Genomic DNA, 133,703 nt, shown 5'->3' on the forward strand with positions numbered 1-133,703 from the left:
CACGTACGAATCCATCGGACTTTGGTGTGATCGCGTGTAAGCAAGTCCGTTCGTTTGAAAGTCTGTCGAAAGTCCGTCAAAAGTCCGTCGGAAAGACTGTTGGACCTTTGTTGCCAAAAAGTCCACCCGTGTGTACAGGGCATTACAGTCATTTTACAGGCATTTTTCAGGTGTATTAGAACATGTTCCCAACTAGTGCAGTGACTGGTGTTTTCCATGCTAGGGCACATAGAAAACAGTCTATGGGATCAAAAACACCTAAATACGCTAAAAAATAAAAGCACGTGTACTTTTTTGATCATAGGACATAGGGTGTACAAATGTGAAAAGGCATAATTGGAAAGAATGGGATCCTGCATAGTCAGGCATATGGAAACGCGTGAATAGAGGGGGAAGGTTACAGAGGGTACATGATAGCTTTTCAGGGATGGTTAGAGGAAGGTGACTGCTTCACTTTAAAAAATGACGTCAATCAAGGTTGTCATTACAATAAAAAATAATAAATAACATTTCAAAAACCGCTTTTTTACAAAAATTAAAAAAGGTGTTTATCCATGGGGCAAGGAGTGTAAACCAGGCGTACGAGTATCTTGCTATTAGGGTTTTGACATTTAACAAGTTTAGGCCTGGCAAAACCAACCTAAAACCCACTGATTAGTCATTTTTAAGAAAGGCAACATATTACTTTTTATTGTACTTTGGGCAGACTAATAAACCATTTTTTATATTTCTTCAGTGAAATTTGAACAAAGTATAAGTCAAATGAGGTATGTTCTAAAAGGTGTCAAAGAACTATCAATAAAACAAGGCCATAAATAATTCAGCACACTAAAATGAATGTCAGATGACTATATTGTAGTATACAGATAGCAACAATGTAATACATGCAAATATATATATACCGGTATATATACGTTATATTTGGATGTGCTCTGAAATTAACCTAGCTATACTTTGCTTATAGCTATAAGTAGAACTTTTTGTAAACGATAGTCATATACAGTACAAGGTAATGGGAAAAGATTCAATACAAAAAAAAAAGACAACATCATGAAATAAAGGACTAACTATAGATAAAGAGCAGACAAATGGTACTGGTAGAGGTGAAAAAGACAATCCTCTTTCTCAAGTCCCACCCCCTGGTCAGTCCAACACCTTAAGAAACCTTTTTTGACAATAGAAATCACTTTTAGAAAAACTAAGAATTTATTAATATTGCTAAGTTACTGTTACTTGTAATAATTAGGAAAAAATCTGAAAGAAAGCTGATTCATGCCTTAAAATATGTAGGTGACAGGTGCTCTTTATTAATGGATTGATCAAGCTTTAACTACATTGACTGTATATGGCGGTGGCTGCAGTGGTGGTTGAGCATAAGTGTTGGTTACGTGAATGGCACCAGGATTCCTGCCAAGGACAACATCATTCTGTATCACGAACACCTTTGGAAGAGAAAAGAACATTAAAATAAAGGATATTATTTTTGAGAAGGAAGTCAAATATTATAACCAAGGTTTAAGGCTAGAGGGTATGAAGACAAATTTCTGAGAAATGTGAATCATAGAAGGAAAGCTCCTAGACATGAACATAATCCACAATAAAGAATTACAAACAAAATGAACCCTCTCTCTATTCATTGTACTGTATTACTAGGTTTTTAGAACAATCCTCTAAGGTAAAAAAAAAATCTCTGGCATTGGTTACAGGAAGATCTAGATACATCTAAACTTGTCTGTGGTAGTGCATTTTTGGTGCTAGTACCTTAGGTGGCAGAAGCGGCTCTCTAATTAGGCAAATAAGGCGGTCGCCTAAGGCCTCGCACTCACAGGGGCCTTGCGACCGCTTAATTGAAGAGCCGCCTCTGCTGACAACAATGCCGCTGTGGTGTTCAGCTCCGGCCAGCAGCGGGTTAACATTGCCTCTGAGCTCCACCACGGGCAGGCAGGGGAGAGAGGGGACGGAGCATGGCTGTGTCATGCGGAGGAGGCAGGGCCAGAGCTGTGTTGTCCGGGGGAGGAGAAGTGGAGGAGATTCCAGCAGCTGGAGCACAATTCCCGCTGCTCCGGAGACACAGATTGCCCCCCCAGCTGTCACCCCCCACCACTGGAGTGCTCAGCGGAGCGGTCCCCGCACACCCAGAGGAGGCATCTGGCATGCAGTGGTGCGGAGGGGAAGGGGAAGAGGAAGGTACCGCAGAGTAGGCTTCATGAGCGCTGTATGTAGCCGATGGAAGGGAAGGTAGGAGAGAAGAGGTGTCTGGGTTACCCCTCACTGGGGCTTGCAATCAGTGCGAGGGGGGGGGAACTGGGGCTCCAGCTGCAGGGAGAGGCACAGCTACCATGCCACAACCCCCTTCTGCAGCCAGTGACCACAAACATGCGAGAGAGCCAGCCCCCCAATCCATGTTCCTGCAGCATCCCTCAGCCACAGCCAGAGACTGGTCTTTCTATACACTCCCTGTTCCATCCCCTCCACTCCCTTCCTCCTGATCATGTGTCACTAACAGTAAGGACAACTCAGTCCTGTGCCAGTGTCCCAGTGTGCCCACCTGTGATTGGCAGCCCCTGACCCCTCCCTCCACCCTGCCCATACCCCGCCTATGCAGGGCTCCACTGTGGGGGGGGTTGGGAGGTCCCAGTCCAGGGCTGATCCTCAGCCATGGTGGGCCGGGTCCTCCTCATCCTGCGCTGGCACTGCCTGCTGATTGGCTTCTCTGCTGCTATCTCCTTCACTGACACCGAGCTAGAGAGCGCTGACACCAGCACCGATATGGAGCTCGCTGGCACCAGCACCGATCTAGAGAGCGCTGACACCAGCACCGAGCTAGAGAGAGCTGACACCAGCACCGAGCTAGAGAGAGCTGACACCAGCACTGAGCTAGAGAGAGCTGACACCAGCACCGATCTAGAGAGCGCTGACACCAGCACCGAGCAAGAGAGCGCTGACACCAGCACTGATCTAGAGAGCGCTGACACCAGCACCGAATTAGAGAGCGCTGACGCCAGCCCTGATCTAGAGAGTGCTGACACCAGTACCGAGCTAGAGAGCGCTGACGCCAGCACCGATCTAGAGAGCGCTGACACCAGTACCGAGCTAGAGAGCGCTGACACCAGCACCGAGCTAGAGAGTGCTGACACCAGTACCGAGCTAGAGAGCGCTGACGCCAGCACCGATCTAGAGAGCGCTGACACCAGTACCGAGCTAGAGAGCGCTGACACCAGCACCGAGCTAGAGAGTGCTGACACCAGCACTGAATTAGAGAGCGCTGGCGCCAGCACCGATCTAGAGAGCGCTGACACCAGTATCGAGCTAGAGAGCGCTGACACCAGTACCGAATTAGAGAGCACTGACACCAGCACCGAATTAGAGAGCACTCAGGCCCGGATTTACTCCCTTTGCCGCCCCGAGGCCGGGCCCTTCAATGCCGCCCCCCCCCACACACACCACCAGAGAGAGCCCCCAGACATAATACGGTCAAAGACTGCAGACATGATACAAGAGATGGTCAGAGACTGCAATCATAGTACAGGAGATGGTCAATGACTGCAGACATGATACAGGAGACGGTCAGAGACTGCAGACATGATACAGGAGACGGTCAGAGACTGCAGTTCCTATGGACATTAGTAGATAATGGCCGATCGGCCCTCTCACCTGACCCAGCGATACAGCAATGGTTCCTCTGATCAGGAGTTTGCTCACTCTGAATTGCCCGTGGCGACTCCGCTGGGTAGCACCCAGATCTGTATTCCTGCAATGACTCCATTCCTTTCTCCGCCAGGGATGGCACCAGGCTGTATGGCTTTCCCTCTGGTGGCACAGGGCAGCGGGGTTCTCTCTCTAATGGTTTTCCCTCAGCAGTGTCCTCTCCCTCTGGAGTCCTGGGTGTACTTTCCTGGGTGTAGACCCCCCCAGGACAAACCACCCCCCTCCATTAGTACAGACCCCCCCAGGACAAACCCCCATCCATTAGTACAGACCCCCACCAGGACAAACCCCCCTCCCTTCATTAGTACAGATCCCCCCAGGACAAACCCCCCTCCCTTCATTAGTACAGATCCCCCCAGGACAAACCCCCCTCCCTTCATTAGTACAGACCCCCCCAGAACAAACCCCCCTCCATTAGTACGGACCCCCCAGGACAAACGCCCCTCTATTAGTACAAACCCCCCCCGGACAACTCCCCCTCCATTAGTACAACCCCCTCTCCATTAGTACAAACCCCCCCCAGGTCAACCCCCTCCATTAGCACAGACCCCCCCAGGACAAACCACCCCTCCCTTTATTAGTACAGACCCCCCCCAGGACAAACCCCCCTCCATTAGTACAGACCCCCAGGACAACACCCCCCCCTTCATTAGTACAAACCCCCCGGACAACCCCCCACATTCATTAGTACAGACATCCCACGACAAACCCCCCCTTCACTAGTACAGACCCCCAGGACAACCCCCCCTCCATTAGTGCAGACATCCCAGGACAAACCCCCCCTTCACTAGTACAGACCCCCAGGACAACCCCCCCTCCATTAGTGCAGACATCCCAGGACAAACCCCCCCTTCACTAGTACAGACCCCAGGACAACCCCCCCTCCATAAGTGCAGACATCCCAGGACAAACCCCCCCTTCACTAGTACAGACCCCAGGACAACCCCCCCCCCATAAGTGCAGACATCCCAGGACAAACCCCCCCTTCACTAGTACAGACCCCCAGGACAACCCCCCCTCCATTAGTGCAGACATCCCAGGACAAACCCCCCCTTCACTAGTACAGACCCCCAGGACAACCCCCCCTCCATTAGTGCAGACATCCCAGGACAAACCCCCCCTTCACTAGTACAGATCCCCAGGACAACCCCCCCTCCATTAGTGCAGACATCCCAGGACAAACCCCCCCTTCACTAGTACAGATCCCCAGGACAACCCCCCCCCTCCCAGGACAACCTCCCCTCCATTAGTGCAGACATCCCAGGACAAACCCCCCCTTCACTAGTACAGACCCCCAGGACAACCCCCCCTCCATTAGTGCAGACATCCCAGGACAAACCCCCCCCTTCACTAGTACAGACCCCCCAGGACAACCCCCCCTCCATAAGTGTACAGATGGAGACAGGCTTGGGCGGGAGTGACAGACACAGGAGGACACAGGAGAACACGCGCCCCCCCTCCCCCGCACAGAGACCAGCCGCTCCGATCTCCTTCGGCTGCTCTCCTTCTCTGACAGGAGGAGCGAGGGGGGACAGGCTCGAGCATCGAAAAACTAGCAGCGGCGGTGACCTGCGGAGGACGCCGCCTCAGTCTGGACACACACAGAGAGGAGGAGGAGGAGGGAGAGGAGCACTCTAGTGTTTCAGCGCCCCCACCTCTCTGGCGCCCGGGTGCGCTGCATCACATGCTGCTATGTTAGTGTGGGGGGCGGCCGAGAATTCGTTGCAGGAGCGGCGCCGCCCCTGTACCACTGCCGCCCCGAGGCCTGGCCTCGGTGGCCTTGTGGGAAATCCGGCCCTGAGAGCACTGACACCAGCACCGAGCTAGAGAGCGCTGACACCAGTACTGATCTAGAGAGCGCTGACGCCAGCACCGATCTAGAGAGCACTGACACCAGCACTTTAAAGCTCTTAATATATGTAATTTATACAGTTAATTTTTTTTATCGCTTGAATATTTTTCCCATTATGGTCATGAGTGGGACCTCATGTCTAGGTTTTGCCTAAGGCCTCACAAAGCCTAGAGCCGCCTCTGTTAGGTGGACTTTACTTGATACATGGGATTGGTTTTATCAAAACTTTAGTGATACTGTCCTTATGTGCCATCTGGGAGATATAGTTATGTGGGCTGCTTTTGTACACTGAAGACCTTCCATTTTGGGATATAAATGTAATAGTGGGATGATGGGCTACAACACATACCAGCTGCTGAAGAGCACTGCTATGCTATGCAATTTTCCAGATTTTATCTACCGCCATTCTTTTAAGCCCTGATGAAGGGCACAAAATCTGTTGACCAAATGTGTTAGATATTAAGGTTAACTACAGACTTGGAATAAAACCTCCTATTTCATTATTTTGTTGTGGTGCTCCAAACTTCCGGTCCATTTATTACATATCTAAACTTGTAACACCTTTCCCTTACCATCTATTACATACAGTATCTCACAAAAGTGAGTACACCCCTCACATTTTTGTAAATATTTTATTATATCTTTTCATGAGACAACACTGAAGAAATTACACTTTGCTACAATGTAAAGTAGTGAGTGTACAGCTTGTATAACAGTGTAAATTTGCTGTCCCCTCAAAATTACTCAACACACAGCCATTAATATCTAAACCGCTGGCAACAAAAGTGAAAATGTCCAAATTGGGCCCAATTAGCCTTTTTCCCTCCCCGGTATCATGTGACTCGTTAGTGTTACAAGGTCTCAGGTGTGAATGAGGAGCAAGTGTGTTAAATTTGGTGTTATCGCTCTCACTCTCTCATACTGGTCACTGGAAGTTCAACATGGCACCTCATGGCAAAGAACTCTCTGAGGATCTGAAAAAAGGCTATAAGAAGATTGCCAAGACACTGAAACTGAGCTGCAGCACAATGGCCAAGACCATACAACGGTTTAACAGGACAGGTGCATGTGCTCATCTTCATATTTAGAGGTTGTCTTTGGGAAATAGATGTATGAGTGCTGCCAGCATTGCTGCAGAGGTTGAAGGAGGGGGGGGTCAGCCTGTCAGTGCTCAGACCATATGTATCAAATTAGTCTGCATGGCTGTCATCCCAGAAGGAAGCCTCTTCTAAAGATGATGCACAAGAAAGCCTGCAAACAGTTTGCTGAAGACAAGCAGACTAAGAACGTGGATTACTGGAACCATGTCCTGTAGTCTGATGAGACCAAGATAAAAATATTTGGTTCAGATGGTGTCAAGCGTGTGTAGCGGCAACCAGGTGAGGAGTACAAAGACGAGTGTTTCTTGCCTACAGTCAAACATGGTGGTGGGAGTGTCATGGTATGGGGCTGCATGAGTCCTGCTGCCACTGGGAAGCTACAGTTCATTGAGGGAACCATGAATGCCAACATGTACTGTGAAATACTAAAGCAGAGCATGATCCTCTCCCTTCGAAGACTGGGCCGCATGGCAGTATTCCAACATGATAATGACCCCAAACACACCTCCAAGATGACCACTGCCTTGTTAAAGAAGCTGAGGGTAAAGGTGATGGACTGGCCAAGCATGTCTCCAGACCTAAACCCTATTGAGCATCTGTGGGGCATCCTCAAAATGGAAGGTGGAAGAGCGCAAGGTCTCTAACATCCATCAGCTCCATGATGTTGTCATGGAGGAGTGGAAGAGGACTCCAGGGGCAACCTGTGAAGCTCTGGTGAACTCCATGCCCAAGAGGGTTAAGGCAGTGCTGGAAAATAATGGTGGCCACACAAAATATTGACAACTTGGGCCCAATTTGGACATTTTCACTTAGGGGTGTACTCACTTTTGTTGCCAGTGGTTTAGACATTAATGGCTGTGTGTTGAGTTATTTTGAGAGGGCAGCAAATAAACACTGTTATGCAAGCTGTACGCTCACTACTTTATATTGTAGCAAAGTGTCATTTCTTCAGTGTTGTCACAGGAAAAGATATAATAAAATATTTACAAAAATGTGAGGGGTGTACTCACTTTTGTGAGATACTGTATACCCACGCTTAAGCCCCTGTTCACACCTATGCAAATTAGACGCGGCTTACACCACATCCAATTCGCAGGACATCTTAAAATACATTCATATGAATGCATCTGGTTCACATATGTGTGTTGCATTCACACTGCGCATTGCACAAAAAACGCGTGCGTTTTTCTGGGCATTGCGGTGCAAATTACAAGCCCATTATCCTCTATGGGAACGCATCTGATTCGCAGATGCATTGCGTTCTGAACATGGATTTTCTCCTTTTCCTCACTATACCTCCCCCTCTCCCTGTTCCCTGCTCACTGATCCACAGGTAAAACACAGAGGAACCTCTGAACAACTGATTTTTATCTTCCCAATGAAACCTGAGCTTCAATTCGCACCACACATATGTGAACCCAGGCTAATAGGGGATCAATTAGTCCAGAGTCACTTTTTTAAAATCACCAATTATGCTGCTGGACTAAGGGTACTTATAAGTGTAGGGCCTATTCAACTTGAAAATATGTATACACTGACAAATGGATCGGTTTATCAAATGGAATAACTTTGTTGCAGTTAGCAAAATGTCTAGCAGTCAAAGAGGGAGTTATTTATCTCCTCCATTATCTCCTCCATTATCTCCTCCATCGCTTTATGGCGAAAAAGGCAAAATGACCATTCAAAGTGAGAATTTCAGACCATATGTTAGACTTCTCCTAATACTCTGACTTCTGCGCTACTATGAATTGTTTAACAAGTGTGTATGTGTGTACAATAAAATTGTAAACTCTTGTACCAAACTACCTCTTTCAAATTAGAAATAACATATATGGAAATCCTGCAATAGTGATAATAGTGCCATCCAGCGGCGAGTGTGAATAATGTGGTAGAAAAACGCAGTTAACAACAGTAATGGTGAGAACCTTCTGCAAATCAATTAATATAGTGCAATGGTATAGATACCTAGTAATGATATGAAACAAACATTCAACAGTAAACGAGGCCACCTTGTGGCAATAGTAAATATTAATACTAATATAACCAGTCCATTTAAAAGGTGAATATGCCAAAAGAAAACACTATGTGGCAATGACTGAATTCCCACCCTTTCATGGGTAAGTGTTCTTCACAAAAATTACCAAGTGCCCTCCACCGGTTAAAGTATGCGCTCACCTCCCCAGAAGACCCCGCATAGGGTTTAATCGCGCCCTCCCCTCGGGGGTATAAATTCTTAGGTTGGCAGCTCCTCTGGTATTCCTGGGACTCTCATACAGTAGGTCAGTGTAGGGTTCAGATAGGTCAGTATAGGGGTCAGGGTAGCACAGTGTAGTGGTTAGGTAGGTCAAAGTAGGTAGGTCAGTGTATGTGTCAAGTAGATAGCTCAGTGTAGTGGTCAGGTAGGTCAATGTAATGGTCAAGTAGGTCAGTGTAATAGTCAGGTAGGTCATTGTAGGGGGCAGGTAGGTCACATGTTTTACATGGGCAGGGCAAAGGGGGTGCAGTCAGGGGTGGAGTCAAGGGGGTGGCTAGTGCTGGAAAATAGTGGTGGTCACACAAAATATTGACACTTTGGGCCCAATTTGGACATTTTCACTTAGGGGTGTACTCACTTTTGTTGCCAGCGGTTTAGACATTAATGGCTGTGTGTTGAGTTATTTTGTAATAATATTATGTAAATACATCAAATTTACACTGTTATACAAGCTGTACACTCACTACTTTACATTGTAGCAAAGTGTAATTTCTTATATATATATATATATATATATATATATATATATATATATATATATATATATATATGTGTGTGTGTGTGTGTGTGTGTGTGTGTGTGTCACCTATGCAATGTTCAATTTATCCAATACAATATCACTTATTACATGTGCATAAATTCATTTAAAAAATGCATAATTCTACAATAAAGTGTGAGTGTATGAAAAGTGTCCAGTTTCAGAGTCCATATATATCAAACCAAAATAATGAACAAGTCCCACAAGCCACTAATAGATGTGCTCTTCAACAGTGATTATGTTTCCTATTCCAATTCAGTGGAGTGTTGCAAAAACACTATGTGCTCCGCCACCAGTCTCACTAAATGAACTCGCCAGACCAAGTTGCTGGCCAAATTATAAATGAGCGGAAAGACTCTTTAAGGATGTCGAATGAAACGCGTAGGGTGGGGCCAGGATGCTTATCACCACGCACTGTGAAGATCGGACTTGGGGCTTGAATCACGACCAAAGCCGATCAGACTTAGAGATTAAGGTGTCAGTTTATAAAACTGTCATCAGCGGTGATCCTAAGTATCACCGCTGATCACAGTCCATCAACGGTTTATGAAACAGAGATGATCATGTTCTCTGCCGATGATCCTCACACACAGAGAAGCTGTCATTGACTGACACAGAAATGGCCAGTTTATGAAGCTGCAATCTCAGCACTTCACTGGCGATCTGTGTCAGAATTCACCCTCCCCGATTCACCAGCTCAGACGTGGAGAATCGGGGAGTGAAGTGAGAATCCCGGGGGGAAGGAGAAAGATTTTTGACTTCCTCCTTCCTCCTTCAGACCCCCAAAGACAGTAACCGTGTGCCATGTCTATGTGTATATATGTGTATATATATATATATATATACAGGCCCGGACTGGCCATAGGACAAACTGGGCATTTGCCCGGTGGGCCGCCCGCTCCATGGCCTGTGTTGAAGATCAGGCCGCACAGCTGGAGGTAAGCGGCACCCGCGGCCTGGACAGGGTTAACACAGATCGCGGCCGCCACTTACCTATCGCTACGCGGCCATACCTGTGTCATCTCCGGTGTTGTTCTCGCAACTACCAATGATGTTAGCAGCTGATTGGCTAAGCTGTGTGTCTCTCTCACACACAGCTCAGCCTCAGAGCCGACACTGACACTTCCGCTCTCTCCTCGGACACTTCTCCTCCTCCTCCCGCCTCCTGTCTGCCACGCCCACACCCCCTGTGTCTGCCCCGCCCACGCCCCCGGTGTCTGCCCCACCCACAGCCCCTATGTTTGCCCTGCCCACACATCCCCGGGCACATGTGAAGGAAGATAAACGCTGCAGGCAGCCTGCTCCTGAGCCTCCATCCTGGGGTGAGTAAACCCCCCCTCTCTCCTGCCTCCTAGTGTATATATAAAACAAATTTAAGGGGTGCTCTGTGGACTCTGGTGTGTAGGGGAACTCTGATGTAAGGGGGTTTTTGCTTACCAAAGCCCCCCTCTTGCATAAGAGTCCACAGCACTCCCCCTTAAATCAGGGTTCTCAGAACACCACTTTACATCAGACCCCCCCCCCGTTAAATAAGGGTTCCCTTTACATTAGAGTCCACAGAGCTCCCCCTTAGAGTAAGTGGAAATTCTGCAGACTCTAAGGGGGGTCTGTGCGGACTCTGATGTAAGGGGGGTCTGTGCGGACTCTGATGTAAGGGGGGTCTGTGCGGACTCTGATGTAAGGGGGGTCTCTATATATATATATTGAGGACGGAAAGTATTCAGACCCCCTTAAATTTTTCACTCTTTGTTATATTGCAGCCATTTGCTAAAATCATTTAAGTTCATTTTTTTTTCCTCATTAATGTACACACAGCACCCCATTTTTGACAGAAAAACACAGAATTGTTGACATTTTTGCAGATTTATTAAAAAAGAAAAACTGAAATATCACATGGTCCTAAGTATTCAGACCTTTTGCTCAGTATTTAGTAGAAGCACCCTTTTGATCTAATACAGCCCTGAGTCTTTTTGGGAAAGATGCAACAAGTTTTTCACACCTGGATTTGGGGATCCTCTGCCATTCCTCCTTGCAGATCCTCTCCAGTTCTGTCAGGTTGGATGGTAAACGTTGGTGGACAGCCATTTTTAGATCTCTCCAGAGATGCTCAATTGGGTTTAAGTCAGGGCTCTGGATGGGCCATTCAAGAACAGTCACGGAGTTGTTGTGAAGCCACTCCTTCGTTATTTTAGCTGTGTGCTTAGGGTCATTGTCTTGTTGGAAGGTAAACCTTCGGCCCAGTCTGAGGTCCTGAGCACTCTGGAGAAGGTTTTCGTCCAGGATATCCCTGTACTTGGCCGCATTCATCTTCCCCTCGATTGCAACCAGTCGTCCTGTCCCTGCAGCTGAAAAACACCCCCCACAGCATGATGCTGCCTCCACCATGCTTCACTGTTGGGACTGTATTGGACAGGTGATGAGCAGTGCCTGCATTTCTCCACACATACCGCTTAGAATTAAGGCCAAAAAGTTCTATCTTGGTCTCATCAGACCAGAGAATCTTATTTCTCACCATCTTGGAGTCCTTCGGGTGTTTTTTTAGCAAACTCCATGCAGGCTTTCATGTGTCTTGCACTGAGGAGAGGCTTCCGTTGGACCACTCTGCCATAAAGTCCCAACTGGTAGAGGGCTGCAGTGATGGTTGACTTTCTACAACTTTCTCCCATCTCCCGACTGCATCTCTGGAGCTCAGCCACAGTGATCTTTGGGTTCTTCTTTACCTCTCTCACCAAGGCTCTTCTCCCCGATAGCTCAGTTTGGCCAGACGGCCAGCTCTAGGAAGGGTTCTGGTCGTCCCAAACGTCTTCCATGTAAGGATTATGGAGGCCACTGTGCTCTTAGGAACCTTAAGTGCAGCAGAAATTTTTTTGTAACCTTGGCCAGATCTGTGCCTTGCCACAATTCCGTCTCTGAGCTCTTCAGGCAGTTCCTTTGACCTCATGATTCTCATTTGCTCTGACATGCACTGTGAGCTGTAAGGTCTTATATAAACAGGTGTGTGGCTTTCCTAATCAAGTCCAATCAGTATAATCAAACACAGCTGGACTCAAATGAAGGTGTAGAACCATCTCAAGGATGATCAGAAGAAATGGACAGCACCTGAGTTAAATATATGAGTGTCACAGCAAAGGGTCTGAATACTTAGGACCATGTGATATTTCAGTTTTTCTTTTTTAATAAATCTGCAAAAATGTCAACAATTCTGTGTTTTTCTGTCAAAAATGGGGTGCTGTGTGTACATTAATGAGGAAAGAGAATGAACTTAAATGATTTTAGCAAATGGCTGCAATATAACAAAGAGTGAAAAATTTAAGGGGGTCTAAATACTTTCCGTCCCCACTGTATATGTGTGTATATATATAGGCTGGCCATTGGCTAGCCTGGGTTTGTAGGAGGAGTCGGGCCATATAATCCCCCTCTCCTGTCCTACATACTCGTTGGCTTGCATTTCCAGGTTGGACAGCAGTCGCCGGGTCGTTTCCGGTTCTGGTGCAGGTGTTTCTTGGCAGCAACGTCGACGTTCGGCTCTCCGTTCGGCATCTGGGGGTCTGTATAGGCCCGGTCAGCCTGACAGCGGTGGTAGCTCAGGTTTGACCATGCTTTTTTCCGCTACACACAGGTATCGGTTCCCATATATCGGTCAGCAGACGTGCATACAGGCGGGATGCTCCTCTTCTCCTCAGCTGAGGCTCAGTCTCTCTAAGTTCCCTTACGGGGATTGGTACATACGGTCGCAGCGGCTGACTAAGGTAAGTCTGGGGCCAGGGGACAGGAGCAGGGGAAAGATGCATTTAGGTGCTGCTTTCAGGGGCTCATGTACGCTGTGACGTCAGGATCAATGTGGGTGCTCTGTCAGGTGCTGCTGCACTAAACTGCCTGCTGAGTCTTGTAGTTCCACAGCTAGGGACTCATGCAGCCTCTAAGGCTTCCACTAAACTCGCATCAGTAGCACTTTTCCCAGCCTAATCAGGCACGCTCACTGTTAGTCACTGTCTGTCGCCATAGTCCTGTCAGCATTTTTATGTTACTCCTTTGCTTAATCGCAAGTTGAGTATTGCTGAATTCGTCCTGACTTTCGGTATCTACAGGGATGTTATTTGTGCAGTCAGTCCTGGTAGAAGGGAGGAGATGGACCTTTATCTCCACAAGGTGGTAGATCTGGCCCACAAATATGGTGGTTCCACCTTCTATGATTACCACCAATCTTTTTCGGCTAACGTCGCTGCCACTTGGGCACAGTTTCAGTTGGTCTCATGTTGGAGCAATATTGACACTGAGCTTTTTTGTAGGCATTTTGCTAGTCAAAAGTCTCCAACTTGTGCCAACTGTCAGTCATCTGCCCACACTGCCAATTGGTGTCCTAACCTGGATCATCCGGTGGCTTCAGGGTCCAACAGGCCAGAGTTAAGTGATTCTTCCATAGGGCCTTCTGGGCAGTTTGATAAACTGGGCAGGCCCATCCATTTGTTAGGAACGGCTCAGTTGTATAACAATTTTAACTACGCAGTCTGCAATTACAACCAGTGCAGACTCCTCCATATTTGTGCCAACTGTTTCAGGGTACACCCCAAGTCTGCCTGTCCCATCAAGGCATCCAGTTCCTCATGACTGAGCCGAGTTAAAATCCCAAGGCTAGTTTTTTGGTTGTTGCACCACCCTTCCTGAGGCAGTTTCTGGTTGAAGTCTTTTCTGAAGGGTTTCATACAGGTCTTATCACCCTACCTTTGCAGACGGTGGAATGTGCCAATTTGTTGACTGCTGCCGCCAACGCCCGGGTAGTGGATGAATTATTGAAGGATGAATTAGCCAAGGGGTTTGTCATTGGGCCTTTCGTGTCCTCACCATTTAGGATTTGGAGGGTTAGCCCCATTGGTGTGGTAAGAGGTAAATTTTCTAATAAATTTTGTTTAATCTATGACCTGTCTGCTCCTCATTCTTCACCCATAACTAGTTTAAATTCTCTCATTCCTTCAGAAGAATTTTCATTGCAATATTCATCGGTAGACTTAGCCATCCAATATATTTTACAGTTGGGTCAGGGCACATGGTTGTCTAAGGCAGACATTTCAGATGCCTTCAAATGACTTCCCATCAAACCATCTCTCTGGCAATGGCATGGGTTCAAATGGCGGGAGCGTTATTACTTTGCTACCAAGTTGACATTTGGCTCCAAAAGCAGTCCTTGGCTCTTCAACACGTTTGCCTCAGCTCTTAATTGGGTTTTGTCTTCTCAGATGGGGCGTGGCAAGGTCATTCACTACTTGGATGACTTCTTGTTATTAGAAAGCCCCGCACAGTGTCCCAAGGACTTCGCTGCACTCACGGTATTGTTCACGGATCTGAATGTCCCCTTAGCTGCCCATAAGGTTGATGGGCTTGACACTGTGATTACCTTTTTAGGTATCACCTTAGATTCTGTACACTTGATCGCCAGTCTGCCTCAGGAGCTGGTCAGGATCTGGGGTGTCATACACAGTTTGGTTAGGTCCCCAGTGTGCTCTAAGAAAGACCTTCAGTCTTTATTAGGTATGCTAAACATTGCCATGAGGATTATTCCTCAGGGCAGGGCATTTGTGTCCAGGCTTTTGACTCTCCTTCCTCTCTACCAAGATGCCGATTCGGCGGTGCAATTACAGGCCGATGCTCGGGCAGTTCTGCTCATGTGGGATCAGTTCCTGGATAAGTGGAGTGGGATCTCCATGTTCATCCATCCACCTATGACATTTTCTCCCAGAGTTTTCTCGGTTGCTGCACCCTCGGTAGCTTTTTCAACTGTGTTTGGGGTCAGTGGATAGCAGGCCCTTGGCCTTCGGAGGTGTCGGACATTCCCAGGTTTGCCCAGACATCAGCACTTTTTGAAATTTACCCGATTATGGCTGCAGCATACACTTGGGGACCCTCTTGGTCTGGACACACAGTGGTGTTCTTCACTGATAACTCTGCCACCGCTGAGATTATCAACAAGGGTAGATCCGGTTCTCTCCTGATAATGTCGTTCATGCGCAGGTTGACGTGGTTGGGCCTCAGGTATAATTTCCATTTCCAAGGGGAGTTCATTAATGGGGTCTATAATGTGGCTGCTGATGCATTTTCTCGTGATGATTTCCGGCGTTTCTTCCAACAGCTTCCAGAAGCGGATCAGGTGGGCCAGCCGGTGCCGCTATTTGCCCTGCTGACATTGGATTAGTCACACTCAGGGCACGGGCATCCATTCTGGTGAATGTGTCACTGTCAAGGAACACGCTCAGGGCGTACAAGACAGCGTGGAGGTGTTTCAGTGGTTTTAGGTCCCTCTATCCCTGCAATTGGGTGGGGGATGTCAAGTATATTATGTCTTTCATGGCCTATTGTCATAACAAGTTGTCACTATATTTAATACCATTAAGATATACCTTTCAGGTACTCAGCATTTCTCTTCACTTCTCCATCCTGACAGATTGTCCTTTTTTGCCGCTCATCCTATTAAAGCCATGCTTAAAGGTATCCAGAAAACGCAGGGGACACCAGGAGTCACACGCTTGCCTATCTCTGGGCAGATGTTCTGTGAACTAGCAGATTTATTGTCCCTTTCTCCCTTTGGGTTGGGTCCCAGTTTGGTTCTCAAGGTGGCAATCTTCCATAGCTACTTTGGTTTCCTCAGACCCCGGGAGGTGTCCCGAGCGGGTTTGCACGCACCAGTTCTCCTCAAGGGGAGTCTCACCAGGTTTCCTGATCACTATGATCTTCAACTCCCCAACAACAAGAACTGGCAGTTTGGGCAGGGTTTTGTGGTTAGTTATTACGCTACCAACACGGTCTGGTGTCTAGTACAGGTTTTGGATCAGCTTGCCGCCTTGTTTCCAGCAGCCCTTCACGATAGCCCATTGCTTCCTTTCCCTACACAGGCTCTGACTTCAAGTCAGTTTATCGCTCATATTAGGATTCTGCTTGCTAACTTGGGGTTGAACCTGAAACAGTTCTCGGGTCATTCTTTCAGGATCGGTGCAGCATCTGTGGCATCCAAGCAGGGGGTCCCATTCCATGTCATCCAATACATGGGACGCTGGCAATCTTCTTGCTATAGTCGTTACATTCCTGATCCCCATGTGGAGGTCAAATGTGCTTTTGCTACTTTGTTGGATTAAGTTATTTGTCATGTTTTCATTAAATTCCACTTACTGTACCTAGTTGTTCTCTCTTCTTGCCTTCTTTTAAGCTTACTCTCATGGGCAACCACGGCACACCTCAGGTCGCCACAGATGGGGGTTACGTCTCCTCCAGTATCCTGACTCTGACTACAAGTAAAAGGCTGGCCATTGGCTAGCCTGGGTTTGCAGGAGGAGTCTGGGCCATACTGTATAATCCCCCCCCCCCACGTACTCGTCGGTTTGCATTTCCGGGTTTCCTCCCGCCCATTCCCCAATTTTTTCTGTATTTCATACACAGGGTATGCCCTCTTTTAAGCTTACTCTCACGGGCGACCACGGCACACCTCAGGTCCCCACAGGTGGGGTTACGTCTCCTCCAGTATCCTGACTCTGACTACAAATATATATATATATATATATATATATATATATATATATATATATATATATATATATACATATACAGTATATATATATATATACAGTATATGTGTATATATATATATATATATATATATATATAATGTGTGTGTGTGTATATATAGTGTAGGGGGACAGATATTTTGTTAATGAGGTGGGCGGTCTCCTCCGGGAATGTCAGTGTACTGAGCAGTGATAATTTATCACTGCTTAAAAAAAGGACATCTCTGTGGTTTGGTGAATTTCTGGTACTTTAATTTCGTTATGTCTCACAAGATTCTAGTATCAGGGGGCGTTCTCCACTGTTTGAAGCATTTGTAGATCGCTTCACTCCTCCATAGGAGAAGCGATCTACACCGCTTCATATACTGGCATCCATAGGAGAACGATCTCATTTGTGAATGCCGGAGAATAGAGCAGTGAAAATTTTTCTACTGCTTCATAAACGGACACCTAAGCTGTATAAACTTGTGTCGGTGGAGACACCGGAACATCTGAGTGGTTCGACTTTGTGATTTTAATAAATTGATTTTTAAATGGTTTTACGCTAAGGAAATTTCCCCTTTCTTCCTCCTGTACATGATTATGGTGGTCATGGGGATACCTACTGTCTAAATACCTGTGGGAGCATACAACAGCAGAGGTGGACTGTGCATGGTCTTTGAGGCACAAAGTGCTTGAGCTGGTTTAGAATTTGACCAGCAACTTGTTCTGGTGAGTTCTGTCCTAGGAAGTAGGAGAAATCTCTGTAAAGTGAGAAAAAAATACACTTTAAGCCTAGGTTCACATTGGAGCAATTTGTCATGCAATTTGAGAGATCAAATCGCATGACAAGTCGCAGCCTATTGGAGGCAATGGCACTGTTCCAATCAGTGCGACACCCACATTGCGGCGCCGCACCGATTTTCAAAAGTAGTTGCCGATTTTAGGTGCGACTTCAATAGACATCTGTGTATGAAACCACACAGATGTCTACCAACTGAAATCGCGCTGACCTTGCTACTTTGAAATCGATCGCACTACTTCACTTGAAGTAGCGCGATTTCAAAGTAGCATCAATGTGAACCAGGGCTTAGGGCTCGTTAATACCTGTGTGTTGTTCTTTGAAGAGTGATCTGTGGTAGTCCTTTTTAAGAGCAGTGCAGGTGCAGGTGCAGCTGACAGGCATTAAGGAGGTGATACTGCCACCCCCTGAATGCCATTTTTTTTCCTGATAGCTGAATGGCTAGTGTTTGGCTTGTGGTTCCAGCATGGCCCTATTCATTGAAATATGTCACTTTTAGTAATGGTACTGCGATGGGAGGATCCTTTATGCCACAATGCAAACCTATCTCTGTATGTGTGGAACCCTGTCCGGCTGCTTATGAGAGGTGGTACAAACAAATCTCTACCCCCTATTTTTTGCTGCCCCACATTTTACTGTGACCAAAAGTGTAAATTAAGCCTTACAGCTGTCACAGTAACAAGTAACTTCTCCAGTATGAATATTTATATATTTGGAAAAAAAATTTTAAAAAATCATCTGATTACAGAGGTGGAGCCTGTGGTGTTATTCTTAAGTACCTCGAGCAGGATGATGTCTAAACACAATCCTAGTTAGGGTCACAGAGTAGAGCTGGGACAAGGATCTCAAAGCAAAGGGGTTTTTCAAAACTGGGAGATGTTAGACCTTGCTGGTCTTTGTAGGAGGGGCCTACTTCTCCCTGGATGCTAGGGTACCTTTCGCACGGAGCATGCTCATCAATGCCCATGACCAGGCAGAGACTCCGGTCATGTGAAAAAACTAACATTAAGACAGTTCCCCAACTTAGAGATGAGCCATCACTGTGTGCATGAATAAAACATACAGAGCTCCTCTGAAAATGCTTTCCTGTGTCACTAGACACTGTAACTTGTATGGTACATTAGGAGGAACTTGCTGAGCCTGCACCCAATCCACCAGACCAGCATACTTCTGTTACCTCACTCCCAGTAACAGAATGGGGTCCCACCCTGCACCTAACGCGGACCTCATTAGTGCACTTAATAACCCCTTTTCTTCTTGTACCTGGTGACCGAGCCAGTTCATATCCGGTTGCTATAGGATAGTGACCTCTAGGGAGGGAGCCAGACAACGTCCCACTTGCTACTGTAGGGCTTGGTACCTTACCAAGTACCATGCCTAATGACTTGCTTGCTTTGTGTCTTGATCTTGTTTTTGGTTACTCTTAGCAACTACACTCGTCTGTCTTGTCTTGCCAATTTAAGCCTTTGTAATGGTGTTACTTCATACTTCATAGTGCTTTTATGGATCCTGGTTCTTTAGATACATCAGAACAGCATTCACCCCTTTGAATAACTTCAGACCAGGCTTTGAATGGTTAATGTAACTTTACTAAGCAAGTGGCAGCATAATAGTTCAATATCAACAGAATCCTTCTCCCTCAACTAACTACTGTAGTGTGGCTGCCCAGGCATACCTCCATGAGGCGAGAGCCCATCTTGACATTCTCCATGGCTTATATGTCTCAGTGTCTTCAGCGAACTGCAAGAAGCAGCAGTCCCAGTACCTTTTGCCACAAGTGGGATCAGACGCAACTAAATGGGCTAAAAGGGGCTCAAAACTTTCCTGGATCTCAGTCTTTCCTCTTTTAATAGCGCAGGTGGGCTTGCTAAGACCAAAAAGCCCAGGAACTGAGCTTACAGTTAACCCTTTCCTCTGGCCTGGTCCAGCCACTAACTCACTAGAACATATTTCAACCTGCCTATACCTTGACTTGGCACTTTTTTTACAATAATCTCATACGTCTCTTACCTGGGTGACACTTTGTTCTTTTGAGAGAGACCGACATCCAAAAGCAGAGGTAGAAACGGTGACACAGAAGAGCAGCAAATTGATCACAAGCAATAGAGAAATAACAGCATAAGCACCATTCTGTAAAAAAAAAAAAAAAACTGTCAGTATATCAGCAGTTATTTCTTATAAGGAATTTTTAGTTTTGACTTGTTCACAGCTCTGTATATACCTGTGTATATATAAATACTATGTATATATCTCACATAAGTGAGTACACCCCTCACATTTTTGTAAATATTTTATTACCGTATATACTCGAGTATAAGTCGTTCCGAGTATAAGTCGAGGCCCTAATTTACCACAAAAAAATGGGAAAAACTTATTGACCCGAGTATAAGACGAGGGTGAGAAATGCACAGCTACTTTAAGTGGAAAAGAGGGTCAACAATGCCCATTTGCAGCCTCACTGTGCCCATTTGCATGCCTCACTGTGCCCATTTGCAGCCATAGGTCCCCTGAACTTCAAACTCGGTAGTTAAGGGTTCCTAGATGCCCCCTAGCTGCAGCCAAAATTTGGGGTCTCTGAACCCAAAGGGTCCCAAAATGACATTGCTGCAGATGGACACAGTTGACCGAATTTGGGGCCACGTATCTTGGGGCCACTAAGTGCTAAGTACCCCAAATTTGGTGTGCAAACCCAGTGGAACTAGCACCATAAAATATCCAAAGCTGGGGTTTCTAGCACAAAGTGGCCTCGAGATACAGGGCCCCAAATATTGGTTCAGAAAATGTCAAGCACTTTTCTATAGCAGAGAATGACATTTTCCGAACCAGATTTGGGGCCCCGTATGTTGGGGCCACTTGGTGCTAAGAACTCCATCTTTGGATATGTTATAGTATTAGTGCCACTGGGTTTGCACACCAAATTTGGGGTTCCTAGCACTAAGTGGCTCTGAGATAAGGGGCCCCAAATTCGGTTCAGAAAATGTCAAGCACTTTTCTGTAGCAGAGAATGACATTTTCCGAACCGATTTTGGGGCCCCGTATCTCGGGGCCACTTAGTGTTAGGAACTCCATCTTTGGATATGTTGTGGTACCAGTTCCACTGGGTTTGCACACCAAATTTGGGGTTCCTAGCACCAAGTGGCCCTGAGATACAGGGCCCCAAAGTCGGTTCGGAAAATGAAATTTTTTCCTGCAGAAAAGTGCTTGACTCGAGTATAAGTCGAGGGGGGCACTTTCAGCACAAAAAAATGTGCTGAAAAATTCGACTTATACTCGAGTATATACGGTATATCTTTTCATGTGACAACACTGAAGAAAAGAGAAGCCTGGAGCAAAAAAATAAATAAAATAAAAAACTAACGAAGGGCTGGTATGATGGGAAACAGGGGACAGACAAGAAAATGCCCCCAGGCTACCCCGATTGGGGTAGCCTGGGGGAGGAGGGGGTATAGCTAGTTAAAAAGGAGTTGGCCCCTCCCCAGCATCAGTTCAGCATGCAGGAACAAGCTTCAACAAGCCTGCTACAAGCTGGTACCATGGATAAGGTGGAACGTCAGTTGGCCCAGCTTCAGGCGGAGACGGTGTCAAGGGGATCTGGGTGGCTGCCGGAGCAACTAGCTATGGTACTGGGTGACCAGGCCTCCGGTTCAGGTACTGGGGGTGGGAGTCCTCCCGAGCTGGGAGGTCCAGGCCTCCGGAGCGCTTCTCCCCAGACTCCTCCCCTAGAGCTCAGCGTCACGCTGGGAGTCGGGACCACAAGGCGTTCTGCTGTGCTCACAGGAGGTGGTCCCAGGAGGAATCCCCCTCACAGACGGAGCTGATGAGTCAGGGGGGTGGAGCCTCGGTGGGGGAGTTGATCAGCTGCAGCTGCCGGGCCCTCCACTGCTGCGGCTGGCGGCTCTACAGGGACCAGCCAGCATCCGCCGAGAACTGCCCTGCGGAGGGATGCAGGAGGGAAGAGTGCGGAGAGCTCCACGGGACGAGGCAATGCAGCGCAGAAATTCGGTGGGCGGATCCGATGCGAAAAGGCAAGCCCAGCAGCCACACGGATCCTTGGCATCCAGGGATGCATCCAGTGGTGGGCTGTCGGTGGGAGGTGAAGAAGTGTCAGTGGAGAGGTCGGAGGGTGAGCTGTCCATGAGGAGAAGCATCAGGGACGATCTACGGCGATGGATGCGGGAGCATCGGCTGGTGGGACCCTTCCTAGGCAGCCTGGTAAGTCCAATATAGTTTTTCTGGTTCTGTACAGTCTGAGGGGGAAGAGGAGGTGGTTACAAGGGGTGGGACTTGGTCATGCGAGGAGTGGTTGGACACGCAGTCAGGGTTGTCCGTGTGGTTCCCCCACAGTTCGGTCCGCGGTCACGCAGCTGCCCGGTTCGATACAGGGTTTCAGGGGTTCCTTGTGTGTTTGAAGGAACTAGTCAAGCAGTTTGAACCGGTTGCTCCCCCTAACGTGGTGGCGGCACCTGCCGTTGTGGAGATTGTGGTGGGGCAGGCTGCTGCAGCAGGTAAGTCGGTGGCGGGGGACAAGGCTGAGATGGTAGGGGAGGCCGCTAGCAAGCAAGAGGCTATTAGACTGGCCGACTCAGCAAAATGTGAAGTATATGCATGTTTTGAGGGGCCCCTAGGAGCGCACCTTAAACCAGAGGTCCGGGAAAAAAATTGGAAAGGTGAGTATGTGGAGATGTTCTCGCTGCTGCCGCTGGAAAAGTTCAATCTGGATAGGGTCAAGCCAGAGGAGACCAAGAAGGAGGATGAGGAGAAGAGGCGGTACAGACTGATCCCGCAAACTTTCCCTAATTGGCTACAGGCTTTCGCCACTATGGTGAGCATGAAGAAGAAGAACACTGTTCGGTGCTCTTTTGTTATCTGGACGCCGTTGGGGAGGCCTACAGAGTCTATGGAGGCACTGTATGGTTGAGGTACAATGAGCAATTCCGGCAGCGTAGAGCAATCCGTCCCTCCCTGAGGTTGGACCACAAGGACATTAGTTTGTGAATGGGGCTTATGACCTTGGCGCAGGCCCCAAATCAGTTTTTCTAGGGCGGGGGGGGGGGTGAAGCTTCTACCCCTGGACAATCGGCCGGAAAGAAGAAGGGGATCTGTTGGCAGTCCAATGTGGGTTTCTGCAAGTTTGGGGGGCTTGCCGATACGTGTGCTCCGGTTGCAGAGGTTCCCACCCCTTGTCCTGCTGCTTTAAGCAAGGGAAGGGTCGTGCCGGTGAGTCTGTTAACAAAAGGGACGATGCTGGTGAGGGTGAAAAGGATGCAGCCTCTCCTAGATAGATACCCAGATAGGGAGGCGGCCCGGTTGTTAGACTTGGGTTTCTCGGAGGGATTTTGAATACCTTGTGCTCTGGGCACGGCACCTCCAGTGTCCTGGAGCTTGCGCTCAGCCTTGCACCATTCGGAAGTGGTTTCTGAGAAATTGCAGAAAGACGTTGCGTTGGGCAGCATGTGTGGCCCTTTCCCTTCACTGCCTTTAGTGGATTTTGTTATCTCACCCTTAGGGATCGTGCCGCAGCAGGAGCCCCATAAATTTAGAAGGGTCGGTTATTGATGCGATTGACTCAGAGGTGTGTGTTGTAACTTACACTTCCTTTGATGCGGCTGTCTTCTGGATGCGACATTATGGGCAAAGGGCTCTGATGGCTAAATCCGATATTGAGTCTGTCTTTAGACTGCTTCCTGTTCATCTGGATAGCTTTTGTTTGCTGGGAAGTCATTGGGAAGAGGAGTTCTGTGTGGATCGCTGCCTTCTCATGGGATGTTCGATCACATGTGCACTATTTGAGAAGTTCGGCTCATTTGTGGAGTGGGTAGTTCGGGATGTCTCTGGGGTGAATTCTATCATCCATTACTTGGATGACTTTCTTTGTCTGGGCCCGGCCTCCTCCAGGATCTGCACGGTGGTACTTACTACGTTGGAACACATCGCCAATCGCTTTGGTATCCCCTTGGCCTCGGAAAAGACGGAGGGGCTTACCACAGTCCTTAGTTTCCTAGGTATTGTGTTGGATTCCAGCGCCATGAACGACAAGCTGGCAGCCATCAAGGAGGAGATTCGGGGTCTCTTGGGATTGCACAAGGTTCAATTTCGGAAACTGCAGTCGTTGTTGGGTAAGTTGAATTTTGCGTGTCGTATCCTACCGATGGGGAGAGTATATTGCAGATGGCTGTCGGCAAATACGGCAGAGCTCAAATGGCCCACTCATTTTGTGCGCCTGGTAAAGGAACATAGGGAGGATTTAAGAGTGAGCCACTCTTTCCTAGAATCTTTCAACGAGTGGGCATTGTGGATGTCCGGCCGGCTAGTAACTTTGACGTGGAACTTTACACAGATGTGGCCGGCTCGACTGGCTTTGGGGCCTTCTTCCAGGGCCATTGGAGTGCAGGGCCCTGGCCACATTCATGGAAGGAGGTGGGACTTCTCCGTATTTTGGTGTTACTGGAATTGTTTCCGGTGGTGCTGGCCGTGGATTTGTGGTGTTAGTCTTTCAGGGATCTGAAAATCCGCTTTCACGGGGACAATCTCGGGGTAGTGCAGGTCATCAACAAGGTCTTGGAGCAGTCACACCACAGGCGAAGACGAGGCCAACACTTGGTTTTGAGATGTCTGCAGTTAAATGTTTTTATTTATGCTGTTCACCTCCCGGGAGTTGAGAACGTAATAGCTGACGCTTCATCTCGCTTTCAGTGGGGCAGATTCCGGAAGTTGGCACTGGCGGCGGAGCAATGCAGGGTTCCATGTCCCGACTGGCTGTGGAGGATTGCCTTGGGGTCATCTCGGGATGGATCAGAAGGTCTGTAAATGATGCGACGTGGGCTGCATACAGTAAGGTTTGGCACGAATGGTTACCATTGGTGCAACAGGCCGAGATGGAACAGGAGGGCCCGGAAGTGCGGTTGCTGGTTCTGTACTTTGTCTTGCGTAACCTGGAAGAGGGGGTGTCAGTGTTGGAGAAAAAATTAGCAGGTTTGGAATTTCTATTCAAATTGCAGGGTTGCCGGGACTTCACTAAAGATTTTTGGGTGCGGCAAGCATTGAAGGGGTATTGGCGCTCTCGGAAGCGCAGGGACTCTAGGAGCCCGGTTTCGTTTGAGATTCTGCGGAGGGTTTTAGCCCAGTTGGTTTGCCTGTGTTCATCAGCCTATGAGGTTTCTTTGTTTAATACTGCTTTTTCCCTGGCCTTGTTTGGTGCTTTTCGAATTGGCGAACTGGTTAGCCCTTCCAAGAAGGTACAAGGGTGTATGTTGGCTTAGGAGGTCACCTGCATGGAGGATAGGGTATCCCTGGTTCTGCGCAGCTCCAAAACGGATCAGGTGGGCAGGGAGAGGAAGGTTCAGGTATTTTCTGTACCGGGTTTGCCATAATGTCCGGTGGGGGCTGTGAGGGGGCATCTTGCGGTGCGCCCGAAATTGGAGGGGTCATTTTTGGTACATGCCGATGGGTCCCCGTTGTCCAGATTTCAATTAATTTCTGTTTTCCAGAAATTTTTGAGGGCATTGGGTTTGGGAGAACAGGAGTTTTCATCTCATTCTTTTCGTATCGGGGCGGCTACGGAGGCTGCTAGGTGTGGGTTGGATGAAGAGGCAGTCAAGCGCATTGGTAGGTGAGAACCGCGTAGGTTCCAGTTGTCGTTCGTCCTCACCTGTTTACTGATTAAGGGGGAGCTTACGGGGCATGTTTGGGTGGATATGCAGGTTTCAGTGTTCCTGTTGTTATTTGTGGTGTGTTTTCTTCTCTTTCAGTTGGAACGCAGGGCCTGGTCTAGATATTGGGCCACTCATATGTGTTTTGGGGGGCAAAAAGAGCAGACGTTAGGCCTGAGGGGAGACAATTGGGCATTTCTAGGCAGGAAGCCTGTGTCCGTTGTTTGGGAGTACCGGGCATGCTGTGGAGCAGGATGGTGCCAGAAGTGCACCGATTTGCACGACTGGATAGCCCGCCAGACGTTTTGGTGTTACACGTCGGCGGTAATGACTTCGGAGTAAGGTCCATGTTGGACATAACACGGGATATCAAATTCGATTTCCTGCGGCTCCGCATGGCCTTCCCGGAGATGCTTATTGTGTGGTCCGACATCATCGCTTGGACGACTTGGCGATTGGCTAGATCGGTAGAGCGGCTCAATAAGGCTCTTAAAAAGGTTAACAGGGATGTTAGCAAACTTGTGGTTAGGAATGAAGGGCTGGTTATCGGGCAATTAGAGCTGGACGTGGATACTTGGCAATACCTTCGGGATGACGGGTTACACCTCAATGCAGTAGGGATTGATATGTGGGCCCTGGGGTTGCAGGGTGGCATCCAGAGAGCATTGAGGGTGTGGAGGGGCACTCAAGGGTAAGGTGCTGTGGCGGGTGTTGGTCTTTGCGGGTGAATGAAGACACCTCAGATAAGGAAGAGTTTGGGACCCATCGGTGGGATGGGTACCACTGGTGGTATTCCAGTTAACGGTGGTTTAGGTGGAATTTGGTTAACGGGTGCACTGCAGTCAGTGGGTTGTCTCTGAGCCAGATGTCGGCTAGAGGCCTATTATCATATATAAAAGGTACCGCAGTGCATTATTAAACATATGTTAGTTTGGGGTTCCTGCAAAGGCCAACACGAGTATTGACTGATGTTTTTTTGGTAACAGATGTTTTACAGTTATGTTAATTTAAATTTATTTTGTTAATAAAGAGGCTGTTACGGCCAAAATGTACTCCAACTTGGTGTGGTCTTTATTAATGGGTAATGGTATGGGTGGTTGGAGTAAGGGTTGGTCAGGTAGTTATGGGTAAGGATGGTACATCTATTATAAAATGGTCATGACACTTTGCTACAATGTAAAGTAGTGAGTGTACAGCTTGTATAACAGTGTAAATTTGCTGTCCCCTCAAAATAACTTAACACACAGCCATTGATGTCTAAATCGCTGGCAACAAAAGTGAGTACACCCCTAAGTGAAAATATCCAAATTGGGCCCAAAGTGTCAATATTTTGTGTGGCCACCATTATTTTCCAGCACTGCCTTAACCCTCTTGGGCATGGAGTTCACCAGAGCGTCACAGGTTGCCACTGGAGTCCTCTTCCACTCCTCCATGAAGACATCACGGAGCTGATGGATGTTAGAGACCTTGCGCTCCTCCACCTTCCATTTGAGGATGCCCCACAAATACTCAATAGGGTTTAGGTCTGGAGAAATGCTTGGCCATTCCATTACCTTTACCCTCAGATTTTTTTAGCAAGGCAGTGGTCGTCTTGGAGGTGTGTTTGGGGTCGTTTTGTTGAAATACTGCCCTGCGGCCCAGTTTTTGAAGGAAGGGGCTGCTGGTTGGAAGCTAAACAGTGGGGACCGGGGGGGCGGAGCTTGCTGCAGAGGAAGATGGACACTCACTAGAGGAGCTGCACAGCACTCAGGGACAAACCGGCACACATTGACTGGCTAACCTGCCTAAAACTGCACAACAATATCCAGCGGAGCTGTAGCACAGCCCGGGGTATCCGATCGATCATGCCATGGCGAAACAAAGAGCTCCGGCAGTCGCAGAAACTTACCAAATATTACCCGCTCGGGCCTAAGCAAGATGGCGGCGGCGGAACAGTGGCGCGAGGTATGTCCAGCACTCCCTTATACAACTCAGGAAAAGGTAATCTTCAAAAAAGAAATGCACCACTAAGGAGCACACAGTCTCCGATCCACACCTCTACCTCGGGGAGCCCAGAAAAAGTAAGGGAGAGGCTGGATGCCTCAGGTACAAGCCGTGAACTAGCACAAGGCCTGGACTCAGGGGAATACACCAGAGATCTCCCTGATTCCATAAATCTCTTCCCACTAATAATAAACCCGTCCTGGATACCACCTTAAAGGATATGTTAGTGTCTCTTAGGAGCTCATTACATGCTGACATGCTATTCTGTGTTCACAAATTCGGAGTGGAACTGAGAGAAACTGTATCCAGAGTAGATCACATAGAACACAAAATGGGGGAGTTTGCAACCACCATTAACGATCTAGTAGATGCACATGAAAGCAATACTGATGAAATGGATGCCATAAAAGCCAAATTGGTGGCCATTGAAGACCCCTCCAGGAGAAATAATTTAAAAATAAGGGGGGTCCCCGAGTCGGTCCAACAAACTGACCTACGCACCTATGCAGCCCCACTTTTCCAGGCCATATTGCCTGACCTAACAGACCTGGACATTACAGTGGAAAGGATCCATCGCTTACCTAAACCATCTCACCTACCGGACAACATACTCAGAGATGTCATACTCCGGCTACATTTCTTCCAAGCGAAAGAGCGCCTGATGGCGGCTTCCCCCAACAAAGATGTCTTCCCTTCACAGTATAAAGATCTGCAATTTTTTGCTGACTTGTCCCAATTCACTCTGCAGAAACGTAGGAACCTAAATACAATCTCTAAGGCATTGAGAAACCATAAGATCACCTATAAATGGGGGTTCCCTACAAAATTGATCATTACAAAGGAGGGTAAGGAACATGTTCTAGACACTCTCGCCAAAGGGATGCAATTACTCCAAATATGGCATATTATACCAGATGATGAGCCAAGGGCTCAGAAATCACGGAGCCCTGACTACATTGCAGAGGATTGGAACTTGGTTACCTCCAAAAATGCCTGCAAGCATACCTGACCCAGCCGTAGTCAGTGCAGGTTACATTCTGATGTTCCTTGAGTGGGGAAAAGGCTGCTAAGCTGTTTCTTAGTTTATCCCCCAAATGCAATTTGAGTGACTGGATGTCACACTCAGGTCGGACTGACCTATCCGCGGTTCTGTTTGAAACCCTCATATGTTTTTCTATGTTGTTTTTTTTCTCAGTTAACTACTGCTTATGTCCGCAGTCGCAGAACTTACGAGCATTCATCTGATTAACCAAGCCGCATATCAAACCTACTACGATCACAAACGCTCAAGCTTCCGTCGTATCTGGAACAATTTAGCCAAGCCTATCACCGAATGTAAGTGTTACCAGCACATGCCTTATAATGCACTCCAATCTGCATTTGCACAATGCCTATCACTTTCTTAACAATCAACGCCAGTGGGCTTAATCACCCTACGAAACACAGTTCCATGTGGAATGAAGTGACTTAAGACAAGGGTGATATTATTGCGTACAGGAAACGCACTTCAAACAGCAGGCCCAACCTAAGTGTTCTCACCCTAAATTTCCACATGTTTTCTTTGCAAGCTCTAATGCTAAAAAGAGAGGAGTACTTACGGCAATAAAGGAAACAGTAGCTTTTCACCTTCATAATGAACTACAGGATGTACAAAGCAGATACCATATTCTGGTCTGTGATGTCAACAATACCACCTACACAGTGGTGAACATCTATGCCCCAAATGTCCACCAGACTCACTTTCTTAATAAGCTCATGAAAAAGGTGTCACATATACAAAGGGCCCACCTGATCCTATGTGGGGACTTTAACCTACCACTCGACCCCAGCATGGACTTAACTTCGTTAATCACCAGGAAAACCCAGACCCTACAACCCCTTCTGAGGAACTATGATGTGTATGATGCATGGAGATGCCTTCATGCCACGGAGAGGGACTACTCTTTTTTTTCAGTTAGTCATAAAATATATATAAGACTTTATCTTTTTTGACAGACAAATGGTTATTAACCAAAATTAAAGCATCTGTGATCAATATTATCACTTGGTCGGATCATGCCTCAGTGTCGCTGTTGGTGGATGACACATCCATTAACAACTCCACTTTTGTTTGGAGAGCTAACCCACGACTATTCCAGGATGATCCTTCCAAATCGACATTACAAAGAGAACTAAGTGAATTTTTCGATCATAATGTAAACTCTTTTGCTCACCCCTTTGTGATATGGAACGCACACAAGGCATTTATGCGAGGTCTCCTAATTAAACTAGGAGCGAGGGCTAAAAGTATGAGGGGGCAGCGCATACTGGACTTCTCTAGACAAATTCAAACATTAGAAACCCAAAACAAAGCAAATTTTTCCCCTAAGCTATCAGAACAATTAACCAAGCTGAGATTTGATCTCCGATTGATACTGCTGGAGGACTTTGAAAAGTCTTCCAGGAGGTTGAAAATGACATATTATGCAAATGGTAACAAAGCAGGGAAATTATTAGCAGATCGATTAAGAGGACATAGACATAAAACTAAAATTCCCTACATTATACATCCAGAAAACCAAACTAAATTATATCACCCCCAGGACATAGCGGATGCCTTCAGCACCTACTATGGGTCTCTATATAACCTGAAAAATGACCCGAACACGATTCAACCCCTATCCCACACAATCTCTGAATTTCTTAGCAAAATAGAGCTTCCTCAACTTACATAAACTCAAAACACGGTACTAAACTCTCCGTTCATGATACAAGAGATATCCCAAACGATCGAATCAATGGGCAGTAATAAATTTCCTGGACCAGATGGTTTTACAGGTGAATACTTCCAGACGTTTAAAGATATACTAGTTCCTAGACTCACAGAGATATTCAACCAAGCTGCCTCTTCCTCCTCTTTTCCACCTGAAATGCTAAAAGCAATGGTTGTAGCACTGCCGAAGCCGGGGAAGGACCCTAATAACCCACAAAATTTCTGCCCGATATTACTTAATAATGATTTGAAGATTTATGCTAAATTAATATCTCGTAGATTGGTAGATCTCCTTCCATCTCTAATACACCCAGACCAATCTGGTTTCACCAAAGGTCGCCAAACAGCAGATGCGACTAGATGCCTGATTAACCTCATACACCTGGTCAACAAGACTGGAAGGCCTTCTCTGCTCCTTGCTTTGGATGCAGAGAAGGCGTTTGATAGGATTCATTGGATGTACTTGAAAAAAGTTCTAAGCATATTTGGTTTTCAGGGCCAGATGTACCAAGCTATAATGGCACTATACACAACCCCGTCAGCACAGGTTTACATATCAGGTATGTTGTCTACCCCATTCAACATAATGAATGGTAGCCGTCAAGGCTGCCCACTATCCCCATTAATTTTTAACCTACTAATGGAACATTTAGCAACGTACATACGCCAACATCCCAAAATCAAGGGAATAGCAAATGGAGGTAGAATGCACACCATTAGCCTATTCGTGGGCAACATCATTCTGATCCTTACCGATGTGTTGTCCTCCCTGGCTTCGGTTCAGCAAGCTTTACAATTGTTTAATGCAATATCTTATTATAAAGTTAACAAAACTAAGTCGTATCTATTAGGATTAGGTCTATCCATTAAGATGAAACATTGCATTAGCAGTAGCTTCCCTTACAGGTGGAAAGAAAATGGTATATCTAGGAATCACTCTTACATCTAAAGTTTCACATCTAGTGAGAGAAAACTATATCCCATTTCTGAGCTCCCTGAGACCCAAACTAGACAAATTGCGGAGGTTTGAACTTTCCTGGACAGGAAGGCTTGCTGCATTTAAAATGCAGGTCCTACCACAATTCCTGTATATATTCAGGACTTTACCCATACCAGTGCCTCAGTCCTTTTTCCAGCAGGCACAATCTGCAATAGATAGGTATCTGTGGTCAGGGAAAAAAGCACGATGCGCCTTCAACAAGCTTATTAAACTTAAACAAATGGGTGGGATAGGTCATAGGTCATACCTCGATAAAAGACTACCAGGTGGCTACCATACTAGCCCAAATGAAAGATTGGTTCCATCCCCACAACAACACCCTATGGACAGAACTAGAGAGCTCCCAAATCAAAGGAGGAAATCTATATAACTATCTATTCACTAGCCCAAACCGCTTATCTAAATCATCTACTATTGCACCTACCATACAGGCTTCTATTGAAACCTGGCAATATCTCCTTAAATATAAAACCCCTGATGGTCCCCAAACCTCTCTTAAATTCCCGATCACTGCTCTAGAATATATAATACCTTACATAACTAACTAATTGGTGTACCAATAGGGAACTCTTATTGGAAGATCTATTTATAGGGCTTAAGCTGAAAACATTCAGAACTTTGCAGATTGAATATTCCATCCCAGCTTCTGAGTACGATAGATATATTCAACTATCCCTCCTACTTCACAAACAGGGTAACAATCTTTCCACCCATCTACACTGGCAAATAGCTATTTTCTATACAGCCAAACACTCAAATCTCAGGGGTACGTCATTACTTTACAAACACCTACAGAATAAACAATCCTTTAGTAAAACTACTAATATAGGAGCATGGGAAAGGGACTTTGAGAAAAACTATACAGAGGATCAGTGGAAAAAAGCCCTCACTGTTACGTATGCATCAACAAGAAGTGCCAACCTATGGGAACTGCACCACAAAATCCTATTATGGTGGTATCTTACCCCTTACCGTATCTCAAAATTTGTTCCAGGAGCCTCTGCAGAATGTTGGAGGAAGTGCGGAACAACGGGTACACTTCTACACGTGTTGTGATCGTGTCCACGCATCAAAAAGTTTTGGGCGCTCATATTCCAGATAATAGAGCAAATTACAGAAATAAAAGCTGCATCTTCTCCGGGTATGGCACTTCTGTCACTAGGAATAGATTTAATTCCAGCACCAATGAGAATACTAGTGTCCCACTTACTTATCGCAGCTAGACTCACTATAGTACGCCACTGGAAAGATGTTGAACCACCTCCCATAGTGGAAACCCTACACATAATAAATACACATAGTGCCTATGAAACACAATTTGCTTGGAGTGCTGCTGTTTTAACCCCCCGCTGGCGGCCAAAAAAGGGTTAAAACCCCTCATATAGCGCGGCTATAGCCGCGCTGTCCCATTGATTTCAATGGGCAGGAGCGGTGAAGGAGCGGTGAATACACCGCTCCTTCACCGATCCAAAGATGCGGCTTGCAGGAGATTTTTTTCTTCTCCTGCCAGCGCACCGCTTCAGTGTGAAAGCCCTCGGGCTTTCACACTGAACAAACAGCGGAGGCTGTTTAGGGGCGGTTTGCAGGCGGTATTTTTAGCGCAATAACGCCTGCAAACTGCCCCAGTGTGAAAGGGGTCTTAGACTAAGTGGAACTGGACTAAGTGGTGAGTTAAAAACAAGAGGTTGTAACAGGGGTCAAGTACCTGTGTATTGTAAGTACATGAGTGCTGCGAGTGTACGTGGGCTGTATTGAGTATTAGTGTCAGGTAGTACCTGTGTATTGTGAGTACCTGAGTGTTGTCTGAGTAGTGTGTGTGTGGATCGTTAGTACCTGTGTATTGTGTGTGTGCACATTGGTCTGAGAGTGCGCGTTGGTCAGCGAGTGCAAGTTGGTCAGCGAGTGCAAGTTGGTCTGCGAGTGCACGTTGGTCTGCGAGTGCACGTTGGTCTGCGAGTACCTGTGTATTGTCTTGTTGAGTACCTTGTATTGTCTTGTTGAGTACCTGTGTATTGTCTTGTTGGGTATTAGTGTCAGGAAGCTAGTTGCTGTGTAAATTGGACAGGGTATAATCCCCAATCCTCATTAAATTAGTAGGTACCATGGCTAGTGGGTGTGGAGATGCGACTCGGTGTACATCTTGCGGCATGTATGCATTCCTTGATCATCCAATCGAGGGCGATTACTGCTTAGCAAAATGTAAGCACATTTCCCTGGAAGCCCTGAATCTGGGGAAGCAACTGTCAGCACTGAGAAGTCCCTCCATACTAAAGGAGAGCCAGGTACGTACACGGCAGGTGCCGGCAGGGGCCAGCATAGAGGTGGGTGGAGACAGAGGTGCAGGCATAGGCGTGCGCACAGGGTGTGCCGGGTGTGCCCAGGCACACCCTAATCACCCCATGCGCATTAGTATTATTGCTCTGTGTAGCAGCAGGGACATGTGAAAGATCTACCTCTTACCCACTCTGCCATAAGAGAAGTGTCTTCTCTTTCACTGTGCCGGCAGAGAGATCAATTTGCCAGGGTCATATATATGTAGACACACACATGCATGTGTGTTTGAGCTTTAGGGTGCACACCCTAATGCAATAGGCTGCGCACATCTATGGGTGCAGGCACTAGGAAACAGTAGATGGGTGACAGTCAGGGTAGAGGGGGAAGTGCCAGGGAGGGTGATTCAGGGCTGGAGCATCCCAATAAGTACACTCCATTGAGTGACATTGGTGAAACCAGTCAGGGACCAGCACTGCTGGAGCTGAGGGACTCTTCTAGTTGCCGGGGGAAGAACTCCTCCAGTGAGAGTGTGGGGGGGGGAGCAAAGGGAAAGGAAAGACAGATTCTGGTGGTAGGGGACTCAATTCTTAGGAGGACAGTGAGGGCAATCTGTAACAAAGACCTGAAGCGCCAAACTGTATGTTGTCTACCGGGCACTTGGGTTCGGCACATCACGGATCTGGAGGACAGATCACTGGGAGGGTTGGGGAAGACCCAGCTGTCATGGTGCATGTTGGCACCAATGACAAAGTCTTGGGAGCTAAATTAACGTAAAGGACCTCCAAGGTAGTATTTTTAGGAATACTACCAGTACATTGAGCCACACCAGAAAGGCAGAGGGAGATTAGGGAAGTAAACAAGTGGCTGAAGAGCTGGTGTAGTAAGGAGGGGTTTGGGTTCCTGGAGGACTGGAACGACCGAAGTCAATCACCAGTACTATAGAAGGGACGGACTGCACCTAAATAAGGAGGGTGCAGAAAAGATGGGAGTAAAGATGGCCAAAAAGTTAGAGGGGTTTTTAAACTAGGTGACGGGGGGAGGGCCCAGAGGTAGAGATAGTCAGCACAGAACATATTCCAGAGGGTAGTATTGGGCAGTGTTGCCAACCGCCCGTATATTCACAAGCAGCCCGTGAAAGCCCGTAATAAGGGAAAAGTGCCAGTAAAAATGGCTGCGACTGGATCGGGTGAGAACTGCGGAAATCCCTGAGACAATCCAATCCTGATTCTGCACTGCCTGACCCGCCCACACCCGCTGATGACGATTGCTAGGAGCCGAGCGGGCTGAAGGAGGAGCCTCGGAGTCGGAGTGGAAAGTTCATTGGAGCGAGGGCTGGCAGCGGCATTGGCACCAGCAGCACCGCACCGTCCGTGAGTGAGATGGACAGCGCAGACCTGGACTGTCAGACTCACCCCCTGGACAGACTCACAAAGCCCTGACCAGTGCTGAGCACACCCTGGCTGCAGCCCCGGTGAGTAAAATATGAAAACGTGCACACAACGTGTGACCTGTCCTTACCTAATGTGCAAACAGTACTTGCCGTTCTACCAAATAATTAATAGTGTCTTAATTTAGTGAATAAAATATGAGTCATATTTTATTCACTAAATTAAGACACTTTATTAATTATTTATTTTGTACAATCTCACTTTGTACTGTTCACTTTGGCTGTTATCTATGTGATGGCCACAGACAGGCACAGGCAACAGTTACCAAACAAAAATGACAGTGATGAGATTGTACAAAATCATTGTATACAATCTCTGTCTTGCTATATCCTGTATCCTGTCCACCTCCTGTACCCTGTCTGCGTCCTTTGACCACCTCCTGTATCCTGTCTGCAGCCTCTAACCATCTCTTATATCATATCCGCAATCTCTGACCATCTCTTGTATCATGCCTGCAGTCTCGGACCATCTCTTGTATCATGTCTGCAGTCTCTGACCATCTCTTGTATCATGTCTGCAGTCTCTGACCATCTCTTGTATCATGTCGGCAGTCTTTGATCATCTCCTGTATCATGTCTGCAGTCTCTGACCATCTCTTGTATTATGTCTGCAATCTCTGACCATCTCTTGTCTTTTATCATGTCTGCAGTCTGTGAGGGGGAATCTGGAGAGGAAGCAAGAGTGGGAGTGCCCCCCGGGATGGGAATTCCAGGAGGAGTCAGATGTGTGAGAACTGTGGAGAGGAGATTATAGGATAACACCAAAGCCACCAACCTGGAGCCGTCTGACTGAGCCCTGCACAGTGTACCTGAGAGGAGGTCAGTGACAGCGCCGCCAGGCCAGTCTGAGGTCACTGATGTAAGGGGGGAGTGAATACAATAATTTAAGGGGGCATTGATATAAAGGTTCCCCCTTGTATTAGTAACCCCCCCATTACCTTAGTGTATTCACTCTGTGGATGGTGGTCTCTGGTCACCAGAGCCCCCCCTTACTTTAGAGTTCCCTCTTAAATCATGGTCATTCCCCTTTACGTCAGAGTTCCCTTGCACTGTAAGGGGGAATCTTGCAGACTCTGTAAGGGGGATCTCTGTGCTGGCTGGGTTATATTAATCTGACCTTCATGTAAAGGGAGAAATATGGTTTTTGACTTTTGTTTAAATTAAACACGTTACTAATAGCACTAGCTACATGTTTATAGTTTAAATACTGATATTTACACTGATTAGCACTGAAAACGGCAATTTTAGGTACTTTTTAGCAGTGTCGGTAAAAAATGTGTCTCTGTCAGTAAATTTCATGATTTTTGGCAGTAAAAAAAATTGGAGCCGTTTGTAAATTTTGGCATCCTGCCAGTAAATTTCACTTGGGCGGGGTGGGTTGGCAACACTGGTATTGGGGGCATTAGTGGTAGGTTGACTAAAGCACATAACCCCAAGGTAAGTATAGTAATAAGTCCTAGTTGCAATCTCGGAACACTCAATAAGAGGATAGTATGCGACCAGTCTAATCTGTGGCATGTTCACCAATGCCAGGAGCCTGGCAGACAAGATGGATGAACTAGACATACTGTTGTACGAGGAGGATTTGGATTTTGTGGGAATTTCAGAGACCTGGTTCAACAGCTCCCATGATTGGCTGACAACCATTCAAGGGTATACCATTTATTGCAGGGATAGAGAGGGTAAAAAAGGGGGAGGGATATGCCTATATATCAAGAATAATGTACAAGTGAATGTGAGAGATGACATCACTAAGGGAGCTAGGGAGGAGGTAGAATCCTTATGGGTAGAGCTCCAAAGGAATGAAGCTAAGAGGAAAATAATACTGGGAGTATGCTATAGGCCCCCTAACCTGAGGGAGGAGGGGGAGACGGATCTCCTATCACAAATTTGATTATCAGCAAGGATGGGAAGTGTTATTATAATTAGGGATTTTAATTATCCAGACATAGACTGGGCGAAGGGAACCACGCATTCGTCTAAGGCTCGCCAGTTCCTAAATGTCTTGCAGGACAATTTCATGGTTCAGATGGTAGACGCATCAACTAGAAATAAAGCGCTAGTCCCAGATGCCGGGGGACAGGGGATCTCATCCACATGTTGTGGAGGTGCCCCAAGTTGTTTCGGTACTGGAAGAGGGTGACCAATAGCCTAGGAGATATTTTTGGCACCTTAGTGAAGAGGGAGGCTATAGTATGAATCTTGGGGTATAGGTGGGTGAAGGGGGAGAGGAGGAGTACCACACTGGCCATCTCGAGAGGCTTGTTTCAAGCCAGGAAAATGATAGCATTAAGATGGCAATCAAAGGACCCCCCAACCGTGAAAGATTGGATAGCTACATTGAGCGAAACCCTGTGCAGGGAAAGATTGGAATATATTAAGAGAGGCAATCTCCAGGAATTTGATAGAATGTGGAGGCCATGGGTGGAAAAGGTGGGCCACACCAATGGAGAGTTTAGAGAGCAGCAGAGTGGGCTATAGTTTCAACATAGCCAGACCGGTAGGAAATTGGAACTCCTGACTGTATCGGGCGCCTTAGGGTGGTTGGTTTAAATTAAGTTAATTTTAGGTAATAGTAGTAAGTCTGTAAATCTTGTTTTTGGGTATGTATTTAACTTAGGTGATACGTGGGAAGGGGGGGAGGGAGGGAAGGGTGCATCCATGATCTTTTATTGGTATGTACAACACTGGCTTCGATATTAGGAGGTGGGAGCGGGGTGCCCACTAGTTTCCTTTTTCTTTTATTTTTTATCTTTTATGGGATGACATGCTGTACCCCTACTGCATTACTATCTCAGCTACTTTATTTAGCAAGAGACAAGGTCCTTTTGTTTCGTTGTTCCCAGTTCGATAAAACTGTGTGTATGAGAATGAGTAAATAGGGCTATTAGTAAGTTAATTTAATAAAGTTTCAAGCTGTGATTTCACAAAAGAAAATAAGGAAAGGCATATACCACAATGATGTGAATTTGAGAAGGCGACAGTTAATGAACGTTAAGCTGATTCTGCCCTCTAACGGTGTTCGCTGATGTGGAGAAGAAAAAAAAAAGAGAAAAAAAAAAGAAGTAAAGCGTTACTGGATCTACTGATTACCAACAATACAGACCTGATCACAGATGTGGAAATACGGGGCAATTTAGGATACAGCGATCACAAGTCAATTGGCTTCAGTATAAATCACACAAATAGGAATACAAAGACACTAAATTTCAAAAGAGCCGACTTCCCTAAACTACGAACCTTGTTAGAAGGCATGAATTGGGATAAAATCTTAGGAACAAAGAACACGGAGGAGAGATGGGTTTGCTTTAAGAGCATATTAAATAAGGGCATTAGCCAATGCATCCCATTGGGTAATAAATGTGAAAGAGCGAACAAAAGTCCTGGATGGCTTAACTCCAATGTAAAAATGGATATAAAAGCAAAGGAGAAGGCCTTCAAAAAATACAAGGTTGAGGGATCACCATCAGCATTCAGACTTTATAAAGAATGCAACAAGAAATGTAAGGGAGCAATTAGGGCGGCTAAGATAGAACACGAAAGACACATAGTGGAGGAGAGCAAGAAGGACATCTGGTTACGAAGGATGTGGAGATGGCGAAGGTATTGAATTTATTCTTCTCCTCAGTCTTCATGAGGGAATCGGGGGCTTCAGTAACCAAAACTGCAGTGTTTATCCTTATGACACATCACAGGTAGCAGCTCCATGGTTAACAGAGAACAGAATTAAAATTAGTCTTGGGAAACTTAACATTAATAAATCACCGGGACCAGATGGCTTGCATCCGAGGGTACTTAGGGAACTCAGCAAAAATTAGGAACAATGGTCTGGCAATTACTTGACTGACAGTCTACTGACTGGAATGGTACCAGGTGATTGGAGAAAAGCCAATGTAGCACCAATATTTAAAAAGGGCCCAAAATACATCCCTGGGAATTACAGACCAGTTAGCCTAACCTCAATAGTATGCAAGCTCTTGGAGGGGATGATAAGGGACTATATACAAGATTTTAGTAACGAGAACTGTATCATTAGCAGTAATCAGCATGGATTCATGAAGAATTGTTCTTGCTAAACCAATCTATTAACCTTCTATGAGGAGGTGAGTTGCCATCTAGATAAAGGAAAGCCCGTAGACGTAGTGTATCTGGATTTTGCAAAAGCATTTGACACAGTTCCCCATAAACATTTACTGTACAATATAAGGTCCATTGGCATGGACCATAGGGTGAGTACATGGATTGAAAACTGGCTACAAGGGCGAGTTCAGAGGATGGTGATAAATGGGGAGTACTTGGCATGGTCAGAGGTGGGTAGTGGGGTCCCCCAGGGTTTTGTGCTGGGACCAATCCTATTTATTTTGTTCATAAATGAGCTTGAGGACGGGGTAAACAGTTCAATCTCTGTATTTGCGGACAATACTAAGCTTAACAGGGCAATAACTTCTCCGCAGGATGTGGAAACCTTGTAAAAAGATCTGAACAAATTTATGAGATGGGCAACTACATGGCAAATGAGGTTTAATGTAAAATAATGCATTTGGGTGGCAAAAATATGAATGCAATCTATATACTGGGGGAAGAACCTCTGGGGGAATCTAGGATGGAAAAGAACCTGGGGGTCCTAGTAGATGGCTCAGCAATGGCATGCAATGCCAAGCTGCTGCTAACAAAGCAAACAGAATATTGGCATGCAATAAAAAGGGGATCAACTCCAGAAATAAAGCGATAATTCTCCCACTCTACAAGATTCTGGTCCGGCCGCACCTAGAGTATGCTGTCCGGTTCTGGGCACCAGTTCTCAGGAAGGATGTACTGGAAATGGAGCGAGTACAAAGAAGGGCAACTAAGCTAATAAAGGGTCTGGAGGATATTAGTTATGGGGAAAGGTTGCAAGCACTGAACTTATTCTCTCTGGAGAAGAAACTCTTGAGAGAGGATATGATTTCAATTTATAAATACCTACTGGTGACCCCAAAATAGGGATAAAACTTTTTCGCGGAAGAGAGTTTAACAAGACACGTGGCCACTCATTAAAATTAGAAGAAAAGAGGTTTAACCTTAAACTACGTAGAGTGTTCTTTACTTGAAGAGCGGTAAGGATGTGGAATTCCCTTCCACAGGTGGTGGTCTCAGCAGGGAGCATCGATAGTTTCAAAAAACTATTAGATAAGCACCTGAATGGCCGCAACATACAGGGATATACAATGTAATACTGACATATACTCACACACATAGGTTGGACTTGATGGACTTGTGTCTTTTTTCAAACTCACCTACTATGTAACTATATGCTCTGCTTCAGTATGTCACAGTACGTGCTGGCATTCATGGTTCCCTCAATGAACTGTAGCTCCCCAGTGCGGCAGCACTCATGCAGCCCCAGACCATGACACCCCCACCACCATGCTTGACTGTAGGCAAGACATACTTGTCTTTGTACTCCTCACCTGGTTGCCATCACACACGCTTGACACCATCTGAACCAAATAAGTTTATCTTGGTCCCATCTGATCAGACCACATGACATGGTTCCAATAATCCATGTCCTTAGTCTGCTTGTCTTCAGACAACTGCTTGTGGGCTTTCTTGTGCATCATCTTTAGAAGAGGCTTCCTTCTGGGATGATAGCCATACAGACCAATTTGATGCAGTGTGCGGCATATGGTCTGAGCACTATCAGGCTGACCCCCCACCCCTTAAACCTCTGCAGCAACGCTGGCAGCACTCATACATCTATTTCCCAAAGACGATTTCTGAATGTGACGCTGAGCACATTAACTCAACTTCTTTGGTCGACCATGGCGAGGCCTGTTCTGAATGTAACCTGTCCTGTTAAACCACTGTATGGTCTTGGCCACCATGCTGCAGCTCAGTTTCAGGGTCTTCCCAATCTTCTTATAGCCTAGGCCATCTTTATGTAGAGCAACAATTTTTTTTCAGATCCTCAGAGAGTTCTTTGCCATGAGGTGCCATTTTGAACTTCCAGTGACCAGTATGAGAGAGTGAAAGCAATAACACCAAATTTAACACACCTGCTCTCCATTCACACCTGAGACCTTTTAACATTAACAAGTCACATGACATCGAGGAGGGAAAATGGCTAATTGGGCCCAAATTTACACTGTTATACAAGCTATACACTCACTACTTTACATTGTAGCAAAGTGCCAAAAGTGTTGTCACATGAAAAGATACAATAAAATATACAAAAATGTTAGGGGTGTACTGACTATTGTGAGATGCTGTGTGCATATGTATATATATATATATATATATATATATATATATATATATATATACTGTATTTATTGACGTATAACACGCACTTTTTCACCCTGAAAATCGGGTGCAAATAGTGTGTGTGTGTTATACGCCGATACTGCAATTTGGGCTGCCTAGGAGGGAATGGGGAGGAGGACGGGACGCCGTCAGATTACATACAGCGAGAATCTCCTGTTTACTCAGCGGACTCTGTAATAGGAAGTCCCGTTTCCTAGGTCGCATTGGACCAGTGTTCTGTCTATCATAGAAGCCAGTCCAGGAGGCAGACTTTGTATTAAAAAGGCCGCCAAGTAAACAGGAGATTCTCGCTGTATGTAATCGGACGGCGCTCGTCCCGCCCCCCTCCCTATACCCTCTGAGGCTGCAGTAATCTGAGGTGTAGGGATGAGCTGAACACCCCCCTGTTCAGTTTGCACCAGAACATGCGAACAGGCAAAAAATTTGTTTGAACACGCGAACACCGTTAAAGTCTATGGGACACGAACATGAATAATCAAAAGTGCTAATTTTAAGGCTTATATGCAAGTTATTGTCATAAAAAGTGTTTGGGGACCTGGGTCCTGCCCCAGGGGACATGGGTCAATGCAAAAAAAGTTTTAAAAACAGCTGTTTTTTCGGGAGCAGTGATTTTAATAATGCTTAAAGTGAAACAATAAAAGTGTAATATTCCTTTAAATTTCGTACCTGGGGGGTGTCTATAGTGTGCCTGTAAATGGGCGCATGTTTTCCCGTGTTTAGAACAGTCTGACAGCAAAATGACATTTCAAAAGAAAAAAAGTCATTTAAAACTACTCACGACTAATAATGAATTACCGGTCCGACAATACACATAAAAGTTCATTGATAAAAACGGCATGGGAATTCCCCACAGGGGAAAGCCGAACCAAAATTAAAAAAAAAAATGACATGGGGGTTCCCCCTAAATTCCATACCAGGCCCTTCAGGTCTGGTATGGATATTAAGGGGAACCCCGGCCAAAATTTAAAAAAAAAAATGGCGTGGGGTTCCCCTCAAAATCTATACCAGACCTGAAGGGAGACTCGTCCCCTCTCTTTTCTTGTGGCCTGTCAGGTTGCGTGCTCGGATAAGGGTCTGGTATGGATATTAAGGGGAACCCCTCGCCAAAATTTTTTAAAAAATGGCGTGGGGTCTCCCCAAAAATCCATACCAGACCCTTATCCGAGCACGCAACCTGGCAGGCCACAGGAAAAGAGAGGGGACGAGAGAGCGCCCCCCCTCCTGAACCGTACCAGGCCACATGCCCTCAACATTGGGAGGGTGCTTTGGGGTAGCCCCCCAAAACACCTTGTCCCCATGTTGATGGGGACAAGGGCCTCATCCCCACAAACCTTGCCCGGTGGTTGTGGGGGTCTGCAGTGGGGGGGCTTATCAGAATCTGGAAGCCCCCTTTAACAAGGGGACCCCCAGATCCCGGCCCTCCCCCCTGTGTAAAATAGTTAGGGGGTACAAAAGTACCCCTACCATTTCACTCAAAAAGTGTCAAAAATGTTAAAAATGACAGAGACAGTTTTTGACAATTCCTTTATTTAAATGCTTCTTCTTTCTTCTTTTTTCTTTCTTCTATCTTCTATCTTCCTTCGGTTTCTTCCTCCATCTTCTTCTTCTTCTGGTTCTTCCTCCGGTGTTCTCATCCGGCATTTTCCTTGACGGGGACTTCCCTGTGGCATTCCCTGTGATGTCAGAGGGGGCGGACAGGGAAGTCACCGTGCGTCAGAGGGGGCGGGGTCACTGGGTGGCCCCGCCCTCCATTATTTAAGAACCGTCAGAAGAGGAGAAGCGTCACAGAGCGGGAGCCTCCCACCATGCTGGATGCGGAGCGGGCCAGAAGACAAAGGGAAGAAGACGCCAGCGCCGCAGAGGAAGATGCTGGATGAGAACACCGGAGGAAGAACCAGAAGAACCAGAAGAAGAAGAAGGTGGAGGAAGAAACCGAAGGAAGATAGAAGATTTAAATGCTTTAAAAGCCCCTATAGGTCATCAGGTTAGAGTTAACCTTCAATGATTGGCCTAGAATTATTGATCTCGCTCTGGCGTTCGTGGCAATATGGTGCCTCCAACACATGTATTTTATTAAAAAAATGTATTAAACAGATTTTGGTAAAAGGTTTCTGTCTCCTGCTGATGTAAGTTGATGGAACGCAGATCGTGTTCCATTATCTTCTTCTCCAGCATAGCTTGGTCAGCCGGGTAGGGGGGAGGGAGCTCAGAGGACACACGTCTGCTCTCCTCTCCTTCTTGTTGGTGATATCACTTCTGAGTCCCTCTGTCAGTTTGCCAGGCAGGTATGGCCAGGAAAGAATATAATGCAATGCGATCTGCAATGCATTACATTCACTGAAGCACAGGGGAGACATCCAGGGTCTTAATTTTCAATGTGGATTTATTAAAGATTTACACATAAACAAAATAAAGCATGGAAACAAAATATTGAGCAGACAGATAACAAATCCAACATATAACAACACTATTACAAGTAAAAGAAAATCATATAATTTACTCTGTAGACAAAAATAATTGCATGTAGAAGTTAGAGTTCAGAGTTGACCCCACATATGAATAAGCTTCAAAGCCAATCAATGTGAGACAGTTAAGGTTGAAAGAAGAAGAAAAAGAAAACAAACAAAAAAAAAAACTTCTGTAGGAAAAGACAGAGGGGTAAAAAAACCAAACACTGTGTCCAGACAAAAATATAATACTAAGGAGAGCGATTGATTCCACTTCAACATGCTATGAGGAGATCTTTCAATTCTTGAGAGTCTAAAAACCTTCCAGGAGAACCAAGTTTGGTGGTAATAATTAATGCACATGAGCTGAGCACTTATGGTTAAGAGCCTCCATATGCTCAATATGGTCCATCTCAGAAACCGATTCCAAAAGAGTTGGAGCCTGTGTCGATTTCTGATGCCGCGGGATAACTGCCCGAGCTGTTGTTACAAAAGGCCGTAATATGTCTTTCTTAATATATTTGAGAGTACCAGGAATAACAAGAGAGCAGTGCTTTCTGGGGAGAGTTTGGTATAGCCAAGATTTCAGGTCCAGAACCTGTGTACAGCAGGGCAGGCCCACCAAATGTGGGTCAGGGTACCTCGACTCCGCTGACAGCATCAGAAGAGATCAATCACAGATGGATAGAGACGAAGAAAGGTTGGGCTCCTGTACCATCTAGATAGTAATTTAAACCTAGTCTCGTGGGTCCTACTGGCTAAAGATAAATGCTGAGTAAGTATAAAGGACTTATTCCAGTCTTCTGAAGAGAATAAAACATCAAGTTCTGTTGCCCAGCAGTCTGTGCAATCAGGAAGATCAGGGTGTGCGCAACACACAAGGATGTTTTATATCACTGAAAGTGTACGATCAGGCATGGAGTCTCAAAGGAGCAGATCCTCAAATGGGGTTGGGTTCCTAACCAATAGATTCCAACCAATGAGAAATGGACATAGATACAATAGGGATGATTGAAGAAAGAGGGGTTATCATCACATCACGTAAAATCTGAACCAGCCGGCGGGACTCAGATTTATGCCAAGTCAGAAATGTTGTGCAGGACAAAGCTGGTGGTAACTTTATGGTCCCAAAAAGGGGGTCATAGGTCCCGCAATAGATGATAGGGAGAACCTATCTATGTATCTATCCCAAAGGTGAAGAAGGTGAAATCATAAATAAATAACACACAGAGTGTTATCAATAATGAAAAAAAAAATTTAACTATGAAAAATACAATAAGAAATGCAAAACACCAAGCCCAACACCAAAAATAAAATAAAAAGTGCTTCTAGACAGACGTGTCCTCTAGTGGCTTCACTACGGGTGCTCAGAAAGTAGATGGCAACTCACCAAAGCTGTTTGAAATCTTTTTACAGAAGGTCAAATGCGCTTTTGGAAAACCAGATTAGTTACTTAGCTTGCACCCTTCTACTCCAATGATCCCTCAGAATAAGGCTAGGGTGTAGGAATATGCTCCACCAGAGACACAGAGAAGGACTTTATAGTGTAATAAGTTTTATTTGATGTTTAAAAGCAAATATATGAAAGTTGCACTCACATGTATCCATGCCTAAGCATGTGCGGATGGGGCCTGTCAGTCAGGTGCTGGTATGCGATCCATGCCTCGCAGTCACAAAGGAACCCGGAAGTGACAAATCCTCGCTTCAACGTACGTTTAACTGGGTTCCTTTGTGACTACCCATTAAGGCCCATCATTGAGAGTGTCCATCTATTTACTCAGTGCAACCTCATCTTTTATATTTTAACAAAAAATGGGTAATTTATTTACATTTGTGTTCTCTAACTAGTGTATTTTAATGAAATATTGCATTTCCTTTGTGGTAATATCGTGGAACTTAAAAAATTGGAACTATCACTATTTTATTCTCTAAGGTGTCTGCTTTCAGAAAACATTTAATGTTTTGGGGGTTTTATGCAATCTTCAGATCTAAAATGATTTTTTAAACACGGTAAAAAACAAACAAACAAACACACAAACATCCCTGGCAGCGAAAGGGTTCATTGTTTTTTTTTTTATCAATTTACAACATGCAAAGTGAGTGAACAGCAGAAAAATCTAAATCAATATTTGGTGTGACTACCCTTTGTGCATGTGTACAAAGTGTGCAAGTGTAAGAATTGATGCTATTTTGAAGCCAAAGTCAGTGATTTTGTAGGATTAAAGTCAGGTTATGATTAATAAATTATACCAATTTACCAAGAAGGTGCTAATGATCATCAATTTTATATGTAGGTTGAAACACAGTCATTAACTGAAACACACAGCTGTATAGGAGGCTTAAAACTGGGTGAGGTACAGCCAACTCTGCTACTAAGGTGAGGTGGTGGAAGACAGTTTCATGTCACAGGTCATACACCATGGCAAGACTGAGCACAGCAGCAAGACACAAGGTAGTAACACTGCATCAGCGATGTCTCTCCCAGGCAAAGATTTCAAAGCAGACTGGGGTTTCAAGATATGTGGTGCAAGCTCCTTTGAAGATGCACAAAGAAACAGGCAATGTTGAGGACCATAGATGCAGCGGTCGCCAAAGAATCTTAATGCAGCAGACAAAAGACACATCATGCATACTTCCCTTCGACATTGGGAGATATCCAGCGGAAACCAATGGGACCCAGTACACCCATCTACAGTCCGGAGAAGTCTGACCAGTATAGTGCTCCTCATGGAAGACTTGCGGCCAAAAAGCTATCCCCCGATGTGGAAACATTGTTAAGAGACTCAACTATGCACGAAAATATAGGAACTGGGGTTCAGAAAAATGACAACAGGTGCTCTGGACTGATAAGAAATGTAAATATTTAGCTGTAGCAGGAGGCAGTTTGTTTGCCAAAGGGCTAGAGAGCGGTGCAATAATGTGTGTCTGCAGGAAACAGTGAAGCATGGTGGAGGTTCCTTGCAAGTTTGCATTTCTGAAAATGGAGTTGGAGATATGGTCAGGATCAATGCTGTCCTCAATGCTGAGAAATTTACATGAAAATACAGAAGGATCTGAGGCATCCTACATCCACAGAAGATCTGTGGTTAGTTTTTTAAGATCTTTGTGTGCAAGTGTACCTAGAAGAATTGATGCTGTTTTGAAGGCAAAGGGTGGTCATGCCAAATATTGATTTAATTTGTATTTCTCTTCTGTTCATTTACTTTTTTTTTTTTTACTCTTTTTGTTAAATGAGAAAAACAAACTATTAACAATTCTATTTTTTTAAGGTTCTTATCTGACAGCATTTTTCACACCTGCCTAAAACTTTTGCACAGTACTGTATATACGAAGAGAGTAGAGGTCAGGATGCAGTAATTGCTTGGTCAACAGGTAGTCTCCCTACTGCCTCTTTCTCCTTCCTCCAGTGTCTGGTCTGCTTGCCTCTTCTCTCCCCCTCCTCCAAGATCTAGTCTCATTGGCTTTTCTCAACAAACCACCCCACCACACCCGTATTTACAGCCACCACCCCCTCTACATCCACCACACTCCCACTCACAGCCACCACCACTTTCCCCATTCAATGCATTTCCACTCAGAGGCCACCTTTTCACCACCCCATCTCCCATCCACAACACCCCCATTCACAACCACCGCACCATTTCCCCATCCACCGCTACCCCATTCATAGCCACCTTTCCACCACAGTCCTCATCCTCATCCTCCACCCCCCCCCACCACACACACACACACACACACACACTTAAAGGCACTAAAACAGTGGTTTTATATTATTTGTATTATACCCAAACCTTGCCCATTCTGGAAAAGGTACACTTTTGCTAAAATATACATACATTAATATCTGAATCAGTATATGTACTTTAGTGTTTTATATATTTTTTCCTTTAATACATTATACACTTTATATTCCATTTATATAATCACCAAAATAACACTTACACGTTTCTGTCGGCATAGAGAATAATAGTTATTATTATAGTATCCATCATAGTCACTGTAATAGTTACAGTAATTGAAGGGAATTAATAACAAATCGACAATGTTTAAGATCACAGCTGTTATGCTGAAAATGGAGCTAACAATGTTCAGTCCCAGAGAGCCTCTGATCTGTAAAGAGAAAACAGGAACAATAAACCAATTATACAACAATACCATAAACAGCCTTATTCAAGTAATATTTACAAACTTTTATGTAGCCAGGTGCTCAGCCAGCTGCTGAAGGAACAAACTTGTAGGCAGGTGGCCTACCACATTTCATGTTTAGTTAAATACTCGGCTGCCCAGGTAAGGGGGAAGGGTTTAACATTTCTTGCCGCCTTCCCTGAGTGTGTTCACAGGCTTTTCCTGGGATCCAGCCTCCCTCCTGTGTGCTAAAAAAGGGAAGAGGTTCAGGTCCCAGGGGGGCTCGGACTAGAGAAAGACCAGAACATGTGCAGAGGCTTGCATGAACCTGTGTTCCACCTTCAGAGCATTTAGTCATCGGGATACCCAAGGCCATGGACTTTTCTGTTCATGTTTTAACAAATATGGACTTTTCCTCTAAGGGCTTCACCTGTGCAGATACGCGGGGCAGCCACAGTTAGGTGTAGTTAGGAGAAAGACGTTTACACATATTATACGTGTTGCGCAAAGTTTTCAGTAAAAGTTCTTTTGGCTGATTTGAGCCTGGTCTGAAGTTATTCAAGGGGTGCATGTTGGGTTTTGGCATATTCCTAAAGAACTTGGGTCTGTAATAGCACTTTAGGGTATGTAGAACACCACCACAAGAGGTTAACCTCTAAGGCTACGAAGAGGAGGTAGTTGTCATGGCTAACCGCAAGGAAGAACAGCTACAGCAACCAGTCATTTAGCGTGGTACCTGGCAGGGCCGATGCATGGATATTTGTCTACACAGGCAAAGGTGCATTTTGGTGCCCCCCCATCCTTCCTCCCACTACACCCCCCATGATGGCACATGAGATAGTCAGAGACTGCGGGCATGAAGACACATGGGGTTGTCAGAGACTGCGGGCATGATGATACATGGGGTTGTCAGAGACTGCGGGCATGATGGCACATGGGTTGCCAGAGACTGCGGGCATGATGGCACATAGGGTTGTCATAGACTGCGGGCATGATGGCACATGGGTTGCCAGAGACTGCAGGCATGAAGGCACATGGGGTTGTCAGAAACTGCGGACATGATGGCACATGGGGTTGTCAGAGTGAGACTGCATACAAGGCACATGGGATTGTCAGACTGACAATCCTATGTGCCTTGTTTGTATGCAGAGTGAGACTTTGGACATAATGGCACATGGGCAGTGCTGGTACAATAATATATACAGCTTGCTTGCCCTACCTTTTACATGGGTGGCAGAGAGAAATCTTCATCAGTGCTCCTCTTGGGCCTTCTGCTGGTCTTGGCCCCTGGTCTCAGTCGGCTCCAGGCTCCTCCCCGGGCTCACTCTCTTCTCACATGCTCTGTGTGAGAAGAATGCAGAAATGGACATGTTGGTGACCCTCTCAGCAGCCACCCAGGTGGGAGAATTTTTTTTTTCCTTATCCAGCGTTCCTCGGCTCCAGGACCGGGGCTGAAGGGAGAAGCAGACAGGTAGCGCTGTAGCGCGATGGGGGTGTCTGTCACTCACAATCTCTCTCTGCACTGCAGCTGGCAGAGGAGAAGGAATGCAGTAGGCAGGGCCTGCCCGGGATTCTAGTGAGCAGAGGCGAGCAGTGAAAGTTAACAGCGCACAGCCAGGGCTGTACTGCCTGCGCCGCCTGTCAGTGTGCTCAACTGGGTTCGGTAGAGGTGTGAGGATGGTCATCCACCGGCTCCAGCATAAGAACCTCTTGGGGAACCCCTGATTTTGGCTCCCCCCTCCTCTCCTGGCACCCTCAGGTGGCCGCCTTGGCTGCCTTATGCTGGTACTGGCCCTGGTACCTGGTTAAGTGACAGGTCCTCCGGTAGTGAGGCGGTCCGTGCTCTGACTCTCTGCCTAGCTGTTCATCTCCTCCAGTCACAGTTACAGAGATTACAGAGATCTAAGGCCTGATCACAAGGTATGGGAAGGAAAGAGTTAATTCAGGACATGCATGAGATCCACGCTATGTGTCCAGGGGGGTTTCATCTCGTTACTGGGAGCGAGGTAACGGAGGTATGTTGGAATGGTAGAATGGGCAATGGCTCTGCATGTCCCTCTGAATGCAACACATGGGAACTGCTTTATTGTTTGCGGATAGGGCAAGGTGTTACCCCATGTGCACAGGTGCAGCAAGACCCTGCCCCACAAGCGGTGTGCTTCTGTGCCCTCTCTCCTCCTTTTGGCAGATGTGAACAATCATATTTGTAATGGCCTACATCTGCACAATTGTACTAATTCACCGAATCTGCCAACCACTCAGGAAGAGTATCTGGTATCATCTCCCTAAGCTGCTCACTGATCCTTCCTGCTAGCACGGTCACTATTTCCATTAGCTCGACCATCTGGATTTTCAAAAGTTCTATCTCTGGGTTGCTACTGGCTGTGCTAGTCACTCTGATTTCAGCAACAGGATCTGATCTTGGATTCTTCTTTTTGTTCTCCAGCATGGCTTCCTCTTTTTGCACAGTCCTTATTAGTTCAGGGTACTTCAAGATTCCATCATCCCCCTCGAGTTCTCTGAATCAGGATGGGGTCTAAGGACTGTGCTCCCCTTAAAACAAGGGCATTTCGCAGATCTGTCCTGGGTCCCGGGCACCGACAATACAGTGTCCCAGAATTAAACTGATAGTGCAAGCAAACCCCGCCGTAGCACTGGCTTTGCCTCCACCTGAGACTTTACTGACCACTGGTTGCTAGTTTGGCGTCTAGCAACCAGTGACATTAGGGCCGTGACTCCCTGCCCAGCATTCAAAGAGATAAATTCCTCCTCCCCCAAACCTAGTGCTCTCTCCCATGGAAGTCCACCCACCTCCTCTATCTTCTCTGGGCTGGCTCCAGCATGCTCTAAAGCAGGGATCCCAACCCCTAGGCTGCACTGCCACTGGGAGGAGCCACACCGGCAGTCAGTGGTAGGAGGGGCGTTCACCTTTCTGGGGCTCCGGTGTGTGGCAGGCTGCGGGTGGCAAGTAACACTGCATCTTGTGACAGGCTGTGGGTGGAAAGTGACACTGCATCTGAAGGCAGACTGCGGGTGGCAAGTGACGCTGCATCAGGTAGCAGGTGACATGCTGCATCTGGTGGCAGGCGACGGTGGCAAGTGACACACTGAATTTGGCGGCAGGCGATGGTGGCAAGTGACACGCTGCATATGGCGGCAGATGTCGGTAGCACACTTCATCTAGTGGCAAGTGACTGTCAGAAACCATGAATCAGACTGAGACGGAAGTACAGTTAAATTATACTTGTTTAATAATAAAAGTAAATAGAACAAACATAGTCAAAACATAGCCAAAGTTTGGTAACCGGAACGGATAGTCAGACAAGCCAGAAAGCCAGGGAACAGCATAGTGGAACAGCAAGCAGCATCTGGAGCAAGAAGGAATGTCAGCCAAGCAAGTCTTTAACCGGAACACAGAACATAGTCTCTGTGATGTTGACCAAGGCAAAGGCAGAGATCATCTGGGCTGGACGGCTTAAGTAGGCAGGACTGACGACCAGAATATAATCAACAGGTGAGTCACTGTGGAGAGAAAAGAGCTGACATTTAGCCGACAGCTGAGCAGCCAATCAGAGAAGAAAGGGCTGAGCCCAGCCCTGACAGTACCCCCTCCTCAATGACCCCTCCCCCTCAGAGGACCACCAGGCTTGATGGGAAAACATCTATGGAAATCACAGAGGAGGACAGGGCCATGTACATCCAAGGATGAGACCCAGGAGCATTTCTCCAAACGTTCCCCTTTCCAATGCACCAGGTACTGTATGTGCCCACAGAACCTACGGGAGTCAACAATGGAGTGTACTTCATACTTCTCATGGTTCCCAACCTGTACAGGGTGAGGACAAGGTACCGAGGTGGTAAAGTGGTTGGAGATAGAGATATTAGAGATATGCATATTAGAAGGAAGGTCTAATGCTGGGTTAATCCTGCAAAGAATAGAGAAAGGCCCAATAAACCGAGGGGCAAACTTCAGAGAGGGAACAAAAAGTTGGAGGTTGAGATATAACAGCCAGATCCTGTCCCCAACCTGGTTGGAAGGGGCAGGCATGCGTCTGCAGTCAGCATGGAGTCTGTACCTATCATTAGCATGTCGCAAAGTCACCTGGACTTGTGCCCAAGTGGAACGAAAACCACGGAGATGCTCCTCTAAAGCAAGAATACTCTGTGGAACAAATGAGTCAGGCAACATGTAAGGTAGTTCACCATAAACGGGGACAATCGGGAAGCAGAATTCAAGGCACTATTGTGAGCAAACTTCGCCCACGGTAAGAGGTCTGACCAGTTGTTATAGTCAGAAATATAGCAAGGTAGGAATTGCTCCAAGGACTGATTGGCTCGTTCTGCAGCCCCGTTAGACTGCGGGTGATACGAAGAGGAGAAAGCAAGCTGAATTCCCAACTGTGCACAAAAGGCTCACCAGAACCGGGACACAAACTGACTACCCCTGTCCGAGACAATCACCTTGGGTAGCCCATGTAAGCGAAAGATCTCCCGAGCAAAAATGGAAGCCAGTTCCCTAGAAGTTGTAAACTTCTTAAGTGGAATACAATGAGACATTTTCGAGAACCGGTCAACCACCATAAGGATAACTGTGTTGCCCTGGGATTTGGGCAACTCCACAATGAAATCCATAGACAGGTGGGTCCAGGGCCTCTCTCCATTGGGTACGGGTTGTAGGAGGCCCATCGGAAGGTGTTGTGGAGTCTTACTCTGAGCACACACGGAACAGGCAGCTATGAAGGTGGTTACATCAGCACGTAGACTAGGCCACCAGAATTGTTGGGAAATGGCCCAAAAGAGTTGATTCTGCCCAGGGGGGCCAGCAGCCTTGGGAGAATGGTAAGTCTGGAGCATGGCAGTACGGAGACTTTCTGGGACAAAGCAGTGGTCACAAGGTTTCTCAGGAAGAGCATGGACCTGAGCAGCAAGAATTTTGTCACCCAAAGGAGAAGTAAGACTGGTGCGAACCGTAGTCAGAATACGATCAGGAGGAATCACAGGAACCGGAACCGACTCCATCTTGGAAGTGGAGGAAAATTGTTGTGACAAAGTGTCAGCCCTTACATTCTTAGTACCGGGTAAGAATGAGACAATGTATGGGGCGGAGCTAGCGCGCAGCATGTAAGGAGCGTCTGACCGGAGCTCCGTCTGCAGACAACTTATCCTGATCGAATCCTGGGACAGCGGCGCTTGTTTTTTTGGCCATCGGCTGGGGATGTGTGCTGGGATACATCAGGCACCCTCGGGGATGGTGAAATACAGCCCTCCGTGCCCCAAATCCGCCGGTGAGCGGCTGGCACAATTCGCCTGGGGCTCTCAAAATGGCGCTGGAACACAGGAGGAGGAGGAGGAATGGCCGCCGCTGCAGAGATCCACAGAGACACCGCCTCAGGCATCCTCATCCTCAGTGGTGGACAGGGTGAGTCCTAAGCCCCAAAGAGAAGTAGTGATACACAGGGGAAGATCGCTGTACAGGCTGAAGGATCGCTGGGTGAGAGCTAACAGGGAGGTGAGGGGAGAGGAGGAACCGTCCCTGTCACAGATAATGGCGGCCATTCAGGGAGGCCAAGCAAAGTTATTAGACCACTTTGAGGAGCTAAGGATGGAGTTTTCATTCATCAAGCATGACATGCAAAAGCTGAGGGAGAAGGCACAGATTACAGACCGCCGTGTTACTGCCTTGGAAGATACTGTAAGACCCTTAGATACTGCAGCACAGGTGACCAGAAAGACTTTATCTGAACATACTTCCAAGATGACATTTGAAAGAAAGAGAAAAAATGTTGGAACTTTATATGAGGCCATGACATGTCGTGCATTGGTCTCCATTCCATATTCGTTGAGAAAAAAATAGGAAAAGGGAAATTGGGAAAATAGGACTTTATATGATACACATCACTTAGGTTGAATCAATCAATCAATTAATTGTAGAAATATTTATTGTTAGCCATAATTAGGCACTGTATACCGGTAACATTAATAATAATAAATCAATATGTACAATACAGAATAAAGAAGGACATGATAAGTACATCATATAACAATCCAGGTAATATAATAGAAGTTATTGCACACATGAAATAATGAACCGGCAACATCCCTAATGCATGAAAGGACATAATAAGGAATAAAATAGCATATAAGATTACATGATTGATTCAAACAGTAAAACCCTAGTAAACCCATGATTAATGTGGCATAGCATCAAAAATTCATGCTCGACGCGTTTCGTGGGTTGTTTCCACTCATCATTTTACTCTATTATAGATACCTCCAATGTATAGCTGCTCCTGATGAGTGGAAACAACCCACGAAACGCGTCGAGCATGAATTTTTGATGCTATGCCACATTAATCATGGGTTTACTAGGGTTTTACTGTTTGAATCAATCATGTAATCTTATATGCTATTTTATTCCTTATTATGTCCTTTCATGCATTAGGGATGTTGCCGGTTCATTATTTCATGTGTGCAATAACTTCTATTATATTACCTGGATTGTTATATGATGTACTTATCATGTCCTTCTTTATTCTGTATTGTACATATTGATTTATTATTATTAATGTTACCGGTATACAGTGCCTAATTATGGCTAACAATAAATATTTCTACAATTAATTGATTGATTGATTCAACCTAAGTGATGTGTATCATATAAAGTCCTATTTTCCCAATTTCCCTTTTCCTATTTTTTTCTCATACTTCCAAGATGGCCGACATGGAAGACCGCATGCGAAGAAACAATATAAGGCTGGTGGGGTTCCCAGAAGGAGTGGAGGGAAAGCACCCAGAGGAATATTTAGAGAAATGGCTGATTGCTAATATGGCGCCTGACACCTTTACAAAAATGTTTGCTATTGAAAGGGCCCATCGAGTTCCAGGCCGGGCCCCTCCAAAGGGAGCCCCCCCAGGTCTATGATAGCAAAAGTGCTTCATTTCCGGGACCGGGAGAATATTCTAAGGGGAGCCAGAGTGGGTCCTGAGATGACTTCTGATGGAAATCGCATATCAATATACCCTGATTTCTCTGCCGTTACCCAGAAACAGAGAGCTTCTTTTCAACCCATAAAGAAAAGGTTGAGGGATCTCAACTTGATCTACAGCATGCTATATCCTGCTAAGCTGCGCATTGTGGAAAATGGAAAAACGCTTTTTTTCACAAACCCTACTGAGGCGTCTGAATGGCTGGACTCTCGTGGTAATCGGAGGAATAGAGCCTCACCTAGATCACCTTGAGGAAGATGAAACCGTGTGGAGCAATTGTCTTTTTGGGTGAGAGAATACTAATTGGAAAGGATACTGACTGCCTATTTGACTGTATCTTGTGATATATCTCTCCCTGCCTCACTAGTCGCCCCCTTCTCCCTTTTTTTTTCCCCATCCCCCATTCTGTTTTTTTTGCTCTCTTCTTTTTTTGCTTCATCATGGAGGTTTTTTTCCTTGCAGTAACATTTTTTTCTTCTTCATGCTGAAGATATTGCTGGAACAGAAGATCTGTGTACTGTGGATGCAATCTCTGCCTGATGGTTGTCCTTGAGGGGGGAGGGGGGAAGGGGAAAGTTGATCCTCTTGGGTCTGTTTCTGGGACAGTTGTTTTTTTCCCCATTTGAATTTTTTTTCCCTTTTTCTGGAGGTCTTTCTATAGATACTAGCGGTCCAAATAAATAAAATTTTTTTGTTTTATATTGCCGCTGCCCTATGTCAAAAAGATATACAGTGTCTGCAGATGGAACTTGAAACTGTAATTTACTGGAACAGTTTTTTTTGCTGGGAGTACAGTTTTTTTTCCCAAAATTTTTTAGGGAAAACTGAGTTTTTATTGACTTATTATTTTTTATTGTTATCTGAGGCTAGGTGGCATTGGTACTCCTAAGTAACCTGCCTTATGTGACTAGTTTGAGTTGCATCTCTGCTGCTAATTCATTGTGGTTATGGGAAAAAAGTGCCTGGTATGTTGGGACTGGGTGCGGGGAGGGGGGAGGGAAAGGGTTGGAAACTGTAATTTTTGGGGTCTTTTAAGTCTGTCTTTGGTGGGGGTGGTTCATATTTGCTGTTATTACAGGACATTCTCTCAAAAGCCCTGCATGTATCACCCACTGCGAGCATGGGGAGAGGCCTGGAGCCCATTGGGGTGGCTGGATTGGACAGGTGAACTGGGGAGGGCCGCCTATTACTACAATTATAGATATGGCGGTTAGTCTCAAAATTTTGGCCTGGAACGTACGAGGCCTCAATTCTAAATTCAAGCGCTCCTTGATTTTTGATTATATTAAGAAACACAAGCCCCATATAATTTTGTTCCAGGAAACACATCTACAGGGCTCCAGGGTTCTCTCTTTAAAGCGAGCACATATTGTCGGGGCTTACCATGCTACTTACTCCTCGTACGCACGGGGAGTTTCCACTCTGGTTACTAAGGCTATGCCTATTTCGATACATGCGGTTCGGACTGATATTAAAGGGAGGTTTGTGATATTAGTAATTCAGGTGATGAATAAATTTCTAACGATAGTGAATTTATATGTACCTCCTCCTTTCTCGCTAGCTCATCTAGATGATATGTTACAGGTGTCAGTTCACCACTCTTCTTCACAAAGAAGAAACCAGCACCAGCAGAAGACAAAGATTTGCGCATGAAACTTCGAAAAAGTGCATCTGCAACATACTCCTATATGGTCTTATCCTCCAAGACCAACAAAGAGTAAACCCGGCCATGAGGGGGTATAGCACCAGGTTGAAGGTCAATTGCGCAATCATATGGCCGGTGTGGAGGCAAACTACCGGCTTGACCTTTGTCAAAGACATCACTAAAATCGCAGTACTCCTCCAGCAAGGGAGGAGAGTGAAGAGGTGCACAGGACCTTGCCTACCTTCTGGAAGCATGTCTCACTGCATTGTGGTGACCAGGAAAAAACCTCAGCACGGAGCCAATCTAAAGAGGTGTTGTGCCTCTGTAACCAAGGATAACCAATAACCAGTGGAAACTTAGGTGAGGAAATAACTTGGAATTGGATTATCTCATGGTGAAGAGTAGGGATGAGCCGAACACCCCCCTGTTCGGTTCGCACCAGAACATGCGAACAGGAAAAAAGTTCGTTCGAACACGCGAACACCGTTAAAGTCTATGGGACACGAACATGAATAATCAAAAGTGCTAATTTTAAAGGCTTATATGCAAGTTATTGTCATTAAAAGTGTTTGGGGACCCGGGTCCTGCCCCAGGGGACATGAATCAGTGCAAAAAAAAGTTTTAAAAACGGCCGTTTTTTCAGGAGCAGTGATTTTAAAAATGCTTAAAGTCAAACAATAAAAGTGTAATATCCCTTTAAATTTCGTACCTGGGGGGTGTCTATAGTATGCCTGTAAAGGGGCGCATGTTTCCCGTGTTTAGAACAGCCTGACAGCAAAATGACATTTTGAAGGAAAAAACACATTTAAAACTACCCGCGGCTATTGCATTGCCGACAATACACATAGAAGTTCATTGATAAAAACGGCATGGGAATTCCCCACAGGGCAACCCCGAACCAAAATTAAAAAAAAAAATGATGTGGGAGTCCCCCTAAATTCCATACAAGGCCCTTCAGGTCTGGTATGGATATTAAGGGGAACCCCAGCCAAAATTTAAAAAAAAATGACGTGGGGTTCCCCCTAAATTCCATACCAGACCCTTCAGGTCTGGTATGGATTTTAAGGGGAACCCCGCGCCAAAAAAAAAAAAAAACGGCGTGGGGTCCCCCCAAGAATCCATACCAGACCCTTATCCGAGCACGCAACCTGGCAGGCCGCAGGAAAAGAGGGGGGGACGAGAGTGCGGCCCCCCCCCCTCCTGAACCGTACCAGGCCACATGCCCTCAACATTGGGAGGGTGCTTTGGGGTAGCCCCCCAAAACACCTTGTCCCCATGTTGATGAAGACAAGGGCCTCATCCCCACAACCCTGGCCGGTGGTTGTGGGGGTCTGCGGGCGGGGGGCTTATCGGAATCTGGAAGCCCCCTTTAACAAGGGGACCCCCAGATCCCGGCCCCCCCCCTGTGTGAAATGGTAAGGGGGTACTTACCCCTACCATTTCACTAAAAAACTGTCAAAAATGTTAAAAATGACAAGAGACAGTTTTTGACAATTCCTTTATTTAAATGCTTCTTCTTTCTTCCTTCATCTTCTTCTGGTTCTTCTGGCTCTTTTGTTCTTCCTCCGGCGTTCTCGTCCAGCATCTCCTCCGCGGCGTCTTCTATCTTCTTCTCCTCGGGCCGCTCCGCACCCATGGCATTGGGGGGGAGGCTCCCGCTCTTCTCTTCATCTTCTTCTTCATCTCTTCTTCCTTCTTCATTTCTTCTCCGGGCCGCTCCGCAGCCATGCTGGCATGGAGGGAGGCTCCCGCTGTGTGACGGCGTCTCTTCGTCTGACGGTTCTTAAATAACGGGGGCGGGGCCACCCGGTGACCCCGCCCCCCTCTGACGCACGGGACATGACGGGACTTCCCTGTGGCATTCCCCGTGACGTCACAGGGAAGTCCCGTCAAGTCGCCGTGCGTCAGAGGGGGGCGGGGTCACCGGGTGGCCCCGCCCCCCGTTATTTAAGAACCGTCAGACGAAGAGACGCCGTCACACAGTGGGAGCCTCCCTCCATGCCAGCATGGCTGCGGAGTGGCCCGGAGAAGAAATGAAGAAGGAAGAAGAGATGAAGAAGAAGAAGAAGATGAAGAAGATGAAGAGAAGAGCGGGAGCCTCCCCCCCAATGCCATGGGTGCGGAGCGGCCCGAGGAGAAGAAGATAGAAGACACCGCGGAGGAGATGCTGGACGAGAACGCCGGAGGAAGAACCAAAAGAGCCAGAAGAACCAGAAGAAGATGAAGGAAGAAAGAAGAAGCATTTAAATAAAGGAATTGTCAAAAACTTTCTCTTGTCATTTTTAACATTTTTGACAGTTTTTTAGTGAAATGGTAGGGGTAAGTACCCCCTTACCATTTCACACAGGGGGGGGGGCGGGATCTGGGGGTCCCCTTGTTAAAGGGGGCTTCCAGATTCCGATAAGCCCCCCGCCCGCAGACCCCCACAACCACCGGCCAGGGTTGTGGGGATGAGGCCCTTGTCTTCATCAACATGGGGACAAGGTGTTTTGGGGGGCTATCCCAAAGCACCCTCCCAATGTTGAGGGCATGTGGCCTGGTACGGTTCAGGAGGGGGGGGCCGCACTCTCGTCCCCCCCTCTTTTCCTGCAGCCTGCCAGGTTGCGTGCTAGGATAAGGGTCTGGTATGGATTTTTGGGGGGACCCCACGCCGTTTTTTTTTTTTTTTTTTTTTTTGGCGCGGGGTTCCCCTTAAAATCCATACCAAACCTGAAGGGTCTGGTATGGAATTTAGGGGGAACCCCACGTCATTTTTTTTTTAAAATTTTGGCTGGGGTTCCCCTTAATATCCATACCAGACCTGAAGGGCCTTGTATGGAATTTAGGGGGACTCCCACATCATTTTTTTTTTTGGTTCGGGGTTGCCCTGTGGGGAATTCCCATGCCGTTTTTATCAATGAACTTCTATGTGTATTGTCGGCAATGCAATAGCCGCGGGTAGTTTTAAATGTGTTTTTTTCTTCAAAATGTCATTTTGCTGTCAGATTGTTCTAAACACAGGAAACATGCGCCCCTTTACAGGCATACTATAGACACCCCCCAGGTACGAAATTTAAAGGGATATTACACTTTTATTGTTTGACTTTAAGCATTATTAAAATCACTGCTCCTGAAAAAACGTCCGTTTTTAAAACTTTTTTTTGCATTGATCCATGTCCCCTGGGGCAGGACCCAGGTCCCCAAACACTTTTTATGACAATAACTTGCATATAAGCCTTTAAAATTTGCACTTTTGATTTCTCCCATAGACTTTTAAAGGGTGTTCTGCGGCATTCGAATTTGCCGCGAACACCCCAAATTGTTCGCTGTTCGGCGAACTTGCGAACAGCCAATGTTCGAGTAGAACATGAGTTCGACTCGAACTCGAAGCTTATCCCTAGTGAAGAGCCCCTACTGCTAATGGACAACGGAACCGTCTCATGAGTCATATGGGCAGGCTGTAGGTCTCCCGTCAAGAGCCACAATGGCAAATGGAGTTTCACGCAGTGCTTCGATACAAGGCAGCATCAATAAACAGGCCTGCAGCTCCAGAGTCGATTAGAGCCTGTATCTCGACGAATGACTCACTCAAGGGCATGGGTTCACCTTCACTGACCGACTCAGTACCAGGAGGCATGGGAGGTGAGGGAGGCATGGGTGGGACTGCAAAGCTAGGAGACAAACGTACAGGAGGCTTTCGCAAGTGCTCCTTAAAAGAGAGTCTTTTTCTGAGTCTGGAGTCAATGAGGATGGCAAATGTGATCAATTTCACCAAAGCGCTACCAAAAAAACTGTTAGCGATCGCAGGGATCAGGCCTGACTCTGCGAACGCTGCAGTTATGCGTTTAGTGTTTTGTAAGTGACAGTGATCGATCGATAATGCACTTGGGTGGGCTGGGCTGGGCCGGGCGGAGGGGCAAAACGCAGGTGCTAGCAGGTATCTGGGCTGATCCCACTAACACTGCGTTTTTGGGAACCCTAAACTGCTGGGGACGCTAGTATAGATCTTATCGGATCAGATATTGATTCGTTCAGATACTATACCACTAAGGGAGGTGTACGGTGTGTGCGTGGGTGTTAGCGGTACTGGCGCTAACCTGACGCTGCCTGGGGCTGGTGCTTGCCAGTTCACCAAAATGCTACCAAAAAAACTGTTCGCAGAGTCAGGCCTGATCCCTGCGATCGCTAATGCTGCAGTTATGTGTTTAGTGTTTTGTAAGTGACAGTGATCGATCAATACAGCACTTGGGTGGGCTGGGCTGGGCTGGGCTGGGCGGAGGGGCAAAACGCAGGTGCTAGCAGGTATCTGGGCTGATCCCGCTGACATTGCGTTTTTGGGAACCCTAAACTGCTGGGGACGCTAGTATAGATCTGATCGGATCAGATATTGATCCGTTCAGATACTATACCACTAAGGGAGGCGTATGCTGCGTGCGTGGGTGTTAGCGGTACTGGCGCTAATCTGACGCTGCCTGGGGCGACGCATATCACCGCCGGGCGATCAGGGGGCTAAACTTTTATTAGGTAATAAACGGCGGGTGCCCTGACACTATAAAAAATAAACGAACTAACCAGCGTCACCCGTAACGGTTATACGTGATCAGTGGTGAAAGGGTTAACTAGGGGGCAATCAAGGGGTTAAAACATTTATTAGGTAGTATATGGGGGTCCCTGTCGCTATAAAACGCTGACGGCGAACCTAAATATTTACGTCCCTAACTAGCGTCGCCAGTGACACTAATACAGCGATCAGAAAAATGATCGCTTAGTGACACTGGCGACAGGGGGTGATCAAGGGGTTAAATCTTTATTAGGGGGGGTTAGGGGGGTACCCTAGACCTAAAGGGGGCTAACAGTAATTGTCCTAACACAGTAACTGTCACAAACTGACACCATGCAGTAATCAGAAGAAAAAAAAAAAACCTGCTTGGTGTCAGTGTGACAGGGAGGGGTGATTAGGGGATGATTGGGGGGCGATCGGGGGGGGGGGGTCGGGGGTGTTTTGTGTGCCTGGCATGTTCTACTGTGTGTGTAGTGTTTGTGCACTCACATAGTTGTCTTCTCTCCTCGGCGCCGGAACGGAAAATACCGAGCCGAGGAGAGATGACATCATTTCCTTTGCTGCTGTTTAGCATACAGCAGCAAAGGAATGTTCTGATTGGCCGGCGGCGATCGCGAGGGGGGGGCCACGAACGGATGGCCTCCCCCTCAACTCCGATCGCCGGGGGACAAAAGAGGACCGCCTCGGGCACCGGGGGGGTCCGATCGGACCCCCCACCCGCGGGAGGCAGATCGCGTAGATCTACGTGATTTTGCCTGCCCGTGCTGCCTTGCCTACGTATATCGGCGTGAGGTGGTCCTTAAGTGGTTAACTTAAACTCTCTGGGTTGACATGCCGCACTCTCAGCTGAACCAGATGAGCTTCAAAGTCATCAGTCAGCTGTAGATTAGCAGTAGATTAAACAGCCATCAATTTCCCTTCTCCACTCTAAAAGTACATAAGTGAGACAGGCGACTTGATCTGCTCTCATGTCCAGTATGTATATTAGTTGGTCAGGAGCTAGCGCCATCATTGCTTGTCGGATCTGCTCTTCCATCCAGGTGTCTCTTGGAATGTCGACCACCATGCTTGGCTCCCTACAGCCATTTTGCACCTCACACCTCTGGGTTTTGGCAGCAGGATCCATGTTGACAGTCTCTGGCTCATAATCTTGGTTGCTTGCTTACAGAAAAGAGATATACTGGATGAGCCCCCACAGGTAGCGCTACCCCCCCGGGGAGCCACTTGGTATGATGGGTCCTCTGTTCTCTACCATAAATCTGTAACCACTTTGCCTTCCGCAAAATAGGAAGGCAATTTACAACAGTAAGTAGGTAAATAAGTCCGCTTGAACGCAGTGAACTAACTGATACAGTGCATATAGTGAATGCAGTGAGCCAACCAGACAAGGATATGGCTGTTAGTTCAGATCAGAGTTGCAATAAGCTAAATGTAACTGGTATCAGCAGTACTGATAAAAGAGCAGCATAAACCATGAACCATATGAATCATGTATAACATAAACACTAAAGTATAGTGCATCTTATGCTGTAAACCACTAGCAATTGTATCAGTGTGCACTCTGTGTGTTTGTGTGTATATACAGTGGGGACGGAAAGTATTCAGACCCCCTTAACATTTTCATTCTTTGTTATATTGCAGCCATTTGCTAAAATCATTTGAGTTCATTTTTTTTCATCATTAATGTACACACAGCATCCAATATTGACAGAAAAACACAGAACTGTTGACATTTTTGCAGATTTATTAAAAAAGAAAAATTGAAATATAACATGGTCCTAAGTATTTAGACCCTTTGCTGTGACACTCATATAATTAACTCAGGTGCTGTCCATTTCTTCTGATCATCCTTGAGATGGTTCTACACCTTCATTTGAGTCTAGCTGTGTTTGATTATACTGATTGGACTTGATTAGGAAAGCCACACACCTGTCTATATAAGACCTTACAGCTCACAGTGCATGTCAGAGCAAATAAGAATCATGAGGTCAAAGGAACTGCCTGAGGAGCTCAGAGACAGAATTGTGGCAAGGCCAAGGTTACAAAAAAAATTCTGCTGCACTTGAGGTTCCTAAGAGCACAGTGGCCTCCATAATCCTTAAATGGAAGACGTTTGGGATGACCAGAACCCTTCCTAGAGCTGGCCGTCCGGCCAAACTGAGCTATCGGGGGAGAAGAGCCTTGGTGAGAGAGGTAAAGAAGAACCCAAAGATCACTGTGGCTGAGCTCCAGAGATGCAATCGGGAGATGGGAGAAAGTTGTAGAAAGTCAACCATCACTGCAACCATAAACCAGTTGGGGCTTTATAGCAGAGTGGCCCGACGGAAGCCTCTCCTCAGTGCAAGACACATGAAAGCCTGCATGGAGGTTGCTAAAAAACAACTGAAGGACTCCAAGATGGTGAGAAATAAGATTCTATGGCCTGATGAGACCAAGATAGAACTTTTTGGCCTTAATACTAAGCGGTATGTGTGGAGAAAACCAGGCACTGCTCATCACCTGTCCAATACAGTCCCAACAGTGAAGCATGGTGGTGGCAGCATCATGCTGTGGGGGTGTTTTTCAGCTGCAGGGACAGCGCGACTGGTTGCAATCGAGAGAAGGATGAATGCGGCCAAGTACAGGGATATCCTGCATGAAAACCTTCTCCAGAGTGCTCAGGACCTCAGACTGGGCCGAAGGTTTACCTTCCAACAAGACAATGACCCTAAGCACAAAGCTAAAATAACAAAGGAGTGGCTTCACAACTGACTGACTGACTGACTGTTCTTGAATGGCCCAGCCAGAGCTCTGACTTAAACCCAATTGAGCATCTCTGGAGAGACCTAAAAATGGCTGTCCAGCAACGTTTACCATCCAACCTGACAGAACTGGAGATGATCTGCAAGGAGGAATGGCAGAGGATCCCCAAATCCAGGTGTTAAAAACTTGTCGCATCTTTACCAAAAAGACTCATGGCTGTATTAGATCAAAGGGGTGTTTCTACTGAATACTGAGCAAAGGGTCTGAATACTTAGGACCATGTGATATTTCAGTTTTTCTTTTTTTTAAAAATCTGCAAAAATGTCAACAATTCTGTGTTTTTCTGTCAATATGGGGTGCTGTGTGTACATTAATGAGGGAAAAATATGAACTTAAATGATTTTAGCAAATGGCTGCAATATAACAAAGAGTGAAAAATTTAAGGGAGTCTGAATACTTTCCGTCCCCACTGTATATATATCTCCTCCTAAGACCTGGTTGCCCCTATAAAGTGACTGTTCAGTAATGGCACTTGTTTGGTCCACCCTTAGCCGACTGAAGAATCAAAACTGTACGGTGATGCACGCATTACTGTCTGTTTTTAAACAGTAATGTCCCATGATCCTGCTATGTACAGCATTGTCAATCCTCTCCCTCTGTATTTCTGCTGTTGCTAAGAGAGCGGGCACAGAAGCACACAGCCCTCTCCTCACGCAGTCGGCTAAGCACCTGGTTATGGTTAAATCAGTTATAAAGCACCATTCCTCCAAAAAGTGATATTTTATTTGTCGGTGAAGCCTGATTGGTTTAAGCTATCCATACATGCTTAGATTTCTCCATCCACACTAAACGGCTTAGATGAAGGAATTTCCCCTACGCCTTTGGCTGTCTGAATACCTGAGCAGTGACTATATCAGACTGTCAACCAGTGACTGCATCCAGTCAGATGCAATTTTCTACCCAGCTCCTTTGAATCTTCAAACGTTTTTTGAGCCAGCTAGTGCCAACAGGGCTACCCATGGCTTGAATTTCAGCAGGAATCAGATAAAATTTGAATCTTCTATGGCCGGTTTTAGTTTTGGATACAATTGTAAGATTTTTTTTTCTCAGATCCTGAGTTTAAATAACAGTCTCAAGCAAAAGAAACTTGCAGATCACAATCCTAATTGACTTTAGGGCTCTGTTATGAACACTCAGGTGCTGGGAGATAGGAAATTATATCAAGAAGGTGACAGGTTAGCAATTGTCAGACCTCAGGGTTCTCTCACCTCTTATTTTCAACTAGAAGTGTTCTTTACCCAGACCTTGAGGCATATATGGTGTGATATTGCTTTTTTTCTAAACTATACCATTTTTTTTAACCTTTAATTGTAAATGAAACCTTCTAACCCCCATCCCACCCTAATTAAGTTGCTTTTGTAACATCTACAAACCTCCTCCTTGCATTTTTTTTGCTTTTGCAGCTGCTGCCTGGCATTGGGCGCTAGTAAATACTGTGAATCAATCTATCCCAGCTATATACATTTTTTCTATTAAGTTTGGAGAAAATAACAAAAAAAAATCTAATAGCAATGCCACTTTCCAGCTAAATAGAAAATGAAAAAAAAAACAACTCACCAAACAGGTATTGGGTTTTTTCTGAGCTGAAATTGTCAGAGATCCGGCAATGATGTACTGTGATAAAATAACAAAAATAATTAAATAGGAACACAACTGTACATTATTCCAAAACATTAGTGGTATGAAGGTCAAAAGCATTTGTGCAAACTGAACAAAATGTCACTGTATCTTTTTCCTGAGAGATTAGAGCATTGGGGGGGGGGGGGGGGGTTACCGAATAACCCGGGGGTGGTGGTGGATAATTTGTTTGCCGTCCTCCCCAAAACAAGCACCAGCCGCCACTGACCGTGACCTCTCTAAAGAGGTGATAAAGACCTGAAATTGTTATACCAACACATTACTTAGCATGCATGCGCTTAATATGGAAATCATGTATCTGATGCCAGGTCCACTGTTCTTGAACTCCTAAAATATTGCTTTTGAGACATGCCTGTGACAGCTCTTAGTGTAACCAGAGCAGCTTCTTCTCTGCACTCATCTTATAGATTTCTTTGAATCATGGAAAAAAAATGCTCCCACTTTGCACACTTCACTGTTTTGCTAAGCACATTTTGATAGGGCCAGACGCTTTGGAAATTATTTGCACTAAACAAAATTGAAAAGTCCATCTTGCAGCAGACAGGCCATTGGTGAAAACAAATTTATGATCAGCCAATAGGTATTACTGTAAGCCGGTGCTCTTTTGCACCCAGTTATTACACGGGTAAATACAAGACAAATACCGTAGCAAATTGTAACAGTACTTACAGCCACAGAGCCCCAAAAAGGAATGCCGCTTATCAACGTGATAGTAAGGGCAGTGTAGACTAATGCAATGCCGAGGCCAATCTCCAAGATTGCTGCCACAATGACCAGAATCTGAAGAAGGAAAGAATGAAGTTGAATTAATTTAATGCAGCTTTGCACAATGTCATGCTAACTGCCAATGATATGTAATTGGTCCACTAGCGATAATTGATTTGCTTGGTTGATAATTCAACCCAGACCAGGGGATTCTTTCAAAGCCAAGAATTGGGTCATACTAAAATTCTGAGATCCTTTCTAACCTAATGTGGCATTTGGTGGGACCCCTGTACAGCCTTATATCTAGCCAAGCGTCAGCCTATGCCTTTTCTCCTTGTTCATAAACAAATCCCTAGCACATCTGCAGTGTATTGCGACAATGTGCTGTCAGTTAGCACAACCTTTAGATTTTTTTCAAGTAATATTGACAGTTTTGTTAGTATAATTTTTTAGGACTAATATTAAAGCTGAACTCAAGCCTTCATCTGGTCAAGGCTTATGTGTGGTTATGGTGCAAAGGGATCAGGTCAGTTAAGTTTTTTTCCCTTAAAAGTTTCTTTTGCTGTGCTGAGTAATCAATAGTGTAAAAAAATGCTAAATTATCTAATTATTAGATTTATTAGAATTAATTATTCTAAATTCAACTTTAAAAGTGTCTTCAATCTTTACTCTTCCCTATACATCATATTGACTATTGCAAACCTACAGGTACTCTTTTAGATGTGATTCTCATCTTTAATACTTACTCCCAGAGCCTTTGGTTTACCCTTCAAAAATGTTTGAAAAAATGGTAAACATGTGTTTATATTTTGAGAAACAGTGGTGGAAGGATGCCATTGTTGTGCCACAATGGGGACACTCCTTGTCTGAGTGGAAGGAGAGACATAGTACATGGGAGGTGGAGAATTGAAGCTCTGAACGGAAGACACCACCGGCTCGTTTGGCACTGGGACTGCAGACGGAGTGTTGCTCACTAGAGTCTCATAACGAGGAGGTACGCCTTCACTCGCAGCATGTGACATCATGGAATCTAAAATAGAAAAAAGAGGTTTAAAGAGTCCAAACCAGGATTTATTATGCCTTCTTAAATATATCACCACAGTAGTGTGGCAGAGTACTAGACCACTGTATTATATATACAGTATATATATACAGTGGGGACGGAAAGTATTCAGGCCCCCTTACATTTTTCACTCTTTGTTATATTGCAGCCATTTGCTAAAATCATTTAAGTTCATTTTTTTCCTCATTAATGTACACACAGCACCCCATATTGACAGAAAAATACAGAATTGTTGACATTTTTGCAGATTTATTAAAAATGAAAACATGAAATATCACATGGTCTTAAGTATTCAGACCCTTTGCTCAGTATTTAGTAGAAGCACCCTTTTGATCTAATACAGCCATGAGTCTTTTTGGGAAAGATGCAACAAGTTTTTCACACCTGGATTTGGGGATCCTCTGCCATTCCTCCTTGCAGATCCTCTCCAGTTCTGTCAGGTTGGATGGTAAACGTTGGTGGACAGCCATTTTTAGTTCTCTCCAGAGATGCTCAATTGGGTTTAAATCAGGGCTCTGGCTGGGCCATTCAAGAACAGTCATGGAGTTGTTGTGAAGCCACTCCTTCATTATTTTAGCTGTGTGCTTAGGGTCATTGTCTTGTTGGAAGGTAAACCTTCGGCCCAGTCTGAGGTCCTGAGCACTCTGGAGAAGGTTTTCGTCCAGGATATCCCTGTCCTTTGCCGCATTCATCTTTCCCTCGATTGCAACCAGTTGTCCTGTCCCTGCAGCTGAAAAACACCCCCACAAAATGATGCTGCCACCACCATGCTTCACTGTTGGGACTGTATTGGACAGGTGATGAGCAGTGCCTGGTTTTCTCCACACATACCGCTTATTATTAAGACCAAAAAGTTTTATCTTGGTCTCATCAGACCAGAGAATCTTATTTCTCACCATCTTGGAGTCCTTCATGGTGCTTTTTTAGCAAACTCCATGCAGGCTTTCATGTGTCTTGCACTGAGGAGAGGCTTCCGTGGGGCCACTGTGCCATAAAGCCCCGACTGGTGGACGGCTGCAGTGATGGTTGACTTTCTACAACTTTCTCCCATCTCCCAACTGCATCTCTGGAGCTCAGCCACAGTGATCTTTGGGTTCTTCTTTACCTCTCTCACCAAGGCTCTTCTCCCCCAATAGCTCAGTTTGGCCGGACGGCCAGCTCTAGGAAGGGTTCTGGTCATCCCAAATGTCTTCCATTTAAGGATTATGGAGGCCACTGTGCTCTTAGGAACCTTGAGTGCAGCAGAATTTTTTTGTAACCTTGGCCAGATCTGTGCCTTGCCACAATTCTGTCACTGAGCTCTTCAGGCAGTTCCTCTGACCTCATGATTCTCATTTGCTCTGACATGCACTGTGAACTGTAAGGTCTTATATAGACAAGTGTGTGGCTTTCCTAATCAAGTCCAATCAGTATAATCAAACACATCTGGACTCAAATGAAGTTGTAGAACCATCTCAAAGATGATCAGAAGATGATCAGAAGAAATGGACAGCACCTGAGTTAAGTATATGAGTGTCACAGCAAAGGGTCTGAATACTTAGGACCATGTGATATTTTAGTTTTTCTTTTTTTAAAAATCTGCAAAAATGTCAACAATTCTGTGTTTTTCTGTCAATATGGGGTGCTGTGTGTACATTAATGAGGAAAAAAATGAACGTATAGTGCAGCCATTTGCTAAAATCATTTAACAAAGAGAAAAATTTAAGGGGGTCTGAATACTTTCCATCCCCACTGTAAATACAGTAGATCTTTTATTTTTTAGCACAGTTGTTATTTGTTATTGACCTTATTAATAAGAGTTGCAGCAAGGATGGCTTGACTCAGGCATAGACAAAAGGTGGTAATCACTCTGACTGTACTCTTAGAGGCAGTGAAAGAAAATTTAGGATCCATGTCTATCTGCCAAAAAGCAGTTTCCGTTGACCCTTGAATGAGAATTGGTTGACATGCTTCCCGATTAGAGATGGACCAAACACCCCCTGTTTGGTTCACAGCAGAACTCCCGAAAACGGTAAAAGTTCTGCCCCGGTAAGTAGACAGGAAAAAAGGAAATGCAGCTCACAAACACTCTTGCTCTGGAATGACACCGTCCTAGTAAGAACTGGTTCCAGGTGCTGGCTTTGCTGGTTTGCAGTGAGGTAGAAAGAAATCCTGGATAGCCGCACTCTGGGATAAGGACATCTTTATTTCAATAAAATCCAACAATACAGTCAATTGCAGAGACGTACAGGGTGGTAGACTTCTAACGCGTTTCACATCATTTGGATGCTTATTCGTAGCTAGAGAGGGATAGTAGTAGTGTGGTATAAATAGAAAAGTGAAAAAATTAAAAGAGGGGGGGCTGGGTATGCATGCCGGTAAAACAACCAATCACCGCGCTGCATAGCAAACCCACCCTCTCAGTGTGATTAAAACAATACTGATCCCATTAGAAAAACTTACACCTGCAAAAAGAGGAGAGAAAACATCCATTGTTAACCTAACCAAAATGCATAAAGAGAAATATAAGTAGACAAAACTGTCATGCCAATAAAAATCAGCACAAACTCATAAAAAATAACTGAAAAAAAGAAAAGGTAGGTATTGGATGCTAAAACCCTCCATAGAAGGTGAAGCCGCAACAATGGAACAAACTTGAGTACTTGGGAGTGCTAAAAAAGTGTTAAACCATAAAGTCGTGTAACCACAAGGTACTCTGCTCACACATTTGCAAAAACAAAAAATACACAAAAAAATATATGTATGTACATAGACCTAAATAAGACATGCATAAATGTGTGACAGCGCAGTCCCGACATAATGTAAATAAACACTCCAAAGCACTCTCACAACCCTAAAATAGCAAATGTGCATAAGCAGTTTAGATGAAATATACACACATTTTCATGAGATCAAAGTACAAGCATATTAAACATGAGATCAGCGTGTATGTACATTAAACATGAAATTAGAGATTTATGCACATTACTCCTCCAACTCCTCCAACCATTCTTAACCACTTGTATTTTATAGACGAGAGAGTTGACAAAAATATATGCAGTGAAAAATATATATACATAGATCTGAAAAAGGGGTCGGTCCAACTACCCGAAAGAGTGGTTACAAATGTATCAAAAGTATCAAACATGTAACATCGCATCCAAAGCACTGGTGTCAGATAAATCTTTACTTTCTGAAAAGAAAAAACAGTAAAAAACAAACAAACAGAAGCATGAAAATGGATTGGACACCAGATGAACCACAAAAAAGTATAAATAAATATCCATTGTTGTTGATATTAAACTCTCATGACAATGTCATGTTAGCTATGCGGTCAATAATGAAAAGGTATGTGATCAACCACATAGGAAACATAGAAAAACCCAACAAAGGAGCCAAAACAAAGAACCGAATGAACTATTAAATGTATGCAATTTCCACATAGATCAACGTGCTGGCAGACTATGCTACAACAGTAAATGTATAGAGATCATAAGTCTCACTCCATGTGCTGAAATAGGTTGAGTTGAATAATAACACAAAAGAGAGTAACCTCAAACGCACACAGATATAGTAGGGTGGCTATAGAATCTGCACCAAACAAAGCCCAGACCTGCATCCAAAAGAAAAATTAAGAATTATTAAGGCGGCCTTGCTACATAGTACCATGCGATTAGAAATTCACAAAGTCTCACTTCTCGTGCTGCAAAACACCATGGCTCACTATAAGAATACCATAAATCTAGAGTGGGATTTACAAAAATAATAAAGCCAAAAGGCGAAAAGAACAAAATGGTCTCTAACAAACCTAACAGCATTAAGCCATGTATTCGGAGATTCGAGAGAGTCTCACTTGAAGTGCTGCAGCATATCACAGTTGACTGTCAAAAAATTATGTCAATGGGACTATAGCTTAGTATATCTGACTAGATAAAACTAGTTTTTTATATTATATATTATTAAGGCGGCCTTGCTACATAATACCATGCAATTAGAGATTCCCGAAGTCTCACTTCTCATGCTGCAGGACGCCACGGCTTGCTATAGAAACACCACAAATCTAGAGTGGGACTGACAAAAATAAAACCAAAAGGCAAAAAGGACAAAAAAGTCCATAACAAGCCTTGCTGTATTATACCGTGCATTCGGAGACTCTAAAAGAGTCTCACTAAAAGAGTCTCACTAAAAGAGTCTCACTCAAACTGCTGAAAAAATATATACAGTGCTACTTGCTATGGCATAAGGCTGAAGCCTAAAAAACTTAGCCCTAGGGAATCGTATTTCCCATCTACCAAAAATGCAAAATGTATGAGTATTTGGAAACCTTGCTACATAGTGCCATGCGATTAAAAATTCCCAAAGTCTCACTTCTCGTGCTGCAGAACACCATGACCCGCTATAGGAATACCATAAATCTAGAGTGGGATTGACAAAAATAATAATAAAGCCGAGAGGCGAGAAAAACAAAATGGTCTATAACAAACCTAACTGCATTATGCCATGTATTCGGAGACTCGAAGGGGTCTCACTTGAAGTGCTGCAGCACATCACAGTTGACTATCAAAAAAAATTATGTCAAAGGGACTATAGTTTAGTATATCTGACTAGATAAACTAGTCTTTTTATATTATATATTGTTATGGCGGCCTTGCTGCATAATACCATGCAATTAGAAATTCCCGAAGTCTCACTTCTCGTGCTGCAGGACACCACAGCCCGCTATAGAGACACCACAAATCTAGAGTGAGACTGACAAAAAATAAACAAAGCCGAAAGGCAGAAAAGACAAAATAGTCTATACCGAGCCTTACTATATTATGTCGTGCATTCGGAGACTCAAAAGGATCTCTCTTGAGGAGTCTCACTCAAACTGCTGAAAAAATGCTACTACTTGTTATGGCATAAAGCTGAAGCCTAAAAAAAATTAGGCCTGGGGAATTGTGTTCCCAATCTACCAGGAGTGCAGAATATATGAGTTTTTGAAAACCGGATATCTAATCTATCAACAGTGAAAAATGTATAATGTAGATATCAATGGGACATAGTACTGTAAATTGTAGACAATGCATAAGCAGGCTGATGCAACTTTCTAATGATAACACATTTAGGGGAACTGATTAAAGAGGAGGGCCAGTCAAAAAAAAATAAAATAAATAAAAGTCAGCAGATACAAATACTGCAGCTGCTGACTTTTAATTGGACACTTACCTGTCCCAGGGTCCAGCGATGCCGGGGATCGAAGCCCCGCTCGTCTCCCCCTCCGTTCAGTGGCGACGGCATTGCAACTGTGGGCGCCGGGCTGTGGCTTCACAGCCTGGCACCCACTGCGCATGCGCGAGCGGCGCCGCTCGCCGTGATTGGCCGCTCAGTCACCTGGGACCTGTAATGGGTCCCAGATGATTGACGGGAGGGAGCAGAGCTGAGCCCTTCCTGTGCCGAGACGGAAGTGATGTCACCAGCCCAGGCACTGGAAGAGGCAGACTACGAGGGACCCCCTAGCAACAGGCATTTAGAGGTAAGTTAAAAAAAAAAAAAAATATCCAAATGTTTTTTTGTTTTCTAGGATTTTTCATGTATTTTTTTTTGGGTGGAACCCCACTTTAATGTTGGTAAAATCCCAGATGGAGGACTACTGAGGATATGGATAACGAAAACTACAGGTAAAGTCATTTATATGTATGCAAAAACGCAGGACGCATGTACGGTTATTCATAAAAATGTGACACATCCCACTCGAAATTGAGCCCGAGGGGTCGTCTAGTGTTGAGAGAGAAAATCCATTGGACTTCACGTCTGCATAAGATTCTAAATTTGTCACCCCCCCTCGGTGGTGTCCTAATTTTGTCAATGCCTTGTATAACAAGGCAAGACGTGTCCTTCTGATGGACTTCATTCCAATGACGTGCAAATGTTTGTAGCATGATCCTTGTCAATGTCATAGAGATGGTCGTACAACCGGTCTTTCAGCCTGCGTGTAGTTCTCCCTACATATTGGATGGAACATGTAGAGCATGTAATGACGTATATTACATAACGTGTGTTACAGTTAACAAAAGAGTCAATTTTATGGGACATTCCTGTGGACATTGATGTCACCACGTCTCCACCCTTAACAAATGGACAATAGTTGCAGTTACGAGCACCGCACTTAAAAGTGCCCTGAAATGATAACCAATTTTTAGATTTGTTTTTGCTGGAAAAGAGGCTGGGTGACAGAGGGTTACCAAGGGATGGTGCTTTTCTAGAGACACTGCAGATACCCTTAGCCAAAACTTTGGAATAGATGGGATCATTGGACAGGACCGGGAGATACTTAGTGACAATTTTTTGTATCTTGTGGAATTCCACACTATAGGGTGTGGAGAAGGTGGGAATAAAGGATCCTCCCTGTCTTTAATCTCATCCACAAGGAACTGGTAACGGGGTGTCTTTTTGGCTATGGACAGACCTTTATTGAAGGTAGCTGGAGAATATCCTCTGTCCATAAACCTAGTGGACATAGAGATAGCTTCCCTATCAAAATCACTCTCCTTACTGCAGATTCTCCTCAGCCTTAGGAACTGTCCAAGTGGGATATTCCTAATAGTATGTCCAGGATGATTAGAATGGGCCCTAAGGAGTGTGTTACCCGCACTGGGTTTTCTGTATAGGTTAGAAGTGACCTCAGGACCATCCGATGTGAAGAGAACATCCAGAAACTCAATAAAAATTGGGTCCATTTTACCCGTGAATTTTAAATTCAAGTTATTATCATTTAAGTAAAGAAGCCAATTATCAATTTCAACCAGTGGGTCAGACACAATGAATAACAGGTCATCTATATACCTACAGTAAAACACTGTATTTAATCGGCGGGAACTGTCATCCCCAAAAATGCGGAACCTTTCCCACCACCCCATGTAAAGGTTGGCCAGGGATGGTTAGAACTTCGCGCCCATGGAGGCGCCGCACTTCTGGAGATAGTACTCCCCGTCGAACATAAAGAAATTATGTGTAAGTAAATATTCTAAACACATGATGATAAATTCCTGCACAACTAGAGAAAAAAGACCAGATCTTTCCAAAAAGAAGGCCACGGCCTGAAGGCCTAAGCTGTGTGGGATAGAAGAGTGCAGGCTGGACACATCACAAGTGATCCAGCGAAAGTTCTTCTCCCAGGACATCCCTTTCAGTTTGGACAGAAGTTGTTTAGTGTCCCGTAAATATCCAGGAAGGTTAGTCACTAGAGGCTGTAGTTGCTGATCAACCCATTGGCCCAAACGTTCATTTAGAGAGTCAATGGCGGCTACAATTGGTCTTCCTGTAAGTGGTGAAAGGCCTTTATGTAGCTTAGGAAGGTGATGGAAAATGGGCATAACTGGAAATGCAGGGATGAACATATCTTTCTCTTTAGGGGTAAATATGCCTATAGAGACCGCTCTGTCAAGAAGACATGCCAACTCCTTTTTGAAAGGTTCGGTGGGATCACCTTTTAGTTTGCTGTAGGTAGAAGAATCTGACAGCTGGCGTAGAGCTTCTTCTCTATATGCGGAGACATTTAGGATCACCGCAGCCCCCCTTTATCTGCATTTCTTATTACAATCGAGGGATCTTTATGTAAGTTGTTAAGAGATTTTTTTCTCCTCAACAGTGAGGTTCCCAGATTTGTTATGGACAATGCTATTTGCAAGGTGTGCCAAATCCTTCTCTACCAATTTCTGATATGTGTCCATGTCCTTTCCTCTGGAGTTAATGGGGCAAAAGTCAAATTTCAAATGAAAGGATACTGTATGACACTTGGTGTTATCTGCCAGTGTATGTGAGCTTGATTCAATAGCTAAATCTGATAGGTCTACTGATGTACATACATCGGAAAATAAAATGGGAAAAGGAGTTGACTCACCAGTTGGCTGAAGACTCTGTTGTAAAGTAATTTGATTCGGATGTGGGATGATTTGATCATCTTCATTCTCCATATAGTAGTGTTTTTGTAGTGTCAAAGTCCGTACGAATCTGTTCACGTCAAGAATAGTATTGAACAAATCAAAGTGGTCCGTGGGGCAAAAATTCAAACCCCTAGACAACAGGGAAATATCAGAGGTGGATAGGAGGCGAGATGAAAGGTTGACTACGTTAAGGGTGTCCATTATTTCCGACCCCGCAGCTGGTATCGATTTGTACTTATCTCTTCTGTGCCCCCCCACCCTCCGTGTTTTCCTCTTTTCTTCCCTTTTTTCTTGTTTCGGCCATGTCCGCCCGGGTTTAAAGATATCACATTGGTTTTGGTAGTGGTGTGATTACCATCAGAAGAGGAATCAGATCCGGTAGTTGCTAAGGTATCACAAGTGCGCTCCCCCTCTGTGTCAGAAAAACTGACCCTCTTCTTTGGGGTGGACCTCCGTGGATAGTGGGATTGAAAAGGTTTTTTTTTGTACACTTTGTTGGTGTCATAATCCAATTGGTCCCTTGTCCTTTTATCGTTTTTAGTGGAAATGACATTTCTTTCAAGTTTGTCCAGTCTTTTGTTCAACTGCCCATCAAGATTAGCATAATCAGGTGCTTGTTGTTGTGCTATGAGGTCTTAATCATTAGAAAGTTGCATCAGCCTGCTTATGTATTGTCTACAATTTACTATGTCCCATTGATATCTACATTATACATTTTTCACTGTTGATAGATTAGATATCCGGTTTTCAAAAACTCATATATTCTGCACTCCTGGTAGATTGGGAACACAATTCCCCAGGCCTAAGTTTTTTTTGGCTTCAGCTTTATGCCATAGCAAGTAGTAGCATTTTTTCAGCAGTTTGAGTGAGACTCCTCAAGAGAGATCCTTTTGAGTCTCCGAATGCACGGCATAATATAGTAAGGCTCGGTATAGACTATTTTGTCTTTTCTGCCTTTCGGCTTTGTTTATTTTTTGTCAGTCTCACTCTAGATTTGTGGTGTCTCTATAGCGGGCTGTGGTGTCCTGCAGCACGAGAAGTGAGACTTCGGGATTTTCTAATTGCATGGTATTATGCAGCAAGGCCGCCATAACAATATATAATATAAAAAGACTAGTTTATCTAGTCAGATATACTAAACTATAGTCCCTTTGACATAATTTTTTTTGATAGTCAACTGTGATGTACTGCAGCACTTCAAGTGAGACCCCTTCGAGTCTCCGAATACATGGCATAACGCAGTTAGGTTTGTTATAGACCATTTTGTTTTTCTCGCCTCTCCGCTTTATTATTATTTTTGTCAATTCCACTCTAGATTTATGGTATTCCTATAGCGGGCCATGGTGTTCTGCAGCACAAGAAGTGAGACTTTGGGAATTTTTAATCACATGGCACTATGTAGCAAGGTTTCCAAATACTCATACATTTTGCATTTTTGGTAGATGGGAAATACGATTCCCTAGGGCTAAGTTTTTTAGGCTTCAGCCTTATGCCATAGCAAGTAGCACTGTATATATTTTTTCAGCAGTTTGAGTGAGACTCTTTTAGTGAGACTCTTTTAGTGAGACTCTTTTAGAGTCTCCGAATGCACGGTATAATACAGAAAGGCTTGTTATGGACTTTTTTTGTCCTTTCTGCCTTTCGGTTTTATTTTTGTCAGTCCCAGTCTAGATTTGTGGTGTTTCTATAGCAAGCCGTGGCGTCCTGCAGCACGAGAAGTGAGACTTCGGGAATCTCTAATTGCATGGTATTATGTAGCAAGGCCGCCTTAATAATATACAATATAAAAAACTAGTTTTATCTAGTCAGATATACTAAGCTATAGTCCCATTGACATAATTTTTTGACAGTCAACTGTGATATGCATAATGCTGTTAGGTTTGTTATAGACCATTTTTTTCTTTTCGCCTTTTGGCTTTATTATTTTTGTCAATCCCACTCTAGATTTATGGTATTCTTATAGTGAGCCATGGTGTTTTGCAGCACGAGAAGTGAGACTTTGGGAATTTCTAATCGCATGGTACTATGTAGCAAGGCCTCCTTAATAATTCTTAATTTTTCTTTTGGATGCAGGTCTGGGCTTTGTTTGATGCAGATTCTATAGCCACCCTACTATATCTGTGTGCGTTTGAGATTACTCTCTTTTGTGTTATTATTCAACTCAACCTATTTCAGCACATGGAGTGAGACTTATGCCGCGTACACACGGTCGGACTTTTCGTCTACAAAAGTCCAACGGACGCTGACGGACTAAAGCTGGCTGGTAATCCGATCGTGTGTGGGCTTCTCCGGACTTTCAACGTACTTTTTTAGCCTCAAATCCGACGTACTTTAGATTTGAAACATGCTTCAAATCTTTACGTCGTAACTACGACGGACCCCGAAATCCGCTCGTCTGTGTGCTAGTCCGACGGACAAAAACCCACGCTAGGGCAGCTATTGGCTACTGGCTATGAACTTCCTTATTTTAGTCTGGTGTACGTCATCATGTACGAATCCATCGGACTTTTGTGTGGTCGTGTGTAGGCAAGTCCGTTCGTTAGAAAGTCTGCCACAAGTCCGCCGCAAGTCTGCCGAAAGTCCGCCGGAAGTATGTCGGACAGGCTGTCGGACTTTTGTAGCTGAAAAGTCCGACCGTGTGTACGCGGCATTATGGTCTCTATACATTTGCTGTTGTAACATAGTCTGCCAGCACGTTGATCTATGTGGAAATTGCATACATTTAATAGTTCATTCGGTTCTTTGTTTTGGTTCCTTTGTTGGGTTTTTCTATGTTTCCTATGTGGTTGATCATATACCTTTTCATTATTGACCACATAGCTAACATGACATTGTCATGAGAGTTTAATATCAACAACAATGGATATTTATTTATACTTTTTTGTGGTTCATCTGGTGTCCAATCCATTTTCATGCTTCTGTTTGTTTGTTTGTTTTTTACTGTTTTTTCTTTTCAGAAAGTAAAGATTTATCTGACACCAGTGCTTTGGATGCGATGCTACATGTTTGATACTTTTGATACATTTGTAACCACTCTTTCGGGTAGTTGGACCGACCCCTTTTTCAGATCTATGTATATATATTTTTCACTGCATATATTTTTGTCAACTCTCTCGTCTATAAAATACAAGTGGTTAAGAATGATTGGAGGAGTTGGAGGAGTAATGTGCATAAATCTCTAATTTCATGTTTAATGTACATACACGCTGATCTCATGTTTAATATGCTTGTACTTTGATCTCATGAAAATGTGTGTATATTTCATCTAAACTGCTTATGCACATTTGCTATTTTAGGGTTGTGAGAGTGCTTTGGAGTGTTTATTTACATTATGTCGGGACTGCGCTGTCACACATTTATGCATGTCTTATTTAGGTCTATGTACATACATATATCTTTTGTGTATTTTTTGTTTTTGCAAATGTGTGAGCAGAGTACCTTGTGGTTACACGACTTTATGGTTTAACACTTTTTTAGCACTCCCAACTACTCAAGTTTGTTCCATTGTTGCGGCTTCACCTTCTATGGAGGGTTTTAGCATCCAATACCTACCTTTTCTTTTCTCTTTTTTTCAGTTATTTTTATGAGTTTGTGCTGATTTTTATTGGCATTACAGTTTTGTCTACTTATATTTCTCTTTATGCATTTTGGTTAGGTTAACAATGGATGTTTTCTCTCCTCTTTTTGCAGGTGTAAGTTTTTATAATGGGATCAGTATTGTTTTATTCACACTGAGAGGGTGGGTTTGCTATGCAGCGTGGTGATTGATTGTTTTACCGGCATGCATACCCCGCCCCCCCTCTTTTAATTTTTTCACTTTTCTATTTATACCACACTACTACTATCCCTCTGTAGCTACGAATAAGCATCCAAATGATGTGAAACGCATTAGAAGTCTACCACCCTGTACGTCTCTGCAATTGACTGTATTGTTGGATTTTATTGAAATAAAGATGTCCTTATCCCAGAGTGCGGCTATCCAGGATTTCTTTCTACCTCACTGCAAAAGTTCTGCCCCGAAACCACAAACTCCATTGAAGTCTATGGGAGCCGAACATGAGAAATCAAAAGTCCTAATTTTGAAGTCTTATATGCAAGTAATTGGCCATAAAAGGGGTATAGGGGACTGGGTACTGCCATAGGGGACATGTATCAATGGAAAAATGTAGTGTAAAAACAATCATTTTTATAGGAGCAGCGGTTTTTATTATGCTTAAAGTGAAACAATAAAAATGAAAAAAATTCCTTTAAATATATAGTGCCTGGGAGGTCCCTTTAGTCTGCCTGTAAAGTCGTCCATCTGTAGCATGTATAGAACATGGGTTCTTTACTGTCAGAGCGGTAAAGATGCAGAATTCTCTTCCACAAGCAGTGGTATCAGCAGGGAGCGTCGATAGTTAAAAAAAAATTAAATGGGTACCCCAATGATCACAACATACAGGGATATACAATGTACTATTGATGGGGCGCATGCGCGACTTCCGCGGGATCAGCTGCATGATTGAGTAGCTCCGTTCTACTCACACCGACTAGCCTACTCCCTGGGGCCATCCAGCTACGTATCTCACCACAACCGCTCCTAACACCCCCAGGACCACACTGTGCATGCTGCCGAAGAAGCAGAAGAAGGGGGGGGGACCGCGCAGAGGTCTCTAACAAACTTCCTACTGCAGTCACAGGAACGATTCGACATGTCACAAGATGGCGTCGTCAGCCCTGCCTCTCCTTCTCCACAGCTCACACAGGATGCCTCAGCACCACTACATGACAGTGAGTACTCTAACCCCCTCACAAAAGAGGACTTAGACAGGAGTCTGAAATCTATATACAGCAAAATTGCAGCCAAATTTCAGACTGAGCTGCATAAAAGCACAAACACCTTGAGACAAGAGATAGCATCTTTGGGAACCCGCAGTGACCGTTTAGAAACAAAACATGACAAACTCAGTATTGCCCACAACGATCTCTCCATGGAGTTTGAATCCTTTACTGCGACGGTCACACAATTACAATCGCAAGTCGAAGATCTCGACAATCGGAATCGCAGAAACAATCTCAGGATCAGGAGAATCCCTGAAACTAACACAGACCTGATCCCTGCCATGCATAAGCTGTTTCATTCCCTGCTTCCAGATCATGAACCTGAGTCATTTACCTGTGACCAAATTCACCGGGCTTTGCGCCCAAAACCACCCCCTGACAAGACCCCTAGAGATATTGTTCTCTGCCTAAAATACTTCCTTATCAAGGAGGAGATCCTTAGGGCTGTTCGCAATTCACATTCTATTACCCTGGATGGCACCCCTGTACAAATTTATCCTGACATCTCTCCAGCAACCCTAGATAGATGCCGTAAGATGAAGGAGGTAACCACGGTGTTAGCTAAAGCACATATCCGTTCAGTTCCCCATAATGGGACCACATACACTGCAACCACGCTTTTGGAAGGACAAGACATTTTAGTGAAGCTGGGCCTTTTGAATGCTGAATCCCACCCTCGCCAACCTTCCACCCCTAGAACAACACCTATTTGGCATACACCCTCTCCAAGACTAGATAGGAGACAAGTCAGACATGACATTGGTCACAACCCCCGCTGTTTGTGCTGGATCAAGCTGAATCCATTATCACACTCTGTGCCTGCTGAACATTGTCTGCTGATCTCTTTGATTAGAACTCCACCTACTGGCCATTTTTGGTAACTTACCTGCACAACTTCATTCTATCAGTCCACCATATACTGTATCCGGAACTGATAACTGTGCGACCGTTTCAAACTCCGGAAGATACCCACCTCGGATGAACCTGGCTAGCTACAATTGATCCTGAGGCACTTACACATTTCCCCAGGTCACCTCATGAGATCTGACTGACTCCGATCCAAACGTATTTTGTTTTTTTTCTTCCCCTTTTTTTTTCTTTTTCTGTAATTTAGGTGGACACAACTCCCTGCCAAACCTGTGCTGATGGTTACCCAGAGATGGCCTTCGTTTCAACAACAGTAACTGGCCTTTGGGTCCCTGACATGGACACAGACTGAAATCGTTTGATTTCTGTCTCCTATGATTTAATGTTGTGACATGCACACTCTATATATATTGTTTAACCGTGTAGGCTAGTTCGGCGGATGCCTTTGCCATGCCACCCCACTCCACTCCACTCATATCTGGACTTCTTATCGAAGTCTGGATGTGACCTCTGGAGTTAGGGGCGTTTTTGCCCCTTGCATGGTTCATGTCTCTGTTTCAGGTTTTTGCTATTTGCAACCTGATCCCATGTTTTACCAGCTCCGAAACATTAGGCTGGCTTTCTTTTCTGTTATTATTTTGATTGTTCATTTTCAATTCCAGTTTTTGTTTTTTCAGTTATCAAAGCATATCAATCACAGAATACTTTGTAATGGTTTATCCATGTTGTATTTGTTAACGCATATCTCCTCTGGCGTTTTCCTTGTGTTGGAGAATTCTGGCGATACACTGAAGTCACCTCCATTCCTTTCAGGTGAGCCTGCTCGGATCTCATTTCACAAATGGTGATTACATGTCTATCACATAACGTGCGTGGCTTTAATTCTCCCCACAAACGGAAAAAGGCCTTTACCAACTATAAAATTGGGGGCGCAAATTGTTTTGATACAGGAAACCCATTTTGCTGAACATAGTCACCCTACCTTTTCCATAGATCTTACAAACAAGCCTTCTTTACCAAGTACAAATCTAAATGTAGAGGGGTTGCAATATTTCTTTTTTTTTTACTTATAAAGTCTTTTATTGAACAAATAAGGGAAAATACATACATTAGGCCATCGTGACAGATATCAATATTAATAGACAGTATTATTTATACAGAGCATATAACAACATCCCTTATTGTTGTATATATTAATGTAAGACATTTGCATTGGTACCATGTACAATCGATCCCTTCTATATTGCATATAGTTTATGTCAAATTTGGCTCTAATTTCCTCAAGCAGGTACATTTTGTAGGGTGGAAAAGGAGACATGAGCAAAAGTAAGAGAAATACTAATAGTAGGATCTGTAGAGCAGATTATATTAGACACTACTAGTACAGGTTTCTGGTGATTTGAGCCACGTCTCCCATATCTTATCGTATTTAGTAGGGCATCCTCTATGAGAATATATCAGTTTCTTATATGGCAAAATGTTATTGACTTCTATCAACCATTGTGAGAACTCTGGTGGAGTGGGTCTCATCCAGACTCTAGCTATTACATTACAAGCAGAAAAAAGCGTTTCATGTAAAAATATTTTAGTGAATTCATTGAATTATGGGTCAGGAAAAATTCCAAGAAGACAAGGTTTTGGTTGAAGCGTAATAGGGGAGCCCATTGTGTCGTGCAAAAACTGTACCACCTGAGTCCAAAACATTTGGATTTTAGGGCAGTGCCACAGTAGATGGAAAAAGGTGCCCACTGCTTGGTCACACATTGGACAATTGGCGGATTGGCTGCTTTTATATCTAGAAACCCTGAGCGGCGTGAGGTATGCTCTGTGTGTGATGAAGATTTGGGTGAGTCAGTCTGATAACCTGGGGGATACTAATTTACATGTATCTAAAGCATCACTCCATTTGGCATCCTCTAAGAGACCTACCTCTCCCTCCCATCTGGATTTAAAATCGTATGCCAACGTGGTTGCTTGTGGAAGTGTTAGCCTGGAAGCCTGGAATTGAGAGATTCATTTCCTAGGGTCTGGATATTTTATGGCTGCTATTAAGGGATTATCATTTAAGGCAAGATCATCTAAGGGGTATTGTGCATGAAAAGCGTGCCTTAGTTGTATATACCTGAAGAACATTTGATTTGGTAGTGCAAATTCAGATTTTATTGTATCAAAAGACTTCATTTTCCCATTGTGTGTTATATGAGATAAGTAGACTATTCCTCTAGAACTCCACACTCCACTGTCTTGTATGAATCTGAACTCGTAGAGTGACTCATTGTGCCATAAGGAAGTATAGAAAGATTTGTGACAATTGAGCTGCGAGGTAATACGCGTTAAAATCAGGGAGTGCCAGTCCAGCAAGGTCAGTTGGGCTTTTCAACTTATGCCATGGGAGCTTGTGTCTATTGTTGCCCCAGACAAATGGTTTGCGTAAGGTTTCCATTATTTTGAAGTGTCTGAGTATCAAGTACACTGGTGAGTGCCAGATCATATATAAAATTTTTGGAAGTAGGACCATTTTTACAAGATTTATGCGGCCCAGCACTCCAAGTGGAAGGCGAGCCCACACCTGTGTCTTTCGCTTAAGCATCTCAAATAATGGCATTATATTGAGTGAAATGTAGTCTGTTGGGTCTCGAGTGGTCTGTATTCTTAAGTACTTTATGGTATCAACTCTCTGCAAGGGGAGGAGGGCTCTATCTCTGGGTGGTGGAAAGCTGTCTAAGGGAAGTATCTGGGATTTGTCCCAATTGATCCTAAGGCCAGAAAATGTGCCAAAGCGTTTTATCAGGGCTAGAGCTAATGGTAGGGATTCCTCTGAGTCATCTAGATACAATAAGGTGTTGTCTGCATATGTGCTGATTTTCTCCGTCACCTCACCCCTTTGCAGTCCCACTATCCCTGAATGTGCACGGATAGCTATTGCGAGTGGCTCTGCCGCCAATGCGTAAAGCAGCGGCGACAGAGGACACCCTTGTCTCGTGCCCCTAGATAGGGGAAATTGTTCAGAGGGCCATCCGTTTGCTACTACTCTTGCCACTGGGTTCTGGTATAAAAGTTGGACCCATTTTATGAATTTGGGGCCAAGACCAAATCTGTCTAGGCAGGTCCAGAGGTATCGCCATTCAACTGAGTCAAATGCTTTGGCTGTATCCAAAGCTACGATAACTCTGGACCCCGGGTTGTCGTGTGTTGCCTGTAAATTTATAAACAATCTACGAAGATTAAAAGATGTGTTCCGTCCCGGCAAAAAGCCAGCCTGATCTTCATGCACTAGAGACAAGATAACAGTATTGAGACGTATAGCGAGGACCTTCGCAAGTTTCTTAACATCTACCTGGAGTAGAGAGATGGGGCGGTAGGACTCCGGAAGTTGCGAGTCCTTGCCAGGTTTGGGAATTAACACTATTGTAGCCTGCCTCATGGATGCTGGGAGTTCAGAGTCATCAAATATGGAGTTATACAGGGTCAGTAACCTGGGGACCGATAGTTCCGAATAGGTAGAGTAAAACTCTATGGGTAGTCTATCCGAACCCGGAGCTTTGGATCTGGGGAATTCCGCTATGGCTTTGAAAATTTCATCCGTTGTTAGTGGGGCTTCTAGATCCTTCATCTGGGCCTCAGTTAATTGGGGAATTGATAGTTCACCTAGGAATGACTCCATTAAGGCATCATCACTTGGGGCTTTGGTGGTGTATAAGGCGGTGAAAAAGTCTCGGAATAGTGTTGTTACTTGAGTAGGTTCTGTCACCAATGCATTATCAGGATAGCGGAGCGAAATCACCACCGGAAGTCTCTCCTCACAATGCACAAGGTAAGACAGCAACTTCCCAGCTCTCTCCCCATGTTCAAATGACTTTTGCTGATGAAAAAAAGTTTACGTTTAGATTTTTCATATAGAAGTTGATCTATGGCCCTAGAGCACAATTTAAGATTATCAGCCCTTTCTGGAGTGGGATCTTCCGTAAACGCCTTTTCTGCTGAAAGCTAGGCTAGCTCCGTCCATAGCTACTTCAGAGGTGCATTTTAGCCTATTAATGCGTGCTGTAAGTGTCATGCGTGCATGTTTCTTAAATGTTTCCCAGACTATTTGTGACGATGCAGAGCCCTCATTAGTCTCAAAGTATTGTGTCCAGTCCGTGGTGAGGTCATCATCCTCCGAGAAAGAGGGTTAACCAGAATGGGTTCAACTGCCACGAGGCCGGTGATCTGTTGTGTTGTATAGAGAGTTTAACCCAGTATGAGCAATGATCAGAAAGTGATCTAGGGGAGAAACCCGCATCAACTAGCCAGGGTACAAGTGATTTAGAAAGTAATATAAGTCTATGCGGGACATAGAGTGGTGGGATGCGGAAAAGCAGGAATAAGCACGGGCTGTAGGGTTTCTAAACCGCCACGTGTCAACTAGATTAAAATCTGCAAGTAGCCTCGCAAATCTCGTTAGATGGTGAGGTGTGTTAGGTGAAGAGGAGTTAGTCATTCTGTCAAGTGTCGGATCTAATACATTATTGAAGTCACCTAGCCATATTACTGGCACATTAGGGTGTAGAGCCATAAAATTAAACCCATCAGACAAAATAGAGGATTGAAATGGTGGAGGTATATAAAATGCCAGTAAGAGTATCATATCTCCATGTATTTTAGCTTTCAAAAAGACATATCTACCGTGGGGATCTGATACGGAGTCCTGGAGTTCAAAGTGAGTGATCTTGGCGACAAGTATCGAGACCCCTCTTGAGTGTGAGGTGTGAATGGAGTGGTACGCCCACCCTAGCCAGGGACATTTAAGTGCTCTTTGGACCGAGCCTTCTGCGTGTGTTTCTATTAAACCTGCTATATCTGCTCTCTGTTGTTTAAAACAGCCGACCGTTTAATTGGGTCTCTCACTCCACGCACATTCCACGTGAGGAATTTCAATGTGGCCATGGGATGTGGTAGTTATAATGCGATACTCCAGGACTCCGACCAACCCTAATATTTGTCAGAGGTGTAGACAAACTCAAGTAGAAGATTATTTGCAACAATACAGCAATAGTATCATGGTACCAAAAAAAAAATAAGATTAAGCAGATTGAAAAATTCTGTCTCACAACAGTGGAGACCTTGCAACCCCCCTCCCTGCCCTGCACTGTCCCCAACTGGTGCAGGCTTTTACCCATAACTGCCAACATGGCGTGAACATTGTCCAATCTGTAAGAAAAATGTGTAAGACAAAAAATAAGGAAAACCTTTATCGATGCCACCACAGAGAGAGTAAACATCATCTTAACAGTGGCAAGAGATGTGGTCTGTATATCGGTGGTTGATAAAATCCATCTTGAGTTGGGTATTGTGGATAGTGGGGCGAAACTTCGCTGCATAACATAACACATTACAGGACTAAGCTCACTTTCCTCAGTGAGCCTACTGGCCAATCACTCGGAAGAGGATAGCGACATTAATTTGGAGAACAGATATCTCGTGTAGTTGGACCCTATAGGGGTCATAATTGTGGGTAGATTTTCCCAGGAAATCTCCTTGGAGAGAAACTAATAGGGGGAATATTGTATCTTCGGTTATCACGGTCATCGGTCAAAGGACCATGTGTATGTGAATAATTAGATCCGTGTCGTACGTACTTGGGTTGAAAGTGCAGCAGCTTTCAGCTCAAGGGCAAGTATAGTAGAGAGCAATGTCTCGATGCAATTCGTTGCCCCATCTCCCTGCGGAGAGCTAATCAGAGGTGCAGGCAAAGCATGGATGAACAGATGACAAAACGAAAAATAAAAAGGTGTTGAATATAAGGTCACTTATCTGTGTTCCTTCCTTTGTTCAAGCCACGCAATGGCCGCTTCTGGATCTTCGAAGAAATGTGCTCGATCATCACCTTCCACTCGTAGGCAGGCTGGGAAGAGCATTGCGTATTTGATATTTTTAATGCGCAGGCGTCGTTTTGCTTCCATGAAGGTTTTACATTTATGCTGCACTTCTGCAGAAAAATACGGGAAGACGGCAACCATTTTATTGCCAAAGGGGATATTGCCTTTTTCCCTGCTGAGACAGAGTATGACATCCCTGTCTCTAAAATTGAGAAATTTGGCGATAAATGTATGAGGGGGTGCCCCTACTGGCGGAGGCCTGCCTGACATGCGGTGAGCACGCTCCACAGCAAATGTGGGGGAGAACGCCTCTCTGCCATAAGTGTCACATAGCAATATCTCAAGAAATGCAGGGGGGTCTCTCCCTTCTACCCCCTCAGGGAGACCTATAAACCTGAGATTACACCTCCGAATTCTGTTTTCCAAGTCATCTTGCTTTTGTAGAAGCTGGTTCACCTGTAATTGTATGGCCTCAGTAGAATGTTGGAGAGGGGGGATGGAGCCCTCCACCATGCTTATTCTGGTTTCAGTTTCAGTGACTCTCTCTCTCAGCTTTTGAAAATCCTGCCTCACCAGTGAAATGTCCACTTTTACTTCTTCTATTCTAGCTGTAAGGGTGGACTGACATGCTGCAACAGCCTCTTGACAAGAGGTAATTGCCTCCAGTACCTTAGCTGTATCTGTAGTCACGGCCGTTTCCTCCCCCCTCATGGCGCCGCCATCTTTGCCTGGGGAGTCCTTCTCCTGACGGCGATACTGCTCGAGTTTTGAGGCCATTGCCGTGGGTCTTTTTGGCGGTGACATGTTCCCGGTGACTGCCCGGTGTGATGATGGTCTTTTTGGGGTCTCTAGCGGCGGGTACACTTGTAGGATATGCTTGTTAGGATATACAGCTGGCGGAGCTCAGCTTCTCAGCGTCCTATCTCATGCCGCCCCAGGCCACGCCCCGGGTTGCAATATTTCTACATAACTCATTCCCCTTAGAGGTCCAACATATCTACAAGGACACAGATAGCAGATTCCTCATAATCAAAGGGTCCATAGCTGGACGGGAGATAACTATAGCAAATGTATATGCACCTAATTTAGCACAGGCCTCTTTTTTTTCTTTTTTTTTTTAATTGTATTTTTATTGGGTTATAAAAGAGCATACATGAAATTGTTACATAATGTACATTGCATTAATAATGTTACAGATGAACAATGTCCAAACAATACAGAGCACAGGGGTGATCTGCATATCTCATCAAGAATTTATAAAATAAACAGCTCATAGGTAAATAATAGAACACAAAACCAGAGAGCATTCAAAAAGATACGAAGACGAAGGGTACTGTGGTGGTAGAAGAAAAAATTCTAAAAAGGCACCAAGTAGTTTACGTACGAGTGGGGGGGGGATAGGGACAAAAATTGATGTAATGTCACTAAAAATCAAGATGTGGCAGTTGGCATAGGGGTCCCATATTCCGATCTATCCCAAGGTTTCCAAACTTTATCAAACTGGGAGATAGAATCATGCACTGAGGCTGTCAAAAACTCCATCCTCCAAATTTCAGCCACCAGATGGAGGAATCTGGACCACGGGGGAGGTGCACGGGGGAGGTGCAGCGGACAGCCAACACAATGGGATGAGCCTTTTGGCTGCTAACAAAATGTAGGAGACCAGTCGATTGCCCCTTTTGGGTAAGCCTGAAAAAGGGAGACCCAACAGACAATTCAAGGGGTCTAGCAGGAGGGACACATCCATCACCTTCTGTATTAGTAGCATCATATCATGCCAAAAGGGTTGGATCAGGGAACAGTGCTAAAAAAATATGGAACAAAGAACCTGTGTCAGTTCCGCAGAGCCAGCAGTGTGGCGAAACTGAGGAATCATATTTATGAAAGATGTCAGGAGTTTTGTACCATAACATAAGGATCTTAATGGACGTTTCCCTTTGGGTTACACATTTAGAGGACTTAAAACTAGAGGACCAAATCCTTTCCCATACCTGAGCCCTGATAGGTCAAGACAATAAATGGGACCATCTTCTCATATAATGGTGTGTGGTCTCAGTAAGAGGGGTCGACTCATGGAGGATACGATAGATAGAGGATATTAAATGTAGTTGGTGAGGGCCCTGAGCGCATAAATATTCAAAGGTGGTTGGCTTATCAAGAGTCAAGGTCGGGGACTTGGAGGAAAAGAAATGTCTAACCTGTAGATAGAAATGAAAAAGATGGGAAGGTATGTCAAATTTTTCGCATAAGGTATCAAAAGTATGTAATCGCCGTGTAATTGGATGAACCAAATTCCGGAGATGAAAAAGAGCGGGGTTAAGCCATGGGAAAACCCTGCCCAGGAACATACTATCTGGTATGATTGGGTTAAACAGCACATTCATAAGGGGAGGGCAAGGTGAGGCAAGAGTAACGTTTTTTTAGACATTTACGCCATATGGTTAAAGTAAAGGTCATTGGAGCAGTACATTGACGTTTAAAAAAAGGGTCCAGGGAGGGGAGGGTACCCCAAACTAATGAGCATGGGTGAACTGGGTACAATACTCCCTTTTCAATGGCAGTCCACTGGTTTGGAGCATGTAATGAGGACCATGAAACAATAGCCCTCAAATGTGAAGCGTAATAATACTTAATAATGTCCGGGGCTCCCAGTCCCCCCCGGCCCCATATGAACTTTAGAAAACTCCTCTGAAGTGCTTTTAGTTGAGGGTAAGGTATGGCAACTGGCAATATTTCAAAGTGGTAGAGTAATATAGAGAGTAATATGGGTAAAATAGACATTTTTAGGACATTGATTCTAAGGACAGGGGATATTTTGTCCATGTTGACAGGGATTTGTTAATGTCTAGAACCAGAGGGGGGAAGTTAGCAGAATAGAGGGAGGAATAAGAGGGTGTAAGAAGGACACCTAAGTATTTTAGGGAACTATTACACCATTTATAGGGGTATGATTCTCTAAGCTGGGATAAAATGGATAGCGGAATGTGTATGGGAAGTGCTTCAGTTTTGGAGGTGTTGACCTTATAACCAGAAATGGCACTAAAGGAAGATAATATATTATGCAGCGAAGGAAGAGAAATCAGTGGGTTAGTAATGGTAAGCAGAATGTCATCTGCAAAAAGCGATAATTTATATTCCCCCTGTCGCATCACCACCCCACGAATATCTGGATTAATGCGGATGGACTCGGCTAAGGGTTCCAGGCATAAGATAAAAAGTAAAGATGATAGGGGACACCCCTGCCGGGTTCCGTTTGTCATGGGGAAGCTAGGCGACAGGAAGGACGACATCTGCACCTGGGCTGTGACAGTCGAATAAAGGGCCTCTAAGGCTTTTAGAAAGGGACCATTAAAACCGTAAGCTTTTAAGGTGGCAAACATGTAGGGTCACAGGCCTCTTTTTTTACCTCCTTCTTTCACATACTAAATCGATATTCCTCGACACATATGTATGTAGGAGGCGATTTTAACCTTATGGCCCATCCCCAGCTAGACAGAAGCACCGCTTCCCACTCTTCTACAGCTTTTTCCAAATCAATATCTAAATCACTGCAATCCTTCCAATTAGCAGATGCATGGTGCTCACATAATACCGGAGCTAGAGACTACACCTTTTACTCTCACTCCCACAACTCTTTTGCTCGGTTGGATTACATATTCTGCACCTTCATCATCCTAGCCAACTCCACCAGCTCTGCTATCCATGTATGTCCATGACCATAATGTAGTGACTGTAACCCTCATTGGCCTATCTGACACCCCTTACTCATGGCGCTTGAATGACTCCCTGCTGGCAGACACTATCACACGACAAGAAATTTTATCTGCCATTCAGGAGTACATTACCCTAAATGCTACCCCAGAAATATCCCCTAGCACTCTATGGGTGGCTCACAAGGCGGTGTTAAGGGTTCGTGTCTTTAGTATAGCCTCAAGAAAAAACAAGTAACGCTGGCAACAAATCTATGCGTTGACCTTAGAATTAAAAAAATTACATAAAATACAAATAGGGAACCCAACACTCTCAAACGCTCAATTAGTGTCCCAGATAAGGCTGGAGTTGGATACCCTCTTATCCACAAAAGCAGAAAAAGCCCTCCGTTGGTCCAAAGCCAAATTCCTTCTCTATAGCAACTCGGCGTCCTCTATGTTCGCCCGTAAACTGAATCAGACTATACACCCTCCTCATCTATATAAGCTCCGTAATGCCTCCGGTCATATAGTCACACACCCTAAAGAAGTCCCTGACTATTTTTGAAAATTTCTACTCCAACCTACTTTCCCACCCACCCTCCTACCCCTCTCAAACCTCACATGACTGGCTATCCTCCCTTCCTCTACCTTCTTTAACTTCTTCCCAAGTTGAATCCCTTAATGCACCCTTTACAGGAGAAGAGCTACTTACTGCAATTAAATCCCTGAAATGTTCAGTCGCCCCAGGTCCTGATGGATTCACAGCCAGTTATTACAAACACTATGCCTCAGTCTTGATCCCCCGATTAACCTCTATGTTCAATAACATACTTAAAGGAGAACACTTCCCAAATGAAATGACCTTAGCTAACATGTCCCTGTTACCCAAACCCCTTAAGGACCACTCACTCCCGCAGAACTACAGAACTCTCATGACCAGTCGGGATTTATACCCAATAGACTTATCACGGACAACATTCGCCTAACCCTGAATGTGCTTCAAGACGCTACTCTACTCGAGAACAAACCCTCCTCTAGAGCCTTGACATCAATAAGGCCTTTGATAGTGTGCTTTTGCCTTATTTGTTTTCAGTCCTAAAACAGGTGGGCTTTAGGGATAAATTTTTAAGGGGTGTTCATGCCCTATATAGCCATCCTAAAATGAGAGTTAAATTACCAGGATGCAATTCTGACTTTTTCACACTAGGCAGAGGCACCCATCAGGGATTCCCCCTATCTCCCTTATTATTCGCCCTAGCACTAGAACCCCTGGCAATCACCATTAAACAACACCCAGACATATCTGGATATCCCCTGGAATCTTCCCATTTTAAACTCTGTATGTATGCAGACGATATCATGCTCTTTTTGACCCAATCTCAAATCTCCCTTCTCAACCTATTCACTGTTTTGAATAAATTTGCATCCATCTCCGGACTTACTGTAAACATATCAAAATTCACAGCACTTCCCATTAATTTATCCTCTGCCCAGTGTGAGACACTCCGAAGATCCTTTCCTTTCCAATGGTCTAGTGACAAAATACCGTACCTTGGCATCTACATCACCCCTCAATTCTCATCCATTTTTGTGGCTAACTATCCAGCATATGTGTCCAGACTCTGGAGTCTCCTTAAAAATTGGAGTTCATATCATATATCATTTCTAGGGAGAGTCATGGCAGTCAAAATGACCCTACTACCAAAACTCTTATACCTTTTCAGATCCCTTCCTATCATGATCCCTAAAACTTTCATTGACAAAGTACAACAGGATATAAATAGATTTATCTGGCAGAACAGATGACCCCGATTCTCAATTCACATTCTATATAAATCTCAATCCTCTGGCGGCTTGGGTCTGCCTAATCTCTGGTTTTACTTCTTAGTCGCCCGTTTTTCCCAAATAGCTCAATGGAACATTTCGGAATCGAGAGTACCCTGGGTCAAATTTGAATACACCTCTGTCAGACTATTTTGCCTTTTGTACATACTATGGTCCCCTTCCAACTCCACACACAAGCTTACTCCATAGTATCCCAATCACTCTATCTCTGGCACAGATATAAAAGTAGACTTGGACTAATTTCACCTGCATAGCATTTAATCACCCCGACAGTTTTGCATGGTGGAAATCCAAGTCCCTGGTCACTTTGGCTGCTCTTCAGCTGGGAGATACATTCGCTACATTCGATCTCCTTCGCGTACAACATCAAATCCCATTTCAGGAACACTATCATTTTATACAAATAAGACACTTTTATACCTCCCATCATAGTCTCACTCAGTCTTCCCCCCATTATTATCAAACATTATTATCAAACTTCACTTCTTCCGCACAAAGGAACAACTGCTTGCTGCCGCCCGTAACAAAGACACCCTCCAGTTCCAGGGCCATACTTACCAACTTTTCTCAGACTTGGCCCCCCTTACAATAGCCAAGCGCCATGCGATGAAGCCTCAACTTTAGATTCTAGTAGAGCACCAGCTGAAATACACATGGTGCTTTCCTTTCGCCCTGCAATTCTCTTACCAAGGGCAGCAACACTCCTGCACATTGCCTGAATCCCTTCAACGTTTCCTTGAATCCCTTCATCTGACCACCCCAGCCCAGCAGCCAGAGACTATGTTACCTCGCACACCAGCCCGCACAACTGCTCATCCTTATGTTGCCACTCCAAAACAGTCCCAACCAGGCCCTTCTTCAATTCGGAAGGGGACGCCTTCTCGATCACCTTGGGGTGGCACTACTGAACTGCAACTATATACACCCCGCTGAGAGTGCTCAAAAATCCCGCTCTTCTGTTTTTTCCTCCTGTACCGACAGCCGACATTGGTTAAAGTTTTAGAAACTCCACACACCATCTGATGATGTTTCTTCAATCAAGACACAGGGGTACTGTTCTGTTGTGGGTTCCCCCTCACCTATAGGTGGGTGACCCATGCAGTTCCCCTCCACCCATAGGGGGTTGCACAGGTTCAGACTTATTTTTCTTTCAGTTCATTGCTATTTTTGGTTTATAAGTTTTATTTGTCCTATACCTCTGCTATACTCACTCCTAAAGCTACAATGATGTAACTATGCTGTCACTTTCCGCGCCGACATCTACATATTGTAGCCCAAACTGTTCTGAACAATAGCCTCCCTTTACTTTCCCTCCCATCTTTTCTCCCCCCCCCTCCCCCTCCCCCCTCCCCCTCCCCTCCCTCTCCTCCTCCCCTCCCTTCCATCCCTATCCTCTCCCCCTCTCCTCCCCTCCCCTTCCCCTTCACTTCCCTCCTTCCTCCACTTACTCCCTCCCTTCCTCCCCACCTCCCCTTCCTTCCCCATCCACAGCACCTTTCCTCCTCGGCGATATAATAACCTTACAGTTGAAGTTCTAATTACGTTAAAAGGTATTATTGTTTCTGTTGATATATTAAGTAAGCTGTAAAATCCCTAAGAGTATGCATTCATGATTAGGTTTACTATCTCCCGTTTGCAGCGGGGAGCGGTCACTGCTCCCCCCTCTTAAGGTGCACCCACCCATCCATATGCCCCCAAATGGCCCCCTTGAACATAGTCTCTCTAAATGTTAAGGGCCTTAACCCCCCTAACAAAAGGGTTAAGGCCTTTCAATCATTTGAATCCCTGAAAGCTAGCATAGTGGCCCTACAGGAAAACCATTTTTCGGCCCGAGCAACTCCAAAGTATTTTAGCTCTCGATATTCTCAAGTGTTCACTGCCTCCACCACTACGAAACAGCGAGGTGTTTTCATAGCCCTCCACCACACTCTTCCCTTTACTTTTTTAACCGATATTAAGGATCCCGAAGGCCAGTATATAATACTGGTGGGTTTATTACAAGATGTAGAAACAACCATTGTTTCTTACTATGCCCCAAATAGCAACCCAAACCCATTTTTTTCACATCTGTTCCAAGTGATACGTACTCATTGCAAAGGCACGCTACTCTTGTGTGGCAACTCTAACCTAGTGCTACACCCGCACCTAGACAAATCTCCTTACGCTCCTGAGCAATACGCTCCCTCCATACGCTTTTGGAAACTACTCCAACAAGCCTCCTTACTCTATACTACTGCGGGTACTGCAGGATTTCAGTCCTTCACTGCGTAGTGTGTTGCCAATTGTTTTCTTGGTGACTATGGTCCAAACTGCCTTGAGATCATTGACAAGATTCTCCCTGTGTAGTTCTGGGCTGATTCCTCACCATTGTCATAATCATTGAAACTCCACGAGGTGAGATCTTGCATGAAGCCCCAGAGTGAGGGAGATTGACAATTATTTTGTGTTTCTTCCATCTTTAAATAATCGCACCAACTGTTGTCACCCTCTCACCAAGCTGCTTGGCAATGGTCTTGTAGGCCATTCCAGCCTTGTGTAGGTTTACAATCTCGTCCCTGACAACGTTGGACAGCTCTTTGGTCTTGGCCATGGTGGAGAGATTGGAATCTGATTGACTGCTTCTGTGGACAGGTGTCTTTTATACAGGTAACAAACTGAGATTAGTAGAACTCCCTTTACGAGAGTGCTCCTAAGCTCAGCTTGTTACCTGTATAGAAGACACCCGGGGGCCAGAAATCTTGCTGATTGATAAGGGATCAAATACTTATTTGACTCATTAAAATGCAAATCAATTTATAACTTTTTTGAAATTCGTTTTTCTGGATATTTTTGTTATTTTGTCTCTGATGCCCCGTACACACGATCGGACATTGATCGGACATTCCGACAACAAAATCCATGGATTTTTTCAGACGGATGTTGGCTCAAACTTGTTTTGCGTACACATGGTCGCACAAAGTTGTCGGAATTTCCGCTCGCCAAGAACGCGGTGACGTACAACACGTACGACGAGACTAGAAAAGGCCAGTTCAGAACCAAGCATGGCACCCTTTGGGCTCCTTTTGCTAATCTCGCGTTAGTAAAAGTTTGGTGAGAGACGAATCGCACTTTTTCAGACTTGTGGTTTTCAGATCGTTTTCTGCTGTTCAGTTTGTGCTTGTGGGTTTGTATCTGCTCTACAGTGCGTGCAGCAAGCTACGCGTGACTCCTGTCATTGTGTTCTTGTTAGTTCGTTACTGTTTTTCAGGTCGCTCTTCACAGGCCTTGCTGTTCTTCAGTGCGTTCTGTTACTTCGATCTGAGCAGCCGACCGTTTTCTAGCCATGTTGCATATACGTACTCCTCGTAGAGTTCGTGCTGTGCGGGGACTTGGTGTTGGGGTCCTTACCTTGACAGTCCATGAACAGGGTGGGGAGGAGTTCATGGACCAAGAATTGGTTGCTTCAGCGTGACCAGTTCTGTCATATGCCTTTGCTCCGTGAGAATAATCCTGATGATTTCAGGAACTTTCTCAGGATGACAGAAACCGTATTTCACCGTTTGTTGGCTTTGCTGACCCCCTATATCAGCAGGCAGGATACCTGCATGAGGCAAGCCATCACTCCGGAGCAGAGGCTTGTCGCCACCCTGCAGTACTTGGCGACGGGGAGAAGCCTCCAGGACTTGAAGTTCTCGACAGGCATCTCCCCCCACGCTCTGGGTATCATTATCCCAGAGACCTGTTCTGCCATCATCCAGGTCCTGCAGAAGGAGTATATTAAGGTAAGATTTTTATCCTTTAATATCACATTTTATTGTATATAATGTTTGATAATATATTGTATTTCTTTCCTCATTCCCTAATTACCATGATTGTAATATGCTGTGAATGCCCCCTTTGTCCTCATGCATGCTGGATTTTTATGTAATTATTTTTTGTCCTTCATACATATTTGCCTTCACTTACCTCCCCAGCATGCTCTCCTGGCCCTATATTCACCTCATGTAGTCACTTAACAATGTATTTTGGCAGCTCCATAGTAGTGCTTTACCCCAAACACCCCCTAAAATGTTTTTAAATGTGATTTGTGCTTTAAATTCATGCAGAGTGCCAGAGGCTTTTTTTTTGGTGTCCTCAAATCATTTTGAACCCTCCCTCCCCCCAACTGCTAAGTCAGCTGATAACAATTCTATATCTGCTGACTTTGCCAAACCCATACACACTATACCCGTCTCTTTTGTGCTCAGATTTATGGATGAATTCCCCAAAGCATGTAGTGCAAGGGCCTGCCTGAATACTTTCAAATGGTACTGTTTCAAGTTTCTGTATGCTATTATTATCTTGATAGGTAATAGCAGAATGTACAGTGTGTATTTATATCTTTGTATTATGACTTTTCTTACCTGTCCAGTGGGCTGTCAATAGTGTAACTAAGGAGGGGCTGTTCAAAGTAATACCCATTATTTAGGCATTTATCTCTCAATGAAGTGGTGAGGGTTACCTGTCCAAGAGTTCCCCCCCTCCTATAATGTTAGAAATGGCCCATGAGAGGGGGCGGGGGATCTGATAGGTGGACCTTATACTTTAGTCTTTAAAAACTCCCTCAAATAAATGTTATCTTGATGTTGGCCAAGAATGTTTGTGTCTAATCTGCTTTCCCTGTTTATGTGCAAAATGACTATTTTTTGTTTTTGTTTGACTCCACAGTTTCCTTCAATGCCACAGGAATGGCAGACTGTGGCCTCCCACTTTGCCCAGCGGTGGGACTTTCCTAACTGCGGAGGGCCAATTGATGGAAAACACGTCCACATCGTCCCACCACCCAACTGGGGGTCGTACTATTATAATTATAAGGGGTTCAATAGTATTGTGATGTTGGCGGTGGTGTCGGCTACTTATGAGTTCCTGTATGTGGACGTGGGGAAGAATGGCCGGATGTCCGATGGTGGAGTCATCGCCCAGACGGAGTTCTACAGGCATCTCCAGAATGGCAGCTTGGACTTGCCACTTCCAGAAGACAATGTGGAAGGACTCCCATTTGTCTTCGTTGCGGATGAAGCATTTGCGCTGGGGGACCATCTTATGAAGCCATTCCCAATGAGGACCCTCACCCCAGACCAGAGGGTTTTTAATTACTGGCTGGCCAGAGCCAGAAGAGTGGTGGAGAAAACAATTGGAATCATGGCCAGCCGGTTCCGCCTATTTCTTACACCCACACATATGGCGGAGTACAAACTGAATAATATTATCGTGGCGTGCTGTGTTCTACACAACTTTTTACGGCAACATTCCGCCAACTATGCTGGCTCAGTTGGGCCTGAGGCTGCAATTCAAAATGAAACAACACTGACGGCGCTTGAAAGTGGCCGTCCTGGCTTGCCCCCTCTGAGTGCCCGTGATGTCCGGCTAAGATACCTTGATTTCTTTGCGGGTAGGGGGGCTATCAATATGCCAGACAATGTCTGAAACCTTTTTCAAATAAAAAAAAATAACTACTCAAATCTTTGGTGACATTTACTGCTTGTGTTTGTTTTAGCTGACCCTGACAGAAATGTGATGAGTCCTGAAAATGGCGTGATTGTGTAACCTTACAAAGCACTGTTGGGTGTTATTTACTAAAGGCAAAGACACTTTGCACTACAAGTGCAGTTGAAACTGCACTTGTAGTGCAAAGTGGATTTGCCCTCAGGAAATAACACCCATTGTCACAGAAAACACCAATTAGAGCACCACAAAAGTGTTGGAGCGTTTAAACAATAATCCACACATTCTTGATTATCAATTTTTTTTTAATAACTGCACAATCACATGTGCATTTAGAAAAGGTTTTTAAAACAAACCAACATGTTTGTAGTATAACAATTTTTGGGGTCACATTAGAAAAGGTAGAAATGTCCATTTAAGATAAAACAGGCATGTTTAAAACCAACAATAAAGACACAAATCTTGAACTTACAAAGTTCACCTTTGGTAGAACTTGAAGGCAAGATCAGACATGAGTATTTACAAACTGTGTTTGATACTGCGTTCAGATGGCATGAAGCCACCCCAGGAAAAGCCAAATTTTGAAGATGCACACAAATTTACGAATGTCAACATGTGCGACCTGCCATCACGGGGGATCAAGGGACGTGTTTTGGGGGTGCAAACCCTTCCTCACAGCTACTTTATTATTGAGGAAGGGGTTGCACCCCCAAAACGCATACATTGATCTCCCGTGATGGCAGATAGCACATGTTGACACACTGTGTGCCTCTTCAAAATTTGGCTTTTCTCAAATTTGTCAAAAAAATGTAAATTATTTTTAGCACACAAAAAACCAAAGGGATTTGGAGGGGTTTTAAACTCTCCCTAAAACATCAATGATGTTCTTCATTTTTTACTGAACATCATTGATGTTTTTCTGGATGTTTTCCAAGTCCCTATTACACCCCATGATCTCCCCGATCAGGATCTGTGCACTTTCCGAGGTGAAAGGATCTGGATCCACAACATCACGATCACCTAAAAAGATAAAAACCAAAAAACAACATGCATTATAAATATGCTAGAATCCATCTCTTACCTGAGCCTGTGGTCACAGACACTCACCTGTTGTGGTGACTATTTCCACCACGTCTTCCTCCTCCTGCTCTGCTTGGCTTGGGTGGATTTCCCTTCTTCCAGAGGTGGGGGGTCTCTGGTCTCCTCGGATGAGGGGTGTCCTCCGAGTCTTATATCCCCTATGTCCAAAAAAATAGGTATACTTAGCACACAGATATTTAATGGCAGAACTATAAATATGAAACATTGTTTGGAAGTGGGGTACAATTTTTTTTTGGGCAGAGTTCCAAGATGTTGCATTTTTCTTGTCCTTTGTCAAGCTTCAATACTTTACCTGTTTTGTCCAAGCTTCACAGATGGAGACACCGCTATAGTATACACTGGAGCACCTGTGTGGGCCCTCTAATAAAAAGGGTGTTCTTGTGTCCCACACTAGTGCTCCAGATGTGTAAACAGCTGCTGAGTGTCCTCTCCTTACACAGAATCTAGTTTGCATTTCATTCTAGTAACAAACCCATCTACACAACCAAATTAGTTTCAGACAAGTAGGCCCTAAAAAATGTTGGCAAATGCATATGGCCAAAACAATGGTGTTTTCTAGGCCGCACGAAAAATGTTTGATACGAACAAATAATGTGCCCATGAACATGAAAGTTGACATTTTAAACTGGATAATAGTTAAAAGAAAAGCACATGGAGCAGCACGAACGTAAGAAACATAAAAAGAATAGGAACACAGGACAACTACTTACTTTTTTGCATCACTCTCCGGATCTTTCTGTATTGCTCATGCTCTCTTAATTTGAGGTCCGACCACCGCTTCCTGAGTTGATCTTTCGATCGTCATACCCCGAAATTCCGGTGTGGACTTTTGACCACTTTCGCCATGATCTTGGCCTTTCGGACATTGGGGTTGGGGTAAGGTCCATACTTTCCGTCATAGTCGGCACTCTTCATTATGTGGACCATCTCCAACATCTCCCCAAAGGACATATTTGATGCCTTATATCAACTCCTTCTGGATCGGGACGTTTCTGCCTCCGGGCTTTCCTCCCCCTCCTCCTCGTTGCTGTAATTAGCATGCACCTGCTGTGTCTCCGCCATGTGCTCTTCCCCCACTGCGCCGAACGAGAAGGGGCAGGGAATAGACTAGAAAGAACGTCAGGGGCGGGCGGAGTTACACGCATGCGCAGTGTCTATAAAGCGTAACAAGCGTGCGTAGTACGTACGATCTGTGAGCGGAGAAAGGAGTATCGGAGGCGCCGATTGTGATAAGGAATGTAAGATTTAAACTTGGGCCTATACTGCTTCTAGATTGAGGCCTATATTGTAACAAGGTTAGGAGAGTTTTGCCTGACTTTAGAGTTTGTCTTGTGTTGTGTCTTGCAGATAAAGGATGGCTTCAATGACCACAATTTTCTCCCCCTGTTCATAGACAAGTACAGGGAGCTGCCCTGTCTGTGGCAGGTGAAACATCCACATTATAATCATAAACAAAAGAGGCAGACAGCGCTGGAGAAACTGCTGGAGTTGGTGAAGCCGGTGGTCCCCACAGCAACCATCCCCTATTTAAAAGCCAAAATTGGTGGCCTGAGGAGCACTTATCTTAGGGAGCGCAAGAAGGTCATGGATTCCCAGAGGTCCGGAGCTGCAGCAGATGACATTTATGTCCCCAGGCTGTGGTACTATGAGAGACTGCGATTTCTGTCAGACCAGACTGAAATCAGGGAATCCCTCTCCACTCTTCCTTCCACTCTTCCTTCCACCCCAGCTGAGGCTTCCGATGTCCAACCTGGGACTTCCAGCCAGGAAGAAGTGGAAGAGCCCAGATGGAGCCAGGTATAGCATTCTTCTATAGATTTCTGGTCAATAAATAAATGATGTTTACTAGATGTTATTATTGATCACTAATTGCTGATTTAATAAAGTTTTTTACATATCAATAGACAGTAGTGGGCAAAACTAATTGGGACAAGAATGAAAAATGCTGGGCTCAGAATGATAGTCTGTTATATTTGTTAACATTCAATTTGCAAAAGTCATGAGATGAAAATTGTGTGTGATTGATGAAGAAAAAACTAAAACTAAAAATGTCCCTTTTTTATACACAGGAAGACCTCAGCCAGGAGGACGAGGCTGTGGAATGTGGCAGCCAGGAGGAGGCGGGGCTAAGTGGCAGTCAGGAGAAGCCTAGGCCCAGTCGGAGCCTGACCGAATCGCAGGTTCCTCCCCTCCGCCTTTCAAACAAAAGACCCAGGAAGGGGAGTCACGTTCAGGATTCAGCACTCAGGCTCATTCAGGAGGCTTCTGCGTCCCTCAGAGCCTTACCCACTCCTGAAGAGGCCTTTGCCTGCGTGGCTGCAACCAAACTGCAGGGCATGCAGGAGGGTCAATGCAAGCTGTGTGAGGACCTTCTTTATAAAGTCCTAACTAAGGGGGTGAGTGGCAAAATCACACCCAATACCCAGCTGAGTGAGTTGGCCCATCCCCCTCCTCCTCCTCCTCCTGCCACAACTCCACCACCACAGCCACAGCGTGGAAGGAAGCGTGGAAGGAAGACCAGAGAGTGATGACCTGGGTTCAGTCTGGTCTGACAAAAGATGCAGTCTCTTGTATGACCACAGCCTGGGGACACAGATGTCATCTGCTGCTTTCCGGATCTCTGGGACTTCTGGACCAGACTGCACTCCCTTAGATATGGACTCCTCAGGCCACCAATTTTGCTGGAAAAGAATTTATGTGTGCCCTGGGGGCCAAAGGCTTCACCAATTTCTGCTGTTTCTCCAGCGTTGCCTCCCTCTTTGTTTGGTTCTGAGCCCTTAATAAAGGAATTTTTTGTTCAATTATACTCGGGTATGTGTGTTTAACTTCAAAAAGGACAGTTTGTTTGGTGTTGGTGTCCCTTGTTAATTTCACATTGTATTTTGGAAATGTACCTGCCTCCTCACCAACAATCTCCTTGAGATTAAATAATACAAGATAATAATAATGTTGTGGTAAATTGACACACAAAGCACACACAAAAATATTATGGAGTAAAACCCAAAAAAACAAAAAAAAGCCATCAGCCTTGAAAAAAATACAAACCCAAAAAAAAAAAAAAAATAACAGCCTTGAAAAAAGTACAAAACAAAACTAAAACAACAAAATAGAAATTTGGTCAGATTTGACAAATCAAAATATATTGAGGGAATCACGAAAAATAATAAAGAAATACGTTTGTGAGAAGTCTGTGTGAATATGAGCAGCAAAGCAACTTTATTCTTCTCACATTATAAAGAAGAAGAGAGTACGCTGTATTAAACAATTTAAAACATTGCAGCGTGACGAAAGTGCTGTATCCATTCCGAACGCTAATTTTACCAGACCAAGCTGTTCCGTCTCGGAATTTCTTCTGAGCATGCGTGGCACTTTGTGCATCGGAACTGGCCACACACGGTCGGAATTGACGCGATCGGATTTTGTTGTCGGAAAATTTTATAGCCTGCTCTCAAACTTTGTGTGTCGGAAAATCCGATGGAAAATGTCCGATGGAGCCCACACACGGTCGGAATTTCCGACAACACGCTCCGATCGCACATTTTCCGTTGGAAAATCCGACCGTGTGTACGGGGCATAACTGTTAAAATAATCCTATCTTTAAAATTATAGACTGATCATTTCTTTGTCAGTGGGCAAACGTACAATATCAGCAGGGTATCAAATTATTTTTTCCCTCACTGTATATATCTAAAGGTAGTTTAGTGAATATATAGCACTGAACCACTGCACGCATTTGGAATATTGAACAGAGGGACATAACCAAGTTTTTTTTTCTTTAGTTATTTAAGTTTAATGCACATTATTCACATTATTAGATCTATTTAGTGGAATATACATCTTTAATACATCTTTATTGATATACGTGGGGACACGTTGATGTGAGCAGTTGCTCCTAACCAACAACATCCCTTTTAGACAATTGTGGAAAGTGGTAGCACATAGGATCTTGCATACACAATTCATTAACAAAGTCGTTAGTAAAGTGTAGCAAGAACGGTTAATGTTCTAGACATATGCGGTTCGTCTTGTTCTGGAATAAAATTCAGACTAATTTTTGTTATTCGGACATTTCGATGTATACGAATTTCCGAATTACAATAGTACCGAGTTTAAACAAATCCAAAATAACGAGAAAAAAAATTTGGACGAAATTAGAATTCAAATCGTTTTCAAATCATTTTCAAATACTTTTTAAATTCAAATCGTTTTTAAATTCGAATTCGAAAACTTTTTCCAATTTCCAAATAGCACAAAATAGAATAGAAAATAAAGGAATAGAATAGAAAAAACAAAAAAAAAATTATATTCTATTCCTTTTATTTTCTATTCAATTTTTGCTTTTTTGGAAATTGGAAAACTATTCGAATTTGAAAACTATTCGAATTTGAAAACTTTTTTAATTCAAAAGCTATTCAAAATTGATTCAAATTTTTTTCGAATCGATTTGAAAACAAATAAACTAAACAAATTCCGAAAACAAATTAAACGAATATAACAAATTTAACTAAACAAATGTATGCAAATAACGAATCAAAACACAACAAAACACATTTTTTCGTTCTGCACATGTCTAGTTGTGTCACTGATGCATTTGTGACCATTGACAGTTATTAAACCCCTTTGTGCTGCATTAGTGGCATCAGTGTCAGTGTTAATTAACCTCTTTAAAAAGGGGTGAAAAAACACTGCCAGTGGCCACTAATGCAGCACAAAGGGTTTAATTAAAGTAGCATTTCCAATTTAACCGCTTGTTGCCCGCCCACCGTCAAATGACGACAGGGCAGCTCACGTTCTGAACGGGCGTCAGAGAAGAGTTAGGAGCAGTGAGTTACAGATCTGTGTTTAAACGAATTAAATGAATATAACAAATTAAACGAATATAACAAATTTAACTAAACAAATGTATGCAAATAACGAATCAAAACACAACAAAACAAATTTTTTCGTTCTGCACATGTCTAGTTGTGTCACTGATGCCTTTGTGCCCATTGACAGTTATTAAACCCCTTTGTGCTGCATTAGTGGCATCAGTGTCAGTGTTAATTAACCTCTTTAACAAGGGGTGAAAAAACACTGCCAGTGGCCACTAATGCAGCACAAAGAGTTTAATTAAAGTAGCATTTCCAATTTAACCGCTTGTTGCCCGCCCACCGTCAAATGACAACAGGGCAGCTCACGTTCTGAACGGGAGTCAGAGAAGAGTTAGGAGCAGTGAGTTACAGATCTGTGTACAGCTGTATTTATACTGAGATTAAATGACACACAGATGGACTATATTTACTAATTAGGTGACTTCTAAAACCATTGATTCCACTAGATTTTAGTTAGGGGTATCAAAGTATATTTATTTGTAAAAAATTTGGAAAACCATTTATCATTTTCCTTCCACTTCACAATTATGTGCCACTTTGTGTTGGTCTATCACATAAATTCCCAATGAAATACATTTACGTTTTTGGTTTGTAACATGGCAAAATGTGGAAATTTTCAAGGAGTATGAATACTTGTTTAAAGGCATTGTACAGTGCTCAGCAGCTGATTTTACAATACTCAGTGCCTTAATACCCAGCAGTTGTTAATCTTGTGCCCAGTAGAGTTTTCATAATGCCCAGCTGTTGTTTTACTGTGCCCAGCAATAATACTGCTCAGTAGTTAATATTACAGAGCCCAGTAGCTCAGTACCCAGTAGCTGATAAAGTGGTATTAAGCCCTGGTTCACATTGGTGCGATTTGACATGTCAAATTGGTGGCAATTGCCGGCAATGGCACCGTCCTAATCAATGCAACGCTGCATTTGCGGCGCCACGCCGATTTCAAAAAGTAGTTTCTGTACTAGAAACCCACACAGATGTCGGCCGAAATGGGAATTGACATGCAGGAGTGAAATCATGCGAGTTCAGTTGAACTCGCACAGCTTCATTCCCACAGCTCAGTGTGAACCTGGGCTAAAACCAAGAATGTGATAGATTGCTGCTTACCAATTATTAGATGTGGTGGCTGCAATAATTTTCTTTTGTAAGCTTTTTCCCATGTGCATTGGAGGAAGCCCAGCAAAAGCTGGCTGTAGATGACATGGTATATATCAGTTCGGCATAAATAAACACATCACATGTCTACTCACCGTTTTGTTGTTTGGTTTGTTCTAAGCGTAGGTCCAAATCTAAGTCTCAGGACGTGTTTTCTTACAGAGTCCTATAGATGCAACTATAACAGTCTCTTGTATTACCTTCAGATCTCTTACCTTAGTGGCAATGATGGCAGGTTGTATATAGATCCAAGGTGGTAAAGTATGCAAAGCAGCTAAAGTGCATATTAAGCTATGTCAATTGCCACTACTAAAAATCTTACAACATCGCTTAACACTAATAAAAATCTTATCTGTGTTGGCAGTTTGTTACAGGATGCCTTTTGCTCTTTGCTTCAAGTCATTGTCTTGGTAACGTCTTTTGGAGAAAATTTTGAAAGTGACCAGCGTAGCACAAATAATCTTACAGGTGTGTGGAAAATGTTGTGAAAATGTGGAGGAGCTGCTGGATAATTGGGTTCCTTGGTTCCTAGTGACAATGACCCTTCAGATAAAATTGTACCCTCTGACACCCCAAGGCTGGAGAAAAAGATGTCTGTAACCTACTGGGTATGCCATCCAAATAGTGTCAATAACTGTACCCAGTAGCAAATAGCAGTTGCAATCTAAATAATTCACAATCACAAGCAATATATTATCAAACCTCATTTCACAAGGTACCCAAATCTAACTCAAGGGACAAAGTCTGCACCTTAGACATGTGTAGTTTGTTTAGTTCCAAATTGAAATTCGGACACATTTTTTGTTATTCAGAAATTCAGGTGTATCTGAAATTTGGAATTACAATAGTAATGAATTTAAACGATTCCAAAATAACAAATCAAAATTTTGGGCTAATTTTTAGCATCGAATTTGAATACAGTAAAACTTTGGTTTGAGAGCGTTTTGAAAAACGAGCAAAATTTTTAAAGAAATTTTGACTTGATATACAAGCGATGACTTGATATGCAAGTAGCGTCATGTCACAACAGAGTATAAAAGAGAAGAGAGGCGCCTCTAAGTGTAACAATACAGTTACATTTAATGAAGGTACAACATTTAGCAACTCACATGGTTGATGATTAAAATAGGCACATCTAAGTATGCAGGCATCTGGGGTAAAGCTGTCCACATAGACATCCCCTGCACCGCCATCGACCTCATCCCTTCCACGCTGCACTCCACGAGGGCTTCAAGCCTCGCTTTCAGATCGTTCTACTGCAGGGTAGTCTTCCCAGTCATGATTGCAGACTGATAGTGGTGAGAATCGGCGGTACGGGGGATGGTCTATGTGGACAGCTTTACCCCGGATGCCTGCATACTTAGATGTGCCTCTTTTAATCATCAACCATGTGAGTAAATGTTGTACCTTCATTAACTACTTGCCGACCGCCTAACGACGATATACGTCGGCAGAATGGCACGGGCAGGCAGAATCACGTACCCATATGTGATCTGCCTCCCGCGAGCGGGGGGGTCCGATAGGACCCCCCCGGTGCCAGCGGCGGTCGGCATTTGTCTGGGAGCATTGAGAGGCGAGGGGGAGGCCATCCGATCGTGGCCCCCGCCTCGCGATCGCTCCCAGCCAATGGGAATCCTCCCCTGCCTGTGTGTAGTACACACAGGCAGAGGATGTGATGTCATCTCTCCTCGGCTCGGCAGTTTCCGTTCTGGCGCCGAGGAGAGAAGACATGTAAGTGCACCAACACACACACAGTAGAACATGCCAGGCACACATTACACCCCCGACCCCCCCCCGATCGCCCCCCGATCACCCCCCAATCACCCCTCCCTGTCACACTGACACCAAGCAGTATTTTATTTTTTTCTGATTACTGCATGGTGTCAGTTTGTGACAGTTAGTGTGGTAGGGCAGTTAGGGTTAACCCCCTGTAGGTCTAGGGTACCCCCCTAACCCCCCTAATAAAGTTTTAACCCCTTGAACACCCCCTGTCGCCAGTGTCACTAAGCGATCATTTTTCTGATCGCTGTATTAGTGTCACTGGTTCCGCTAGTTAGGGACGTAAATATTTAGGTTCGCCGTCAGCGTTTTATAGCGTCAGGGACCCCCATATACTACCTAATAAATGTTTTAACCCCTTGATTGCCCCCTAGTTAACCCTTTCACCACTGATCACCGTATAACCGTTACGGCTGACGCTGGTTAGTTCGTTTATTTTTTATAGTGTCAGGGCACCCGCCATTTATTACCGAATAAAGGTTTAGCCCCCTGATCGCCCGCCGGTGATATGCGTCGCCCCAGGCAGCGTCACATTAGCACCAGTACCGCTAACACCCACGCACGCAGCATACGCCTCCCTTAGTGGTATAGTATCTGATCGCATCAATATCTGATCCGATCAGATCTATACTAGCGTCCCCAGCAGTTTAGGGTTCCCAAAAACGCAGTGTTACCGGGATCAGCCCAGATACCTGCTAGCACCTGCGTTTTGCCCCTCCGCCCGGCCCAGCCCAGCCCACCCAAGTACAGTATCGATCGATCACTGTCACTTACAAAACACTAAACGCATAACTGCAGCGTTCGCAGAGTCAGGCCTGATCCCTGCGATCGCTAACAGTTTTTTTGGTAGCGTTTTGGTGAACTGGCAAGCACCTGCCCCAGGCAGCGTCAGGTTAGGGTCAGTACCGCTAACACCCACACACGCAGCGTACACCTCCCTTAGTGGTATAGTATCTGAACAGATCAATATCTGATCCGATCAGATCTATACTAGCGTCCCCAGCAGTTTAGGGTTCCCACAAACGCAGTGTTAGTGGGATCAGCCCAGATACCTGCTAGCACCTGTGTTTTGCCCCTCCGCCCAGCCCACCCAAGTGAAGTATCGATCGATCACTGTCACTTACAAAACACTAAACGCATAACTGCAGCATTCGCAGAGTCAGGCCTGATCCCTGCGATCGCTAACAGTTTTTTTGGTAGCGTTTTGGTGAACTGGCAAGCGCCAGCGGCCTAGTACACCCCGGTCGTAGTCAAACCAGCACTGCAGTAACACTTGGTGACGTGGCGAGTCCCATAAGTGCAGTTCAAGCTGGTGAGGTGGCAAGCACAAGTAGTGTCCCGCTGCCACCAAAAAGACAAACACAGGCCCGTCGTGCCCATAGTGCCCTTCCTGCTGCATTTGCCAATCCTAATTGGGAACCCACCACTTCTGCAGCGCCCGTACTTCCCCCATTAACATCCCCAACCAAATGCAGTTGGCTGCATGAGAGGCATTTTCTTTATGTCCTCCCGAGTACCCCTACCCAACGAACCCCCCCAAAAAAGATGTTGTGTCTGCAGCAAGTGCGGATATAGGCGTGACACCCGCTATTATTGTCCCCCCTGTCCTGACAATCCTGGTTTTTGCATTGCTGAATGTTTTGAACGCTACCATTCACTAGTTGAGTATTAGCGTAGGGTACAGCATTGCACAAACTAGGCACACTTTCACAGGGTCTCCCAAGATGCCATCGCAATTTGAGAGACCCGAACCTGGAACCGGTTACAGTTATAAAAGTTACAGTTACAAAAAAAAGTGTAAAAAAAAAAAAAACACATACAAAAATATAAAAAAAAAAAAATAGTTGTTGTTTTATTGTTCTTTCTCTCTCTATTCTCTCTCTATTGTTCTGCTCTTTTTTTACTGTATTCTATTCTGCAATGTTTTATTGTTATTATGTTTTATCATGTTTGCTTTTCAGGTATGCAATTTTTTATACTTTACCGTTTACCGTGCTTTATTGTTAACCATTTTTTTGTCTTCAGGTACGCAATTCACGACTTTGAATGGTTATACCAGAATGATGCCTGCAGGTTTAGGTATCATCTTGGTATCATTCTTTTCAGCCAGCGGTCGGCTTTCATGTAAAAGCAATCCTAGCGGCTAATTAGCCTCTAGACTGCTTTTACAAGCAGTGGGAGGGAATGCCCCCCCCACCGTCTTCCGTGTTTTTCTCTGGCTCTCCTGTCTCAACAGGGAACCTGAGAATGCAGCCGGTGATTCAGCCAGCTGACCATAGAGCTGATCAGAGACCAGAGTGGCTCCAAACATCTCTATGGCCTAAGAAACCGGAAGCTACGAGCATTTTATGACTTAGATTTTGCTGGATGTAAACAGCGCCATTGGGAAATTGGGAAAGCATTTTATCACACCGATCTTGGTGTGGTCAGATGCTTTGAGGGCAGAGGAGAAATCTAGGGTCTAATAGACCCCAATTTTTTCAATAAAGAGTACCTGTCACTACCTATTGCTATGATAGGGGATATTTACATTCCCTGAGATAACAATAAAAATGATTTAAAAAAAATAAAAAATGAAAGGAACAGTTTAAAAATAAGATAAAAAAAGCAAAAAAATAATAAAGAAAAAAAAAAAAAGCACCCCTGTCCCCCCTGCTCTCGCGCTAAGGCGAACGCAAGCGTCGGTCTGGCGTCAAATGTAAACAGCAATTGCACCATGCATGTGAGGTATCACCGCGAAGGTCAGATCGAGGGCAGTCATTTTAGCAGTAGACCTCCTCTGTAAATCTAAAGTGGTAACCTGTAAAGGCTTTTAAAGGCTTTTAAAAATGTATTTAGTTTGTCAGCACTGCACGTTTGTGCACAATTTTAAAGCATGTCATGTTTGGTATCCATGTACTCGGCCTAAGATCATCTTTTTTATTTCATCAAACATTTGGGTATTATAGTGTGTTTTAGTGCATTAAAATTTAAAAAAGTGTGTTTTTTCCCCAAAAAATGCGTTTGAAAAATCGCTGCGCAAATACTGTGTGAAAAAAAATAAATGAAACACCCACCATTTTAATCTGTAGGGCATTTGCTTTAAAAAATATATATAATGTGTGGGGGTTCAAAGTAATTTTCTTGCAAAAAAAAATAATTTTTTCATGTAATCAAAAAGTGTCAGAAAGGGCTTTGTCTTCAATTGGTTAGAAGAGTGGGTGATGTGTGACATAAGCTTCTAAATGTTGTGCATAAAATGCCAGGACAGTTCAAAACCCCCCCAAATGACCCCATTTTTGAAAGTAGAAACCCCAAGCTATTTGCTGAGAGTCATGTCGAGTCCATGGAATATTTTATGTTGTGACACAAGTTGCGGGAAAGAGACAGTTTTTTTTTTTTTTTGCACAAAGTTGTCACTAAATGATATATTGCTCAAACATGCCATGGGAATATGTGAAATTACACCCCAAAATACATTCTGTTGCTTCTCCTGAGTACGGGGATACCACATGTGTGAGACTTTTTGGGAGCCTAGCCGCGTACGGGACCCCGAAAACCAGGCACCGCCTTCAGGCTTTCTAAGGCCGTAAATTTTTGATTTCACTCTTCACTGCCTATCACAGTTTTGGAGGCCATGGAATGCCCAGGTGGCAAAAAACCTCCCTAGATGACCCCATTTTGGAAAGTAGACACCCCAAGCTATTTGCTGAGAGGTATAGCGAGTATTTTGCAGACCTCACTTTTTGTCACAAAGTTTTGAAAATTGAAAAAAGAAAAAAAAACATTTTTTCTGGTCTTTCTTTATTTTCAAAAATAAATGAGAGCTGCAAAATACTCACCATGCCTCTCAGCAAATAGTTTGGGGTGTCTACTTTCCAAAATGGGGTCATTTGGGGGGGGGTTTGTGTCACCTAGGCATTCCATGGCCTCCGAAACTGTGATAGGCAGTGAAGAGTGAAATCAAAAATTTACACCCTTAGAAATCCTGAAGGCGGTGATTGGTTTTCGGGGCCCCGTACGCAGCTAGGCTCCCAAAAAGTCCCACACATGTGGTATCCCTGTACTCAGGAGAAGTAGCTAAATGTATTTTGGGGTGCAATTCCACATATGCCCATGGCCAGTGTGAGCAATATATCATTTAGTGACAACTTTTTGTAATTTTTTTTTTTTTTGTCATTATTCAATCACTTGGGACAAAAAAAATGAATATTCAATGGGCTCAACATGTCTCTCAGCAATTTCCTTGGGGTGTCTACTTTCCAAAATGGGGTAATTTGTGGGGGTTTTGTACTGCCCTGCCATTTTAGCACCTCAAGAAACGACATAGGCAGTCATAAATTAAAGGCTGTGTAAATTCCAGAAAATGTACCCTAGTTTGTAGGCACTATAACTTTTGCGCAAACCAATAAATATACACTTATTGACATTTTTTTTTTACCAAAGACATATGGCCGAATACATTTTGGCCTAAATGTATGACTAAAATTGAGTTTATTGGATTTTTTTTAGAACAAAATGTAGAAAATATCATTTTTTTTCAAAGTTTTTGGTCTTTTTCCATGTATAGCGCAAAAAATAAAAATGGAAGAGGTGATCAAATACCATCAAAAGAAAGCTCTAGTTGTGGGAAGAAAAGGACGCAAATTTCGTTTGGGTACAGCATTGCATGACCGCGCAATTAGCAGTTAAAGCGACGCAGTGCCAAATTGTAAAAAGTGCTCTGGTCAGGAAGGGGGTAAAGCCTTCCGGGGCTGAAGTGATTAAATGTAACCATATTGCTATACTTAGAGGCGCCTTTCTTCTCTTTTATACTCTGTGGCATCTGATAGATTTTGCTTCCAATCCCCTTGTAGAGGCAGCCATTTGTGGATGGACATTTTATGGTTACACAACCTGGTCACGTTGTTATAATCTTTTTATATGGACTCTAAACTGAAGGACCTATGAATAAATGGTTGTGGAACTAATCATTTGAGTTTCAATTATTTCTTATGGGGAAATTTGCTTTAAAATACAAGTGTTTTAGATTATAAGCATGTTTCTGGAACTAATTATGCCCGCAATCCAAGGTTTTACTGTACTTTTCTAATCAAATTTGAATTTCTGAAGAGAATAAAATAGAATAGAAAATAAAAGAATATAAGAGTAAAACAGAACAGAATAGCAAATAAAAGAGTAGAAAAAATAGAATAGAAAAAAGGGACAGAATAGAAAATAAAAGAATAGAGTAAATCAGAATAGAATAGAAAATAAAGAACAGAATAAAATATAATAGAATAGAGGGAATAGAATAGAATAAAAAATAAATATAATAATAAAATAGAGAGAATATAACCATTTTCTGAAATTCTAATTTTGAATAGAAAAGAAAATAATAGAATAGAATAAACAATATAAAATAATAGAATAAAATAGAAATAATATAACAATATAACCGTTTTTCGAAATTCTAATTTCGAATAGAATAAATTTGAATAGAATAGAATATAATAGAAAAGAAAAAAAAAAACAAAAAAAAAAACAATAGAACAGAAAAAACAATAGAATAGAATGGAAAGAATATAATAAACTAAACAACTTTATGTAAATAGGGGATCGAAACGAAAATAATGGCTGGCTTTGGGCTCAATACTGCTTTGTAGTGCTCTGTAACAGTTTTTGTATTTCCAACAGAAAGGTAATAGCCATCAAAACAAATCTTTTGGGGTCCCAAATTGGGTTGGTGCTGTCTATTTTTAGACGAGAGTAACAAAGAGTACGGCAGACTACCTTGGATCCTCCCTCCAACGCCTTTCACTCGTAACCTCATTTGCATTCACTCTAAAAGTAAAATCATCACACTTGACCCTTTGCAGCCACTTTTTGAGGATAGTGAGTATGTAAGTGAGGGGGGCACTAATAATGTGTATATACTTCAATAATAAATATATAACTTATAACAATAAAGTGCAAAGGTACATAAGTAAACAATTGCCAATACATACATCTGTGATACAGAAATAATACATTTTGAAAACGCAATATTTTTTACTTTTTGCTATAATAAATATCCCCCAAAAATATATAAAACAACGATTTTTTTCCTCAGTTTAGGCCAATATGTATTCTTCTACATATTTTTGGTAAAAAAAAATCGCAATAAGTGTATATTGATTGTTATTGAAGTTATAGCGTCTACAGAATAGGGGTTAGTTTTATGGCATTTTTGATTAATTATTTTTTTTTACCAGTAATGGCGGCGAGCTACGATTTTTTTTTGGGACTGTGACATTATGGCGGACACATCGGACAATTTTGACACATTTTTGGGACCATTGCCATTTATACAGCGATCAGTTCTATAAAAATGCATTGAATACTGTAAAAATGTCACTGGCCGGGAAGGGGTTAACACTAGGGGGCGATCAAGGGGTTAATTGTGTTCCCTAGGAGTTGATTCTAACTGAAGATTGAGGGGACTGTGTTGGGGAGATGACAGATCGCTGTTCATACTCTGTATGAACAGACGATCTGTCTGTTCTCCCCTCAGAGAACCGGAAACTGTGTGTTTACACACACAGATCTCGGTTCTCCGTGTGTCAGCCGCGATCACGGGAGCCCGGTGGTGATCATGACCACCGGGCACTCGCATCGGCGGCGAGCAGCGCGCAGCATGCGCCCCTAGTGGCCACAGGGCGAAGTGATGTAACATGACGTTGCCTCGCCCAGCCATGCCATTCAGCCGCAGTACAACTGCGGCGGCTGGTCGGCAAGTGGTTAAAGCGTGAGGATTTTACACTATGCGGAGTCTTCTTTATTTTGGGGCATCTTTATAACCACTGTATGAGGAGGATTCATGTCCCCTGCTGAGAAGACAGACTGGATTAAAGGCCCTGGCTGGGTATGGATCCACAGGCAATTGTGACCTTTTGTAATAAGAGGTCCTCTTGAGCTGGTAAGCAAGCCTTTCAGCCATTGGTGGTGGTATCAACTCACAAGATCACTTCTTAAAGGTTTTGGAGACTCATTGGAATCACTGATTAGTTTACTTTCACTGGAATTTATATATTGTTTGGACTTTGCACTGAACTATATACCAATATAACAATATACATTACTTACATTACTTAATGCAATATGGGCAAGTTACATAGCATAACTGTTATAGGGCGTACACACGGTCGGACGTTGTTCGGACATTCCGACAACAAAATCCTAGGATTTTTTCCGACGGATGTTGGCTCAAACTTGTTTTGTCTACACACGGTCGCACAAAGTTGTCGGAATTTCCGATCGCCAACCACGCGGTCACGTACACCACGTACGACGAGACTAGAAAAGGCCGGTTCAGAACCAAGAGCGGCACCCTTTGGGCTCCTTTTGCTAATCTGGTGTTAGTAAAAGTTTGGTGAGAGACGATTCGCGCTTTTTCAGACTCGTGGTTTTCAGATCGTTTTCTGCTGTTCAGTTTGTGCTTGTGGGTTTGTATCTGCTCTTCAGTGCGTGCAGTCAGTTCGTATTGGAGTTTACTGTGCGATCTTGTCCGCTCGTTGCTGTTTTTCAGGTCGCTCTTCTCAGGCCTTGCTGTTCTTCAGTGCATTCTGTTACTTCGTTCTGAGCAGCCAACCGTTTTCTAGCCATGTTGCGTATACGTACTCCTCGTAGAGTTCGTGCTGTGCGGGGGCTTGGTGTTGGGGTCCTGACCTTGACACAAGTCCAGTCCATGAACAGGGTGGGGAGGAGTTCATGGACCAAGAATTGGTTGCTTCAGCGTGACCAGTTCTCTCATATGCCTTTGCTCCGTGAGATCCGTGAGAATAATCCTGATGATTTCAGGAACTTTCTCAGGATGACGGACCCCGTGTTTCAGCGTCTGTTGGCTTCGCTGACCCCTTATATTAGCAGGCAGGATACCTGCATGAGGCAAGCCATCACTCCGGAGCAGAGGTTGGTCGCTACCCTGCGGTATTTGGCGACAGGGAGAAGCCTGCAGGACCTCAAGTTCTCGACAGGCATCTCCCCCCAGGCTCTGGGGATCATTATCCCAGAGACCTGTTCTGCCATCATCCAGGTCCTGCAGAAGGAGTATATGAAGGTAAGATTTTTATCCTTTAATATCACATTTTATTGTATTGAATGTTTGCTAATATATTGTATTTCTTTCTGCAATCCCTAATTACCATGATTGTAATATGCTGTGAATGTCCCCTTTGTTCTCATGCATGCTGGATTTTTATGTAATTATTATTTTAGGTCCTTCATACATATTTGCCCTTCAATAACCTCCCCAGCATGGTGTCTCCTGGCCTATATTCACCTCATGTAGTCACTTAACAATGTATTTTTTCAGCTCCATAGTAGTGCTTTACCCCAAACACCCCCTAAAATGTTTGGAAATGTTATTTTTGCTTTAAATTCTGGCAGAGTGCCAGAGGCTTTTTTTTGGTGGTGTCCCCAAATAATTTTTAGTAACTCTCCCACCCCCAACTGCTAAGTCAGCTGATCCCAATTGTCTATCTATCCTCAATCATCTATCTGCTGACTTTGCCAAACCCATACACACTATACCCATCTCTTTACTGGTCAGATTTATGGATGAATTCCCCAAAGCATGTAGTGCAAGGGCCTGCCTGTATACTTTCAAATGGTACTGTTTAAAGTTTTGGGATCCTATTATTATCTTGATAGGTAATAGCAGCATGTCCAAATGTCCTCAAATGTGTACAGTGTGTATTTATATCTTTGTATTATGACACTTCTTACCTGTCCAGTGGGCTGCCAATAGTGTAACTAAGGAGGGGCTGTTCCAAGTAATACCCTGTATTTAGGCATTCATCTCTCAATGAAGTGAAGAGGGTTACCTGTGCAAGATTTCCACACACCCCCTATAATGTTAGAAATGGCCCATGGGAGGATGGGGGGGATATGATAGGTGTACCTTATACTTTGGCGTTGTTAAATTCCCCTTAATAAATGCTATCTGGAGGTTGCCCCATAATGTTTGTGTCTAATCTGCTTGCCATGTTTCTGAGGAAAAATAGTAATGTTTATTGTTTTTTCCTCAACAGTTTCCTTCCACGCCACAGGAATGGCAGACTGTGGCCTCCCACTTTGCCGAGCAGTGGGACTTTCCTAACTGCGGAGGGGCAATTGATGGGAAACACGTCCACATCATCCCACCACCCAACTCGGGGTCTTACTATTTCAACTATAAGGGGTTCAATAGTATAGTGATGTTGGCGGTGGTGTCGGCTAATTACGACTTCCTGTATGTGGACGTGGGGAAGAATGGCCGGATGTCCGATGGTGGAGTCATCGCCCAGACTGAGTTTTACAGGCGTCTCCAGAATGGCAGCTTGGACTTGCCAGCTCCAGAGGACAATGTTGAAGGACTCCCATTTGTGTTCGTTGCTGATGAAGCGTTTGCTCTGGGGGACCACCTGATGCGGCCATTCCCAATGAGGACCCTCACCCCGGAACAGAGGGTTTTTAATTACCGGCTGGCCAGAGCCCGAAGAGTGGTGGAGAACACATTTTGAATCCTGGCCAGCCGGTTCCGCCTATTTCTGACACCCATCCATATGGCGGAGTATAAACTGAACCATATTATACTTGCGTGCTGTGTTCTCCATAACTTTTTAAGAAAACATTCGGCCAACTATGCTGGCCCAGTTGGGCCTGAGGCCGGAATGATACATCAAACCACACTGACGGCGCTTGAAAGCGGCCGTCCTGGCTTGCCCTCCCTGAGTGCCTGTGATGTACGGTTACGCTATCTGGAGTTCTTTGTGGGTACAGGGGCTATCAATATGCCAGCAAATCTGTGAAGCCTTTTTATAATAAAACAAAAAAAGAAATTCTTTGTGGACATTTACTGCTTGTGTTTGTTTTAGCTGACCCTGACAGAAATGTGTTGAGTCCAGAAAATGTTGTGATTGTGTAACCTTATTATACAAAGCACTGTTGGCTGTTATTTACTAAATGCAAAAACACATTTCACTACAAGTGCAGTTGCAACTGCACTGAAACTGCACTTGTAGTGCCAAGAGGATTTGCCCTTAGTAAATAACCCCCATTTTCTCACAAAACAACAATGACATCAAAGATGACAAAGTGTTGTAGTGTTGAGACAATAATCCACACATTCTTGATTAACAATCTTTTTAATACCTGCACAATCACATGTGCATTTACCAAAGGTTTTTCAAACAAATCAACCTGTTTGTTGTATAATAATTTTTGGGGTGGCATTATCAAAACTCAAAATTTCCATTTTAGATAGAACAGGCCTGTGTAAAACCAACAAGAAAGACACAAATCTTGAACTTACAAATGTCACATTTGGTAGAATTTGAAGACAATATCACACATGAGTATTTAGGAACTGTGTCTGATATAGCGTTCAGATGGGGTGAAGTCACCCCAGGAAAAGCCAAATTTGGAAGATGCACACCAATTTAACAATGTCAACATGTGCGACCTGCCATCACGGGGGATCAAGGGATGTGTTTTGGGGGAGCAAGCCCTTCCTCACCGCTACTTTATAATTGAGGAAGGGGTTGCACCCCCAAAACGCGTCCATTCATCTCCCGTGATGGCAGATAGCACATGATGGCACACTATGTGCATCCTCCAAATTTGGCTTTGGGAAAAATCACAAAAACATTTAGCACATTGTAGCACACAAAAGAAGAAAGTGATTTGGAGGGGATTTAAACTCGCCCCAAAACATCAATGATGTTTTTATTTTTTGGTATAACATCATTGATGTTTTTCTTGATGATTTCCAATTGTAAATTACACCCCATGATCTCCCCGATCAGGATCTGGGCACTTTCGGTTGTGAAAGGATCTGGATCCACAACCTCACGATCACCTAAAAAGAGAGGAATCCCAAAATAAATTAGGTCTAAAAAAAATGCCGCCATCCATCTCTTATCTGAGCCTGTGGTCGCAGACACTCACCTGTTGTGGTGACTTGTTCCAACATGTCTTCTTCCTCCTGCTCAGATTGTGTTGGTGGGATTTCCCCTTCTTCCCGAGGGGGGGGCTCTGGTCTCCTCGGATGAGGGGTGCCCTCCGAGTCTTTTATCCCCTATGTAAAACAAAAATGGTATAATTAGCACACAGATATTTGATGGCAGAACTAGAAATAGGAAACATTGCTTGGAAGTGGGGTACAATTGTCAATTTTAGCAGAGTTCCAAGATGTAGCATTTCCAGTGTCCTTTGTCAAGCTGCAATACTTTACCTGTTTAGTACAAGCTTCACAGATGGAGACCCCCTCCTATAGGATACACTGGAGCACCTGTGTGCCCCCCCTAATAAAAAGGGTGTTCTTGTGTCCCACACTAGTGCTCCAGTGTCCAGATGTGTAAACAGCTGCTGAGTGTCCTCTCCTTACACACAATCTAGTTTGCATTTCATTCTAGTAACAAAGCCATCTACACAACCCAATTCTTTTAAGACAAGTATAGGGCGTCAAAATGGTGGCCAAATGCATATGGCCTAAACAATGGTATTTTATAGTCCGAAAGAAAATGTTGGATCCGAACGAATAATGTGCCCATGAACATGAAAGTTGCTATTTTAAACTGTACAACAGTTCCTAAAAGCACATGGAGCAGCACGAACGTAATAAACATAAAGAATAGGAACACAGCACAACTACTTACTTTTTTGCAGGACTCTCCGGATCTTTCTGTACTGCTCATGTTCTCGTAATTTGAGGTCTGACCACCGGTTCCTGAGCTGATCTTTCGATCGTCGTACCCCGAAATTCCGGTGCAGACTCCTGACCACTTTCGCCATGATCTTGGCCTTTCTGACATTAGGGTTGGGGTAAGGCCCATACTTTCCATCATAGTCGGCCTTCTTCAGGATTCCACCATCTCCAACATCTCCCCAAAGGACATATTTGAGTCCTTAAATCTCCTTCTGGATCGGGACGTCTCCGGATCCGGCCTATCCTCCTCCTCCTCGTTGCTAAATTAGCACGCACCTGCACATATCTTAGGGAGCGCAAGAAGGTCACAGATTCCCAGAGATCCGGAGCTGCAGCAGATGACATTTATGTCCCCAGGCTGTGGTACTACGAGAGACTGCGATTTCTGTCAGACCACACTGAAGTCAGGGAATCCCTCTCTACTCTTCCTTCCACGCTTCCTTCCATACCAGCAGAGGCTTCCGATGTCCAACCTGGGCCTTCCAGCCAGGAAGAAGTGGAGGAGCCCAGCTGGAGCCAGGTATAGCATTCTTCTACTGATTTCTGGTCAATAAAGAAATGATGTTTACTAGATGTTAGTATTGATCACTAATTGCTGCTTGAAAGTGTTTTACATATCAATAGACAGTAGTGGGCACCCAAATTTGGGACAAGAATGAAAAATGCTGGGCTCAGAAGGATAGTCTGTTATATTTGTTAACATTCAATTTGCAACAGTCAGGAGGTGAAAATTGTGTGTGATTGATGAAGAAAATACTAAAACTATGTCCCTTTTTCATACACAGGAAGACCTCAGCCAGGAGGAGGCTGTGGAATGTGGCAGTCAGGAGGAGGCGGTGATTAGTGGCAGCCAGGAGGAGGCGGGGCTAAGTGGAAGCCAGGAGAAGCCAGGGACCAGTCGCAGCCTGACTGAGTCTCAGGTTCCTCCCCTCCGCCTTCCATATAAAAGAGCCAGGAAGACGACTCCGAGTCCCGTGCAGGATTCAGCATTCAGGCTGATCCAGGAGGCTTCGGCGTCCCTACGAGCCTTACCCACTCCTGAAGAGGCCTTTGCCTGCATGGCTGCCACCAAATTGCAGGGCATGCAGGAGGGTCAATGTAGGCTCTGTGAGGACCTGCTTTATAAAGTGCTACGTAAGGGGGTGAGTGGGGAACTAACACCCAAGACCGACGTGGTTGAGTTGGACCATCCTCCTCCTCCTTCTCCTGCTGCCACAACTCCACCACCACAGCCACCGCGTGTAAGGAAGCGTGGAAGGAAGACCTGAGAGTGATGGCCCTGGGTTCAGTCTGGTCTGACAGAAGCTGCAGTCTCTCGTATGACCACAGCCTGGGGACACAGATGTCATCTGCTGCTTTCCGGATCTCTGGGTCTTCTGGACCAGACTGCCCTCCCTTAGATATGGACTCCTCAGGCCACCAATTTTGCTTCAAAATAGTTGATGTCTGCCCTGGGGGTCCAAGGCTTCACCCACTTCTGCAGTTTCTCCAGCGTTGCCTCCCTCTTTGTTTAGTTCTGAGCCCTTAATAAATTTTTTGGGGGGAAATTAGACTCTCCTGTGTGTGTTTTCATCCAAAAAGGACAGTTTGTTGGTGAGGATTCAGGTACATTTCTAACATAAAATGTGAAATTAACAAGGGACAACAACACCAAACAATCTCCTACAGGTTAAATAGAACAACATATCAATGGTGTTGTGGGAACTTGTCACAAAAAACACACACAAACATTTTCGGGAGTACAAATCAAAATCCCAAAAAAAACCTTCAAAAAAATACAAACACAAAAAAAGAATCTACATTAAAGCCAAAAAAAATATAAAAAATAAACAAAAATATGTTGTCAGATGTGAGAAATCAAAATATATTGAGGGAATCCAGATAAATAGTAATGAAATAAGTTTGTGAGAAGTCTGTGTGAATATGAGCAGCAAAACTAATATATTCTTGTCACATTATAAAGAAGAAGAGAGTGCGCTGTATTAAACCATTTTTAACATTGCAGCGTGACGAAAGTGCTGTATCCACTACGAACGCTAAGTTTACCAGAACGAGCTGTTCCGCCTTGGAATTTCTTCTGAGCATGCGTGGCACTTTGTGCGTCGGAACAGGCCACACACGGTCGGAATTGACGCGATCGGATTTTGTTGTCGGAAAATTTTATCTCCTGCTCTCCAACTTTGTGTGTCGGAAAATCCGATGGAAAATGTCCGATGGAGCCCACGCACGGTCGGAATTTCTGACAGCACGCTCCGATCAGACATTTTCCATCGGAAAATCCGATCGTGTGTACGGGGCATTAGGCTTCTCAACAAGTATTCTGGTTTCCACATAAAAATAAACTTGACCCTCATACTACCTCTTGAACATTGGACTTGTTTTAACCTTGTACAGGCCATATGTACCAGTCTCATGTGAAAAATATATTCTGGCTGTTCAGTCAATATTTTTGAATATTCACAGAAGAACTCAGATTGACTATTAGGTAGAGTAGGTTAAAGGAAGCTTTTCCTTATATAGTTGATGACCCCACTGTCTTTACTATCACACCCATCCATCACATAAAAGTTTATTCATACCGTACTTTATTACAACGTTGTAACTCAGGCTAGGAGCAGGAAACTAGAATATGTCAAAGGTAAAGTAGAAGATATTCTAGTGCTCAAATCCAAATAACTTATACAGTATATAACCCTAAAGGAAGGGACCACGCTAACACTAACAATTTTGAATGGACCTTCTGCATACTGCTACCGTATATACCCTTTCTAGCAAACTTTGCGCAAAAAATACCTTTTTAATATATGTTTAAGCCTTTCCTTATATAGTTGATGACCCCACTGTCTTTACTATCACACCCAACCATCTCATAAAAGTTTATTTATACCGTATTTTATTACAACGTTGTAACTCAGGCTAGGAGCAGGAAACTAGAATATATCAAAGGTTGAGTAGAAGATATTCTAGTGCTCAAATCCAAATAAGATATACAGTATATAACCCTAAAGGAAGGGACCACGCTAACACTAACAATTTTGAATGGACCTTCTGCATACTGCTACAGTATATACCATTTCTAGCAAACTTTGCGCAAAAAATACCTTTTTAATACATGTTTAAGCTGGCAAACTGCATGAAAGTAATCCCTCTCTGGCCCCTACTGTGAAAAATGCAAATGCTCCAGTGGATTTAGTACCAATTTGGGGCAAATAGACACAAGTTGAAGGGAAGCTATATGTTGAGATCTGGCCATTGATCTGCACTATGCACAAAAAATAAAATATACCTGTGCTCAGAATTTTTATTGTTGAATATATTTTTTTATTGTTTTTGAAAACGTTATACAGCAATGTACAAGAAATAGTGGGAAGAATTAAAAGCTTGATCCATATCCTCATAAAAAATTAAGCACATGGTATGGAGTGAAAATAAGTCAATGCACGAAACCATAGACCAGGTCACAGAAATGTACAGTACACTATGCAAGATTTCTGCATTAACATAGCAAAGGAAAGTACACTTATGCAGTGATTAACTGGCATTCTTATTGAGGAAAATCATGCATGGAAAATCACAGAAAGAGTCAAGAGGGAATAGGAGGAGGAAAGAGAAAAGAAAAGAGATAATACAGTCTGGACTTGGTGCCAAAGTAGGAAGTAGTATAGGAAACCTGAGAGCAGGTCAAAGCCGTTAACAGTTGGGCAGTGTAGTACAGAATTAGTAGGCAGTGCAAGTCCATGAAGCAGGCCAAGGTCAGTAACAGCCAGGCAAAACAATACAGAATCAGGAGGCAATGACAGGTCCAGTAAACAGGCCAGGGTCAAAGATAACCAACCAAACCAGAGGTAAGGCAAATAGTGGCGGTGAAGTCCAGGGGGAAGTCAAGTCATACATGGATAAGCAGATGCAACAGAGAACATGGAAACAAGCTGAAAACAATTCAGTAACTTCTCTCATCAGTTTAAATAGGTCGCTGAGCGCCAAGAGTGCATGACAATTGCTACAACCTCAGTGCTTCTGGTATTGTGCTTTTGCCTGGAAATAAGAGCATCGCAGTGCACATGAGCATAAGTCTGAATGTTTTTTTTTTTGATTATGGGAATCTGCCTTACACTTAGTGACAATAATTGTTGTTTAGAAAAACTTACTCAACTGAACGGACTTTCTAGATGTCTTCACATGGAGTGGTGTATCTGACAGAGCAGAACCGGTATTCTTGGCAGAAATTTGTTTGCTAAACAGGGCTTATTGTTTGTTCCCCTGTTTTTTGGGAAAGTTACCTGGATGGACTGTTTAAAGATATGGCGGATGCTGATTTTGCAGATTGGAGCAGTTTTTCTTGCTCCTACTTTTTCCTGCTTCTTTATTTATTTATTTTTTCTGTGTATCTTCTTACACTTCTGAGATGGTGCACTGCTCAATGGATCAAATTCCACATACGTACCCCTTTTTGGATATCTTTTTATGTACCAATGGGATCCCCTGAAGAAACTATTGGCGAAACGCATAGTGATTCATTGGTGCTGATATTTGTGACTCCATCTGTTTGACCCCGAGCCAGAAGGAATCTTCTTGGACCACAGTGTCATCATCACAGGGCCATGAACCCCTGATAGTGGTTTTTCTATTATCAGCTCTCTGTTCCAGTTTTCATATGCGCGACAGTAGTTTATACAGACATGTTTATGTATTTCTTTAGTCATGTGTTTTATATGTGATTCTAATAAATCTAACATTTTTATCTTTATGCGAGACCCTTTTTTTCCTAATCTGGGTTTATAGTGGCAACCTTAAAAGCCCTAAAAGCACTGACAGGCTGACCCCCCAACCCCTTCAACCTCTGCAGCAATGCTGGAAGAACTCATAAGTCTATTTCTCAAAGACAACCTCTGGATATGACACTGAGCATGTGCACTCAACTTCTTTGGTCGACCATGGCGAGGCCTGTTCTGAGTGGAACTTGTCTTGTTAAACCACTGTGTTGCAGCTCAGTGTCAGGGTCTTGGCAATCTTCTTATAGCCTAGGCCATCTTTATGTAGAGCAACAATTCTTTTTTTTAGATCCTCAGAGAGTTCTTTGCCATGAGGTGCCATGTTGAACTTCCAGTGACCAGTATGAGAGAGTGAGAGCGATAAAACCACATTTAATACACCTGCTCCCCATTCCTACCTGAGACCTTGTAACATGAGTCACATGGCACCGGGGAGGGAAAATGGCTAATTGGGTCCAATTTGGACATTTTTACTTAGGGGTGTACTCACTTTTGTTGCCAGCAGTTTAGACATTAGTCTGTGTTTCAGGTACCAAATCCAAACTCACCAATGGAGAAGAAGTTTGTCTATGGAGTCCAGATCGAAAGGCAGGAGTTCCTCTGTTCTCATGATGTCAGTTACCAAGTGTACCCAATTTAGGAGGGCAGGTAAACTGGTGGACCTCCAGATAAGGTATTCATTGTCTACCTGCTGAAAGGAAATGTCTTAGGAGTTGTGTTTCTTGTTAGAGTATCGACCCTGGGAGGATAGATAGTAAAGCAATGTCCAGGACAGAAGATAATGACCCCCCCATGAGTTTGTTAATGTTAAAAATCTTGTGACACAAAGGAAGGATCTTGCTACATTCATGCCATATAGGGATATAGGTGCCTCTTGAATAGCCGCATCTCCAGCAGACATCCAAAACCATAAGGAACATATGGTGCAAGGAAGCAGGGTCTGTGTGCCATCTGGTAAGAAATGTTTAGTTTTTTTTCTTGGTTTGTAACAAAAGACCGATGATTTAAATGTGAGAATGAGAGCTTTATGCCATTCTTCAGGTGTGACCTCACATCCTAAATCCTCATTTCATGCTGCTATAAAGAGATAAGAGACAGTTTTTTGGCGCAAAGTCAATAGCTGAATAAGCATAATAATAACAGTCCCATAATGAATGGTTCATGTGTAATCTTTATATCAGTCCATCAGTTGTTGATAAAAGTTCATAAGACTAAAGGCGGCAGCTGTCCTCAGAGTTAAGCCAGCTCTGTGAGCCAGCTATACAAGAAGGGAGAGAAAGTGAAGTACCACCTAAGTGTAAAAGTACAGGATGTAAGTTGGTAACATGCTCAGCAAGTAAGTGGGGAGAGGGGGGCTGCCCCAGTCTGTATTTTGGGTGTTGCACCATCCACGGGGCCTGTAGAAGGAGCTGAAGCTCCGAGTGCATAGCCTGCCTGTCTCCCCGGCTGTTCTCGCCCATTCGGTGACATCATCATCTCTGTCACAATTCAAAGAGAGTGTGGCCATGCGGGGCTCCACCTATATGGATGCGGCATTGATTTAGTCTGCCGGAGCTGGCAATACACCCACAATCTGCTGATTGTGGGTGCAATGCTTTACAGGCTCCTAACAAAAAAATCATAAATGCACATTTTTTTACCAGTTTCAGCTGTCAGGCACAATTCAAAAAGGTTTGCCAACAGCCGGAGAAGGTGGGGGCTGTGAGACTACCGACAAGACTCAAGATACAACCAAAACCAAGGCAAGAAATAGTCTGTCTGCTCCTTGTGGGTGCTAAGTGAAAGTTACAGGGCAGTCACTTTCATGGTCGAACCCAAAAGAGATGTGGAGGTGAAGGGTGAGGGGCCAGTATTTAGGAATCTGTCTAAAGTACAAGGGAGTAAGGTGCTGGTCCAAATGCTTAATCTGTTTACCACCCCTGTCTAATTGCCAGTTCAACTATTGCTGAAATCTATACAGTCCCTAAGAAGTGCGCTTCTTTAGTGCTCAAAATGTTTATAATAGAGGACTCTTAGTACCCCGCACTTACAGTACTTGAGCAATTAGCTTTACCTTTACATAATGTTTCTCTAGAGAGCAACAGTAGATAGTTCATCAGCTTCTGAAAATGCATGTTCTAGTGTTTGCAGAAGGACCAGATGACTATAGGTGTACTGATGCTCTGGATCATGCTATCCAGATAGCATACACTGTCCCAATTCAGGAATGATGATATCCTGCCAGCTGTCATGGTTATGCAATAGTTTTCTCTGTCAGCTTACCTGTCTCCATCTGTTCATCTCTAGAGACCAGCTGCCTCTCACCTGACTGGTTTTAAAACCTCTCCTCTAAGCATGGCCCCACCCCAGGCCCTATCAGGGAACCCTATATTAACCTGTGCACTGCAAGCCAGCAGTGCTGATCAACCATTGTGTGTTAGCTTTCGTGTGTACTTGCTGTGTTTCCTACGTCTGATTCCAGTTACCGACTTTGGCCTGTTTTTAACTATTCCTGTCTGCCCGTGACCCTGACCTTTGGCGTGTCCACGACCATCCCTGTTTGCCCGTGACCCTTGAACCTTGGTGTGAACTCTGTTGTCCTTGTCTGCTTGTGGCTCCGACCTTGGCTTGTCCCTTACTTTCCTTGTTGTTCCAGCCTGCTGCCTCCTTCCTCTTCTCCTGTAGTCTACCGTGAGCGTGAGCTGTGAGACCCTGGGGGCCACGACCTGGAGCCAGACTGCAGCGCAGTCCATCCTCACCACTAGAGGCTCTGGTGAACGCCTGCTGGCTCTTAGACTCCGCGCCCTGGGGAATCTATGCTCTAGCTCCCAGTGGGATCTGTGTCAGTGATCCAGTAGACCTGCTTGCTGAACCTCCCAGGGTTCAATCCGCAGCAGTCAGTCCTAGGGTCCACTACTTAGCGGTGCACTTCTGACTCCTACAGAGTGCATCTGTCACCTAGCCTCAAGGTGACCTGACACCAGCTGTGTGTAAATGGCTTATTTTGCAACATGCTTAAAAGTGGAATTGTCAAAGAAAGTAGGAGTCCTTGGGCTACCCCTTAGTTCTTGTTTTGAAAGAAAGATGGAAGCTTGCTTTTCAGTGTCAACTGCCGTAAGTTGAATGCTTGCACCCATAGGGATGCTCACTCGTTGCCACGAGTAGAAGAGTCTTTATTGACCCAGGAGAAAGCCTGTTTGATTCCCACTTTAGACTTGGCCAGTGGTTACTGGCAGGTGCCAGTATGAATGGAGGACAGAGAGAAGACCACTTTCATTACCTTTCTGGGTTTATGCAAATTCAGTCGAATGCCTTTCAGTCTAACCTGCTCCCACAGTACATTTCAAAGATTAATGGGGGATCTTAACTTTGACACAATCTTATTCTACCTGGATGATGTTATAATCTTTTCAAAGAACTTCAAGGATCATAGAACAAGTCTTTACTCAGCTGGCACAATATAGACTAAAACTCAAGACCATCACTGAAATTTGTTCCTTTCTAGGGTTAGTGGGGTATTATTCATTCCTAATGCCGCGTACACACGAGCGGACTTTATGGCAGACTTTGCTCGGCGGACTTTTCACCGGACTTTGTTGGCTCCTTGCGCCGGACTTAAAAACGGACGGACTTGGCCACACACGCTCACTGCAAAAGTCCGCTGGTTTGGAACGCGGTGACGTATAGCACGTACGACGGGACTATAAAAAGGAAGTTCAAGCCCCACTACGGCACCTTTTGGGCTCCTTCTGCTAATCTCGTGTTTATCTCGTGTTAGTAGAAGTTTGGTTAGAGACGATTCGCGCTTTTCACACTTCAGCTCATTTCGATCGTTTTCTGCGGTTCAGTTTGTGCTTGTGAGGTTTGTATCTGCTTTTCAGTGCATGTTGGTCAGTTCATACCCTGCCTTGCAGGCCGTTCTGGTCCGCTCGTTCCTGATTTTCAGGTCGTTCTTCATAGGCCTTGCTGTTCTTCAGTGCGTTTGTTATAAGTTTGTTTGTTTGACCAGCCGACCGTTTTGAAGCCCTGTCGCGTGGACGTTCTCATTCTTGAGTTTGTGCTGCGTGGGGACCTGGTGTTGGGGTTAATACTTTGACCCAAGTCCAGTCCATGAACAGGGCGAGGAGGAGTTCATGGATGAAGAATTGGTTGCGCCAGCGTGAATTCTCTCATATGCCTTTGCTCTGTGAGCTCTGTGAGAATAATCCTGCGGATTTCAGGAATTTTCTCCGGATGACGGACCCCGTCTTTGAGCGTCTGCTGGCTATGTTGACCCCCTATATCAGCAGGCAGGATACCTGCATGAGGCAAGCCATCAGTGCGGAGCAGAGGCTAGTTGCCACGTTACGTTACTTGGCGACAGGGAGAAGTCTTCAGGGCTTGAAGTTCTCGACAGGCATCTCCCCCCAGGCTCTGGGGATCATTATCCCAGAGACCTGTTCTGCTATTATTCAGGTCCTGCAGAAGGACTATATGAAGGTAAGTTTTATTCTTTAACATTACATGATATGTATAAAATGTTTTTTGATGTATTGTATAAATGTCCTCCTTACCTAATTGCCATGCTTTCAATATGCTGTGAATGTCCCCTTTATCTTCATGCATGACTGTTTTTGGACATTAATCATTTATTGCCCTACATGCATATTTTCCTTCATTAACCTCCCCACCATGCAATCCTGTGTCCATTTATATCTCTAACCTATAGTCCCTTGAACAATGTATATTGTCTGCTCCATTGTCTTGTTTGACCCTCCCCCACCCCACAAATGTTTCAACCAGTCAGGTGTGTTTGTTAACCTAATTAGAACCCCCCCACCCCACAAATGTTTCAACCAGTCAGGTGTGTTTGTTAACCTAATTAGAACCCCTCCCCCACCCCACAAATGTTTCAACCAGTCAGGTGTGTTTGTTAACGTAATTAGAACCCCTCCCCCACCCCACAAATGTTTGAATCAGTCAGGTGTGTTTGTTAACCTAATTAGAACCCCTCCCCCACCCCACAAATGTTTCAACCAGTCAGGTGTGTTTGTTAACCTAATTAGAACCCCCCCACCCCACAAATGTTTCAACCAGTCAGGTGTGTTTGTTAACCTAATTAGAACCCCTCCCCCACCCCACAAATGTTTCAACCAGTCAGGTGTGTTTGTTAACGTAATTAGAACCCCTCCCCCACCCCACAAATGTTTGAATCAGTCAGGTGTGTTTGTTAACCTAATTAGAACCCCTCCCCCACCCCACAAATCTTTGAACCAGTCAGGTGTGTTTGTTAACCTAATTAGAACCCCTCTCCCACTCCACAAATGTTTCAACCAGTCAGGTGTGTTTGTTAACCTAATTAGAACCCCTCCCCCACCCCACAAATGTTTCAACCAGTCAGGTGTGTTTCGGGCCCTGATTAGAACCCCTCCCCCCACATTCAAATGTATCAATGGGGGTGATTAATCTTATAAGAGTGCCTTATGTTTTTGAACATTTCAATTACAAACACACATATTAATAATGTTTGACTGCTGTTGTTCACTAATGTTTTGGTGTAATCTGATATACAATTTAGGTTTCAAAGTCCTTATCTTAATTTTTTTACTTTTTTGCACTCCACAGTTTCCTTCAAGTACACAGGAATGGCAGACTGTGGCCTCCCAGTTCGCTGACCGTTGGGACTTTCCCAACTGTGTCGGGGCGATTGACGGGAAGCATGTCCGGATTGTGCCACCACCGCATTCGGTTATTTCTATAACTACAAGGGGTTCCATAGTGTAGTTTTGATGGCGGTGGTCTCAGCACATTTGGACTTTCTGTTTGTGGATGTGGGGAAGAACGGCCGGATGTCTGATGGAGGAGTCTTTGCACAGACTGAGCTGTGCCATCGTCTCCAGACCGGTGGCCTGGGATTGCCACCTGATGATGAGAATGTGGATGGACTCCCTTCAGTTTTTATTGCTGATGAAGCGTTTGCTCTCGGTGAGTACTTGATGAGGCCGTTCCCCCAAAGGACACTCACCCCTGAGAGGAGGGTATTTAATTACCGGCTGGCCAGAGCAAGAAGAGTTGTGGAGAATGCTTTTGGGATTCTGGCCAGCCGGTTCCGTTTATTCCTTTCTTCAATTCATTTGGCGGACTATAAACTAAACTACGTCATCCTTGCTTGCTGCATCTTGCATAACTTTTTAAGGAGACATTCAGCAACATATATATCCTCTGTTGGGCCTGAGGCCGGACTGGAACAGGATACCACAATGACAGGCCTAGAAATTGGCCGTATTGGCTTGGCCGCCCGAACCGCACGTCAAGTGCCGTTATGTAAATTATTTTAATGGTCGGGGGGCCATTGCTATTCAGCAACAGCTGTAATTTTAGGAAAATAAAAAAATAAATTTTTTTTTCAAAAATATCTTGTTTTTATTCTTGTTTGCATTTAGTTATGTCTGTCTCCTAGTGCATTTGTAGTAGTGGCAAGTGCATTTACCTTTATTTATTCAGGCCCCCAAAAAATAAAACAAAAATTTGTCTGCAATAATCAGCCACACACATTGTATTATTAACAAAATTTTACTTTGTGCACATTGAAAGGTGCATTTTTGATTTTTTTTTTGTTTTTTTGTTTTTTTTAAAGAATTTTCGTTGTGTAAAAATATATGTTTTTAAAACATTATTAAAGGCATATTTTAGCAAAAATAGACCTTTCTAAAAAGATTTACATTCACAACAGTGTTTTTATAAACATAGCAAAACATTAAAGAACTTACAAAGTTCAACATTTATAGAACGGTGCATGTGATGTCACCCTTGGAAATCGTTCCTTTAGAATATGCTCAAAATTGAGATTTACAAAAGGGTCACGTCAACATGTCTCCCATCATGGGTGAGCAATGTACGTGTTTTGTGTGTGCAATCCCTTTTTTGGTTCCTATCACCACAAAAGAATTTTCAGGATGAAGGGGTTGCAAACACAAAACAAGTACATTGATAACCCATGATGGAAGATAGCACATGATGACACACCGTGTGCATCATAATGTAAATTTTGGTATCCCAAATAACTTAAAAAAAACTTTTTTTCCAATAAACAAACTTCACAAGGAAATGAAGAACATGATTGATGTTTTTAGGCCAAACGTTATTATATTCTGCCCAAAACATCAATCATGTTCTTCATTTCCTGTTGCATGGAGTCCAGGCGAAGTTGCATGCTGTGAATTTGTTCACGCATTTGATCTAGTTGGCCATTCCACAGCATTATCTGGCCAATCAGTCTTTGCGCACTGTCTGTGGTGAATGGCTCTGCCGCTTGGCCTTCCACCAGAAACTCACCTAAAATTTGTGAATAAAAACAAGGTTTACAATATGCACGCCAAAATACATTAACTCAAGCTGGGGTGTCAGTCACTCACTTGGTGGGCTTGAAACCTCGCACACTTCCTCCACCTCTCCTTCCTCCAGGTCGTCGGGTGGGCGTGGTCTTGGGCTGGGGCTTGGGGTATCTTCTGCCACAGGCTGGTGACTTGGGGGGGTCCTGGGATCCTTGGACTGTTGTCTGAGTCTTTTCTCCCCTATGAGAATTGAACAAAAGGTATAGTTAAAACACAGTGATATTTTAGATTCTATTAAATAAACTTAAACGTTGGTTATGAGTTGTGGCCAATTGCCTTTTTTCATCATAAAAAATTTAGAAGACAGGATGAACATTCCCTCTGAACAACAATTATAAACAATGCACATTTTCTGGCAAGTTTCACAGATGCAGACACCTCAATGATCTCCTATGTGTATTACCCCTCTAAAATGTATTTATGGTCACATAGTACACTATAGTGCTCGTGAGTCCAGATGTGGAACCAGCTGCTGTGTCCTGTCCTTACATTACACTGAATCATTTTGGAAGAAGCATTATATTTTCCAACACATCTACACCACATCACCAAATTGTGGTAATTTGACAAATTATCAAGACATAAATGTATGTCCAACCCTGTCCCATCGTATTTGGCGAAAAAATAACGTCATTTTCTAAAGTATCATATGTATTTTACAAAGAACGGTCTTTACGAATGATGCTGTATAAAGTCCAAAAATAAGGATCAGCATGCAAGTTAAGTATCTCAATAGTAAAACACAACAAGTACTTACTTTTTTTAAGCAGCTTCTTTATTCGCCAATATTGTTCTGGCTCCCAACTTTTGATGTCAGACCACCGCTTCCTCAATTGTTCTTTCGACCGTTTTGTGCCAAATTTTGATTCTAGAGCGGTGACAACTGAGGACATTATTTTGTCCTTCCGCATATTCGGTCGTGTGTACGGTCCTTTTTTCCCATCGTAGTCCTTCCTTCTCAATATGGACACCATGTCTTCAAAAGCCATGTTGGTGGCCTTATATCTCCTCCGGGATGTGGATGTTTGGAGCTCCGGGCTTTCCTCTGCGCTACTTCCACTGATTCTCTCCGCCATCTTTAGCTATCTACTCCCACTGCGCAACGAAGAGTGAAGGGGCGGGGCCAAATCGTACTAAAGAACGTCAGGGGTGGGCGACGCAGGCGGAGCATGACACATGCGCAGTGTATATAAAGCTATTACGATGGCCTACGTATGTCCGTGCGGAAGTAGCGAGCGTCAGAAACGAAGGTAAGATTAAAGTGGGTGTGTGTGTGTTTGGTGTGTGTGTGTATGTGTGTATGTATGTGTCCCCTAGATTACAACCAAAAATAATCCTGTGATTTGTGACTGACATTAGTTTGGATCTTGTGTCTTGTCTTTCAGAAAAAATGAATCCCTTTAAAGAGGAAGAATTTTTGTGCCAATTTTGTGAGCTCTATCAGGAAAATAAAAACCTGTTTGAGGTCAAACACCCCCTATATTATAATAGGGATGTAAGGAAGGCAACACTGGGCACACTTTTAGAGTTTGTGAAGACTCGAGTCCCCCAGGCAGACCTCAAGTTTGTGGACAAGAAAATTGGTATCTTGCGAAACATGTATAAGCGGGAACACAATAAAATCCAGGAGTCGCTCAGATCCGGTGCAGCAGCTGACCAAGTATATGTACCCAAGTTGTGGTACTACAACAAAATGCGATTCCTGGATGACCAGACCGAAGCCAGGCAATCACTTTCCACCCTTCCCCCCACCCTTCCCTCCAGCCTTGCCTCCACTCTTCGCTCCAGCCTTCCAACCACCTCCACCCCAGCTGAGGAGTCCCAGGATGAACTGGGCCTTTTCAGCATTGATGAAGTTGATGCGCCCAGCTTCAGCCAGGTATCCTTTTTTTTGTAATTTGTGATTGTGTAAATGTTATTAATGATGTTAACGTGTTCATTTTTAAAGTGCTTACTAAAAAATGACTTTTGATGATTATGATTAATATGTAGACATATCACTAGACAGTAGTGGCCAAAAATATACTTAACTTCAGATATTGTTGATCAGCTGAAATAATGGTGGTGTCAAATAGATAGCCTTTACTATTTTGTGTAATTATATTTGAAAGTCATGAGCTGAAAATTGTGTGTGATTGCATAACACAAAATTACAACTATGTCCCTTTTTTTGACACAGGATGACCTCAGCCAGGAGGAGGCCTTGCCCAGTGGGAGAGAGGAGGAGGCCTTGCCCAGTGGGAGAGAGGAGGAGGCTGTGGCTGGGCCAAGTCGAAGCCGCACGGAGTGTCAGGTGCCTCCCCTCCGCATTCTCCACAAAAGGCCCAGGAGAATGACACCAACTGAGCAGGAATTCCTAGCCCTCATACGGGAAGCAAGCCTGATCCTAAGCAAACCACCCAATGCAGAGGAGGCGTATGGCACCTATATAGCCAGCAGATTGCTGGAGTTGGAAAAGGGCCAACGCCTCCTCTGTGAGGGTCTGATTTTTGAGGCTTACCAGAAGGGCTTGAGAGGGGAGCTTACTGCTACCACATATCTGGCAGATGAAGCCACTCCTCCTCCTCCTCCTTCTCCTCCTGCCCCAAGTACACCACCAGAGGCACAACTTCCGAGGAAGGCTGCAGAGAAGCGTGGAGGGAAGGCTGCAGAGAAGCGTGGAGGGAAGGCTCCACGGAAGAGTCGAAAGTGATTGCCTGACTTCTGTCTGGTCTGACTGTGCTCCCTGTGCTCCCTATAGTCGCAAGATACCAATTTTCTTGTCCTCAAACTTGATGTGTGTCCTGGGGGACGAAAGGCTTCCCAGATTCTAAAAGTATCTCCAGTGTTGCCTTCCTAATTTTTTTGAGTAAAAAAATAAATGTATTTTTTGGTTACCTTACATTATTGCCTATGTGTTTTTATTAAAAAACGCCATTTTGTTAGGGAGTAGGCAGGTACAGGTCAAAAAGAATATGGGGTTGATTTGAGAAAAGCAAATAGACTGTGCACTTTGCAGAGGGCAGTTGCCCTCTGCAAGTGCAATAGCTCCAGAGCATCAGAAATAAGTTCAAAGCTTGACTTTGCAAAGAGTACCCAATCCTGTGCAAGGAAAATTCTAAAAACAGCATTTTTGCTTGCACATGATTGGATGATGGAAGTCAGCAGAGCTTCTGCTCATTTACTAAGCTTTGGAACTTCTCTTGCAGAGGGCAACTGCACTTTACAAAGTGCACAGTCTTTTTCCCTTTAGTAAATCAACCCCTATGTGTGTTTTTGACAAAAGGCTAAATCATTTCGAATATCAAGTGAAAAGTACTAGTGAAAGGTTCACTTGAGAAATTGCACAGCAAGTGCACTTGTTGGAAGTGCAGTCGCTGTAAATCTGAGGGGAAGAGCTGAAATTAGGGGAAGC

The 133,703-nt window shown here is 44.4% G+C and overlaps 1 protein-coding gene across 2 annotated transcripts; it reads right to left on the reverse strand.

The window, feature by feature from the left end:
* Window positions 1-834: 834 nt before the first annotated feature.
* On the reverse strand, window positions 835-105,044 carry LOC141106398 (membrane-spanning 4-domains subfamily A member 4A-like). 2 transcript variants are annotated; one of them, XM_073597159.1, is made up of 7 exons: window positions 104,936-105,044; window positions 66,827-67,110; window positions 66,045-66,155; window positions 65,295-65,351; window positions 47,581-47,748; window positions 19,794-19,913; window positions 835-1,442 (listed from the first exon to the last, which is right to left on the reverse strand). In XM_073597159.1, the coding sequence occupies exons 2-7, from the start codon at window positions 67,103-67,105 to the stop codon at window positions 1,320-1,322; spliced, it is 858 nt and encodes a 285-aa protein (XP_073453260.1). In that variant the 5' UTR covers window positions 67,106-67,110; window positions 104,936-105,044; the 3' UTR covers window positions 835-1,319. The 2 variants fall into 2 exon arrangements, with proteins under 2 accessions (XP_073453260.1, XP_073453259.1); XM_073597158.1 differs by having other exon boundaries at window positions 104,816-104,970.
* Window positions 105,045-133,703: the final 28,659 nt, after the last annotated feature.

Source organism: Aquarana catesbeiana, linkage group LG08 (genome assembly GCF_042186555.1).
Source record: "Aquarana catesbeiana isolate 2022-GZ linkage group LG08, ASM4218655v1, whole genome shotgun sequence".
Classification (NCBI taxonomy): Eukaryota; Metazoa; Chordata; class Amphibia; order Anura; family Ranidae; genus Aquarana; species Aquarana catesbeiana.

Coding starts and splice junctions, on each gene's coding strand:
- LOC141106398 (XM_073597159.1), bottom strand. CDS start 67,105: ATGATGTCACATGCTGCGAGTGAAGGCGTACCTCCTCGTTATGAGACT. Junction 19,914..47,580: donor CTCTATGCCGACAGAAACGT/GTAAGTGTTATT, acceptor TTTTTTTTACAG/AATGGTGCTTATGCTGTTAT. Junction 1,443..19,793: donor AAGAACAAAGTGTCACCCAG/GTAAGAGACGTA, acceptor TCTCTTCCAAAG/GTGTTCGTGATACAGAATGA.